The sequence below is a fragment of the Scyliorhinus torazame genome, chromosome 20, assembly GCF_047496885.1.
Source record: "Scyliorhinus torazame isolate Kashiwa2021f chromosome 20, sScyTor2.1, whole genome shotgun sequence".
In the NCBI taxonomy this organism is placed as follows: domain Eukaryota; kingdom Metazoa; phylum Chordata; class Chondrichthyes; order Carcharhiniformes; family Scyliorhinidae; genus Scyliorhinus; species Scyliorhinus torazame.
In genome coordinates this window covers 39,504,388-39,647,947 of record NC_092726.1, presented here as the reverse complement: position 1 = coordinate 39,647,947, position 143,560 = coordinate 39,504,388, and the positions used below count along the sequence as shown (strand labels likewise).

The window sequence follows — 143,560 nt, the reverse complement described above, 5'->3', positions numbered from 1 at the left end:
TCCTCTAACCATGCTATTACTTTCCCCTTAATGCTTGCATCTTTATCTTATGCAACAACATTTTGTGTGGCACCTTGTCAAAGGCTTTCTGGAAATTCAGATATACCACATCCATTGGCTCCCCGTTATCTACCGCACTGTTAATGTCCTCAAAAAATTCCACTAAATTAGTTAGGCACGACCTGCCCTTTATGAACCCATGCTGCGTCTGTCCAATGGGACAATTTCCATCCAGATGCCTCGCTATTTCTTCCTTGATGATAGATTCCAGCATCTTCCCTATTACCGAAGTTAAGCTCACTGGCCTATAATTCCCCACTTTCTGCCTACCTCCTTTTTTAAACAGTGGTGTCACGTTTGCTAATTTCCAATCCGCCGGGACCACCCTAGAGTCAAGTGAATTTTGGTAAATTATCACGAGTGCATTTGCAATTTGCCTAGCCATCTCTTTTAGCACTCTGGGATGCATTCCATCAGGTCCAGGAGACTTGTCTACCTTTAGCCCCATTAGCTTGCCCTTCACTGCCTCCTTGGTGGTAACAATCCTCTCAAGGTCCTCACCTGTCATAGCCTCATTTCCATCAGTCACTAACATGTTATTTGTGTCTTCCACTGTGAAGACCGACCCAAAAAACCTGTTCAGTTCCTCAGCCATGTCCTCATCTCCCATTATTAAATCTCCCATCTCATCCTCCAAAGGACCAATATTTACCTTAGCCACTCTTTTTTGTTTGAGGTATTTGTAGAAACTTTAACTATCTGTTTTTATATTCTAAGCAAGTTTACTCTCATAATCTATCTTACTCTTCTTTGTAGATTTTTTATTAGCTTTCTGTTGCCCCCTAAAGATTTCCCAGTCCTCTAGTCTCCCACTGATCTTTGCTACTTTGTATGTTTTTTCCTTCAACGTGATACTCTCCCTTATTTCCTTAGATATCCACGGTCGATTTTCACGCTTTTTACCGTCCTTCCTTTTTGTTGGTATAAACCTTTGCTGAGCACTGTGAAAAATTACTTGGAAAGTTTTCCACTGTTCCTCAAATGTTTCACTATAATGTCTTTGCTCCCAGCCTACCTTAGCTAGTTCTTCTCTCATCCCATTGTAATCTCCTTTGTTTAAGCACAAAGCACTAGAGCTTGATTTTACCTTCTCACCCTCGATCTGTATTTTAAATTCCACCATATTGTGATCGCTCCTTCCGAGAGGATCCCTAACTATGAGATCCTGAATCAATCCTGTCTCATTACACAGGACCAGATCTAGGACCGCTTGTTCCTTTGTAGGTTCCATTACATACTGTTCTAGGAAACTATCGCGGAAACATTCTATAAACTCCTCCTCAAGGCTGCCTTGACCGACCTGGTTAAACCAATCAACATTTAGATTAAAATCCCCCATGATAACTGCTGCATGCATCTGTTATTTCTTTGTTTATTGCCTGCCCCACCATAATGTTACTATTTGGTGGCCTATAGATTGCGCCTATCAGTGACGTTTTCGCCTTACTATTCCTGATTTCCACCCAAATGGATTCAACCTTATCCTCCATAGCACCGGTGTCATCCCTTACTGTTGCCCGGATGTCATCCTTAAATAACAGAGCTACACCATCTCCCTTACCATCCACTCTGTCCTTCCGAAAAGTTTGATAGCCTCGGATATTTAACTCCCAATCGTGACCATCCTTTAACCATGTTTCAGTAATGGCCACTAAATCATAGTCATTCACGATGATTTGCGCCATCAACTCATTTACCTTATTCCGAATACTACGAGCATTCAGGTAAAGTACACTTATGTTGGCTTTTTTGCCTCTGTTCTGAATCTTAACACCTCGATCAGTAACCTCTCCTAAGTTATATTTCCTCTTAACCTTTCTCCTAATTTTCCTTGTCGTCGAACCCATATCTTCATGTAACAACCTGCGTCACTTACCATTAATGTTTTCACTTCCCGTTTTATTTCTTTTAGTATTATTGGTCCTATTCACTGAGCTCCCCTCAGTCACTGTACCTTGTACTGTGACCCTTTTTGATTTTTGACTATGGCTTCTCTGCCTTACACTTTCCCCCTTACTGTCTTTTATTTCTGTCCCTGTTTTCCTACCTTCCAACTTCCTGCATCGGTTCCCATCCCTCTGCCACATTAGTTTAAACTCTCCCCAACAGCTCTAGCAAACATGTCCCCCTAGGACATCGGTTCCAGTCCTGCCCAGGTGCAGACCGTCCGGTTTGTGCTGGTCCCACCTCCCCCAGAACCGGTTCCAATGTCCCAGGAATTTGATCCCTCCCTCTTGCACTATCTCTCGAGCCACGTATTCATCCTCTCTATCCTGACATTCCTACTCTGACTAGCTCGTGGCACTGGTAGCAATCCTGAGATTACTACCTTTGAGGTCCTACTTTTTAGTTTAACTCCTAGCTCCCTAAATTCAGCTTGTAGGACCTCCTCCCGTTTTTTACCTATGCCGTTGGTGCCTATGTGCACCACGACAGATGGCTGTTCACCCCCCCCCCCAACCCCCCCCCCCCCAGAATGTCCTGCAGCCGCTCCGAGACATCCTTGACCCTTGCACCAGGGAGGCAACATACCATCCTGGAGTTTCGATTGCGTCCGCAGAACCGCCTGTCTATTCCCCTTACAATTGATCGGCTACTGGGGGAATCACACATACCCAGTGAATTGGCTATTGGGGGAATCCACACAGAGACAGCTGATCAGCTATTGGGGGAATCACACCCACCCAGCTGAGCGGCTATTGGGGGGAACCACAAAGACCCCGCTGATTGGCTATTGGGGGGAAATACACAGGCGCAGCTGGTCGTCTAATCCGGGAATCTCCCTAACCCCGCTGATCAGCTATTGGGGGGAATCTCACAGAGCCAGCTGATCGGCTATTGGGGGGAATCACACAGACCCCGCTGATCAGCTATTGGGGGGAATCTCACAGAGCCAGCTGAGCGGCAATTTGGGGAATCACACAGACACAGCTGATCGGCTATTGGGGGAATCACACACACACAGTTGATCGGCTATTGGGGGAATCCACACAGACACAGCTGATCGGCTATTGAGGGAATCACACACACACAGCTGATCAGCTATTGGGAGGAATCACACAGACGCCGCTGATTGGCTATTGGAGGGAATCACATAGACCCAGCTGATCGGCTATTGCGGGGAATCACACAGACACAGCTGATCGGCTAGAGGGTGAATTACACATAACCAGCTGATAGGCAATTGGGGGAAGCACACAGACACAGCTGTTCGGCTATTTGGTGGAAGCTCACAGACCCAGCTGATCGGCTATTGGGGGAAACACACAGACCCAGCTGACTGGCTATTGGGGGAATCACACAGACCCCGCTGCTCGGCTATTGGGGGAATCACACAGACCCCGCTGATCGGCTGTTGTCGGAATCACACATAGCTAGCTGATCGGCTATTCGGGGGAATCACACAGACCCAGCTGATTGGCTAGTGAGGGGGATCACACTGACCCAGCTGATCGGCTATTCGGGGAATCACACAGACCCAGCTGATTGGCTATTGGGGTGAATCACACAGACCCTGCTGATCGGCAATTGGGGGAATCACACAGACCCAGCTGATTGGCTATTCAGGGTATCACTCTGACCCCGCTGATCGGCTATTGGGTGGAATCACACAGGTCCAGCTGATCGGCTATTGGGGGCAATCACACAGACCGAGCTGATCGGCTATTGGGGGAGAACACTCAGACCCAGCTGATCGGCTTTTCGGGGGAAACACACAGACCTAGCTGATCGGATATTGGGGGGAATCACACAGACACAGTTTATCGGCTATTGGCGGAATTACACATACCCAGCGGATTGGCTACTGGGGGAATCCACACAGACACAGCTGATCGGCTATTGGGGGATTCACACCAACCCAGCTGATCGGCTATTGGGGGGAACCACAGAGACCCCGCTGTTTGGCTATTGAGGGGAATCTCCCTGACCGAACTGATCGGCTATTCGGGAAATCACAAAGACCCAGCTGATTGGGGGGAATCACACAGACCTCGCTGACCAGCTATAGGGGGGAATCTCACAGACCCAGCTAATTGGCTATTGGGGGAACCACATAGACCCACCTGATCGGCTGTTGGGCTAATCACACAGACCCAGTTGACTGACCATTGGACGGAATCACTTAGACCTAGCTGCTCGGCTATTGGGTGAACAATCCCTCTCTCAAACCCTCTCTGTCTGTTTCAATCCCTCTCTGTCTCTAACCCTCTCTCTTTGTCTGAAACTCTCTTTCTCACAAACCCACTGTGTCTCAAAGAACAAACAAAGAACAAAGAAATGTACAGCACAGGAACAGGCCCTTCGGCCCTCCAAGCCCGTGCCGACCATACTGCCCGACTAAACTACAATCTTCTACACTTCCTGGGTCCGTATCCTTCTATTCCCATCCTATTCATATATTTGTCAAGAAGCCCCTTAAATGTCCCTATCGTCCCTGCCTCCACTACCTCCTCCGGTAGTGCGTTCCAGGCACCCACTACCCTCTGCGTAAAAAACTTGCCTCGTACATCTACTCTAAACTTTGCCCCTCTCACCTTAAACCTATGCCCCCTAGTAATTGACCCCTCTACCCTGGGGAAAAGCCTCTGACTATCCACTCTGTCTATGCCCCTCATAATTTTGTATACCTCTATCAGGTCGCCCCTCAACCTCCTTCGTTCCAGTGAGAACAAACCGAGTTTATTCAATCGCTCCTCATAGCTTATGCCCTCCATACCAGGCAACATTCTGGTAAATCTCTTCTGCACCCTCTCTAAAGCCTCCACATCCTTCTGGTAGTGTGGCGACCAGAATTGAACACTATACTCCAAGTGTGGCCTAACTAAGGTTCTATACAGCTGCAACATGACTTGCCAATTCTTATACTCAATGCCCCGGCCAATGAAGGCAAGCATGCCGTATGCCTTCTTGACTACCTTCTCCACCTGTGTAGCCCCTTTCAGTGACCTGTGGACCTGTACTCCTAGATCTCTTTGACTTTCAATACTCTTGAGGGTTCTACCTCTCAACTCACTCTTTCTGTTTCAAACCCTCTATGTCTGCCCCAAACCCTCTCTCTCTGTCTGAAACCCTCTCTGTCTCAAACCCTCTCTGTCTCAAACCCTCTCTGACTCAAACCCTCTATGTCTCAAATCCTCTCTATCTCAAACCCTCTCTGTCTGTCTCAAACCTTCTCTGTCTCTCTCAAACCCTCTCTGTCTGTCTCAAACCCTCTCTGTCTCGAACGCGCTCTGTCTCGAACCCTCTCTGTCTCAAACCCCCTCTGCCTCAAACCCTCTGTGTCACAACGTCTCTCTGTCTTAAACACTCTCTGTCACTCAAAACCTCTCTGTCCGTCTCAATCACTCTCTGTCTGTCTCAAATCCTCTCTGTCTCAAACCCTCTCTATCTTAAACCCTCTCTGTCTCAAACACTCTCTGTCTCTCAAGCCCTATCTGTCCGTCTCAAGCACTCTCTGTCTGCCTCAAACCCGATGTCTCTGTTTCAAACGTTCCCTGTCTTAAACCCGCTCTGTCTCAAACCCTCTCTGTCTCAGACCCTCTTTGTCTCTCAAACCCTCTCTGTCCGTCTCAATCCCTCTCCTTCTGTCTCAAAACCTCGGTCTCAATCCCCCCCTGTCCAAAACCCTCTCCTCTGTCTGTCTCAAAACGCTGTCAGTCTCAAATCATCTCTGTCTCAACCCTTTCTGTCTGTCTCAAAACCTCTTTGTCTGTCTCAAACCCTCTCTGTCCTAAACCCTCTCTGTCTGCCTCAATCCCTCTCCCTCTGTCTCAAACCCACTCTGGCTCAAACCATCTCTGTCTCAAACCCTCTCCGTCTCAAACCCTCTATGTTTCAAACCATCTCTGTCTCAAATCCTTTCTATCTCAAAGTCTCTCTCTGGGTCTTAACCCCTCTCTGTCTGTGTCAAACCCTCTCTGTCTATCTCAATCCGTCTCTGTCTGTCTCAAAACCTCTTTGTCTCAAACCCTAAATGTCACAAACGCTCTCTGTCTCAAACCCTGTCTATCTTAAACCCTCTCTGTCTCAAACACTCTCTGTCTGTTTGAAACCCTCTCTGTCTCTCTCATCTCTACCTGGCTGTCTCTAATCCCCTCTATCGGTCTCTAATTCTCTGCCTGTCTCAACCCCCCCCCCCTGTCTGCCTCAAACCCTCTCTCTCTGTCTCGAACACTCTTTGTCTCAAACTTTCTCTGTCTCAAACATTCTCTGTCTCAAACCCTCTCTGCCCCAAATCCTCTCTATCTCAACCCCTCTCTGCCTCAAAATCTCTCTGTCTCAAACCCTCTCTGTCCGTGTCAATCACACTCTATCTGTCTCAAGCTCTCTCTGTCTCAAACCCTATCTGTCTCAAACTCTATCTGTCACAAACCCTCTCTGTTTGTCTCAAACCCTCTCTGTCTGTCTCAAACCCTCTCTCTCTCAAGCCCTCTATCTGTGTCTCAAACACTCTATCTGTCTCCACCCCTCTGTGTGTCAAATCCTCTCTGTCTGTCTCAAACACTCTCTGTCTCAAACCATCTCTCTCTCAACCCCTCTCTCTGTCTCAACCCCCCTCTGTTTGTCACAATCCCTCTCTCAAGCCATCTCTGTCTGTCTCAATCCCTCTCTCTCTCAAACCTCTCTCTCTGTCTCAAAACCTCTTTCCCACAAAGCCAATGTGTCTCAAGTCTCTCTGTCTGTTTCAAACTCTCTATGTCTGCCCCGTGCCCTCTCTCTGTGTCTGAAACCCTCTCTGTATCAAACACTCTCTGACTCAAACCCTCTCTGTCTCAAACCCTATCTGTCTCAAACCCTCTCTGTCTGTCTCAACCCCTCTCTGCCTCATACCCTCTCTGTCTCAAACCCTCTTTGACTCTCTCAAACGCCCTCTCTCGATCTCAAGCACTCTCTGTCTATCTAAACCCCTCTCTGTCTCAAACCATCTCAGTCTCAAACCCTCTCTCTGTGTCTCAAACCCTCTCTGTTTGTCTCAATCCCTCTCTCAAACCCTCTCTGTCTGTTTCAATCCCTCTCTGTCTCTAACCCTCTCTCTTTGTCTGAAACTCTTTCTCACAAACCCACTGTGTCTCAACTCACTCTTTCTGTTTCAAACCCTCTATGTCTGCCCCAAACCCTCTCTCTCTGTCTGAAACCCTCTCTGTCTGAAACCCTCTCTGTCTGAAATCCTCTCTATCTCAAACCCTCTCTGTCTGTCTCAAACCTTCTCTGTCTCTCTCAAACCCTCTCTGTCTGTCTTAAACCCTCTCTGTCTCGAACGCGCTCTGTCTCAAACACTCTCTGTCTCAAACCTCTCTGCCACAAACCCTCTGTGTCACAAAGTCTCTCTGTCTTAAACACTCTTTGTCTTCAAAACCTCTCTGTCCGTCTCAATCACTCTCTGTCTGTCTCAAACCATCTCTGTCTCAAACCCTCTCTGTCTCAATTCCGATCTGTCTGTCTCAAATACCCTCTATCGGTCTCAAACCGTCACGGTCTCAAACCCTCTCTGTCTCAAACACTCTCTATCTTAAAAACTCCCTGTCACAAACCCTCTCTGTCATTCTCTGAAACCCTTTCTGTCTGCCTCAATCCCTCTCTCTCTGTCTCAAACCCACTCTGGCTCAAACCCTCTGTGTCTCAAATCCTGTATGTCTCAAATCCTCTGTTTCTCAAACCCTCCAAGTCTCAAACCCTCTCTGTCTCAAATCGTTTCTATCTCAAATCCTCCCTTTCTGTCTCAAACCCTCACTGTCTGTCTCAAACCCTCTCTGACACAAACGCTCTCTGTCACAAACCGCTCTGTCTGTGTCAAACCCTCTCTGTCTCTCTCAAACCCTCTCTGTCTGTCTCAGCCCTCCTCTGTCTGTCTCAAGCTCTCTCTGTCTCAAACCCTATCTGTCTCAAACCCTATCTGTCTCAAACTCTATCTGTCCAAACCCTCTCTGTTTGTTTCAAACCCTCTCTGTCTGTCTCAGACCCTCTCTCTCTCAAGCCCTCTCTCTCTGTCGCAAACACTCTATCTGTCTCAAACCCTCTGTGTGTCAAATCCTCTCTGTCTGTCTCAAACCATCTCTGTCTCAAACCATCTCTCTCTCAACCCCTCTCTCTGTCTCAAACCCCCTCTGTTTGTCACAATCCCTCTCTCAAACCATCTCTGTCTGTCTCAATCCCTCTCTCTCTCAAACCCTCTCTCTCTGTCTCAAAACCTGTTTCCCACAAAGCCAATGTGTCTCAAGTCTATCTGTCTGTTTCAAACTCTCTATGTCTGCCCCATGCCCTCTCTCTCTGTCTGAAACCCTCTCTGTCTCAAACACTTTCTGACTCAAACCCTCTCTGTCTCAATCCCTCTCTCTCTCAAACCCTCTCTCTCTGTCTCAAAACCTCTTTCCCACAAAGCCAATGTGTCTCAAGTCTCTTTGTCTGTTTCAAACTCTCTATGTCTGCCCCATGCCCTCTCTCTCTGTCTGAAACCCTCTCTGTCTCAAACACTTTCTGACTCAAACCCTCTCTGTCTCAAACCCTATCTGTCTCAAACCCTCTCTGTCTGTCTCAACCTCTCTCTGCCTCATACCCTCTCTGTCTCAAACCCTCTCTGACTCTCTCAAACGCTCTCTCTTGATCTCAAGCACGCTCTGTCTATCTAAACCCCTCTCTGTCTCAAACCATCTCAGTCTCAAACCCTCTCTCTGTGTCTCAAACCCTCTCTGTTTGTCTCAATCCCTCTCTCAAACCCTCTCTGTCGGTCTCAATCCCTCTCTGTCTCTAACTCTCTCTCTTTGTCTGAAACTCTCTTTCTCACAAACCCACTGTGTCTCAACTCACTCTTTCTGTTTCAAACCCTCTATTCCTGCCCCAAACCCTCTCTCTCTGTCTGAAACCCTCTCTGTCTCAAACCCTCTCTGTCTCAAACCCTCTCTGACTCAAACCCTCTATGTCTCAAATCCTCTCTATCTCAAACCCTCTCTGTCTGTCTCAAACCTTCTCTGTCTCAAACCCTCTCTGTCTCAAACCCTCTCTGCCTCAAACCCTCTGTGTCATAAAGTCTCTCTGTCTTAAACACTCTTTGTCTCTCAAAACCTCTCTGTCCGTCTCAATCACTCTCTGTCTGTCTCAAACCATCTCTGTCTCAAACCCTCTCTGTCTCAATTCCGATCTGTCTGTCTCAAATCCCCTCTATCGGTCTCATACCCTCTCGGGCTGAAACCCTCAATGTTTCTAATCCTCTCTATCTCCAACCAATTCTGTATGTCTCAAATACCCTATGTCTGTCTCAAACCCTCTCTATCTTTCTCAAACCCTCTCTGTCTCGAACGTGCTCTGTCTCAAACCCTCTCTGTCTCAAAATCTCTCTGTTTCAAACACTCACTGTCTCTTAATCCTTCTCTGTCTTTCTCAAAACCTCTGTCTCAAACCCTCTCTGTCTCAAACCCTCTCTGTCTCAAACACTCTCTGTCTGTTTGAAACCCTCTCTGTCTCTCTCATCTCTATCTGTCTGTCTCTAATCCCCTCTATCGGTCTCTAACCCTCTGTCTGTCTCAAACTCTCCCTGTCTGCCTCGAACCCTCTCTCTCTGTCTCGAACCCTCTTTGACTCAAACCTTCTCTGTCTCAAACCCTCTCTGTCTCAAACCTTCTCTGTCTCAAACAATCTCTGTCTCTCAAACCCTCTCTGTCAGTCTCAATCACTCTCTGTCTGTCTCAAACCCTCTCTGTCTCAAACGCTCTCTTTCACAAACCCCCTCTCTCTGTGTGAAACCCTCTCTGTCTCTCTCATCCCGATCTGTCTGTCTCAAAGCGCCTCTATCGGTCTCAAACCCTCTCGGTCTCAAACACTTTCTGTCTCAAACCCTCTCTATCTTAAACCCTCTCTGTCACAAAACCTCTCTGTCTCTCTCTCAAACCCTCTCTGAGTGCCTCAATCCCGCTCTCTCTGACTCAAACCCACGCTGGCTCAAACCATCTCTGTCTCAAACCCTCTCTGTCTCAAACCCGCTCTTTCTCAAGCCCTCTATGTCTCAAACTCTCTCTGTCTCAAATCATTTCTATCTCAAATCCTGCCTTTCTGACTCAAACCCTCTCTGTCACTAACCGCTCTGCCTGTGTCAGACCCTCTCTGTCTCTCTCAAGGACGCCAAGAAGGCATACGGCATGCTTGCCTTCATTGGCCGCGGCATTTAGTATAAGAATTGGCAAGTCATGTTGCAGCTGGACAGAACCTTAGTTAGGCCACACTTGGAGTATAGTGTTCAATTCTGGTCGCCAGACTACCAGAAGGATGTGGGGTGTTTAGAGAGGATGCAGAGAGAATTACCAGAATGTTGCCTGGTATGGAGGGCATTAGCTATGAGGAGCGGTTGAATACATTCGGTTTGTTCTCTCTGGAACGTCGGAGGTTGAGGGGCGACCTGATAGAGGTCTACAAAATTATGAGGGGCATAGACAGAGTGGATAGTCAGAGGCTTTTCGCCAGGATAGAGGGGTCGATTACTAGGGGGCATAGGTTTAAGGTGAGAGGGGCATGGTTTAGAGTAGATGTACGAGGCATGTTTTTTACACAGAGGGTAGTAGGTGCCTGGAACTCGCTACCGGAGGGAGTGGTGGAAGCAGGGACGATGATGACATTTAAGGGGCATCTTGACAAATACATGAATAGGATGGGAATAGAGGGATACGGACCCAGGAAGTGTAGAAGATTGTAGTTTAGTCGGGCAGCATGGTCGGCACGGGCTTGGAGGGCCGAAGGGCCTGTTCCTGTGCTGTACATCTCTTTGTTCTTTTGTTCTTTGTTCAAACCCTCTCTGTCTCAAACGCTATCTGTCTCAAAACATCTCTCTCTGTCTCAACCTCTCTTTCTCTCAAACCCACCGTGTCTCAAGTCTCTCTGTCTGTTTCAAACCCCCTATGTCTGCCCGAAACCCTCTCTCTGTGTCTGAAACACTCTCAGTCTGACACACTTTCTGTCTCAAACCCTCGCTGACTCTAACCCTCTCTGTCTCAAGTCCTCTCTGCCTCAAACCCTCTCTGTCTGACTCAAACCCTTTCTGTCTGTCTCAAACCCTCTCTGTCTCGAACGCGCCCTGTCACAAAATCTCTCTGTCTCAAACACTCTCTGTCTCAAACCCTCTCTATCCGTCTCAATCACTCTATGTCTGTCTCAAACCATCTCTGTCTCAAAACCTCTCAGTCACAAACCCTCTCTGTTTGTGTGAAACCATCTCTGTCTCTCTCATCCCTATCTGGCTGTCTCAAATCCCCTCTATCGGTCTCAAACCATCACGGTCTCAAACCCTCTCTGTCTCAAACACTCTCTATCTTAAAAACTCGCTGTCACAAACCCTCTCTGTCATTCTCTGAAACCCTTTCTGTCTGCCTCAATCCCTCTCTCTCTGTCTCAAACCCACTCTGGCTCAAACCCTCTGTGTCTCAAATCCTGTATGTCTCAAATCCTCTCTTTCTCAAACCCTCCAAGTCTCAAACCCTCTCTGTCTCAAATCGTTTCTATCTCAAATCCTCCCTTTCTGTCTCAAACCCTCACTGTCTGTCTCAAACCCTCTCTGACACAAACGCTCTCTGTCACAAACCGCTCTGTCTGTGTCAAACCCTCTCTGTCTCTCTCAAACCCTCTCTGTCTGTCTCATCCCTCCTCTGTCTGTCTCAAGCTCTCTCTGTCTCAAACCCTATCTGTCTCAAACTCTATCTGTCCAAACCCTCTCTGTTTGTTTCAAACCCTCTCTGTCTGTCTCAGACCCTCTCTCTCTCAAGCCCTCTCTCTCTGTCTCAAACACTCTATCTGTCTCAAACCCTCTGTGTGTCAAATCCTCTCTGTCTGTCTCAAACCATCTCTGTCTCAAACCATCTCTCTCTCAACCCCTCTCTCTGTCTCAAACCCCCTCTGTTTGTCACAATCCCTCTCTCAAACCATCTCTGTCTGTCTCAATCCCTCTCTCTCTCAAACCCTCTCTCTCTGTCTCAAAACCTGTTTCCCACAAAGCCAATGTGTCTCAAGTCTCTCTGTCTGTTTCAAACTCTCTATGTCTGCCCCATGCCCTCTCTCTCTGTCTGAAACCCTCTCTGTCTCAAACACTTTCTGACTCAAACCCTCTCTGTCTCAATCCCTCTCTCTCTCAAACCCTCTCTCTGTCTCAAAACCTCTTTCCCACAAAGCCAATGTGTCTCAAGTCTCTCTGTCTGTTTCAAACTCTCTATGTCTACCCCATGCCCTCTCTCTCTGTCTGAAACCCTCTCTGTCTCAAACACTTTCTGACTCAAACCCTCTCTGTCTCAAACCCTATCTGTCTCAAACCCTCTCTGTCTGTCTCAACCTCTCTCTGCCTCATACCCTCTCTGTCTCAAACCCTCTCTGACTCTCTCAAACGCTCTCTCTTGATCTCAAGCACTCTCTGTCTATCTAAACCCCTCTCTGTCTCAAACCATCTCAGTCTCAAACCCTCTCTCTGTGTCTCAAACCCTCTCTGTTTGTCTCAATCCCTCTCTCAAACCCGCTCTGTCTGTCTCAATCCCTCTCTGTCTCTAACTCTCTCTCTTTGTCTGAAACTCTCTTTCTCACAAACCCACTGTGTCTCAACTCACTCTTTCTGTTTCAAACCCTCTATTCCTGCCCCAAACCCTCTCTCTCTGTCTGAAACCGTCTCTGTCTCAAACCCTCTCTGTCTCAAACCCTCTCTGACTCAAACCCTCTATGTCTCAAATCCTCTCTATCTCAAACCCTCTCTGTCTGTCTCAAACCTTCTCTGTCTCAACCCCTCTCTGTCTCAAACCCTCTCTGCCTCAAACCCTCTGTGTCATAAAGTCTCTCTGTCTTAAACACTCTTTGTCTCTCAAAACCTCTCTGTCCGTCTCAATCACTCTCTGTCTGTCTCAAACCATCTCTGTCTCAAACCCTCTCTGTCTCAATTCCGATCTGTCTGTCTCAAATCCCCTCTATCGGTCTCAAACCCTCTCGGGCTGAAACCCTCAATGTTTCTAATCCTCTCTATCTCCAACCAATTCTGTATGTCTCAAATACCCTATGTCTGTCTCAAACCCTCTCTGTCTCGAACGCGCCCTGTCACAAAATCTCTCTGTCTCAAACACTCTCTGTCTCTCAAACCCTCTCTATCCGTCTCAATCACTCTATGTCTGTCTCAAACCATCTCTGTCTCATGAGCTCTCAGTCACAAACCCTCTCTGTCTGTGTGAAACCATCTCTGTCTCTCTCATCCCTATCTGGCTGTCTCAAATCCCCTCTATCGGTCTCAAACCGTCACGGTCTCAAACCCTCTCTGTCTCAAACACTCTCTATCTTAAAAACTCCCTGTCACAAACCCTCTCTGTCATTCTCTGAAACCCTTTCTGTCTGCCTCAATCCCTCTCTCTCTGTCTCAAATCCACTCTGGCTCAAACCCTCTGTGTCTCAAATCCTGTATGTCTCAAATCCTCTGTTTCTCAAACCCTCCAAGTCTCAAACCCTCTCTGTCTCAAATCGTTTCTATCTCAAATCCTCCCTTTCTGTCTCAAACCCTCACTGTCTGTCTCAAACCCTCTCTGACACAAACGCTCTCTGTCACAAACCGCTCTGTCTGTGTCAAACCCTCTCTGTCTCTCTCAAACCCTCTCTGTCTGTCTCAGCCCTCCTCTGTCTGTCTCAAGCTCTCTCTGTCTCAAACCCTATCTGTCTCAAACCCTATCTGTCTCAAACTCTATCTGTCCAAACCCTCTCTGTTTGTTTCAAACCCTCTCTGTCTGTCTCAGACCCTCTCTCTCTCAAGCCCTCTCTCTCTGTCGCAAACACTCTATCTGTCTCAAACCCTCTGTGTGTCAAATCCTCTCTGTCTGTCTCAAACCATCTCTGTCTCAAACCATCTCTCTCTCAACCCCTCTCTCTGTCTCAAACCCCCTCTGTTTGTCACAATCCCTCTCTCAAACCATCTCTGTCTGTCTCAATCCCTCTCTCTCTCAAACCCTCTCTCTCTGTCTCAAAACCTGTTTCCCACAAAGCCAATGTGTCTCAAGTCTATCTGTCTGTTTAAAACTCTCTATGTCTGCCCCATGCCCTCTCTCTCTGTCTGAAACCCTCTCTGTCTCAAACACTTTCTGACTCAAACCCTCTCTGTCTCAATCCCTCTCTCTCTCAAACCCTCTCTCTCTGTCTCAAAGCCTCTTTCCCACAAAGCCAATGTGTCTCAAGTCTCTTTGTCTGTTTCAAACTCTCTATGTCTGCCCCATGCCCTCTCTCTGTGTCTGAAACCCTCTCTGTCTCAAACACTTTCTGACTCAAACCCTCTCTGTCTCAAACCCTATCTGTCTCAAACCCTCTCTGTCTGTCTCAACCTCTCTCTGCCTCATACCCTCTCTGTCTCAAACCCTCTCTGACTCTCTCAAACGCTCTCTCTTGATCTCAAGCACTCTCTGTCTATCTAAACCCCTCTCTGTCTCAAACCATCTCAGTCTCAAACCCTCTCTCTGTGTCTCAAACCCTCTCTGTTTGTCTCAATCCCTCTCTCAAACCCTCTCTGTCTGTCTCAATCCCTCTCTGTCTCTAACTCTCTCTCTTTGTCTGAAACTCTCTTTCTCACAAACCCACTGTGTCTCAACTCACTCTTTCTGTTTCAAACCCTCTATTCCTGCCCCAAACCCTCTCTCTCTGTCTGAAACCCTCTCTGTCTCAAACCCTCTCTGTCTCAAACCCTCTCTGACTCAAACCCTCTATGTCTCAAATCCTCTCTATCTCAAACCCTCTCTGTCTGTCTCAAACCTTCTCTGTCTCAACCCCTCTCTGTCTCAAACCCTCTCTGCCTCAAACACTCTGTGTCATAAAGTCTCTCTGTCTTAAACACTCTTTGTCTCTCAAAACCTCTCTGTCCGTCTCAATCACTCTCTGTCTGTCTCAAACCATCTCTGTCTCAAACCCTCTCTGTCTCAATTCCGATCTGTCTGTCTCAAATCCCCTCTATCGGTCTCATACCCTCTCGGGCTGAAACCCTCAATGTTTCTAATCCTCTCTATCTCCAACCAATTCTGTATGTCTCAAATACCCTATGTCTGTCTCAACCCCTCTCTATCTTTCTCAAACCCTCTCTGTCTCGAACGTGCTCTGTCTCAAACCCTCTCTGTCTCAAAATCTCTCTGTTTCAAACACTCACTGTCTCTCAATCATTCTCTGTCTTTCTCAAAACCTCTGTCTCAAACCCTCTCTGTCTCAAACCCTCTCTGTCTCTAACGCTCTCTGTCACAAACCCCCTCTGTCTGTTTGAAACCCTCTCTGTCCTTCTCCTCTCTATCTGTCTGTCTCTAATCCCCTCTATCGGTCTCTAACCCTCTGTCTGTCTCAAACTCTCCCTGTCTGCCTCGAACCCTCTCTCTGTGTCTCAAACCCTCTTTGACTCAAACCTTCTCTGTATCAAACCCTCTCTGTCTCAAACCTTCTCTCTCTCAAACACTCTCTGTCTCTCAAACCCTGTCTGTCCGTCTCAATCACTCTCTGTCTGTCTCAAACCCTCTCTGTCTCAAACGCTCTCTGTCACAAACCCCCTCTCTCTGTGTGAAACCCTCTCTGTCTCTCTCATCCCGATCTGTCTGTCTCAAAGCGCCTCTATCGGTCTCAAACCCTCTCGGTCTCAAACCCTTTCTGTCTCAAACCCTCTCTATCTTAAACCCTCTCTGTCACAAAACCTCTCTGTCTCTCTCTCAAACCCTCTCTGAGTGCCTCAGTCCCGCTCTCTCTGACTCAAACCCACGCTGGCTCAAACCATCTCTGTCTCAAACCCTCTCTGTCTCAAACCCGCTCTTTCTCAAGCCCTCTATGTCTCAATCTCTCTCTGTCTCAAATCATTTCTATCTCAAATCCTGCCGTTCTGACTCAAACCCTCTCTGTCACTAACCGCTCTGCCTGTGTCAGACCCTCTCTGTCTCTCTCAAGGACGTCAAGAAGGCATACAGCATGCTTGCCTTCATTAGCCGCTGCATTTAGTATAAGAATTGCAAGTCATGTTGCAGCTGTATAGAACCTTAGTTAGGCCACACTTGGAGTATAGTGTTCAATTCTGGTCGCCAGACTACCAGAAGGATGTGGGGTGTTTAGAGAGGGTGCAGAGAGACTTACCAGAATGTTGCCTGGTATGGAGGGCATTAGCTATGAGGAGCGGTTGAATACATTCGGTTTGTTCTCTCTGGAACGTCGGAGGTTGAGGGGCGACCTGATAGAGGTCTACAAAATTATGAGGGGCATAGACAGAGTGGATAGTCAGAGGCTTTTCGCCAGGATAGAGGGGTCTATTACTAGGGGGTAGGTTCAAGGTGAGAGGGGCAAGGATTAGAGTAGATGTACGAGGCACGTGTTTTACACAGAGTGTAGTAGGTGCCTGGAACTCGCTACCAGAGGGAGTGGTGGAAGCAGGGACGATGGTGACATTTAAGGGGCATCTTGACAAATACATGAATAGGATGGGAATAGAGGGATACGGACCCAGGAAGTGTAGAAGATTGTAGTTTAGTCGGGCAGCATGGTCGGCACGGGCTTGGTGTGCCGAAGGTCCTGTTTCTGTGCTGTACATCTCTTTGTTCTTTTGTTCTTTGTACAAACCCTCTCTGTCTCAAACCCTCTCTGTCTCAAACCATTTCTCTCTCAACCCCTCTCTCTGTCTCAAACCCCCTCTGTTTGTCACAATCCCTCTCTCAAACCATCTCTGTCTGTCTCAATCCCTCTCTCTGTCAAACCCCCTCTCTCTGTCTCAATACCTCTTTCCCACAAAGCCAATGTGTCTCAAGTCTCTCTGTCTGTTTCAAACTCTCTATGTCTGCCCCATGCCCTCTCTCTCTGTCTGAAACCCTCTCTGTCTCAAACACTCTCTGACTCAAACCCTCTCTGTCTCAAACCCTATCTGTCTCAAACCCTGTCTGTCTGTCTCAACCCCTCTCTGCCTCATACCCTCTCTGTCTCAAACCCTCTTTGACTCTCTCAAACGCTCTCTCTCGATCTCAAGCACTCTCTGTCTATCTAAACCCCTCTCTGTCTCAAACCATCTCAGTCTCAAACCCTCTCTCTGTGTCTCAAACCCTCTCTGTTTGTCTCAATCCCTCTCTCAAACCCTCTCTGTCTGTTTCAATCCCTCTCTGTCTCTAACCCTCTCTCTTTGTCTGAAACTCTCTTTCTCACAAACCCACTGTGTCTCAACTCACTCTTTCTGTTTCAAACCCTCTATGTCTGCCCCAAACCCTCTCTCTCTGTCTGAAACCCTCTCTGTCTCAAACCCTCTCTGTCTCAAACCCTCTCTGACTCAAACCCTCTATGTCTCAAATCCTCTCTATCTCAAACCCTCTCTGTCTGTCTCAAACCTTCTCTGTCTCTCTCAAACCCTCTCTTGTCTGTCTCAAACCCTCTCTGTCTCGAACGCGCTCTGTCTCAAACCCTCTCTGTCTCAAACCTCTCTGCCACAAACCCTCTGTGTCACAAAGTCTCTCTGTCTTAAACACTCTTTGTCTCTCAAAACCTCTCTGTCCGTCTCAATCACTCACTGTCTGTCTCAAACCATCTCTGTCTCAAACCCTCTCTGTCTCAATTCCGATCTGTCTGTCTCAAATCCCCTCTATCGGTCTCAAACCCTCTCGGGCTGAAACCCTCAATGTCTCTAATCCTCTCTATCTCAAACCAATTCTGAATGTCTCAAATACCCTATGTCTGTTTCAAACCCTCACTATCTTTCTCAAACCCTCTCTGTCTCGAACGTGCTCTGTCTCAAACCCTCTCTGTCTCAAAATCTCTCTGTTTCAAACACTCACTGTCTCTCAATCCTTCTCTGTCTTTCTCAAAACCTCTGTCTCAAACCCTCTCTGTCTCAAACCCTCTCTGTCTCTAACGCTCTCTGTCACAAACCCCCTCTGTCTGTTTGAAACCCTCTCTGTCTCTCTCATCTCTATCTGTCTGTCTCTAATCCCCTCTATCGGTCTCTAACCCTCTGCCTGTCTCAAACTCTCCCTGTCTGCCTCGAACCCTCTCTCTCTGTCTCGAACCCCCTTTGACTCAAACCTTCTCTGTCTCAAACCCTCTCTGTCTCAAAGCTTCTCTGTCTCAAACACTCTCTGTCTCTCAAACCCTCTCTGTCCGTCTCAATCACTCTCTGTCTGTCTCAAACCCTCTCGGTCTCAAACGCTCTCTGTCTCAAACCCTCTCTATTTTAAACCCTCTCTGTCACAAAACCTCTCTGTCTCTCTCTCAAACCCTCTCTGAGTGCCTCAATCCCGCTCTCTCTGACTCAAACCCACGCTGGCTCAAACCATCTCTGTCTCAATCCCTCTCTGTCTCAAACCCGCTCTTTCTCAAGCCCTCTATGTCTCAAACTCTCTCTGTCTCAAATCATTTCTATCTCAAATCCTGCCTTTCTGACTCAAACCCTCTCTGTCACTAACCGCTCTGCCTGTGTCAGACCCTCTCTGTCTCTCTCAATGACGTCAAGAAGGCATACGGCATGCTTGCCTACATTGGCCGCGGCATTTAGTATAAGAATTGGCAAGTCATGTTGCAGCTGTACAGAACCTTAGTTAGGCCACACTTGGAGTATAGTGTTCAATTCTGGTCGCCAGACTACCAGAAGGATGTGGGGTGTTTAGAGAGGGTGCAGAGAGACTTACCAGAATGTTGCCTGGTATGGAGGGCATTAGCTATGAGGAGCGGTTGAATACATTCGGTTTGTTCTCTCTGGAACGTCGGAGGTTGAGGGGCGACCTGATAGAGGTCTACAAAATTATGAGGGGCATAGACAGAGTGGATAGTCAGAGGCTTTTCGCCAGGATAGAGGGGTCGATTACTAGGGGGAACAGGTTTAAGGTGAGAGGGGCAAGGTTTAGAGTAGATGTACGAGGCACGTTTTTTACACAGAGGGTAGTAGGTGCCTGGAACTCGCTACCGGAGGGAGTGGTGGAAGCAGGGACGATGGTGACATTTAAGGGGCATCTTGACAAATACATGAATAGGATGGGAATAGAGGGATACGGACCCAGGAAGTGTAGAAGATTGTAGTTTAGTCGGGCAGCATGGTCGGCACGTGCTTGGAGGGCCGAAGGGCCTGTTCCTGTGCTGTACATCTCTTTGTTCTTTTGGTCTTTGTTCAAACCCTCTCTGTCTCAAAACATCTCTCTCTGTCTCAACCTCTCTTTCTCTCAAACCCACTGTGTCTCAAGTCTCTCTGTCTGTTTCAAACCCCCTACGACTGCCCCAAACCCTCTCTCTGTGTCTGAAACACTCTCAGTCTGAAACACTTTCTGTCTCAAACCCTCGCTGACTCAAACCCTCTCTGTCTCAAATCCTCTCTATCTCAAACCCTCTCTGTCTGACTCAAACCCTTTCTGTCTGTCTCAAACCCTCTCTGTCTCGAACGCGCCCTGTCACAAAATCTCTCTGTCTCAATCACTCTATGTCTGTCTCAAACCATCTCTGTCTCAAACGCTCTCGGTCACAAACCCTCTCTGTCTGTGTGAAACCCTCTCTGTCTCTCTCATCCCTATCTGGCTGTCTCAAATCCTCTCTATCGGTCTCAAACCGTCACGGTCTCAAACCCTCTCTGTCTCAAACACTCTCTATCTTAAAAACTCCCTGTCACAAACCCTCTCTGTCTCTCTCTCAAACTCTCTCTGCCTGCCTCAATACCTCTCTTTGTCTCAAACCCACTCTGGCACAAACCCTCTCTGTCTCAAATCCCCTCTGTCTCAAACCATGTCTTTCTCAAACCCTCTGTCTTGTGCCCTCTCTCTCTCAAATCCGTTCTATCTCAAATCCTCCCTCTCTGTCTCAAACCCTCTCTATCTGTCTCAAACCCTATCTGTCTCAAACCCTCTCTGTCTGTCTCAAACCCTCTCTGCCTCAAACCCTCTCTGTCTTAAACCCTCTCTGTCTCTCTCAAACGCTCTCTCACTATCTCAGGCACTCTCTGTCTATCTCAAACGCTCTCTGTCTCAAACCATCTCTGTCTCAAACCCTCTCTCTCTGTCTCAAACCCTCTCTGTTTGTCTCAATACCGCTCTCAAACCCTGTCTGTCTGTCTCAATCCCTCTGTCTTAAACCATATCTCTTTGTCTCAAACCCTCTTTCTCACAAACCCACTGTGTCTCAAGTCTTTCTGTCTGTCTCAAACCCTCTATGGACTTTATTGGTAGAGGGATTGAGTTCCGGAGTCGGGAGGTCATGTTGCAGCTGTACAGAACTCTGGTACGGCCGCATTTGGAGTATTGCGTACAGTTCTGGTCACCGCATTATAGGAAGGACGTGGAGGCTTTGGAGCGGGTGCAGAGGAGATTTACCAGGATGTTGCCTGGTATGGAGGGAAAATCTTATGAGGAAAGGCTGATGGACTTGAGGTTGTTTTCGTGGAGAGAAGAAGGTTAAGAGGAGACTTAATAGAGGCATACAAAATGATCAGGGGGTTGGATAGGGTGGACAGTGAGAGCCTTCTCCCGCGGATGGATATGGCTGGCACGAGGGGACATAACTTTAAACTGAGGGGTAATAGATATAGGACAGAGGTCAGAGGTAGGTTCTTTACGCAAAGAGTAGTGAGGCCGTGGAATGCCCTGCCTGCTACAGTAGTGAACTCGCCAACATTGAGGGCATTTAAAAGTTTATTGGATAAACATATGGATGATAATGGCATAGTGTAGGTTAGATGGCTTTTGTTTCGGTGCAACATCGTGGGCCGAAGGGCCTGTACTGCGCTGTATTGTTCTATGTTCTATGTTCTATGTTCTATGTCGGCCCCAAACCGTCTCTCTCTGTCTGAAACCCCCTCTGTCTCAAACCCTCCCTGTCTCAAAACCTCTCTGACTCAAACGCTCTCTGTCTCAAGTCCTCTCTATCTCAAACACTCTCTGTCTCTCTCAAACCATCTCTGTCTTTCTCAAACCCTCTCTGTCTCGAACGCGCTCTGTCTCAAACCCTCTCTGTCTCAAACCCTCTCTGTCTCAAAGCCTGTGTGTCACAAAATCTCTCTGGCTAAAACACTCCCTGTCTCTCAAACCCTCTGTGTCTCTCTCATCCCGATCTGTCTGTCTCAAATCCCCTCTATCGGTCTCAAACACGCTCTGTCTGTCTCAAACCCTCAGTATCTGCCTCAAACCCTCTCTCTCTGTCTCGAGCCCTCTTTGTCTCAAACCCTCTCTATCTCAAACCCTCTCTGTCTGTCTCAAGCCCTCTCTGTCGGTCTCAAACCCCCTCTTTCTCGAACGAGTTCTGTCTCCAACCCTCTCTGTCTCAAACCCTCTCTGCCTCAAACCGTCTCTGTCTCAAACCCTCTCTGTCTCAAAACCGCTCTGTCTCAAACACTCTCTGTCTCTCAAACCCTCTCTGTCCGTCTCAATACTTCTCTGTCTTTCTCAAAACCTCTGGCTCCAACCCGCTGGGTCCAAACACACTCTATTTGTCTCAAACACTTTCTGTCTGTCTGAAACCTTCTCTGACAGTCTCAAACCCTCTATGTCTGTCTCAAACCCTCTCTGTCTCGAACGCTCTATGTCTCAAACCCTGTCTGTCTCAAATACTCTCTGTCTCAAACCCTTTCTTTCTATCTCTAATGCTCCCTGTCTTAAACCCTCTGTCTCAAACCCTCTCTGTCTGTCTCAACCCCTCTCAGTCTGTCTCAATCCCTCTCTGTCTATCTCAAACCCTCTCTGTCTCTCTCAAACTCTCTCTGTCTCAAACTCTCTCTGTCTCAACCCCTCGTTGTCTCTCTCAAGTCCTCTCTGTCTGTATCAAAAACACTCTGTCTGTCTCAAACCCTCTCTGCCTGTCTTGAACCCACTCTGTCTGAACCTCTCTCTGTCTCAAACTCACTCTCTCTGTCTCAAACTTTCCCTGCCTATCTCGCAGCCTCTCTGTCTGTCTCAAACGCTCTCTTTCTCACACCCTCTCTGTCTCAAACCCTCTCTCTCTGTCTCCAACCCTCTCTGCCTATCTCAGAACCTCTCTGTCTGTCTCAAACACTCTCTGTCCAAAACCCTCCCTGGGTCAAAACATCTCTCTCTGTCTCTGAACCTCTCTGTCTGTCTCAAACCCTCCCTGCTTGTCGCAAACCCTCTATGTCTCAAACCATCTCTGTCTCCAACCCTATCGGACTGTCGCAAACCCTATCTGTCTGTCTGAAACCATCTGTCTCAAATAATCTCGGTCTCAAACCGTATCCGTCTCAAACCCGCTCTGTCTCATAGATCATAGAATTTACAGTGCAGAAGGAGGCCATTCGGCCCATCGAGTGTGCACCGGCTCTTGGAAAGAGCACCCTACACAAAGTCAACACCTCCACCATATCCCCATAACCCAGTAACCCCACCCAACACTAAGGGCAATTTTGGACACTAAGGGAAATTTATCATGGCCAATCCACCTAACCTGCACATCTTTGGACTGTGGGAGGAAACCGGAGCACCCGGAGGAAACCCACGCACACACGGGGAGGACGTGCAGACTCCGCACAGACATGGACCCAAGCCGGAATCGAACCTGGGACCCTGGAGCTGTGAAGCAATTGTGCTATCCACAAGGCTACCGTGCTGTCCCTGTCTCAATCCTTCTCAGTCTCTCAAACCCTCTCTGTCCGTCGAAATGCTTCTCTGTCTGTCTCAAAACCTCTGTCTGAAACCTTCCCTGTCCCATCCCTCTCTGTCTGTCTCAAAACCTCTATGTCTGTCTCAAACCCTATCTGTCTGTCTCAATCCCTCTCCCTCTGTCTAAAACATACTCTGGCTCAAACCCTCTCTGTCTCAAAACCTCTCTGTCTCAAATCCTCACTGTCTCAAACCCTCTCTGTCTCAAATCCTTTCGATCTCAAACACTCTCTCTTGGTCTCAAACCCTCTCTGTCTGTGTCAAACTGTGTTAGTCTGTCACTAACCCTCACTGTCTATGTCGATACCTCTTTGTCTCAAACCCACTCTGTCTCAAACCCTCTCTGTCACCAACCCACTCTATCTTAAACCCTCTCTGTGTCAAACCCTCTCTGTCTGTCGCAAACCCATTCTATCTCAAACCGTCTCTGTCTCAAACATTCTCTGTCTCAACCGCTCTCTGTCACGAACCCCCTCTGTCTGTGTGAAACCCTCTCTGTCTCTCTCATCTCTATCTATCTGTCTCCAATCCCCTCTATCGGTCTCTAACCCTCTGTCTGTCTCAAACCCTCTCTGTCTCTCTCAAACGCTCTCTCACTATCTCAGGCACTCTCTGTCTATCTCAAACGCTCTCTGTCTCAAACCATCTCTGTCTCAAACCCTCTCTCTCTGTCTCAAACCCTCTCTGTTTGTCTCAATACCGCTCTCAAACCCTGTCTGTCTGTCTCAATCCCTCTGTCTTAAACCATATCTCTTTGTCTCAAACCCTCTTTCTCACAAACCCACTGTGTCTCAAGTCTTTCTGTCTGTCTCAAACCCTCTATGGACTTTATTGGTAGAGGGATTGAGTTCCGGAGTCGGGAGGTCATGTTGCAGCTGTACAGAACTCTGGTACGGCCGCATTTGGAGTATTGCGTACAGTTCTGGTCACCGCATTATAGGAAGGACGTGGAGGCTTTGGAGCGGGTGCAGAGGAGATTTACCAGGATGTTGCCTGGTATGGAGGGAAAATCTTATGAGGAAAGGCTGATGGACTTGAGGTTGTTTTCGTGGAGAGAAGAAGGTTAAGAGGAGACTTAATAGAGGCATACAAAATGATCAGGGGGTTGGATAGGGTGGACAGTGAGAGCCTTCTCCCGCGGATGGATATGGCTGGCACGAGGGGACATAACTTTAAACTGAGGGGTAATAGATATAGGACAGAGGTCAGAGGTAGGTTCTTTACGCAAAGAGTAGTGAGGCCGTGGAATGCCCTGCCTGCTACAGTAGTGAACTCGCCAACATTGAGGGCATTTAAAAGTTTATTGGATAAACATATGGATGATAATGGCATAGTGTAGGTTAGATGGCTTTTGTTTCGGTGCAACATCGTGGGCCGAAGGGCCTGTACTGCGCTGTATTGTTCTATGTTCTATGTTCTATGTTCTATGTCGGCCCCAAACCGTCTCTCTCTGTCTGAAACCCCCTCTGTCTCAAACCCTCCCTGTCTCAAAACCTCTCTGACTCAAACGCTCTCTGTCTCAAGTCCTCTCTATCTCAAACACTCTCTGTCTCTCTCAAACCATCTCTGTCTTTCTCAAACCCTCTCTGTCTCGAACGCGCTCTGTCTCAAACCCTCTCTGTCTCAAACCCTCTCTGTCTCAAAGCCTGTGTGTCACAAAATCTCTCTGGCTAAAACACTCCCTGTCTCTCAAACCCTCTGTGTCTCTCTCATCCCGATCTGTCTGTCTCAAATCCCCTCTATCGGTCTCAAACACGCTCTGTCTGTCTCAAACCCTCAGTATCTGCCTCAAACCCTCTCTCTCTGTCTCGAGCCCTCTTTGTCTCAAACCCTCTCTATCTCAAACCCTCTCTGTCTGTCTCAAGCCCTCTCTGTCGGTCTCAAACCCCCTCTTTCTCGAACGAGTTCTGTCTCCAACCCTCTCTGTCTCAAACCCTCTCTGCCTCAAACCGTCTCTGTCTCAAACCCTCTCTGTCTCAAAACCGCTCTGTCTCAAACACTCTCTGTCTCTCAAACCCTCTCTGTCCGTCTCAATACTTCTCTGTCTTTCTCAAAACCTCTGGCTCCAACCCGCTGGGTCCAAACACACTCTATTTGTCTCAAACACTTTCTGTCTGTCTGAAACCTTCTCTGACAGTCTCAAACCCTCTAAGTCTGTCTCAAACCCTCTCTGTCTCGAACGCTCTATGTCTCAAACCCTGTCTGTCTCAAATACTCTCTGTCTCAAACCCTTTCTTTCTATCTCTAATGCTCCCTGTCTTAAACCCTCTGTCTCAAACCCTCTCTGTCTGTCTCAACCCCTCTCAGTCTGTCTCAATCCCTCTCTGTCTATCTCAAACCCTCTCTGTCTCTCTCAAACTCTCTCTGTCTCAAACTCTCTCTGTCTCAACCCCTCGTTGTCTCTCTCAAGTCCTCTCTGTCTGTATCAAAAACACTCTGTCTGTCTCAAACCCTCTCTGCCTGTCTTGAACCCACTCTGTCTGAACCTCTCTCTGTCTCAAACTCACTCTCTCTGTCTCAAACTTTCCCTGCCTATCTCGCAGCCTCTCTGTCTGTCTCAAACGCTCTCTTTCTCACACCCTCTCTGTCTCAAACCCTCTCTCTCTGTCTCCAACCCTCTCTGCCTATCTCAGAACCTCTCTGTCTGTCTCAAACACTCTCTGTCCAAAACCCTCCCTGGGTCAAAACATCTCTCTCTGTCTCTGAACCTCTCTGTCTGTCTCAAACCCTCCCTGCTTGTCGCAAACCCTCTATGTCTCAAACCATCTCTGTCTCCAACCCTATCGGACTGTCGCAAACCCTATCTGTCTGTCTGAAACCATCTGTCTCAAATAATCTCGGTCTCAAACCGTATCCGTCTCAAACCCGCTCTGTCTCATAGATCATAGAATTTACAGTGCAGAAGGAGGCCATTCGGCCCATCGAGTGTGCACCGGCTCTTGGAAAGAGCACCCTACACAAAGTCAACACCTCCACCATATCCCCATAACCCAGTAACCCCACCCAACACTAAGGGCAATTTTGGACACTAAGGGAAATTTATCATGGCCAATCCACCTAACCTGCACATCTTTGGACTGTGGGAGGAAACCGGAGCACCCGGAGGAAACCCACGCACACACGGGGAGGACGTGCAGACTCCGCACAGACATGGACCCAAGCCGGAATCGAACCTGGGACCCTGGAGCTGTGAAGCAATTGTGCTATCCACAAGGCTACCGTGCTGTCCCTGTCTCAATCCTTCTCAGTCTCTCAAACCCTCTCTGTCCGTCGAAATGCTTCTCTGTCTGTCTCAAAACCTCTGTCTGAAACCTTCCCTGTCCCATCCCTCTCTGTCTGTCTCAAAACCTCTATGTCTGTCTCAAACCCTATCTGTCTGTCTCAATCCCTCTCCTTCTGTCTAAAACATACTCTGGCTCAAACCCTCTCTGTCTCAAAACCTCTCTGTCTCAAATCCTCACTGTCTCAAACCCTCTCTGTCTCAAATCCTTTCGATCTCAAACACTCTCTCTTGGTCTCAAACCCTCTCTGTCTGTGTCAAACTGTGTTAGTCTGTCACTAACCCTCACTGTCTATCTCGATACCTCTTTGTCTCAAACCCACTCTGTCTCAAACCCTCTCTGTCACCAACCCACTCTATCTTAAACCCTCTCTGTGTCAAACCCTCTCTGTCTGTCGCAAACCCATTCTATCTCAAACCGTCTCTGTCTCAAACATTCTCTGTCTCAACCGCTCTCTGTCACGAACCCCCTCTGTCTGTGTGAAACCCTCTCTGTCTCTCTCATCTCTATCTATCTGTCTCCAATCCCCTCTATCGGTCTCTAACCCTCTGTCTGTCTCAAACCCTCTCTGTCTGCCTCAAACGCTCTCTCTCTGTCTCGAGCCCTCTTTGTCTCAAACCTTCTCTGTCTCAAACCTTCTCTGTCTCAAACCCTCTCTGTCTCAAATCCTCTCTACGTCAAACCCTCTCTGCCTCAAAATCTATCTGTCTCAAACGCTCTCCATCTCTCAAACCCACTCTGTCCGTCTCAAGGACTCTCTGTCTGTCTCAAACATTCTCTGTTTCATACCCTCTCTGTCTCAAACGCTCTCTGTCACAAACCCCCTCTGTCTGTGTGAAACCATCTCTGTCTCAATCATACCTATCTGTCTGTCTCAAATCCCCTCTTTCGGTCTCAAACACTCTGTCTGTCTAAAACTGTCTCTCTCTCTGTCTCGAACCCTCTTTGTCTCAAACCTTCTCTATCACAAACCCTCTCTGTCTCAAACCCTCTCTGTCTCAAATCCTCTCTGACTCAAACGCTCTCTGTCACAAACAGCTCTGTCTGTGTCAAACCCTCTCTGTCTCTCTCAAACCATCTCTGTCTGTCTCAACCATCCTCTGTCTGTCTCAAAACCTCTCTGTCACAAACCCTATCTGTCTCAAACCCTATCTGTCTCAAACCCTCTCTGTCTGTCTCAAACCCTCTCTGTCTCTCTCAAAAGCTCTCTCTATTTCAAGCCCTCTCTTTCTATCTCAAACCCTCTCTGTCTCAAACCATCTCTGTCTCAACCCCTCTCTCTCTGTCTCAAAACCTCTCTGTTTGTCTCAATCCCTCTCTCAAACCCTCTCTCTCAGTCTCAATCCCTCTCTGTCTGAAACCGTCTCTGTTTGTCTCAAACCCTCTTTGTCTCAAACCCACTGTGTCGCAAGTCTCTCTGACTGTTTCAAACCCTCTATGTCTGTCTCAAACTCTCTCTGTCTGTCTCAAACGCTCTCTCTGAAAATCACTCGGTCTGTGTCAAACCCTCTCTGTCTGACGCAAACCTACTCTATCTCAAACCCTCTCTGTCTCAAACCCTCTCTGTATCAAGACCTCTCTGGCTGCAACACCCTCTGTTTCAAAACCACTCTGTCTGTCTCAAACCCACTCTATCTCAAACACTCCTTGTCTCAAATCCTCTTTGTCTTAAACCCTCTCTGTCTCAAACCCTCTCTGTCACAAACCCGCTCTGTCTGTGACAAGCCCTCTCTGTCTCTCTCAAACCTATCTGTCTGTCTCAAATGCCTTTGATCGGTATCAAACCCTCTCTGTCTGTCTCAAACCCTCTCTGTCGGCCCCAATCTCTCTCTCTCTGTCTGAATCCCTCCTTGTCTCAAACGCTATCTGTCACAAACCCTGTCTGACTCTAACCCGCTCTGTCACAAATCCTCTCTATCTCAAACCCTCTCTGTCTGTCTCAAAACCTCTCTGTCTGTCTCAAACCCTCTCTGTCTCGAACGCGCTCTGTCTCAAATCCTCTCAGTCTCAAACCTTCTCCATCTCAAACCCGCTCTGTCTCTAACGCTCTCTGTCACAAACCCCCTCTGGCTATGTGGAACCCTCTCTGTCTCTCTCATCTCTATCTGTCTGTCTCAAATCCCCTCTATCGGTCTCTAACCCTCTGTCTGTCTCAAACCCTCTCTGTCTGGCTCAAACCCTCTCTCTGTCTCGAACCCTCTTTGTCTCAAACCTTCTCTGTCTCAAACCCTCTCTGTCTCAAACCTTCTCTGTCTCAAATCCTCTCTATCTCAAACTCTCTCTGCCTAAAAATCTATCTGTCTCAAAGGCTCTGTCTCTCAAACCCTCTCTGTCCGTCTCAAGCACTCTCTGTCTGTCTCAAACACTCTTGTCTCAAACCCTCTCTCTCTCTCAAACGCTCTCTGTCACAAACCCCCTCTGTCTGTGTGAAACCATCTCTGTCTCTCTCATCCCTATCTGTCTGTCTCAAATCCCCTCTATCGTTCTCAAACCCTCTCTGTCTGTCGCAAACCCACTGTGTCGCAAGTCTCTCTGACTGTTTCAAACACTCTATGTCTGTCTCAAACCCTCTCTGTCTGTCTCAAACGCTATCTCTCTCAAAACCTCTCTATCTGTGTCATACCCTCTCTGTCTGTCGCAAACCCACTCTATCTCAAACCCTCTCTGTCTCAAACCCTCTCTGTCACAAACCCCCTCTGTCTGTGTGAAACCATCTCTGTCTCATTCATACATATCTGTCTGTCTCAAATCCCCTCTTTCGGTCTCAAACACTCTGTCTGTCTCAAACTGTCTCTCTCTCTGTCTCGAACCCTCGTTGTCCCAAACCTCCTCTGTCACAAACCCTCTCTGTCTCAAATCCTCTCTGTCTCAAATCCTCTCTGATTCAAACGCTCTCTGTCACAAACAGCTCCGTCTGTGTCAAACCCTCTCTGTCTCTCTCAAACCATCTCTGTCTGTCTCAACCATCCTCTGTCTGTCTCAAAACCTCTCTGTCACAAACCCTATCTGTCTCAAACCCTATCTGTCTCAAACCCTCTCTGTCTGTCTCAAAACCTCTCTGTCACAAACCCTATCTGTCTCAGACCCTATCTGTCTCAAACCCTCTCTGTCTGTCTCAAACCTTCTCTGTCTCTCTCAAAAGCTCTCTCTATCTCAAGCCCTCTCTCTCTATCTCAAACCCTCTCTGTCTCAAACCATCTCTGTCTCAACCCCTCTCTCTCTGTCTCAAAACCTCTCTGTTTGTCTCAATCCCTCTCTCAAACCCTCTCTCTCAGTCTCAATCCCTCTCTGTCTGAAACCGTCTCTGTTTGTCTCAAACCCTCTTTGTCTCAAACCCACTGTGTCGCAAGTCTCTCTGACTGTTTCAAACCCTCTATGTCTGTCTCAAACCCTCTCTGTCTGTCTCAAATGCTCTCTCTGAAAATCACTCGGTCTGTGTCAAACCCTCTCTGTCTGACGCAAACCCACTCTGTCTCAAACCCTCTCTGTCTCAAACCCTCTCTGTATCAAGACCTCTCTGGTTGCAACACCCTCTGTTTCAAAACCTCTCTGTCTGTCTCATACCCACTGTGTCGCAAGTCTCTCTGACTGTCTCAAACCCTCTCTGTCTGTCTCAAACGCTATCTCTCTCAAAACCTCTCTGTCTGTGTCAAACCCCCTCTGTCTGTCGCAAACCCACTCTATCTCAAACCCTCTCTGTCTCAAACCCTCTCTGTCTCAAACCCTCTCTGTATCAAACATAGAACATAGAACATAGAACAATACAGCGCAGTACAGGCCCTTCGGCCCACGATGTTGCACCGAAACAAAAGCCATCTAACCTACACTATGCCATTATCATCCATATGTTTATCCAATAAACTTTTAAATGCCCTCAATGTTGGCGAGTTCACTACTGTAGCAGGTAGGGCATTCCACGGCCTCACTACTCTTTGCGTAAAGAACCTACCTCTGACCTCTGTCCTATATCTATTACCCCTCAGTTTAAAGTTATGTCCCCTCGTGCCAGCCATATCCATCCGCGGGAGAAGGCTCTCACTGTCCACCCTATCCAACCCCCTGATCATTTTGTATGCCTCTATTAAGTCTCCTCTTAACCTTCTTCTCTCCAACGAAAACAACCTCAAGTCCGTCAGCCTTTCCTCATAAGATTTTCCCTCCATACCAGGCAACATCCTGGTAAATCTCCTCTGCACCCGCTCCAAAGCCTCCACGTCCTTCCTATAATGCGGTGACCAGAACTGTACGCAATACTCCAAATGCGGCCGCACCAGAGTTCTGTACAGCTGCAACATGACCTCCCGACTCCGGAACTCAATCCCTCTACCAATAAAGGCCAACACTCCATAGGCCTTCTTCACAACCCTATCAACCTGGGTGGCAACTTTCAGGGATCTATGTACATGGACACCTAGATCCCTCTGCTCAGCCACACTTTCAAGAACTTTACCATTAGCCAAATATTCCGCATTCCTGTTATTCCTTCCAAAGTGAATCACCTCACACTTCTCTACATTAAACTCCATTTGCCACCTCTCAGCCCAGCTCTGCAGCTTATCTATATCCCTCTGTAACCTGCTACATCCTTCCACACTATCGACAACACCACCGACTTTAGTATCGTCTGCAAATTTACTCACCCACCCTTCTGCGCCTTCCTCTAGGTCATTGATAAAAATGACAAACAGCAACGGCCCCAGAACAGATCCTTGTGGTACTCCACTTGTGACTGTACTCCATTCTGAACATTTCCCATCAACCACCACCCTCTGTCTTCTTTCAGCTAGCCAATTTCTGATCCACATCTCTAAATCACCCTCAATCCCCAGCCTCCGTATTTTTTGCAATAGCCTACCGTGGGGAACCTTATCAAACGCTTTGCTGAAATCCATATACACCACATCAACTGCTCTACCCTCGTCTACCTGTTCAGTCACCTTCTCAAAGAACTCAATAAGGTTTGTGAGGCATGACCTACCCTTCACAAAGCCATGCTGACTATCCCTGATCATATTATTCCTATCTAGGTGATTATAAATCTTGTCCCTTCTAATCCCCTCCAAGACTTTACCCACTACAGACGTGAGGCTCACCGGTCTATAGTTGCCGGGGTTGTCTCTGCTCCCCTTTTTGAACAAAGGGACCACATTTGCTGTCCTCCAGTCCTCTGACACTATTCCTGTAGCCAATGATGACATAAAAATCAAAGCCAAAGGTCCAGCAATCTCTTCCCTGGCCTCCCATAGAATCCTAGGATAAATCCCATCAGGTCCCGGGGACTTATCTATTTTCAGCCTGTCCAGAATTGCCAACACCTCTTCCCTACGTACCTCAATGCCATCTATTCTATTAGCCTGGGGCTCAGCATTCTCCTCCACAACATTATCTTTTTCCTGAGTGAATACTGACGAAAAATATTCATTTAGTATCTCGCCTATCTCTTCAGACTCCACACACAATTTCCCATCCCTGTCCTTGACTGGTCCTACTCTTTCCCTAGTCATTCGCTTATTCCTGACATACCTATAGAAAGCTTTTGGGTTTTCCTTGATCCTTCCTGCCAAATACTTCTCATGTCCCCTCCTTGCTCGTCTTAGCTCTCTCTTTAGATCCTTCCTCGCTACCTTGTAACTATCCATCGCCCCAACCGAAACTTCACACTTCATCTTCACATAGGCCTTCTTCTTCCTCTTAACAAGAGATTCCACTTCCTTGGTAAACCACGGTTCCCTCGCTCGACGCCTTCCTCCCTGTCTGACCGGTACATACTTATCAAGAACACGCAGTAGCTGATCCTTGAACAAGCCCCACTTATCCAGTGTGCCCAACACTTGCAGCCTACTTCTCCACCTTATCCCCCCAAGTCACGTCTAATGGCATCATAATTGCCCTTCCCCCAGCTATAACTCTTGCCCTGCGGTGTATACTTATCCCTTTCCATCATTAACGTAAACGTCACCGAATTGTGGTCACTGTCCCCAAAGTGCTCTCCTACCTCCAAATCCAACACCTGGCCTGGTTCATTACCCAAAACCAAATCCAACGTGGCCTCGCCTCTTGTTGGCCTGTCAACATATTGTTTCAGGAAACCCTCCTGCACACACTGTACAAAAAACGACCCATCTATTGTACTCGAACTATATATTTTCCAGTCAATATTTGGAAAGTTAAAGTCTCCCATAATAACTACCCTGTTACTTTCGCTCATATCCAGAATCATCTTCGCCATCCTTTCCTCTACATCCCTAGAACTATTAGGAGGCCTATAAAAAACTCCCAACCGGGTGACCTCTCCTTTCCTGTTTCTAACTTCAGCCAATACTACCTCGGAAGAAGAGTCCCCATCTAGCATCCTCTCCGCCACCGTAATACTGCTCTTGACTAGCAGCGCCACACCTCCCCCTCTTTTGCCTCCTTCTCTGAGCTTACTAAAACACCTAAACCCCGGAACCTGCAACATCCATTCCTGTCCCTGCTCTATCCATGTCTCCGAAATGGCCACAACATCGAAGTCCCAGGTACCAACCCACGCTGCCAGTTCCCCTACCTTGTTTCGTATACTCCTGGCATTGAAGTAGACACACTTCAAACCACCTACCTGAACGCTGGCCCCCTCCTGCGACGTCAAACCCTCTCTGTATCAAGACATCTCTGGTTGCAACACCCTCTGTTTCAAAACCTCTCTGTCTGTCTCATACCCACTGTCTCGCAAGTCTCTCTGACTGTCTCAACCCCTCTCTGTCTGTCTCAAACGCTATCTCTCTCAAAACCTCTCTGTCTGTGCCAAACCCCCTCTGTCTGTCGCAAACCCACTCTATCTCAAACCCTCTCTGTCTCAAACCCTCTCTGTCTCAAACCCTCTCTGTCTCAAACCCTCTCTGTCACAAACCCGCTCTGTCTGTGACAAGCCCTCTCTGTCTCTCTCAAACCTATCTGTCTGTCTCAAATGCCTTCGATCGGTATCAAACCCTCTCGGTCTGTCTCAAACCCTCTCTGTCGGCCCCAATCTCTCTCTCTCTGCCTGAAACCCTCTCTGTCTCAAACGCTATCTGTCACAAACCCTGTCTGACTCAAACCCGCTCTGTCACAAATCCTCTCTATCTCAAACTCTCTCTGTCTGTCTCAAAACCTCTCTGTCTGTCTCAAACCCTCTCTGTCTCGAAGGCGCTCTGTCTCAAATCCTCTCAGTCTCAAACCTTCTCCATCTCAAACCCGCTCTGTCTCTAACGCTCTCTGTCACAAACCCCCTCTGGCTGTGTGGAACCCTCTCTGTCTCTCTCATCTCTATCTGTCTGTCTCAAATCCCCTCTATCGGTCTCTAACCCTCTGTCTGTCTCAAACCCTCTCTGTCTGCCTCAAACCCTCTCTCTGTCTCGAACCCTCTTTGTCTCAAAACGTCTCTGTCTCAAACCCTCTCTGCCTCAAATCCTCTCCGTCTCAAACCCTCTCTGTCTCAAACCCTTTCTGTCTGTCTCAAAAACTCTCTGTCTGGCTCAAACCCTCTCTGAACTCAAACCATCTCTGTCTGTCTCAAACCCTCTCTGTCACAAACCCGCTCTGTCTGTGACAAGCCCTCTCTGTCTCTCTCAAACCTATCTGTCTGTCTCAAATGCCTTTGATCGGTATCAAACCCTCTCTGTCTCAAACCCTCTCTGTATCAAGACCTCTCTGGCTGCAACACCCTCTGTTTCAAAACCACTCTGTCTGTCTCAAACCCACTCTATCTCAAACACTCCTTGTCTCAAATCCTCTTTGTCTTAAACCCTCTCTGTCTCAAACCCTCTCTGTCACAAACCCGCTCTGTCTGTGACAAGCCCTCTCTGTCTCTCTCAAACCTATCTGTCTGTCTCAAATGCCTTTGATCGGTATCAAACCCTCTCTGTCTGTCTCAAACCCTCTCTGTCGGCCCCAATCTCTCTCTCTCTGTCTGAATCCCTCCTTGTCTCAAACGCTATCTGTCACAAACCCTGTCTGACTCTAACCCGCTCTGTCACAAATCCTCTCTATCTCAAACCCTCTCTGTCTGTCTCAAAACCTCTCTGTCTGTCTCAAACCCTCTCTGTCTCGAACGCGCTCTGTCTCAAATCCTCTCAGTCTCAAACCTTCTCCATCTCAAACCCGCTCTGTCTCTAACGCTCTCTGTCACAAACCCCCTCTGGCTATGTGGAACCCTCTCTGTCTCTCTCATCTCTATCTGTCTGTCTCAAATCCCCTCTATCGGTCTCTAACCCTCTGTCTGTCTCAAACCCTCTCTGTCTGGCTCAAACCCTCTCTCTGTCTCGAACCCTCTTTGTCTCAAACCTTCTCTGTCTCAAACCCTCTCTGTCTCAAACCTTCTCTGTCTCAAATCCTCTCTATCTCAAACTCTCTCTGCCTAAAAATCTATCTGTCTCAAAGGCTCTGTCTCTCAAACCCTCTCTGTCCGTCTCAAGCACTCTCTGTCTGTCTCAAACACTCTTGTCTCAAACCCTCTCTCTCTCTCAAACGCTCTCTGTCACAAACCCCCTCTGTCTGTGTGAAACCATCTCTGTCTCTCTCATCCCTATCTGTCTGTCTCAAATCCCCTCTATCGTTCTCAAACCCTCTCTGTCTGTCGCAAACCCACTGTGTCGCAAGTCTCTCTGACTGTTTCAAACACTCTATGTCTGTCTCAAACCCTCTCTGTCTGTCTCAAACGCTATCTCTCTCAAAACCTCTCTATCTGTGTCATACCCTCTCTGTCTGTCGCAAACCCACTCTATCTCAAACCCTCTCTGTCTCAAACCCTCTCTGTCACAAACCCCCTCTGTCTGTGTGAAACCATCTCTGTCTCATTCATACATATCTGTCTGTCTCAAATCCCCTCTTTCGGTCTCAAACACTCTGTCTGTCTCAAACTGTCTCTCTCTCTGTCTCGAACCCTCGTTGTCCCAAACCTCCTCTGTCACAAACCCTCTCTGTCTCAAATCCTCTCTGTCTCAAATCCTCTCTGATTCAAACGCTCTCTGTCACAAACAGCTCCGTCTGTGTCAAACCCTCTCTGTCTCTCTCAAACCATCTCTGTCTGTCTCAACCATCCTCTGTCTGTCTCAAAACCTCTCTGTCACAAACCCTATCTGTCTCAAACCCTATCTGTCTCAAACCCTCTCTGTCTGTCTCAAAACCTCTCTGTCACAAACCCTATCTGTCTCAGACCCTATCTGTCTCAAACCCTCTCTGTCTGTCTCAAACCTTCTCTGTCTCTCTCAAAAGCTCTCTCTATCTCAAGCCCTCTCTCTCTATCTCAAACCCTCTCTGTCTCAAACCATCTCTGTCTCAACCCCTCTCTCTCTGTCTCAAAACCTCTCTGTTTGTCTCAATCCCTCTCTCAAACCCTCTCTCTCAGTCTCAATCCCTCTCTGTCTGAAACCGTCTCTGTTTGTCTCAAACCCTCTTTGTCTCAAACCCACTGTGTCGCAAGTCTCTCTGACTGTTTCAAACCCTCTATGTCTGTCTCAAACCCTCTCTGTCTGTCTCAAATGCTCTCTCTGAAAATCACTCGGTCTGTGTCAAACCCTCTCTGTCTGACGCAAACCCACTCTGTCTCAAACCCTCTCTGTCTCAAACCCTCTCTGTATCAAGACCTCTCTGGTTGCAACACCCTCTGTTTCAAAACCTCTCTGTCTGTCTCATACCCACTGTGTCGCAAGTCTCTCTGACTGTCTCAAACCCTCTCTGTCTGTCTCAAACGCTATCTCTCTCAAAACCTCTCTGTCTGTGTCAAACCCCCTCTGTCTGTCGCAAACCCACTCTATCTCAAACCCTCTCTGTCTCAAACCCTCTCTGTCTCAAACCCTCTCTGTATCAAACATAGAACATAGAACATAGAACAATACAGCGCAGTACAGGCCCTTCGGCCCACGATGTTGCACCGAAACAAAAGCCATCTAACCTACACTATGCCATTATCATCCATATGTTTATCCAATAAACTTTTAAATGCCCTCAATGTTGGCGAGTTCACTACTGTAGCAGGTAGGGCATTCCACGGCCTCACTACTCTTTGCGTAAAGAACCTACCTCTGACCTCTGTCCTATATCTATTACCCCTCAGTTTAAAGTTATGTCCCCTCGTGCCAGCCATATCCATCCGCGGGAGAAGGCTCTCACTGTCCACCCTATCCAACCCCCTGATCATTTTGTATGCCTCTATTAAGTCTCCTCTTAACCTTCTTCTCTCCAACGAAAACAACCTCAAGTCCGTCAGCCTTTCCTCATAAGATTTTCCCTCCATACCAGGCAACATCCTGGTAAATCTCCTCTGCACCCGCTCCAAAGCCTCCACGTCCTTCCTATAATGCGGTGACCAGAACTGTACGCAATACTCCAAATGCGGCCGCACCAGAGTTCTGTACAGCTGCAACATGACCTCCCGACTCCGGAACTCAATCCCTCTACCAATAAAGGCCAACACTCCATAGGCCTTCTTCACAACCCTATCAACCTGGGTGGCAACTTTCAGGGATCTATGTACATGGACACCTAGATCCCTCTGCTCAGCCACACTTTCAAGAACTTTACCATTAGCCAAATATTCCGCATTCCTGTTATTCCTTCCAAAGTGAATCACCTCACACTTCTCTACATTAAACTCCATTTGCCACCTCTCAGCCCAGCTCTGCAGCTTATCTATATCCCTCTGTAACCTGCTACATCCTTCCACACTATCGACAACACCACCGACTTTAGTATCGTCTGCAAATTTACTCACCCACCCTTCTGCGCCTTCCTCTAGGTCATTGATAAAAATGACAAACAGCAACGGCCCCAGAACAGATCCTTGTGGTACTCCACTTGTGACTGTACTCCATTCTGAACATTTCCCATCAACCACCACCCTCTGTCTTCTTTCAGCTAGCCAATTTCTGATCCACATCTCTAAATCACCCTCAATCCCCAGCCTCCGTATTTTTTGCAATAGCCTACCGTGGGGAACCTTATCAAACGCTTTGCTGAAATCCATATACACCACATCAACTGCTCTACCCTCGTCTACCTGTTCAGTCACCTTCTCAAAGAACTCAATAAGGTTTGTGAGGCATGACCTACCCTTCACAAAGCCATGCTGACTATCCCTGATCATATTATTCCTATCTAGGTGATTATAAATCTTGTCCCTTCTAATCCCCTCCAAGACTTTACCCACTACAGACGTGAGGCTCACCGGTCTATAGTTGCCGGGGTTGTCTCTGCTCCCCTTTTTGAACAAAGGGACCACATTTGCTGTCCTCCAGTCCTCTGACACTATTCCTGTAGCCAATGATGACATAAAAATCAAAGCCAAAGGTCCAGCAATCTCTTCCCTGGCCTCCCATAGAATCCTAGGATAAATCCCATCAGGTCCCGGGGACTTATCTATTTTCAGCCTGTCCAGAATTGCCAACACCTCTTCCCTACGTACCTCAATGCCATCTATTCTATTAGCCTGGGGCTCAGCATTCTCCTCCACAACATTATCTTTTTCCTGAGTGAATACTGACGAAAAATATTCATTTAGTATCTCGCCTATCTCTTCAGACTCCACACACAATTTCCCATCCCTGTCCTTGACTGGTCCTACTCTTTCCCTAGTCATTCGCTTATTCCTGACATACCTATAGAAAGCTTTTGGGTTTTCCTTGATCCTTCCTGCCAAATACTTCTCATGTCCCCTCCTTGCTCGTCTTAGCTCTCTCTTTAGATCCTTCCTCGCTACCTTGTAACTATCCATCGCCCCAACCGAAACTTCACACTTCATCTTCACATAGGCCTTCTTCTTCCTCTTAACAAGAGATTCCACTTCCTTGGTAAACCACGGTTCCCTCGCTCGACGCCTTCCTCCCTGTCTGACCGGTACATACTTATCAAGAACACGCAGTAGCTGATCCTTGAACAAGCCCCACTTATCCAGTGTGCCCAACACTTGCAGCCTACTTCTCCACCTTATCCCCCCAAGTCACGTCTAATGGCATCATAATTGCCCTTCCCCCAGCTATAACTCTTGCCCTGCGGTGTATACTTATCCCTTTCCATCATTAACGTAAACGTCACCGAATTGTGGTCACTGTCCCCAAAGTGCTCTCCTACCTCCAAATCCAACACCTGGCCTGGTTCATTACCCAAAACCAAATCCAACGTGGCCTCGCCTCTTGTTGGCCTGTCAACATATTGTTTCAGGAAACCCTCCTGCACACACTGTACAAAAAACGACCCATCTATTGTACTCGAACTATATATTTTCCAGTCAATATTTGGAAAGTTAAAGTCTCCCATAATAACTACCCTGTTACTTTCGCTCATATCCAGAATCATCTTCGCCATCCTTTCCTCTACATCCCTAGAACTATTAGGAGGCCTATAAAAAACTCCCAACCGGGTGACCTCTCCTTTCCTGTTTCTAACTTCAGCCAATACTACCTCGGAAGAAGAGTCCCCATCTAGCATCCTCTCCGCCACCGTAATACTGCTCTTGACTAGCAGCGCCACACCTCCCCCTCTTTTGCCTCCTTCTCTGAGCTTACTAAAACACCTAAACCCCGGAACCTGCAACATCCATTCCTGTCCCTGCTCTATCCATGTCTCCGAAATGGCCACAACATCGAAGTCCCAGGTACCAACCCACGCTGCCAGTTCCCCTACCTTGTTTCGTATACTCCTGGCATTGAAGTAGACACACTTCAAACCACCTACCTGAACGCTGGCCCCCTCCTGCGACGTCAAACCCTCTCTGTATCAAGACATCTCTGGTTGCAACACCCTCTGTTTCAAAACCTCTCTGTCTGTCTCATACCCACTGTCTCGCAAGTCTCTCTGACTGTCTCAACCCCTCTCTGTCTGTCTCAAACGCTATCTCTCTCAAAACCTCTCTGTCTGTGCCAAACCCCCTCTGTCTGTCGCAAACCCACTCTATCTCAAACCCTCTCTGTCTCAAACCCTCTCTGTCTCAAACCCTCTCTGTCTCAAACCCTCTCTGTCACAAACCCGCTCTGTCTGTGACAAGCCCTCTCTGTCTCTCTCAAACCTATCTGTCTGTCTCAAATGCCTTCGATCGGTATCAAACCCTCTCGGTCTGTCTCAAACCCTCTCTGTCGGCCCCAATCTCTCTCTCTCTGCCTGAAACCCTCTCTGTCTCAAACGCTATCTGTCACAAACCCTGTCTGACTCAAACCCGCTCTGTCACAAATCCTCTCTATCTCAAACTCTCTCTGTCTGTCTCAAAACCTCTCTGTCTGTCTCAAACCCTCTCTGTCTCGAAGGCGCTCTGTCTCAAATCCTCTCAGTCTCAAACCTTCTCCATCTCAAACCCGCTCTGTCTCTAACGCTCTCTGTCACAAACCCCCTCTGGCTGTGTGGAACCCTCTCTGTCTCTCTCATCTCTATCTGTCTGTCTCAAATCCCCTCTATCGGTCTCTAACCCTCTGTCTGTCTCAAACCCTCTCTGTCTGCCTCAAACCCTCTCTCTGTCTCGAACCCTCTTTGTCTCAAAACGTCTCTGTCTCAAACCCTCTCTGCCTCAAATCCTCTCCGTCTCAAACCCTCTCTGTCTCAAACCCTTTCTGTCTGTCTCAAAAACTCTCTGTCTGGCTCAAACCCTCTCTGAACTCAAACCATCTCTGTCTGTCTCAAACCCTCTCTGTCACAAACCCGCTCTGTCTGTGACAAGCCCTCTCTGTCTCTCTCAAACCTATCTGTCTGTCTCAAATGCCTTTGATCGGTATCAAACCCTCTCTGTCTGTCTCAAACCCTCTCTGTCGGCCCCAATCTCTCTCTCTCTGTCTGAATCCCTCCTTGTCTCAAACGCTATCTGTCACAAACCCTGTCTGACTCTAACCCGCTCTGTCACAAATCCTCTCTATCTCAAACCCTCTCTGTCTGTCTCAAAACCTCTCTGTCTGTCTCAAACCCTCTCTGTCTCGAACGCGCTCTGTCTCAAATCCTCTCAGTCTCAAACCTTCTCCATCTCAAACCCGCTCTGTCTCTAACGCTCTCTGTCACAAACCCCCTCTGGCTATGTGGAACCCTCTCTGTCTCTCTCAGCTCTATCTGTCTGTCTCAAATCCCCTCTATCGGTCTCTAACCCTCTGTCTGTCTCAAACCCTCTCTGTCTGGCTCAAACCCTCTCTCTGTCTCGAACCCTCTTTGTCTCAAACCTTCTCTGTCTCAAACCCTCTCTGTCTCAAACCTTCTCTGTCTCAAATCCTCTCTATCTCAAACTCTCTCTGCCTAAAAATCTATCTGTCTCAAAGGCTCTGTCTCTCAAACCCTCTCTGTCCGTCTCAAGCACTCTCTGTCTGTCTCAAACACTCTTGTCTCAAACCCTCTCTCTCTCTCAAACGCTCTCTGTCACAAACCCCCTCTGTCTGTGTGAAACCATCTCTGTCTCTCTCATCCCTATCTGTCTGTCTCAAATCCCCTCTATCGTTCTCAAACCCTCTCTGTCTGTCGCAAACCCACTGTGTCGCAAGTCTCTCTGACTGTTTCAAACACTCTATGTCTGTCTCAAACCCTCTCTGTCTGTCTCAAACGCTATCTCTCTCAAAACCTCTCTATCTGTGTCATACCCTCTCTGTCTGTCGCAAACCCACTCTATCTCAAACCCTCTCTGTCTCAAACCCTCTCTGTCACAAACCCCCTCTGTCTGTGTGAAACCATCTCTGTCTCATTCATACATATCTGTCTGTCTCAAATCCCCTCTTTCGGTCTCAAACACTCTGTCTGTCTCAAACTGTCTCTCTCTCTGTCTCGAACCCTCGTTGTCCCAAACCTCCTCTGTCACAAACCCTCTCTGTCTCAAATCCTCTCTGTCTCAAATCCTCTCTGATTCAAACGCTCTCTGTCACAAACAGCTCCGTCTGTGTCAAACCCTCTCTGTCTCTCTCAAACCATCTCTGTCTGTCTCAACCATCCTCTGTCTGTCTCAAAACCTCTCTGTCACAAACCCTATCTGTCTCAAACCCTATCTGTCTCAAACCCTCTCTGTCTGTCTCAAAACCTCTCTGTCACAAACCCTATCTGTCTCAGACCCTATCTGTCTCAAACCCTCTCTGTCTGTCTCAAACCTTCTCTGTCTCTCTCAAAAGCTCTCTCTATCTCAAGCCCTCTCTCTCTATCTCAAACCCTCTCTGTCTCAAACCATCTCTGTCTCAACCCCTCTCTCTCTGTCTCAAAACCTCTCTGTTTGTCTCAATCCCTCTCTCAAACCCTCTCTCTCAGTCTCAATCCCTCTCTGTCTGAAACCGTCTCTGTTTGTCTCAAACCCTCTTTGTCTCAAACCCACTGTGTCGCAAGTCTCTCTGACTGTTTCAAACCCTCTATGTCTGTCTCAAACCCTCTCTGTCTGTCTCAAATGCTCTCTCTGAAAATCACTCGGTCTGTGTCAAACCCTCTCTGTCTGACGCAAACCCACTCTGTCTCAAACCCTCTCTGTCTCAAACCCTCTCTGTATCAAGACCTCTCTGGTTGCAACACCCTCTGTTTCAAAACCTCTCTGTCTGTCTCATACCCACTGTGTCGCAAGTCTCTCTGACTGTCTCAAACCCTCTCTGTCTGTCTCAAACGCTATCTCTCTCAAAACCTCTCTGTCTGTGTCAAACCCCCTCTGTCTGTCGCAAACCCACTCTATCTCAAACCCTCTCTGTCTCAAACCCTCTCTGTCTCAAACCCTCTCTGTATCAAACATAGAACATAGAACATAGAACAATACAGCGCAGTACAGGCCCTTCGGCCCACGATGTTGCACCGAAACAAAAGCCATCTAACCTACACTATGCCATTATCATCCATATGTTTATCCAATAAACTTTTAAATGCCCTCAATGTTGGCGAGTTCACTACTGTAGCAGGTAGGGCATTCCACGGCCTCACTACTCTTTGCGTAAAGAACCTACCTCTGACCTCTGTCCTATATCTATTACCCCTCAGTTTAAAGTTATGTCCCCTCGTGCCAGCCATATCCATCCGCGGGAGAAGGCTCTCACTGTCCACCCTATCCAACCCCCTGATCATTTTGTATGCCTCTATTAAGTCTCCTCTTAACCTTCTTCTCTCCAACGAAAACAACCTCAAGTCCGTCAGCCTTTCCTCATAAGATTTTCCCTCCATACCAGGCAACATCCTGGTAAATCTCCTCTGCACCCGCTCCAAAGCCTCCACGTCCTTCCTATAATGCGGTGACCAGAACTGTACGCAATACTCCAAATGCGGCCGCACCAGAGTTCTGTACAGCTGCAACATGACCTCCCGACTCCGGAACTCAATCCCTCTACCAATAAAGGCCAACACTCCATAGGCCTTCTTCACAACCCTATCAACCTGGGTGGCAACTTTCAGGGATCTATGTACATGGACACCTAGATCCCTCTGCTCATCCACACTTTCAAGAACTTTACCATTAGCCAAATATTCCGCATTCCTGTTATTCCTTCCAAAGTGAATCACCTCACACTTCTCTACATTAAACTCCATTTGCCACCTCTCAGCCCAGCTCTGCAGCTTATCTATATCCCTCTGTAACCTGCTACATCCTTCCACACTATCGACAACACCACCGACTTTAGTATCGTCTGCAAATTTACTCACCCACCCTTCTGCGCCTTCCTCTAGGTCATTGATAAAAATGACAAACAGCAACGGCCCCAGAACAGATCCTTGTGGTACTCCACTTGTGACTGTACTCCATTCTGAACATTTCCCATCAACCACCACCCTCTGTCTTCTTTCAGCTAGCCAATTTCTGATCCACATCTCTAAATCACCCTCAATCCCCAGCCTCCGTATTTTTTGCAATAGCCTACCGTGGGGAACCTTATCAAACGCTTTGCTGAAATCCATATACACCACATCAACTGCTCTACCCTCGTCTACCTGTTCAGTCACCTTCTCAAAGAACTCAATAAGGTTTGTGAGGCATGACCTACCCTTCACAAAGCCATGCTGACTATCCCTGATCATATTATTCCTATCTAGATGATTATAAATCTTGTCCCTTCTAATCCCCTCCAAGACTTTACCCACTACAGACGTGAGGCTCACCGGTCTATAGTTGCCGGGGTTGTCTCTGCTCCCCTTTTTGAACAAAGGGACCACATTTGCTGTCCTCCAGTCCTCTGACACTATTCCTGTAGCCAGTGATGACATAAAAATCAAAGCCAAAGGTCCAGCAATCTCTTCCCTGGCCTCCCATAGAATCCTAGGATAAATCCCATCAGGTCCCGGGGACTTATCTATTTTCAGCCTGTCCAGAATTGCCAACACCTCTTCCCTACGTACCTCAATGCCATCTATTCTATTAGCCTGGGGCTCAGCATTCTCCTCCACAACATTATCTTTTTCCTGAGTGAATACTGACGAAAAATATTCATTTAGTATCTCGCCTATCTCTTCAGACTCCACACACAATTTCCCATCCCTGTCCTTGACTGGTCCTACTCTTTCCCTAGTCATTCGCTTATTCCTGACATACCTATAGAAAGCTTTTGGGTTTTCCTTGATCCTTCCTGCCAAATACTTCTCATGTCCCCTCCTTGCTCGTCTTAGCTCTCTCTTTAGATCCTTCCTCGCTACCTTGTAACTATCCATCGCCCCAACCGAAACTTCACACTTCATCTTCACATAGGCCTTCTTCTTCCTCTTAACAAGAGATTCCACTTCCTTGGTAAACCACGGTTCCCTCGCTCGACGCCTTCCTCCCTGTCTGACCGGTACATACTTATCAAGAACACGCAGTAGCTGATCCTTGAACAAGCCCCACTTATCCAGTGTGCCCAACACTTGCAGCCTACTTCTCCACCTTATCCCCCCAAGTCACGTCTAATGGCATCATAATTGCCCTTCCCCCAGCTATAACTCTTGCCCTGCGGTGTATACTTATACCTTTCCATCATTAACGTAAACGTCACCGAATTGTGGTCACTGTCCCCAAAGTGCTCTCCTACCTCCAAATCCAACACCTGGCCTGGTTCATTACCCAAAACCAAATCCAACGTGGCCTCGCCTCTTGTTGGCCTGTCAACATATTGTTTCAGGAAACCCTCCTGCACACACTGTACAAAAAACGACCCATCTATTGTACTCGAACTATATATTTTCCAGTCAATATTTGGAAAGTTAAAGTCTCCCATAATAACTACCCTGTTACTTTCGCTCATATCCAGAATCATCTTCGCCATCCTTTCCTCTACATCCCTAGAACTATTAGGAGGCCTATAAAAAACTCCCAACCGGGTGACCTCTCCTTTCCTGTTTCTAACTTCAGCCAATACTACCTCGGAAGAAGAGTCCCCATCTAGCATCCTCTCCGCCACCGTAATACTGCTCTTGACTAGCAGCGCCACACCTCCCCCTCTTTTGCCTCCTTCTCTGAGCTTACTAAAACACCTAAACCCCGGAACCTGCAACATCCATTCCTGTCCCTGCTCTATCCATGTCTCCGAAATGGCCACAACATCGAAGTCCCAGGTACCAACCCACGCTGCCAGTTCCCCTACCTTGTTTCGTATACTCCTGGCATTGAAGTAGACACACTTCAAACCACCTACCTGAACGCTGGCCCCCTCCTGCGACGTCAAACCCTCTCTGTATCAAGACATCTCTGGTTGCAACACCCTCTGTTTCAAAACCTCTCTGTCTGTCTCATACCCACTGTCTCGCAAGTCTCTCTGACTGTCTCAACCCCTCTCTGTCTGTCTCAAACGCTATCTCTCTCAAAACCTCTCTGTCTGTGCCAAACCCCCTCTGTCTGTCGCAAACCCACTCTATCTCAAACCCTCTCTGTCTCAAACCCTCTCTGTCTCAAACCCTCTCTGTCTCAAACCCTCTCTGTCACAAACCCGCTCTGTCTGTGACAAGCCCTCTCTGTCTCTCTCAAACCTATCTGTCTGTCTCAAATGCCTTCGATCGGTATCAAACCCTCTCGGTCTGTCTCAAACCCTCTCTGTCGGCCCCAATCTCTCTCTCTCTGCCTGAAACCCTCTCTGTCTCAAACGCTATCTGTCACAAACCCTGTCTGACTCAAACCCGCTCTGTCACAAATCCTCTATCTCAAACTCTCTCTGTCTGTCTCAAAACCTCTCTGTCTGTCTCAAACCCTCTCTGTCTCGAAGGCGCTCTGTCTCAAATCCTCTCAGTCTCAAACCTTCTCCATCTCAAACCCGCTCTGTCTCTAACGCTCTCTGTCACAAACCCCCTCTGGCTGTGTGGAACCCTCTCTGTCTCTCTCATCTCTATCTGTCTGTCTCAAATCCCCTCTATCGGTCTCTAACCCTCTGTCTGTCTCAAACCCTCTCTGTCTGCCTAAAACCCTCTCTCTGTCTCGAACCCTCTTTGTCTCAAAACGTCTCTGTCTCAAACCCTCTCTGCCTCAAATCCTCTCCGTCTCAAACCCTCTCTGTCTCAAACCCTTTCTGTCTGTCTCAAAAACTCTCTGTCTGGCTCAAACCCTCTCTGAACTCAAACCATCTCTGTCTGTCTCAAACCCTCTATGTCTCTCTCAAATACTCTCTATCTGCCACAATCCCTATCCCTGTGTCTCAAACCCACTCTGGCTCAAACCCTCTCTGTCTCAAACACTCGCTGTCTCAAACCCTCCATGTCTCAAACCCTCTATGTCTCAAACCCTCTCAATCTTACACCCACTCTGTCACAAACCCTCTCTGTCCCTCTGTCTCAAACTCTCTCTGTCTTCCTCAATCCCTCTCTCTCTGTCTCAAGCCCATTCTGGCTCTAACCCTCTCTGTCTCAAACCATCTCTGTCTCAAACCCTCTCTTTCTCAAACCCTCTATGTCTCAAACCCTCTATGTCTGTCTCAAACCCTCTCTGACTCAAACACTCTCTGTCACAAACAGCTCTGTCTGTGTCAAACCCTCTCTGTCTCTCTCAAATCCTCTCTGTCTGTCTCAACCCCCCTCTGTCTGTCTCAAACCCTCTCTGTCACAAACCCCATCTGTCTCAAACCCTATCTTTCTCAAACCCTCTCTGTCTCAAACCCTTTCTGTCTGTCTCAATCCCTCTCTGAACCCAAACCCTCCCTCTCTGTCACAAACCCTCTATATCTATCTCAAATACTCTCTATCTGCCTCAATCCCTCTCCCTGTGTCTCAAACCCACTCTGGCTCAAACTCTCTCTGTCTCAAACACTCCCTGTCTCAAACCCTCTCTGTCACAAACCCTCTCTGTCTCAAACCCTATCTGTCTCAAACCCTCTCTGTCTGTCTCAAACCCTCTCTGTCTCAAACCCTCTCTGTCTGTCTCAAACCCTCTCTGTCTCAAACCCTATCTGTCTCAAACCCTCTCTGTCTCAAATCCTCGCTGTCTGTCTCAAACCCTCTCTGTCTCAAACCCTATCTGTCTCAAACCCTCTCTGTCTCAAATCCTCTCTGTCTGTCTCAAACCCTCTCTGTCTCAAACCCTCTCTTTCTCAAACCCTCTCTCTCTCAAAACCCCTCTGTTTCTCAATCCCTCTCTGTCTCTCTCAAACCCTCTCTGTTTGTCTCAATCCCTCTCTCAAACCCTCTCTGTCTGTCTCAATCCCTCTCTGTCTAAAACCGTCTCTGTTTGTCTCAAACCCTCTTTGTCTCAAACCCACTGTGTCGCAAACCCTCTCTGTCTGTCTCAAACCCTCTCTCTGTGTCTCAAACCCTCACTGGCTCAAACCCTCTCTGTTTCAAACCCTCTCTGTCTCAAACGCTCTCTCTCTCAAAATCTCTCGGTCTGTGTCACCCCTCTCTGTCTGTCGCAAAGCCACTCTATCTCAAACCGTCGCTGTCTCAAACCCTCTCTGTCTCAAACCCTCTCTGTCTCAAACCCTCTCTGTATCAAGACCTCTCTGGCTCAAACACCCTCTGTTTCAAACCCTCTCTGTCTCAAACGCTATCTCTCTCAAAACCTCTCTGTCTGTCTCAAACCCTCTCTGTCTGCCCCAAACTCTCTCTCTCTGTCTCAAACCCTCTCTGTCTCAAACCCTCTCTGTCACAAACCCTGTCTGACTCAAACCCTCTCTGTCACAAAACCTCTCTATCTCAAACCCTCTCAGAATCTTCACTACTGCAGAAGTTAAGCTCACTGGCCTTTAATTACCCGCTTTCCGCCTACCTCCTTTTTAAAACAGTGGTGTTACGTTTGTTAATTTCCAATCCGCCGGGACCACACCAGAGTCTAGTGAATTTTTGTAAATTATCACTAGTGCATTTGCAATTTCCCTCGCCATCTCTTTTAGCACTCTGCGATGCATTCCATCAGGTCCAGGAGACTAGTCTACCTTTAGTCCCATTAGCTTGCCCATCACTACCTCCTTGGTGATAACAATCCTCTCAAGGTCCGAACCTGTCATAGCCTCATTTCCATCAGTCACTGGAATGTTATTTGTGTCTTCCATAGTTTTTATCATAGAATTTATCATAGAATTTACAGTGCAGAAGGAGGCCATTCAGCCCATCGAGTCTTCACCGGCTCTTGGAAAGAGCACCCTACCCAAAGACAACACCTCCACCCTATCCCCATAACCCAGTAACCCCGCCCAACACTAAGGGCAATTCTGGACACTAAGGGCAATTTATCATGGCCAATCCACCTAACAACAAAGAACAAAGAACAAAGAAATGTACAGCACAGGAACAGGTCCTTCGGCCCTCCAAGCCCGTGCCGACCATGCTGCCCGACTAAACTACAATCGTCTACACTTCCTGGGTCCGTATCCCTCTATTCCCATCCTATTCATGTATTTGTCAAGATGCCCCTTAAATGTCACTATCGTCCCTGCTTCCACCACCTCCTCCGGTAGCGAGTTCCAGGCATCCGCTACCCTCTGCGTAAAGAACTTGCCTCGTACATCTACTCTAAACCTTGCCCCTCTCACCTTAAACCTATGCCCCCTAGTAATTGACCCCTCTACCCTGGGGAAAAGCCTCTGACTATCCACTCTGTCTATGCCCCTCATAATTTTGTATACCTCTATCAGGTCTCCCCTCAACCTCCTTCGTTCCAGTGAGAACAAACCGAGTTTATTCAACCGCTCCTCATAGCTAATGCCCTCCATACCAGGCAACATTCTGGTAAATCTCTTCCAAACCTGCACATCTTTGGACTGTGGGAGGAAACCGGAGCACCCGGAGGAAACCCACGCACACAGGGGGAGGATGCGCAGACTCCGGACAGACAGTGACCCAAGCCGGAATCGAACCTGGGACCCTAGAGCTGTGAAGCAATTGTGCTATCCACAATGCTACCGTGCTTCCACTGTGAAGACCTACCCAAAAAAACTGCTCAGTTCCTCAGCCATTTCCTCATCTCCCATTATTAAATCTCCCTTCTCATCCTCTAAAGGACCAATATTTACCTTAGCCACTCTTTTTTGTGTTATACATTTGTAGAAACTTTAACTCTCTGTTTTTATATTCTGAGCAAGTTTACTCTCAAAATCTATCTTACTCTTCTTTATAGCTTTTTTAGTAGCTTTCTGTTGCCCCCTAAAGATTTCCCAGTCTTCTAGTCTCCCACTGATCTTTGCTACTTTGTATGTTTTTTCCTTCAAATTGATACTCTCCCTTATTTCCTTAGATATCCACGGTCGCATTTACCTCTTTTTACCGTCCTTCCTTTTTGTTAGTATAAACCTTTGCTGAGCACTGTGAAAAATCACTTGGAAGGTTCTCCACTGCTCCTCAACTGTTTGACCATAAAGTCTTTGCCCCCAGTCTACCTTCTGGCTCAAACACCATCTGTTTCAAACCCTCTCTGTCTCAAACCCTCTCTGCCTCAAAACCTCTCCGTCTCAAACCCTCTCTGTTTCAAACCCTCTCTGTCTCAAACGCTCTCTCTCTCAAAATCTCTCGGTCTGTGTCACCCCTCTCTGTCTGTCGCAAAGCCACTCTATCTCAAACCGTCGCTGTCTCAAACCCTCTCTGTCTCAGACCCTCTCTGTCTCAAATCCTCTCTGTATCAAGACCTCTCTGGCTCAAACACCCTCTGTTTCAAACCCTCTCTGTCTCAAACGCTATCCCTCTCAAAACCTCTCTGTCTGTCTCAAACCCTCTCTGTCTGCCCCAAACTCTCTCTCTCTGTCTCAAACCCTCTCTGTCTCAAACCCTCTCTGTCACAAACCCTGTCTGACTCAAACCCTCTCTGTCACAAAACCTCTCTATCTCAAACCCTCTCTGTCCGTCTCAAACACTCTCTGTCTGTCACAAAACCCTCTCTGTCTCGAATGCGCTCTGTCTCAAATCCTCTCAGTCTCAAACACTCTCAGTCTCAAACCCTCTCTGCCTCTAACACTCTCTGAACACCCTCTGTCTGTGTGAAACCATCTCTGTCTCTCTCATCTCTCTCTGTCTGTCTCAAATCCACTCTATCGGTCACTAACTCTCTGTCTGTCACAAACCCTCTCTGTCTGCCTCCAACCCTCTCTCTCTGTCTCGAACACTCTTTGTCTCAAACCTTCTCTGACTCAAACCCTCTCTGTCCAAACCCTCTCTGTCTGTCTCAAACCCTCTCTGTCTCAAACCCTCTCTTTCTCAAACCCTCTCTCTCTCAAAACCCCTTTGTTTCTCAATTCCTCTCTGTCTCTCTCAAACCCTCTCTGTCTCTCTCAAACGCTCCCTCTCTATCTCAAGCGCTCTCTCTCTATCTCAAACCCTCTCTGTCTCAAACCAACTCTGTCTCAACCCCTCTCTGTCTGTCTCAATCCCTCTCTGCCTGAAGCCGTCTCTGTTTGTCTCAAACCCTCTTTGTCTCAAACCCACGGTGTCGCAAGTCCCTCTGTCTGTTTCAAACCCTCTATGTCTGTCTCAAACCCTCTCTGTCTGTCTCAAACCCTCTCTGTCTCAAACCGTCTCTGTTTCAAACCCTCTCTCTGTGTCTCAAACCCTCTCTGGCTCAAAAGGTCTCTGTTTCAAACCCCTCTGTCTCAAACGCGCTCTCTCTCAAAATCTCTCGGTTTGTGTCAAACCCTCTCTGTCTGTCGCAAACCAACTCTGTCTCAAACCCTCTCTGTCTCAAACCCTCTCTGTATCAAGACCTCTCTGGCTCAAACTCCCTCTGTTTCAAACCCTCTCTGTCTCAACCGCTCTCTCTCTCAAAATCTCTCGGTTTGTGTCAAACCCTCTCCGTCTGTCGCAAACCAACTCTGTCTCAAACCCTCTCTGTCTCAAACCCTCTCTGTATCAATACCTCTCTGGCTCAAACTCCCTCTGTTTCAAACCCTCTCTGTCTCAAACGCTATCTCTCTCACAACCTCTCTGTCTGTTTCAAACCCCCTCTGTCCGTCGCAAACCACCTCTATCTCAAACCGTCTCTGTCTCAAACCATCTCTGTCTCAAACCTTCTCTGTCTCAAACCCTCTCTATCTCAAACCCTCTCTGTCTCAAATCCTCTCTATCTCAAACCCTCTCTGCCTCAAAATCTCTCTGTCTCAACACTCTCTGTCTCTCAAACCCTCTCTGTCCGTCCCAAGCACTCTCTGTCTGTCTCAAACCCTCTATGTCTCAAACCCTCTCTGTCTCAAACGCTCTCTGTCACAAACCCCCTCTGTCTGTGTGAAACCATCTCTGTTTCTCTGATCCCTATCTGTCTGTCTCAAACCCCCTCTATCGGTCTCAAACCCTCTCTGTCTGTCTCAACCCCTCTCTGTCTGTCTCAAACCCTCTCTGTCTCAAAACCTCTATGTCTCAAACACTCTCTGTCTCTCAAACCCTCTCTGTCCGTCTCAATCCTTAGAACATAGAACGATACAGCGAGACAAAGAGAGAGGGTTTGAGACAGAGATAGTTCGAGACAGAGATGGTTTGAGATAGACAGAGGGGGCTTGAACATAGAACATAGAACGATACTGCGCAGTACAGGCCCTTCGGCCCACGATGTGGCAACGAAACAAAAGCCATCTAACCTACATTATGCCATTATTATCCATATGTTTATCCAATAAACTTTTAAATGCCCTCAATGTTGGCGAGTTCACTACTGTCGCAGGTAGGGCATTCCACGGCCTCACTACTCTTTGCGTAAAGAACCTACCTCTGACCTCTGTCCTATACCTATTACCCCTCAGTTTAAAGCTATGTCCCCTCGTGCCAGCCATTTCCATCTGCGGGAGAAGGCTCTCACTGTCCACCCTATCTAACCCCCTGATCATTTTGTATGCCTCTATTAAGTCTCCTCTTAACCTTCTTCTCTCCAACGAAAACAACCTCAAGCCCATCAGCCTTTCCTCATAAGATTTTCCCTCCATACCAGGCAACATCCTGGTAAATCTCCTCTGCACCCTCTCCAAAGCCTCCACGTCCTTCCTATAATGCGGTGACCAGAACTGTATGCAATACTCCAAATGCGGCCGTACCAGAGTTCTGTACAGCTGCAACATGACCTCCTGACTCCGGAACTCAATCCCTCGACCAATAAAGGCCAACACTCCATAGGCCTTCTTCACAACCCTATCAACCTGGGTGGCAACTTTCAGGGATCTATGTACATGGACACCAAGATCCCTCTGCTCATCCACACTTCCAAGAACTTTACCATTAGCCAAATATTCTGCATTCCTGTTATTCCTTCCAAAGTGAATCACCTCACACTTCTCTACATTAAACTCCATTTGCCACCTCTCAGCCCAGCTCTGCAGCTTATCTATGTCCCTCTGTAACCTGCTACATCCTTCCACACTGTCGACAACACCACCGACTTTAGTGTTGTCTGCAAATTTACTCACCCACCCTTCTGCGCCTTCCTCTAGGTCATTGATAAAAATGACAAACAGCAGCGGCCCCAGAACAGATCCTTGTGGTACGCCACTTGTAACTGAACTCCATTCTGAACATTTCCCATCAACCACCACCCTCTGTCTTCTTTCAGCTAGCCAATGTATGATCCACATCTCTAAATCACCCTCAATCCCTTCCCTCAGTATTTTCTGCAATAGCCTACCGTGGGGAACCTTATCAAACGCTTTCCTGAAATCCATATACACCACATCAGCTGCTCTACCCTCGTCTACCTGTTCAGTCACCTTCTCAAAGAACTCGATAAGGTTTGTGAGGCATGACCTACCCTTCACAAAGCCATGCTGACTATCCCTGATCATATTATTCCTATCTAGATGATTATAAATCTTGTCTCTTATAATCCCCTCCAAGTCTTTACCCACTACAGACGTGAGGCTCACCGGTCTATAATTGCCGGGGTTGTCTCTGCTCCCCTTTTTGAACAAAGGGACCACATTTGCTATCCTCCAGTCCTTATCTGTCTTTCTCAAAACCTCTGTCTCAAACCCTCTGGGTCTAAACACTCTCTGTCTGTCTCAAACCCTCTATGTAGTCTCAAACCCACTCTGTCTGCCTCAAACCCTCTCTCTCTGTTTCAAACGTTCCCTGACTTAAACCCTCTCTGTCTCAAACCCTCTCTGTCTCTCACCCTCTTTGTCTCTCAAACCCTCTCTGTCCGTCTTAATCCCTCTCCTTCTGTCTCAAAACCTCTGTCTCAATCCCGCCCTGTCCAAAACCCTCTCCTCTGTCTGTCACAAAACCCTCTCTGTCTCAAATCCTCTCTGTGTCAAACCCTCTCAGTCTCAAACCCTTTCTGTCTTTCTCAAAACCTCTCTGTCTGTCTCAAACCCTCTCTGTCCCTAACCCTCTCTGTCTGTCTCAAACCCTCTATGCCTGTGTCAAGCCATCTCTGTCTGCCTCAATCCATCTCCCTCTGTCTCAAACCCACTGTGGCTCAAGCCCTCTCTGTCTCAAACCCTTTCCGCCTCAAACCCTCTATGTCTCAAACCATCTCTGTCTCAAATCCTTTCTATCTCAAAGTCTCTCTCTGGGTCTCAACCACTTTCTGTCTGTGTCAAACCCTCTCTGTCTATCTCAAACCGTCACTATCTGTCTCAAAACCTCTTTGTCTCAAACCCGATATGTCTCACACCCTCTCTATCTTAAACCCACTCTGTCTCAAACACTCACTGTCTGTTTGAAACCCTCTCTGTCTCTCTCATCTCTATCTGTCTGTCTCTAATGCCCTCTATCGGTCTCTAACCCTCTGTCTGTCTCAAACCCTCCCTGTCTGCGTCAAGCCCTCTCTCTCTGTCTCGAACCCTCTTTGTCTCAAATTTTCTCTGTCTCAAACCCTTTCTGTCTCAAACCCTCTCTGTCTCAAATCCTCTCTATCTCAAACCCTCTCTGCCTCAAAATCTCTCTGTCTCAAACCCTCTCTGTCCGTGTCAATCATTCTCTGTCTGTCTCAAAACCTCTCTGTCTCAAACCCTCTCTGTCTCTAACGCTCTCTGTCACAGACCCCCTCTGTCTGTTTGAAAGCCTCTTTGTCACTCTCATCTTTTTCTGTCTGTCTCTAATCCCCTCTATCGGTCTCTAACCCTCTGTCTGTCTCAACCCCGCTCTGTCTGTCTCAAACCCTCGCTGTCTCAAACCCTCTCTGACTCAAACGCTCTCTGTCACAAACCGCTTTGTCTGTGTCAAACCCTCTGTGTCTCTCTCAAACCCTCTCTGTCTGTCGCAAACCCCCCTCTGTCTGTCTCAAACCTTCTCTGTCTCAAACGCTATCTGTCTCAAACCCTATCTGTCTCAAACCCTCTCTGTCTGTCTCAAACCCTCTCTGTTTCAAACCCTCTCTTTCTCAAACCCTCTCTCTCTCAAACCCCCTCTGTTTCTCAAACCCTCTCTGTCTCTGGCAAGCCCTCTATGCCTGTATCAAATACTCTCTGTCTGTCTCAAACCCTCTCTGTCTTTCTTGAACCCTCTCTGTCTCAAAACATCTCTGTCTCAAACCCTCTCTCTCTGTTTCAAACATTCCCTGCCGATCTCACTATCCCTCTCTGTCTGTCTCAAAAACTCTGTCTCAAACACTCTCTGTCTGAAACCATCTCTGTCTGTCTCAAACCCTCTCTGTCTCAAACCATCTCTGTCTCAAACCCTCTTTCTCTGTCTCAAACATTCCCTGCCGATCTCACAATCCCTCTCTGTCTGTCTCAAAAACTTGGTCTCAAACACTCTCTGTCTCAAACCCTCTCTGCCTCAAACCCTCTCTGTCTCAAACCTTCTCTGTCTCAAACCTTCTCTGTCTAAAACCCTCTCTGTCTCAAACCCTTTCTGTCTGTCTCAAACCCACTCTGTCTGTCTCAAACCCTCTCTGTCCCAAACCCTCTCTGTCTGTCCGAAACCGTCTATGTTTGTCTCAAATCCGCTCTGTCTGCCTCAATCCTTCTCTCTCTGTCTCAAACCCACTCTGTCTCAAACCCTGTCTGTCTCAAACCCTCTCTGTCTCAAACCCTCACTATCTCAAAACCTCTCGGTCCCATACCCTCTCTGTCTGTCTCAAACCCTTCGCTCTGTTTCAAACCCGCTCTTTCTGTCTCAAACCCTCTCTGTCTCAAACCCTCTCTGTCTCAAACCCTCTCTGTCTAACTCAAACTCTCTCTATCTCAAGCCCCCTCTGTCTCTCTCAAGCCCTCGCTGTCTGTCTCAAATACTCTCTGTCTGTCTCAAACCATCTCTGTCTGTCTTAAACCCTCTCTGTCTCAAATCCACTCTGTCTCAAAACCTCTCTCTCTGTAACAAAAAATCTTGGCCTATGTCAGAACCTCTCTGTCTGTCTCACATGCTCTCTGTCTCAAACCCTCTCTGTCTCGAACGCGGTCTGTCTCAAACCCTCTCTGTCTCAAACCCTCTCTGTCTAACTCAAACGCTCTCTGTCTCAAACCCTCTCTGTCTCTCTCAAGCCCTCGCTGTCTGTCTCAAATACTCTCTGTCTGTCTCAAACCATCTCTGTCTGTCTTAAACCCTCTGTCTCAAATCGTCACTGTCTCAAAACCTCTCTCTCTGTCTCAAAAAATCTTGGCCTATCTCAGAACCTCTCTGTCTGTCTCACATGCTCTCTGTCTCAAACCCTCTCTGTCTCAAACCCTCTCGGTCTGACTCAAACCTTCTGTGTCTCAAAAACTCTCTGTCTCAAACAATCTCTCTCTGTCTCAAACCCTCTCTGCTTGTCTCAAACCCTCTCTGTGTCAAACACGCTCCGTCTCAGACCTTCTCTGTTTCAAGGCCGCTCTGCCTCAAACCATCTCTGTCTCTGAAACCCTCTCTGTCCGTTTCAATCCCTCTCTGTCTGTTTCAAAACATCTGTCTCAAACTCTCCCTGTCACAAACCCTCTCTGCCGGTCGCAAAACCTCTATGACTGTCTCAAACCCTCTCAGTCTGTCTCAAACCCTCTCTCTCTGTCTCAAATATTCCCTGCCGATCTCACAATCCCTCTCTGTTTGTCTCAAAAACTCTGTCTCAAACAGTCTCTGTCTCAAACCCTCTATGTCTGTCTCAAACCCTCTTTGTCTCAAACCCACACTGTCACAAACCCTCTCTGTCTCAAACCCTCTCTGTCTCAAACCCTCTCTGTCTCAAACCCTCTCTGTCTCAAACCCTCTCTGTCTCAAACCCTTTCTGTCTGTCTCAAACCCACTCTGTCTGTCTCAATCCCTCTCTGTCCCAAACCCTCTCTGTCTGTCCGAAACCCTCTATGTTTGCCTCAAATCCTCTCTGTCTGCCTCAATCCATCTCTCTCTGTCTCAGAACCTCTCTGTCTGTCTCAAAGGCTGTCTCTCTCAAACCCTCTCTGCTTGTCTCAAACCCGCTCTGTGTCAAACCATCTCTTCTCAGACCCGCTCTGTGTCAAACCCCCTCTGTCTCAAACCCTCTCTGTCTTAAACACTCTCCGTCCCAGACCCTCTCTGTTTCAAGGCCGCTCTGTCTCAAACCATCCCTGTCTCTGAAACCCTCTCTGTCCGTCTCATTCCCTCTGTCTGTTTCAAAACATCTGTGTCAAACCCTCCCTGTCGCAAACCCTCACTGCCGGTCGCAAAACGTCTATGTCTGTCTCAAACCCTCTCAGTCTGTCTCAAACCCTATCTGTCTGTCTCAAACCTTCTCTGTCTGTCTCAAACCCTCTCTGACTCAAACGCTCTCTGTCAGAAACCTTCTCTGTCTGACTCAAACCCTCTCTGTCTCGAACACGGTCTGTCTCAAACCCTCTCTGTCACAAACCCTCTCTGTCTATCTCAAGCCCTCTCTGTCTGTCTCAAATACTCTCTGTCTGACTCAAACCATCTCTGTCTGTCTTAAACCCTCTCTGTCACAAATCCTCTCTGCCTGAAAACGTCTCTCTCTGGCTCAAACTATCTTGGTCTATCTCAGAACCTCTCTGTCTGTCTCAAACTCTCTGTGTCTCAAACCCTCTCAGTCTCAAACAATCTCTCTCTGTCTCAGAACCTCTCTGTCTGTCTCAAACGTTGTCTCTCTCAAACCCTCTCTGCTTGTCTCAAACTCTCTCTGTCTCAAACCCTATCAGTCTGTCTCAAACCTTCTCTGCCTGTTTCAAACCCTCTCTGACTCAAACGCTCTCTGGCTCTCTCAAACCCTCTCTGTCTGTCTCGAACCCTCTCTGCCAGTCTCAAACCCTCTCTGTCTGTCGGAAACCCTCACTGTCTCGAATGCGCTCTGTCTCGAACACTCTCTGTCTCAAACACGCTCTGTCTCAAACCCTTTCTGTCTGTCTCAAACGCTCTTTGTCTCAAAGCCTGTCTGTCTCATAACCTCTCTGTCTGTCTCAAACCATTTCTGTCTGTCTCGAACCGTCTTTGTCTGTCTCAAATCCTCTTTATCTGTCTCAAACCCTCTCTGTCTGTCTGACATCCTATATGTCGGTATCAAACCCTCTCTGTCTCAAGCCCCCTCTGTCTCAAACACTCTCTGTCTCTCAAACCCTCTCTGTCCGTCTCAATCCCTCTCTGTCTGTCTCAAAAACTCTGTCTCACACCCTCCTTGTCCCAAACCCTCCCTGCCTGTCTCAAAACCTTTATGTCTGTCTCGAAACCCTCTCTGTACGTCTCAAGCCCTCTCTCTCTGTCTCACACCCTCTCTGTCTCAAATCCTCTCTGTCTCAAACCTTCTCTGTCTCAAACCCTCTCTGTCTCAAACCATTTTTGTCTGTCTCAAACACCCTCTGCCTGTCTCAAACCTTTTTGTCTGTCTCAAAACCTCTATCTCAAACCTTCCCTGTCCCAAACCCTCTCTGCCTGTCTCAAACCGACTCTGTATGTCTCAGACCCTCTCTGCCTCAAACCATCTCTGTCACAAACCCTCTCTGTCTCGAACCCTCACAGTCGCTCTCAAACCTTCTCTGCCTCAAACCTTCTCTGCCTATCTCAGAACCTCTCTGTCTGTCTCAATCGCTCTCGGTCTCAAACCCTCTCTGTCTATCTCAAAACCTCTCTGCCTGTCCCAAATCTTCTCTGTCTCAAGCTATCTCTGTCTCAAATCCTCTCTATCTCAAACCCTCTCAGACTGTCTCAAACCCTCTTTGTCTGTGTCAAACCCTCTCTGTCTGTCTCAAACCCTCTCTGGCACGAACGCCCTCTGTCTGTTTAGCACAGGGCTAAATCGCTGGCTTTGAAAGCAGACCAAGGCAAGCCAGCAGCACATTTTGAAACAGGCTGGTAAGCTTTAGGAAATACTTGTTAGAAAGGAAGATGTGTTGGGCATTTTGAAAAACTTGAGGATAGACAAGTCCCCCGGGCCTGACGGGATATATCCAAGGATTCTATGGGAAGCAGGAGATGAAATTACAGAGCCGTTGGCAATTATCCTTTCCTCCTTATTGTCAACAGGGGTGGTACCAGGGGATTGGAGAGTGGCGAATGTCGTGCCCCTGTTCAAAAAAGGGATAACCCTGGGAATTACAGGCCAGTTAATCTTACTTCGGTGGTAGGCAAAGTAATGGAAAGGGTACTGAGGGATAGGATTTCTGAGCATCACGAAACTCACTGCTTGATTAGGGATAGTCAGCACGGATTTGAGAGGGGTAAGTCTTGCCTTACAAGTGTTATTTAATTCTTTGAGGAGGTGACCAAGCATGTGGATGAAGGTAAAACAATGGATGTAATGTACATGGATTTCAGTAAGGCATTTGATAAGGTTCCCCATGGTAGGCTGATGCAGAATGTAAGGAGGCATGGGATAGTGGGAAATTTGGCCTTTTGCATAACGAACTGGCTAACCGATAGACGTCAGAGAGTGGTGGTGGATGGTAAATATTCAGCCTGGATCCCAGTTACCAGTGGCGTACCGTAGGGATCAGTTCTGGGTCCTCTGCTGTTTGTGATTTTCATTAATGACTTGGATGAGGGAGTTGAAGGGTGGTTCAGTAAATTTCCAGACGATACGAAGATTGGTGGAGTTGTGGATAGTGAGGAGGGCTGTTGTCGGTTGCAAAGAGACATAGATAGGATGCAGAGCTGGGCAGAGAAGTGGCAGATGGAGTTTAACCCTGAAAAGTGTGAGGTTGTCCATTTTGGAAGGCCAAATATGAATGTGGAATACAGGGTTAACGGTAGAGTTCTTGGCAATGTGGAGGAGCAGAGAGATCTTAGGGTCTATGTTCATACATCTTTGAAAGTTGCCACTCAAGTGGATAGAGCTGTGAAGAAGGCCTATGGTGTGCTCGCGTTCATTAACAGAGGGATTGAATTTAAGAGCCGTGAGGTGATGATGCAGCTGTACAGAACTTTGGTAAGGCCACATTTGGAGTACTGTGTACAGTTCTGGTCGCCTCATTTTAGGAAGGATGTGGAAGCTTTGGAAAAGGTGCAAAGAAGATTTACCAGGATGTTGCCTGGAATGGAGAGTAGGTCTTACGAGGAAAGGTTGAGGGTGCTAGGCCTTTTCTCATTAGAACGGAGAAGGATGAGGGGCGACTTGATAGAGGTTTATAAGATGATCAGGGGAATAGATAGAGTAGACAGTCAGAGACTTTTTCCCCGGGTGGAACAAACCATTACAAGGGGACATAAATTTAAGGTGAAAGGTGGAAGATATATGAGGGATATCAGAGGTAGGTTCTTTACCCAGAGAGTAGTGGGGGCATGGAATGCACTGCCTGTGGAAGTAGTTGAGCCGGAAACATTAGGGACCTTCAAGCAGCTATTGGATAGGTACATGGATTATGGTAAAATGATATAGTGTAGATTTATTTGTTCTTAAGGGCAGCATGGTAGCATTGTGGATAGCACAATGCTTCATAGCTCCAGGGTCCCAGGATCGATTCCGGCTTGGGTCACTGTCTGTGCGGAGTCTGCACGTCCTCCCCGTGTCTGCGTGGGTTTCATCCGGGTGCTCCGGTTTCCACCCACAGTCCAAAGATGTGCAGGTTAGGTGAATTGGCCAATGATAAATTGCCCTTAATGTCCAAAATTGCCCTTGGTGTTGGGTGGAGGTGTTGAGTTTGGGTGGGGTGCTCTTTCTGGGAGCCGGTGCAGACTCGGGGGGCCGGGTGGCCTCCTTCTGCACTGTAAGTTCAATGATAATCTATGATTAATCTAGGACAAAGGTTCGGCACAACATCGTGGGCCGAAGGGCCTGTTCTGTGCTGTATTTTCTATGTTCTATGTTCTATGTAACCACACCCAAGATACAGGACAAGAATAGCTAGGTTACAGTCAGGTGGAAAAAAACAAACAGACAGACAGTGCAGGGATACCTCGCGGCCGTTCCCCTTCAAAACAAGTATACCGTTTTGGACGCTGTTGGGGGGATGACCTACCGGGGGAAGGTACTAGCGGCCAGGTCTCTGGCACTGAGTCTGGCTCTGGGGCACAGAAGGGAAGGGGGGAGAATAGAAAAGTAATAGTTGTCGGAGATTCAATGGTTAGGGAAATAGATAGGAGATTCTGTGGTCGCCAGCGAGACGCCCGGAAGGCATGTTGCCTCCCGGGTGCCAGGGCCAGGGATGTCTCGGATCGTCTCTTCTGGATCCTTAAGGGGGAGGGGGAGTAGCCAGAAGTCGTGGTGCACATTGGTACCAACGAAATAGGTAGGAAAAGGGGTGTGGAGGTAATAAACAAGTTTAGGGAGTTAGGCTGGAAGTTAAAAGCCAGGACAGACAGAGTTGTCATCTCTGGTTTGTTGCCGGTGCCACGTGATAGCCAGGCTAGGAATAGGGAGAGAGTGCAGTTGAACACGTGGCTGCAGGAATGGTGTAGGAGGGAGGGCTTCAGGTATTTGGATAATTGGAGCGCATTCTGGGGAAGGTGGGACCTGTAAAAGCAGGACGGGTTGCATCTGAACCAGAGGGGCACCAATATCCTGGGAGGGAGGTTTTCTAGTACTCTTCGGGAGGGTTTAAACTAATTTGGCAGGGGAATGGGAACCGGATTTGTAGTCCAGCAACTAAGGTAGCTGATATTCAGGACGCCAAAGCGTGTAATGAGGCAGTGGGGAAGGGAACACTGTGGAAGTAGTTGAGTCGGAATCATTAGGGACCTTCAAGCAGCTATTGGATAGGTACATGGATTACGGTAAAATGATATAATGTAGATTTATTTGTTCTTAAGGGCAGCACGGTAGCATTGTGGATAGCACAATTGCTTCACAGCTCCAGGGTCCCAGGTTCGATTCCGGCTTGGGTCACTGTCTGTGCTGAGTCTGCACGTCCTCCCCGCGTCTGCGTGGGTTTCCTCCGGGTGCTCCGGTTTCCTCCCACAGTCCAAAGATGTGCAGGTTCAGTGGATTGGCCATGGTAAATTGCCCTGAGTGTCCAAAATTGCCCTTGGTGTTGGGTGGAGTTGTTGAGTTTGGGTAGGGTGCTCTTTCCATGAGCCGGTGCAGACTCAATGGGCCGAATGGCCTCCTTCTGCACTGTAAATTCAATGATAATCTATGATTAAACTAGGACAAAGCGTCGGCACAACATCGTGGGCCGAAGGGCCTGTTCTGTGCTGTATTTTCTATGTTCTATGTTTTGTCCATTTTGGAAAGAGAAATATGAATGCAGAATACAGCGTTAACGGTAGGGTTCTTGGCAATGTGGAGGAGCAGAGAGATCGTGGTCTATGTTCATACATCTTTGAAAGTTGCCACTCAAGTGGATAGAGCTGTGAAAAGGCCTATTGTGTGCTCACGTTCATTAACAGAGGGATTGAATTTAAGAGCCGTGAGGTGATGATGGAGCTGTACAAAACCTTGGTACGTCTACATTTGGAGTAATGTGTCCAGTTCTGGTCGCCTAATTTTAGAAAGGATGTGGAAGCTTTGGAAAAGGTGCAAAGAAGATTTACCAGGATGCTGCCTGGAATGGAGAGTAGGTCTTGCGAGGAAAGGCTGAGGGTGCTACGCCTTTTCTCATTAGAACGGAGAAGGATGAAGGGCGACTTGATGGATGTTTATAAGATGATCAGGGGAATAGATAGAGTAGACAGTCAGAGACTTTTTCCGCGGGTGGAACAAACCATTACAAGGGGCCATAAATTTAAGGTGAATGGTGGAAGATATAGGGGGGATGTCAGAGGTAAGTTCTTTACCCAAAGAGTAATGGGGGCATGGAATGTACTGCCTGTGGAAGTAGTAGAGTCGGAAAGATTAGGGACATTCAAGCGGCTATTGGCTAGGTACATGGATTACGGTAGAATGATAGTGTAGATTAATTTGTTCTTAAGGGCAGCACGATAACATTGTGGATAGCACAATTGCTTCACAGCTCCAGGGTCCCAGGTTCGATTGGGTCACTGGCTGTGCGGAGTCTGCACATCCTCCCCGTGTGTGCGTGGGTTTCCTCCGGGTGCTCCGGTTTCCTCCCACAGTCCAAAGATGTGCACGTTAGGTGGATTGGCCATCTTAGTGTCCAAAATTGTCCTTAGTGTTGGGTGGGGTTACTGGGTTATGGGGATAGGGTGGAGGTGTTGACCTTGGGTAGGGTGTTCTTTCCAAGAGCCGGTGCAGACTCGATGTGCCGAATGGCCTACTTCTGCACTGTAAATTCTATGATATTCTATGATTAATCTAGGATAAAGATTTGGCACAACATCGTGGGCCGAAGGGTATTTTCTGTGCTGAATGTTTCTATGTTCTATGTTCTATGGCTTCTCTGCTTTACACTTTCCCCCGTACAGCTTTTTTTTCCTCCCCCATTTCACTTCTCTCCGCCTTCCTACATCGGATCCCATCACCCTGCCACATTAGTTTAAATCCCCTCCAACAGATCTAGCAAACACCCTCCCTAGGGTATCGGTTCCAGTCCTGCCCAGGTGCAGGCCGTCCGGTTTGTACAGGTCCCACCTCCCCCAGAACCGGTTCCAATGGCCCAGGAATTTGAATCCCTCCCCCTTGCACCACCTCTCGAGCAACGCATTCATCCCATCTTTCCTGACATTCCTATTCTGACTTGCTCGTGTCATTGGTAGCAATCGTGACATTACTACCTTTGAGGTCCAACTGTTTAGTTTAACTGATAACTCCCTGAATTCAGCTTGTAGGACCTCATCCTGTTTTTTACGTATGTCTTTGGTGTCGATGCACCACGACAGCTGGCTGTTCAACGCCCCCCCCCCCCACCCCCACCCCCAGGATGTCCTGCAACCGCTCCGAGACATCCTTGACCATTGGATGGAAAAATACCATCCTGGATCCTGGAGTCCCGATTGCGTCCGCAGAACCGCCTGTCTATTCCCCTTACGATTGAGTCCCCTCTCACTATAGCCCTGCCATTCTTCTTCCTGCCCAGCTGAGCAGCAGACCCAGCCATGGTGCCATGAACGGGGCTGCAGCTGCTTTCCATTGGCGAGCCATATCCCTCAACAGTATCCAACGTTTTGCAGGGAGATGATCGCAGGGGACACCTGTACTGCCTTCCTACTCTTTCTCTGTCTTTTAGTCACCCATTTACTATCTGCCTCAGTAACTTCCACCTGTGGTGTGACCAACTCGCTAAACGTGCAATCCACGCCATCCTCTGCATCGCGTATGATCCAAATTGAGTCCATCCGCAGCTCCAGAGGCATCACACGGTCTAGCAGGAGCTACAAGTGGACACACGTCTTGCACGTGAAGGAGCCAGGGACAGTGCATGTGACCCTGAGCTACCACATCGCACACTAGGAGCATGTTATGGGTCTGGGATCTCCTGCCATGTCTTAAACCGGAGTTTAACTGATACAACTACAATTCACAAAAAACGAAAGGCGAAATAAATACTTAAATAAATGTACAAATTAAAAGAAAAACTACTTACCAGTCATTTACCAGGGATAAAAAGCAACTCCTCCCAACCCAGCTCCGAATTCCCACCTCGCCTCAAATTCCCAAACTCACTCTTTACTGTGTCTCACTCTGGCTGTGTCTTCTCTGGCTCACTGGGAGAACTCACTGGGAGTGAATTAAAGTTGATCTTTTTAAATTGGCCTGGGTTGAATCCCCCCCCCCCACCGCCCCTCCCAACTGCTTTAAGATCAAAGTAGCTTAAGAGAATGACATGCCAAATTTCCTTAGTCATTGGTGGGCTTTCTTAACTATCGTGTCGGCATGGGGGGAACGGACAGGTTGTTGATGATCTGGAAACCTAAAAACTTGAAGCTCTCGACCATTTCTACTTCGCTCCCGTTCATGTAGACAGGGCTTGTCCTCCTCTACGCTTACTGTAGTCGATGTCAATCTCGTTCGTTTTGTTGAAATTGACGGAGAGATTATTGACGTCGCACCAGTTCACTGGATTCTCTATCTTATTCATGTACTCGGTCTTGTCATTGTTTGAAATCCGACCCACTCCTGTGGTGTCATCAGCCAGTCTGAAAATCGAGTTGGAGGGGAATTTGACCACACAGTCATAGGTGTATAAGGAGCATAGTAGGGGGCTGAGGACACAGCCTTGTAGGGCACCGATGATGAGGATGATCGTGGATGAGGTTTTGTTGCCTATCCTTACTGATTGTGGCCTGTGAGTTAGAAAGTTCAGGAACCAGTCGCAGAGAGAGTAGCCGAGGCCAAGGCCACGGAGTTTGGAGTTGAGTTTCGTAGTAATAATGGTGTTGAAGGCTGAGCTGTAGGCAATAAATAGGAGTCTGACGTAGGCGTCTTTGTTATCTAGGTGTTCCAGCGTAGAGTGCAAGGCCATGGAGGTGTTGACCTATTGCAGTGGGAGGTGAACTGTATTGGATCAAGGCAATCCGGGATGCTGGAGTTGTTTCGTGTCATAATTAACCTTTCGAAACAGTACATGATGCTGGACGTCTGGGCCACTGGACGATAGTCATTAAGGCACGCTGCTTGGCTTTTGTTGGATACGTGGATGATGGTCGTCTTCTTGAAGCAGATAGGGGCCTCAGATGGTTGTAAAGAGAGGTTGAAGATGTTTGTGAATACCCCCGCCATGTGATCCGCGCAAGTTGAGAAAGTAAAGGTGAGTTTTTTGGCTCAACGCTTATTTCAGGATTAGATATTGTGCCGGCATGGGGGGAACGGACAGGTTGTTGATGATCAACAAGTATTGTTAGATATTTTTATCACCAAAATCTCTTTGGAATCTTTCCCTAAATGTAAGGGCCAAAAATATTCTATATGGTGCAAGGATTTATTCCTCGACTCCTTAATGCAGACTTAAATAGGAGCTTTTCAGGGTCAAATTTATATTTCAAGTTATTCCTGGTATTATTTTAAGATTTTATTTACTTACCACTCAGTAGCTTCGATCCAGGGTGCTGCATTGCTGAGCTAATAGTAGAGTAGACTTTTCGATGTTTTGTAATAACTACTATTTCAGGTTGGAGTAAATTTTTAGTTTACTTCATTTGTTTAAAACGATAAAATTACTTTTTTTCAACAAGTAAAACAATCTTGCTTCTGGAGTCCCGTCGAGTTGATCACACCTTCGTGGCTCCCTTGACAATTGTTCTTCTTCTTAGTGTTCTCAGTCGTCGTAGTTCTCTGTTCGACTTCTGAGTCCGGCTGTTCATATGTACTGAATTAACTGCAGCGAGCTCAAACAGGCAACGAGCGATTCAGAGATTTTACACTTTTTAATTGCCCTTCTGATTATATAATTATGTGATATTTCCTAAGTTGATTCCTTCTGCTTATCCGTGTGTACATTTTGTCCATTCCTTAATATCATTAAGGCTTGATGTTTAATTTTGCTTTATTTTTAATGCATCATATAATTGCTTTTCAGTTATTTCTGTCACTTTAAGCTAAACGCGTCTAAACGCCTCTTGTTGATGTGGTTGTAACATAAGGGCTGTATGTCAGACTTTATACTAAAAGAGTAATACATTTTGTTGCTGTGGTGTTAACATGACGTTGGCTTGTCTGAACATCGGCAAGGAGGCTTGTCTGAACACTGGCAGTGCAACCTCCTGCTCATTATTGCGCTGTATTTCAGCCTTTTAATCTTTATCACGTGTAACCATTTTATTGCATTTGCGTTTATTGGATCGATATCTATTTTTCTGACTTCGCATTTTCTCATGTTCATTTGGGTTATCATCATATCCATGTTCCAAATGACCTTCTTTCCATTATGTTACAACGCTCATGCACACACACGTACACACACACACACACATGCACACACACACATTCACACACACATATTCACAGACACAAACACACACACATATACACACACACAAACACACAAACATACACACACATGCACACACATATACATACACACACATGCACACACATATACATACACACACATACATGCACAAACGCGCGCACACATACACAGACATAATTCACACACATACACATCACCCACGCAGCCACCACTCCCCGAAATTCCCACTGGAGAGGATTCTAGTCTGAGACCTTTAATTTCAAGAATTTTAAGAGTGATTTACAGTCAAGAATACATTTATATTTATCTTTGTGCGAGAACTTACAGTTATATTGCACAGAATTGCCGACTCAGGAAGATCGTACAAGAAGCAAACTCTCCCCCTTTATTTCCATCATTCTCTCTGACACGCCTGGAAACATCACCTCCACAACATTAATTAAAATAGCAGCTATCCCCCGGCCTCTCCATCACCCTGTGTCCTCTCCTCTCGGTCTGCACAATGTGTTTAATATTCTCTCAGCCTCGGAAGGGATTGAGGATTCTCACTCCTTGGGAAACGTTTTAAAATCCCTCCTCCTCGATTTCAGATCAACCGCTCGGAGAGGATTTGATTTGAACTGAGCCAGTGGCTACAGAGATCCTATTTATCTCTGGCTCACCATATCAGGCACCCAACAATCAGTTTTACGAACTCGCTAACTCATTCACTCACTCCATTAATTTTTCCTCCCTGGTCCATTCTCCCACGTCCATGTTCAAAAAATGACGTTCTTCACTTCATTGAAACGCTCTGATGTCATGTCCTTCCGTTAGAGATTACAGCTGAATGATTTGGATCAAGATGACAATGATCTGTAAGTTCTGCGTCCTTGTATTTCGGTAACCGAATTCAGCAATGTTTTTTTAATGTTGCACTGCATTCTCTCCTTGATTTCTACTTTGTTTGATTTAGCATATGAGATTTACCAGATAACGCTATAGACAGTGAAGGGAGCTTTATGGGATGCGAATGTAGTCATTGGGAGTTGGGAGAGAGTGTTGAATTGAGAGAAGGAATACTTAAACGATGGGAAGGAGTGACCGGTCGATGGAGAGAGTGTGTTGGAGAGAAGGGGGTTTTCGGGAGACGGGATGATCTGTTAGGGAGGGGGGAGAGAGTGGAGCGAGTTTTGGAGAAAGAAGACGGAAGTTTTAGAAAAAGGCGCTGGAGTTTTAATGACAGTGTGAGAGTAAGAGGTCATCAGAGTCAGGAACGGAGGCTAGGGACTGGAGATGGGTGGGAGAGAGAGAGAGGGGGGGGGGGGGAGAGAGAGAGGGAGACAGAACGATTGACAGTGAGTGAGGCAGCGAGCGAGGCAGAGCGGGAGACAGAGACAAAGACAGACAGAGACAGAGAGACAGAGAGAGAGACAGAGAGAGAGACAGAGCGAGAGACAGAGAGAGCGACAGAGGGAGAAGAGAGAGAGACGCAGGTATGCGACAAATCCAGAGCGGGGTCAAGGGAGAGATGGAAATGTTGAAAGAGAGAGGCCGAGAGAAAGGGAGACAGGAATAAAGAGATAGAGAAATGCGAGAAAGAGAGACAGACAGAGAAACATATAGTGAAATAGTGGTAAAGAGATATAGAGAAGTAGAGTAAGACAGACAAATAGAAATAGAGATAAAAAGAGATAAGAAGATAAATGGGGAGAGTGGTACACGAAGAAAGGGGGAGAAATATGGGGAGATAAAAATCACCTAAGTTCAGCTATAGGGAAACGGACAAACAGAGGTGCAGAGACATTGAGAGAAACAGGGGAAAGATGAGAGAGACAAATGAAGAGTGACAGAGAAAAACAGCATGGTATACTCAGTGAATGTGGTAACACTCCTATCTCATCGGTTTGATGTTAACATTCAAATATGATCATTATTTTAAAGCCAATCAAAGTCAACGTGGCTCTGTCACTCTTTGGCCTCTCCTCCCTCTCAATTGATTCGCTGACGCGGTATTCCGAGATAGAAATCAGACGTCAATAATCACCATTGATCAATGCAGCCAGTTGTATTCACATGATTCAGAAAGCAGTGGGTGGGGGATTATTGGAATTACACAATGTAGCAGAGAATGAATTAAAGGGATTACAGTTAGTTCAGCCGGTGTCTCAGATGGAGGTCACAATGGGACTGGTTCTCTTTGGCGACTCATTCAGCCTTGCAACACTTGAGAAGCCCCAAACATTTTTCCTTCAACAAAACTTCGCCTTTATTGCAACTGAAAACTCTGCATTTTGCTCCAGCTTCATCACATCCCAAAATGCGACCTTGGAAATTAAAGGAATATTTAATTAATAACAGACATTACAGAGTCTCATCAGCTGTGGTCCAATTGAATGGCAGAACAGTGCCGACCCACTGAATCAAATCCTCATGCACATTTGAGGGGCTACTTACCGTCTACCTTAAATGTACTAACCTTCTTTTGTAAGTGATGGAACCATTCCTTCATCTGCAACTATGGTCTGTACCAGGACGAGGAAACCAAGGAGCAGAAACAGAGCTTTCATGATTCTTCGCTGTTTGCCCCACGGTCACTGTGAGATCGCTGGAGAACAGGAGCTTTTTATGTGAACACACAGAGCATTCTGTAGTTAATAATCACACAAATGCCGCGCGGGTAGCCTCCACCTCGGACATGTTAGTAGAACATTTCTGTACCCGTGTTCAACATTAACTGGAATCAAGTATGTGTTTCGTATTAATTGGCCGATGGATAAATCTGAATACTGGCTGACTGATAAAGGTTTACAAGAATAGTTCGATGCATTCCAAATAACAACAATACAAGGAGAACAGAAAACAGTCCACCCATCGTTTTCTTCCAACATCTAATCTTATTATTCTCGCTTCCCATCTGCTCTTTGTCCCTCGCCATGCAATATCCCTCTCATTCTCGATTGATAATTGAATTAATCTTTTCAAGGTGATTGTTGAAATCTCCTTCCAATAACAACTCCGGAAGCATGTTACAGTTCACAACTTATTGTATAAAACGGGAAATGTATCTTCTTCCGTTGGTTATTTTGACAATTCTATAAATTTCTGTCTATTGGCTCGCTAATATCTCACTCGCGACAATGTCTCGGTGCTAATATTGGGAGAAAAGGTGAAGCTCTCTGTCATGTTTCTTGAGGGTCACAGTTTATCAATCCTCCATCCTTGAGGAGTGATGTGAAAGCAGGAAGGAACTTGGAGGGCTAAAATGGGCCTGAAATCTCTTTGGAAGACATGCTGAAGGAGGATTCCGAGTCTTTTATCCACATATTAGGAGCAATTGGGTAGCAAGAGAAAGAGTCAGCCCACTCAAGGACAATGGAGTGAAGTTATGCGTAGAACCACAGGAAGTGTTTGAAATTCTTAATGAGTACTTTCTATTGGTATTCGCCAGGGAGAGTACACTACGAACCCTGAGGACAGAGACAGTGCGTGAACTCTCCCGAGTACGTCAATATAACAAAGGTAAAGTGTTGAGTATCATAAATTGTACGAAGTCTTACAACACCAGGTTAAAGTCCAACAGGTTTGTTTCGATGTCACTAGCTTTCGGAGCGCTGCTCCTTCCTCAGGTGAATGAAGAGGTCTGTTCCAGAAACACATATATAGACAAATTCAAAGATGCCAAACAATGCTAGGAATGCGACCATTAGCAGGTGATTAAATCCTTACAGATCCAGAGATGGGGTAACCCCAGGTTAAAGAGGTGTGAATTGTATCAAGCCAGGACAGTTGGTAGGATTTCGCAGGCCAGATGGTGGGGGATGAATGTAATGCGACATGAATCCCAGGTCCCGGTTGAGGCCGCACTCATGTGTGCGGAACTTGGCTATAAGTTTCTGCTCGGCGATTCTGCGTTGTCGCGGGTCCTGAAGGCCGCCTTGGAGAACGCTTAGCCGGAGATCAGAGGCTGAATGCCCTTGACTGCTGAAGTGTTCCCCGACTGGAAGGGAACATTCCTGCCTGGTGATTGTTGCGCGATGTCCGTTCATTTGTTGTCGCAGCGACTGCATGGTCTCGCCAATGTACCACGCTTTGGGACATCGTTTCCTGCAGCGTATGAGGTAGACAACGTTGGCCGAGTCGCACGAGTATGTACCGCGTACCTGGTGGGTGGTGTTCTCACGTGTAATAGTGGTATCCATGTCGATGCGACAACGAATGAACGGACATCGCGCAACAATCACCAGGCAGGAATGTTCCCTTCCAGTCTGGGAACACTTCAGCAGTCAAGGGCATTCAGCCTCTGATCTCCGGCTAAGCGTTCTCCAAGGCGGCCTTCAGGACCCGCGACAACGCAGAATCGCCGAGCAGAAACTTATAGCCAAGTTCCGCACACATGAGTGCGGCCTCAACCGGGACCTGGGATTCATGTCGCATTACATTCATCCCCCACCATCTGGCCTGCGAAATCCTACCAACTGTCCTGGCTTGATACAATTCACACCTCTTTAACCTGGGGTTACCCCATCTCTGGATCTGTAAGGATTTAATCACCTGCTAATGGTCGCATTCCTAGCATTGTTTGGCATCTTTGAATTTGTCTATCTATGTGTTTCCGGAACAGACCTCTTCATTCACCTGAGGAAGGAGCAGCGCTCCGAAAGCTAGTGACATCGAAACAAACCTGTTGGACTTTAACCTGGTGTTGTAAGACTTCGTACTGTGCTCACCCCAGTCCAACGCCGGCATCTCCACATCATATCATAAATTGCATTGAGGTAGACACGTCCCCGGGGTCGGATTATATATATCCCAGATAACTCGGGAGGCAAAGTGAGAAATAGCTGCAGCCTGAACAGATATCTTCAAAGCATCTTTGAACACAGTCGAGGTTCCAGACTACAGGACAATAGCCAATTTCGTTCCCTTGTTTAAGAAACGAAGCAGGTATAATCCAGAAAATTATGGGCCGGTGAGCCTGACATCAGTGGTGGAGAAGCTTTTTGAAAAAATACTGAGGGACAGGATATATGCACATTTGGATAAAAATTGACTTGTTTCTGACAGGCACCATAGTTTCTTGAACGGGGAACGTCATATCTCAACAACCTGATTGAGTTTTTTCAAGAGGTAACAAAGAATATTAAATAGAACATAGAACAATACAGCGCAGTACAGGCCCTTCGGCCCACGATGTTGCACCGAAACAAAAGCCATCTAACCTACACGATGCCATTATCATCCATATGTTTATCCAATAAACTTTTAAATGCCCTCAATGTTGGCGAGTTCACTACTGTAGCAGGTAGGGCATTCCACGGCCTCACTACTCTTTGCGTAAAAAACCTACCTCTGACCTCTGTCCTATATCTATTACCACTCAGTTTAAAGCCTCGTGCCAGCCATTTCCATCCGCGGGAGAAGGCTCTCACTGTCCAACCTATCCAACCGCCTGATCATTTTGTATGCCTCTATTAAGTCTCCTCTTAACCTTCTTCGCTCCAACGAAAACAACCTCAAGTCCATCAGCCTTTCCTCATAAGATTTTCCCTCCATACCAGGCAACATTCTGGTAAATCTCCTCTGCACCCGCTCCAAAGCCTCCACGTGCTTCCTATAATGCGGTGACCAGAACTGTACGCAATACTCCAAATGCGGCCGTACCAGAGTTATGGACAGCTGCAACATGACCTCCTGACTCCAGAACTCAATCCCTCTAACAATAAAGGCCAACACTCCATAGGCCTTGTTCACAACCCTATCAACCTGGGTGGCAACTTTCAGGGATCTATGTACATGGACACCTAGATCCCTCTGCTCATCCACACTTTCAAGAACTTTACCATTAGCCAAATATTCCGCATTCCTGTTATTCCTTCCAAAGTGAATCACCTCACACTTCTCTACATTAAACTCCATTTGCCACCTCTCAGGCCAGCTCTGCAGCTTATCTCTATCCCTCTGTAACCTGCTACATCCTTCCACACTATCGACAACACCACCGACTTTAGTATCGTCTGCAAATTTACTCACCCACCCTTCTGCGCCTTCCTCTAGGTCATTGATGAAAATGACAAACAGCAACGGCCCCAGAACAGATCCTTGTGGTACTCCACTTGTAACTGAGCTCCATTCTGAACATTTCCCATCAACCACCACCCTCTGTCTTCTTTCAGCTAGCCAATTTCTGATCCACATCTCTAAATCACCCTCAATCCCCAGCCTCCGTATTTTCTGCAATAGCCTACCGTGGGGAACCTTATCAAACGCTTTGCTGAAATCCATATACACCACATCAACTGCTCTACCCTCGTCTACCTGTTCAGTCACCTTCTCAAAGAACTCGATAAGGTTTGTGAGGCATGACCTACCCTTCACAAAGCCCTGCTGACTATCCCTGATCATATTATTCCTATCTAGATGATTATAAATCTTGTCTCTTATAATCCCCTCCAAGACTTTACCCACTACAGACGTGAGGCTCACCGGTCTATAGTTGCCGGGGTTGTCTCTGCTCCCCTTTTTGAACAAAGGGACCACATTTGCTGTCCTCCAGTCCTCTAGCACTATTCCTGTAGCCAATGATGACATAAAAATCAAAGCCAAAGGTCCAGCAATCTCTTCCCTGGCCTCCCAGAGAATCCTAGGATAAATCCCATCAGGTCCCGGGGACCTATCTATTTTCAGCCTGTCCAGAATTGCCAACACCTCTTCCCTACGTACCTCAATGCCATCTAATCTATTAGCCTGGGGCTCAGCATTCTCCTCCACAACATTATCTTTTTCCTGAGTGAACACTGACGAAAAATATTCATTTAGTATCTCGCCTATCTCTTCAGACTCCACACACAACTTCCCATCCCTGTCCTTGACTGGTCCTACTCTCTCCCTAGTCATTCGCTTATTCCTGACATACCTATAGAAAGCTTTTTGGTTTTCCTTGATCCTTCCTGCCAAATACTTCTCATGTCCCCTACTTGCTCGTCTTAGCTCTCTCTTTACATCCTTCCTCGCTACCTTGTAACTATCCATCGCCCCAACTGAAACATCACACCTCATCTTCACATAGGCCTCCTTCTTCCTCTTAACAAGAGATTCCACTTCTTTGGTAAACCACAGTTCCCTCACTCGGCGCCTTCCTCCCTGCCTGACCGGTACATACTTATCAAGATCATGCAGTAGCTGATCCTTGAACAAGCTCCACTTATCCAGTGTGCCCAACACTTGCAGCCTACTTCTCCACCTTATCCCCCCCCCCCCCAAGTCACGTCTAATGGCATCATAATTGCCCTTCCCCCAGCTATAACTCTTGCCCTGCGGTGTATACTTATCCCTTTCCATCAATATTGATGAGGGAAGGCCCGTGGATGTAGTTTATATGGACATTAGTAAGGCGATTGACAAGGTCCCACATTAGACTGGAACAAATACAAAAATCACATTGGATTCGGGGTGGACTGGCTCGATGGATACAGAACTGCGTTGGTTTTTGAAGACAGAGAGCAGCGGTGGGAAATTGTTTTTCAGAATGGAGACCTGTACCCAATGGCGATCCGCAGGGATCCATGTTGGCACCTCTGTTGTTTATAGTATAGATAAATGATGTGGAGGAAAATGTGGGTTGTCTGAATAGTAATTTTGAGGATGACACGGAGAATGGTGAAATTCCTGATCATGCCGAGGATCGTCAGAGGATTCAACAGGAAAAAGTTAGATTGGCGACATGGCCATAGAAATTGCAAATGGGATTTAATCAGGACAAATGCGAGATGATGCATTTTTCAGTATCAAATTAAGGTATCAATATACTGTAAATGGCGGGACAGTCAGATGAGGAGAGATTGACTATTTGGGATTGTTCTCGTTGGAGTTCAGAAGAATGAGGAGGATATCATAGAGATTAATCAAATTGTAACATGACTAGACAGGGTAGCTGCAGGGAAAATGTTACCAATGATGGGTGTGTCTAGTCAGAGGATTCAGGGTAAACCATTTCGTTCAGAGATGAAGAGATTTTTCTTCACCTAAAAAGTGGTGAGCCTGTGGAATTCATTACCACAGCAAGTCGTTGATGCTAAACCTTTACAAGGGCAGCACGGTAGCATTGTGGATAGCACAATTGCTTCACAGCTCCAGGGTCCCAGGTTCGATTCCGGCTTGGGTCACTGTCTGTGCGGAGTCTGCACATCCTCCCCGTGTGTGCGTGGGTTTCCTCCGGGTGCTCCGGTTTCCGCCCACAGTCCAAAGATGTGCGGGTTAGGTGGATTGGTCATGATAAATTGCCCTTAGCGTCCAAAATTGCCCTTAGTGTTGGGTGGGGTTACTGGGTTATGGGGATAGGGTGGAAGTGCTGAACTTGGGTATGGTGCTCTTTCCAAGAGCCGGTGCAGACTCGATGGGCCGAATGGCCTCCTTCTGCACTGTAGATTCTATGACCTATGAAAAAAAAAATCATTGAATATATTCAAGGGGCGGCTAGACTTGAGGCGATTGGGATCAAAGGCTATGGGGAGAAAGAAAGATTAGGCAATTGAGTTGAATGTCAGCCATGATCATGCTGAAAGGCGGGGCAGGCTCGAAGGGCCAAAGGGCGTCCTCCTGCTCCTATCTTCTATGTATCTATGTATCCATGTATAGAAAGCTGATTCATTGCGGTCTGCAATTGAAGGGGGTGAATCGCCAATCCACAAGTCCGGCTGGGAGCTCAGTAACATTCTATTGAGCGAGTTTATGAGGGCTAAACGAGGATGCCGGATTTGTCAAGCTGCAACCAAAGGTAGAGTCTCCAGGAAGAACCTCAATGCAGATGAGATGATAATATTGGGAGAACTAAAGAACAGAAAGTATAGGACTATGGAGCTATGGACCCCTTAAGGTTGGTCAAAGGGGAATATGTCTCCGTAAGATCCGGAATAACACAGATTTTGTATTTCTGTTTGTTATTAAATTCAGAAAGGGAGCTGCGATTTTTGTCATCCAAAATATTGCTTCTCAGACACTTCATTTCAGATACTAAATTCTTCCCAACAGAAAACGTATCTTTTTCTGAAGTCATCATTGCTCCTTTCGCCACACTGGAGATTGAGACTAACTGGTTCCCTTTCCTTCTCTTCTATGCTGCTCACAAGCTCTCTGCCCGTGTCACTCTCAGCCGCTTATCCATCAGCCCAGATGGTTAAACATTTCTTATTGTAACCAGTAACTTTTTTGATAAATAGTTATCCCTGAAGCGCAACTGCCCAATCACTTGGCGCCATCCAGTCTGACATAGTTTCAGGCTCAGGACGAAGCGTTCCTGCATTTGTTCTTGAAGACCCTGGAGCTTGACGCACTCCAGGTCATGTTAGCCTTGGAATTCCGTTAAATGGTGATCTGGTTCATTACTGTTGGGTACGAACTATTTCAATCCTTGCAACTGCTGCACTTCATTCTCAAACGTGGGAGGCCGAGTTGGATCATCCATTCGGTGACTGTAGCTGGAGATGTGACACATTGGTCAGCATGGAATTTCATACTGACACGTCCGGCACACCGTCATTCAGGCTGGCGAAATAGGAAGCCGACTGTCCCTCTTAGCCTTTGAATGGACAAAACCACTTTCCGTTGCCGATCTTCAACACATTGATCTGATCCGTTGGATGTGGAGCTCACAGAGTGCTGTCTATGCTCTGCCGTTGGGCTTTAGGTGCTAATCCATTACACCGTCGCCGTGCCGACACTTCATTGTTTAGGCATGCTGGTTATCGCTGCTGACACCATCTCTTGCACTCCTCATTGAAGTATGATTGGCCACTTAGCTGATTGGCAATGGTTCTATTATAACCATTGTGCTGATAAGCTCACAGTTTGTCCTGCTGCAGAATTTTCCAGCTGATGGCCCACAACGCCTTTTGCCTCTTTGGAGCTGTCAGATCTGCTCTGACTGTTTCCCACTCGCACAATGTTAGTGCCGTCCAGCACGCAGGAGTGTGTGCTCAATGTGCGGACAGCACACACTGGGCCTGTGACACATGTTTATAAAACCACAAAAAACAACTTAGCATCACCTTCACCACCGCACCAGCAGCAGGTTCACGTGCCCATGAGAGTATCGGTTGGAGTAGCCAGGCGACAGTGCGAACTGGGGATGTTCCATAACGATTGCACAATAACAACACTGTTCCCGACTCCTCTCATACTGAAACAGTCAGTAGCCAAATCCGGGCAGACCTGGACAACAATTGGACAAGTGGCAAGAAAAAATGGCGCCCCTCATGTCCTATGTAACGATAATGTAGAACAGAGATAATCTAACCATTGCCCTTCGACATTCAGTGACATTAACAGTGGTGAATCTCCCATTCAACGACAAGGAAAATTAGGAGAACGGTTAAGAGGAAATATAACTTAGGAGAGGTTACTGATCGAGGTGTTAAGATTCAGAACAGAGGTAAAAAAGCCAACATAAGTGTACTTTACCTGAATGCTCTGAGTATTCGGAATAAGGTAAATGAGTTGAGGGCGCAAATCATCGTGAATGACTATGATTTAGCGGCCATTACTGAAACATGGTTAAAGGATGGTCACGACTGGGGGTTAAATATCCGAGGGTATCAAACGATTCGGAAGGACAGAGTGGATGGTAAGGGAGGTGGTGTAGCTCTGTTATTTAAGGATGACATCCGGGCAACAGTAAGGGATGACATCGGTGCTGTGGAGGATAAGTTTGAATCCATTTGGGTGGAAATCAGGAATAGTAAGGCGGAAAAGTCACTGATAGGAGTAATCTATAGGCCACCAAATAGTAACATTACGGTGGGGCAGGCAATAAACAAAGAACTAACTGATGCATGTAGAAATGGTACAGCAGTTATCATGGTGGATTTTAATCTACATGTCGATTGGTTTAACCAGGTCGGTGAAGGCATCCTTGAGGAGGAGTTTGTAGAATGTATCCGCGATAGTTTCCTAGAACAGTATGTAATGGAACCTATGAGGGAACAAGCGTTCCTAAATCTGGTCCTGCATAATGAGACAGGATTGATTCAGGATCTCATAGTTAGGGATCCTCTCGGAAGGAGCGAGCACAATATGGTGGAATTTAAAATACAGATTTTGGAGGGTGAGAAGGTAAAATACAAATGGAGGGTGAGAAGGTAAAATTAAGCACTAGTGTTTTGTGCTTAAACAAAGGAGATTACAATGGGATGAGAGAAGAACCAGCTAAGGTGGACTGGGAGCAAAGACTTTATGGTGAAACAGTTGAGGACCAGTGGAGAACCTCCCAAGTGATTTTTCACAGTCCTCAGCAAAGGTTTATACCAACAAAAAGGAAGGACGGTAAAAAGAGCGAAAATCGACCGTGGATATCTAAGGAAATAAGGGAGAGTATCAAATTGAAGGAAAAAAACATACAAAGTAGCAAAGATCAGTGGGAGACTAGAGGACTGGGAAATCTTTAGGGGGTAACAGAAAGCTACTAAAAAGCTATTTAGAAGAGTAAGATAAACTATGAGAGTAAACTTGCTCAGAATACAAAAACAGATGGTAAAAGTTTCGACAAATACATAAAACAAAAAAGAGTGGCTAAGGTAAATATTGGTCTTTTAGGTGATGAGAAGGGAGATTTAATAATGGGAGATGAGGAAATGGCTGAGGAACTGAACAGGTTTTTTGGGTCGGTTTTCACAGTGGAAGACACAAATAACATGCCAGTGACTGGTGGAAATGAGGCTATGACAGGTGAGGATCTTGAGCAGATTGTTACCACCAAGGAGGTAGTGATGGGCATGCTAATGGGGCTAAAGGTAGACAAGTCTCCTGGACCTGATGGAATGCATCCCAGAGTGCTAAAAGAGATGGCTAGGGAAATTGCAAATGCACTACTGAAAATTTACCAAAATTCCCTAGACTCTGGGGTGGTCCCGGCGGATTGGAAATTATCAAACGTGATACCACTGTTTAAAAAAGGAAGTAGGCAGAAAGCGGCTAATTATAGGGCAGTGAGCTTAACTTCGGTAGTAGGGAAGATGCTGGAATCTATCATCAAGGAGGAAATAGCGAGGCATCTGGATGGAAATTGTCCCATTGGACAGACGCAGCATGGGTTCATAAAGTGCAGTTCGTGCTTAACTAATTTAGTGGAATTGTTTGAGGACATCAACAGTGCGGTAGATAACGGGGAGCCAATGGATGTGGTATATCTGGATTTCCAGAAAGCCTTTGGCAATGTGCCACACAAAAGGTTGCTGCATAAGATAACGATGCATGGCATTAAGGCAAAAGTAGTAGCATGGATAGAGGATTGGTTAATTAATAGAAAGCAAAGAGTGGGGATTAATGGGTGTTTCTCTGGTTGGCAATCAGTAGCTAGTGGTGTCCCTCAGGGATCAGTGTTGGGCCCACAACTGTTAACAATTTACATAGATGATTTGGAGTTGGGGACCAAGGGCAATGTGTCCATGTTTGCAGACGACACTAAGATAAGTGGTAAAGGAAAAAGTGCAGCGGATACTGGAAGTCTGCAGAGGGACTTGGATAGGCTAAGTGAATGGGCTAGGGTCTGGCAGATGCAATGCAATGTTGACAAATGTAAGGTTATCCTTTTTGGTAGGAATAACAGCAAAAGGGATTATTATTTAAATGATAAAATATTAAAACATGCTGCTGTGCAGAGAGACCTGGGTGTGCTAGTGCATGAGTTGCAAAAAGTTGTTTTACAGGTGCAACAGGTGATTAAGAAGGCAAATGGAATTCTGTCCCTCATTGCTAGAGGGATGGAGTTTAAGACTAGGGAGATTATGCTGCAATTGTATAAGGTGTTAGTGAGGCCACACCTGGAGTATTGTGTTTCGTTTTGGTCTCCTTACTTGAGAAAGGACGTACTGGCACTGGAGGGTGTGCAGAGGAGATTCACTAGGTTAATCTCAGAGCTAAAGGGGTTGGATTACGAGGAGACGTTGAGTACAGTGGGGCTGTACTCGTTGGAATTTAGAAGGATGAGGGGGGGATCTTATAGAAACAAAAATGATTATGAAGGGAATAGATAGGATAGATGCGGGCAGATTGTTTCCACTGGCGGTGAAAGCAGAACTAGGGGGCATAGGCTCAAAATAAGGGGAAGTAGATTTAGGACTGAGTTTAGGAGGAGCTTCTTCACCCAAAGGGTTGTGAATCTAATGAAATCCTTGCCCAATCAAGCAGCAGAGGCTCCTTCATTAAATGTTTTTAAGATAAAGATAGATAGTTTTTTGAAGACTAAAGGGATTAAGGGTTATGGTGTTCGGGCCGGAAAGTGGAGCTGAGTCCACAAAAGATCAGCCATGATCTCATTGAATGGTGGAGCAGGCTCGAGGGGCCAGATGGCCTACTCCTGCTCCTAGTTTTTATGTTCTTATTATCAATCTCCTTGCAGTTGACATTTAACAGAAACTGATCTGGACAAGTCATACAAATAAGATGACTGAAAGAACAGTTCAGCATTTCAGAATTCTGTGGGGAGGAACTCAACTCCTAACTCCCCAACACCTCTCTACAATTTGCAAGGCGGGTGATGGAAATCTTCCACTTGCCTGGATGAGAGTGTTTCCATAAACATTCAAGAACACCTACACCATCTAGTACGAAACATCCCCTTGATTCGAAATCCTTTCGCTAACCTTCACTCCCTCCTCACTGGATGAACTGTGGCAGCAGTGTGTACCGCCTGCAAGATGCATCTCAGTAACTCGTGAAGGCTAATTACACAGTATCTTCCAAAGCCACGGCCGCTGCCATGTAGAAGGATAAGGGCAGCAGACACACGAAAACACCCCTGTCTGGAATATACTCTTCAAGACCAGTCTTACTTGGGAATGTGTTGCTGGTGAAAGTTCCGGAATTCCCGCCCTAACAATATTGCGGATGTACATAGATCACTCAGTCTGCAAGGCGTCTCTCCACCATCTTGACAACGAGAATTCCTGATGGGTAATAATCCCGTCTGAGCTCGCGATGCCCACACACAGTGAATGTGCTTTTTTAAAAATGTGGTGCAGCTCCCACATTTTGTCCCACTCCTGACCACAGCAGTGATTCAGCCTTCCTCCAATGTCAGCCACTTGAGTGCAAATAAAGAGCCATTTAACAGTTTGAATAGGTTCGCACTGCTGAGGAGGCTGTTCGCTCCATCAATCCAAGTCAGCTTGGAGTTGTGAAAAGATCATTGGAACAGTATGCTGTAGGAACAGTAGGTCGTGAAGCGGTGAGTGTGTAAAGAGAGAGGGAGTGATTTGGGAAGGGTTGGTCGCACTGGTGACGCAATGTATTTGGTGTGCAAAGAATTGGGGAAAAGTGGATTTCGGGGTCGGTGTATGTGTTGGGGAGGGGGTGGACCTGGACGAGGCTGTATTGATCTGTTAGCTCATACAAGAAAAGCTCAATCGCCTCCCTGGCTGCAATGAGTGCCACATTGAACTACATGTGACTCCAGACACAAAGTTACATGATTGACTCTTAGATGTTCCACAGTTCTCATTCTGTTCAGCACATATACAGGATGGGTGCCAGAATATCACACTTTCTCTATCCAATAGTTTCGCACTCTCAAAATCTAGCTTACCAAGAGACTGTTGCACTCATTCTTCACAATCCTTGAGTATGTGCTGCAAAGTTGATTGACAACCCATCCACAAATTAAAGCGTTCACCACTCCGCCCGCCTCCCCACAACTGAAGTACAGGAGTGGTAGTGTGAACCATCTACAAGATTCACTGCAGATGTCACATTCTTTAGAAAGCACCACCCAAACCCAGACCCACGAGTATTACCAACAAGGTGGACAACCGCAGCGGACACGTGGGAACACAAACACCTGCAAGTTAAACTTCAAGTCACTCACGATGCTGGCTTGAACATATGTCGGAGATGCCTCAACTGTCGCTGGGTCGAAGTACGGAACCCCTCAGAATTTGAACAGGTGTGACTCACCACGCATCCACAAATCATGGTAATCACTAATTAGGACCACATTTATGAGCGCGACATTCGCAGCCGCTCTCATGGTTACCCTTAACAAACGCCTTCCTGAAGCCCATGTATATGACATCTACAGCCCTACCCTCATTAATTAACGTTGTCACTTCCTCAAATAATTCTATTAGGGTTGTAAGACATGATCTTCCTTGCACAAAATCATGCTGCCTATCACTGATAAGTCTATTTTCTTCCAAATGTGAATAGATCCTATCCCTCAGTAGCTTCTCCAACAGTTTACTTACCACTGACGTCAAGCTCACAGGTCAATAATTCCCTGGATTATCCCTGCTACCCTTCCTAAACAAAAGGACAACATTAGAAATTCTCCAGTCCTCCGGGACCTCACCCGTGCTCATGGATGCTGCAAAGACTTCTGTTAAGGCCCCGGCTATTTCGTCCCTCGCTTCCCTCAGTAACCTAGGATAGATCCCATCCGGAGCTTGGGACTTGTCCACCTTAATGCCGTTTAGAATACCCAAGACTTCCCCCTTCCTTATGCCGAATTCACCTAGAGAATTGAAACATCCATCCCTAGCCTGAATTTCCGTCATGTCCCTCTCCTTGGTGAATACCGATGCAAAGTACTCATTAAGAATCTCACCCGTTTCCTCTGACTCCACGCATAATTTCCCTCCTTTGTCTTTGAGTGAACAAAGAACAAAGAACAATGAAAAGTACAGCACAGGAACAGGCCCTTCGGCCCTCCAAGCCCGTGCCGACCATGCTGCCCGACTAAACTACAATATTCTACACTTCCTGGGTCCGTATCCCTCTATCCCCATCCTACTCATGTCTTTGTCAAGATGCCCCTTAAATGTCACTATCGTCCCTGCTTCCACCACCTCCTCCGGGAGCGAGTTCCAGGTCAATCCTTTCTCTATGGAACATAGAACATTACAGCACAGTACAGGCCCTTCGGCCCTCGATGTTGCGCCGACCTTTGAAACCACTCTAAAGCCCATCTACACTATTCCTTTATCATCCATATGTTTATCCAATGACCATTTAAATGCCCTTAATGTTGGCGAGTCCACTACTGTTACAGGCAGGGCATTCCATGCCCTTACTACTCTCTGTGTAAATAACCTACCTCTGACATCTGCCCTATATCTATCACCCGTCAAATTAAAGCTATGTCCCTTCGTGCTCGACATCACCATCTGAGGAAAAAGACGCTCACTGTCCACCCTATCTAATCCTCTGATCAACTTGTACGCCTCAATTAAGTCACCTCTTAACCTTCTTCTTTCTAAAGAAAATAACCTCAAGTCCCTCAGCCTTCCCTCATAATATCTTCCCTCCAGACCAGGCAACATCCTGGTAAATCTCCTCTGCACCCGTTCCAATGCTTCCACATCCTTCCCATAATGCGGCGACCAGAACTGCATGCATTATGCGAAATGCGGCCGCACCAGAGTTTGTCTCAAACCCTCTCTGTCTCAAACGCTCTCTGTCACAAACCCCCTCTGTCTGTGTGAAACCCTCTCTGTCGCTCTCTCAAACTCTCTCTGTCTGCCCCAATCCATCTCTCACTGTCTCAAAACCACTCTGGCTCAAACCCTCTGCCTCTCAAACCCTCTCTGTCTCAAACCCTCTCTTTCTCAAATCCTTTCTATCTCAAATCCTTCCTTTCTTTCTCAAAGATTCTCTGTCTGTCTCAAACACGCTCTGACTCAAACGCTCTCTGCCACAAACCGCTCTCTCTGTGTCAAAACCTCTCTGTCTCTCTCAAACCCTCTCTGTCTGTCTCAAGCCCCTTCTGTCTGGCCCAAACCATCTCGTTCTCAAACGCTATCTGTCTCAAACACTATCAGTCTCAAATCCTCTCTCAAACCGTGTCTGTCTGTCTCAATCCCTCTCTGTCTCAAGTCCTCTCTCTCTGTCTCAAACCCTCTTCGTCTCAAACCCACTGCGTCTCAAGTCTCTCTGTCTGTTTCAAACCCTCTATGTCTGCCGCAAACCCTCTCTCTGTGTCTGAAACCCTCTCTGTCTCAAAACTCTCTGTCTCAAACCCTCTCTGACTCAAACCCTCTCTGTCTCAAATCCTCTCTATATCAAACCCTCTCTCTCTGTCTCAAACTCTCTCTGTCTCTCTCAAACCCTCTCAGTCTGTCTCAAACCATCTCACTCTCGAACGCGCTCTGTCTCAAACACTCTTAGTCACAAAATCTCTCTGTCTCAAACACTCTCTGTCTCTCAAACCCTCTCTGTCCGCCTCAATCACTCTCTGCCTGCCTCAACCCATCTCTGTCTCAAACCCTCTCTGTCTCAAACGCTCTCTGTCACGAACCCCTCTGTCTGTGTGAAAATCTCTCTGTCTCTCATCCCTATCTGTCTGTCCATAATCCCCTCTGTCGGTCTCAAACCATCTCGGTCTCAGACCCTATCTGTCTCAAACCCTCTCTACCTTAAACCCTCTCTGTCTCAAACCCTCTCTGTCTCTCTCTCAAACCCTCTCTGTCTGCCTCAATCCCCCTCTCCCTGTCTCAAACCCATTCTGGCTCAAATCCTCTCTGTCTCAAACCTTATCTGTCTCAAACCCTCTCTTTCTCAAACCCTCTATGTCTCCAACCCTCTCTGTCTCAAATCCTTTCTATCTCAAATCCACCCTTTCTGTCTCAACCCCACTCTGTCTGTCTCAAACACTCTCTGACTCAAACGCTCTCTGTCACAAACCGCTCTGTCTGTCTCAAACCAGCTCTGCCTGTCTCAAAACCCTCTGTCTGTCTCAAACCCTCTCTGTCTCAAACGCTATCTGTCTCACACCCTCTCTGTCTCAACCCCTCTTTGTCTCAAACTCTCTCTCTGTCAAACGCCCTCTGTCTCTCAAACCCTCTCTGTCTCAAACATTCTCTATCTTAAAAACTCTCTGTCACAAACCCTCTCTGTCTCTCTCTGAAACCCTCTCCGTCTGCCTCAATCCCTCTCTCTGTGTCTCAAACCCATTCTGGCTCAAACCCTCTGTGTCTCAAACCCTCTTGTCTCAAACCCTCTCTTTCTCAAACCCTCCATGTCTCAAACCCTCTCTGTCTCAAACCGTTTCGATCTCAAATCCTCCCTTTCTGTATCAAACCATCTCTGTCTGTCTCAAATCCTCTCTGACACAAACGCTCTCTGTCACAAACCGCTCTGTCTGTGTCAAACACTCTCTGTCTCTCTCAAACCATCTCTGTCTATCTCAACCCCCCTCTGTCTGTCTCAAACCCTCTCTGTCTCAAACGCTATCGGTCTAAAACTCTATCTGTCACTAACCCTCTCTGTTTGTCTCAATCCCTCTCTCTCTGTCTCAAACCCTCTCTATCTGTCTCAAACCCCGTCTGTGTCAAATCCTCTCTGTCTGTCTCAAACCCTCTCTGTCTCAAACCATCTCTGTCTCAACCGCTCTCTCTGTGTCTCAAACCCTCTCTGTTTGTCTCAATCCCTCTCTCAAACCATCTCTGACTGCCTCACTCCCTCTCTCTCTCAAACACTCTCTCTCTGTCTCAAACCCGCTTTCACACAAAGCCACTGTGGCCCAAGTGTCTCTGTCTGTTTCAAACTCTCTATGTGTGCCCCAAATCCCCTCTCTGTGTCTGAAACCCTCTCTGTCTCAAACGCTCTCTGTCTCGAACACTCTCTGACTCAAATCGTCTCTGTCTCAAACCCTATATGTCTCAAACCCTCTCTGTCTGTCTCAAACCCTTTCTGTCTCAAACCCTCTCTGTCTCAAACCCTCTCTGACTCTCTCAAACGCTCTCACTCTATCTCAAGCACTCTCTGTCTATCTCAACCCCTCTCTGTCTCAAACCATCTCTGTCTCACACCCTCTCTCTGTGTCTCAAACCCTCTCTGTTTGTCTCATTCCCCCTCTCAAACCCTCTCTGTCTGTCTCAATCCCTCTCTGTCTCTAACCCTCTCTCTTTGTCTGAAACTCTCTTTCTCACAAACCCACTGTGTCTCAACTCTCTCTTTATGTTTCAAACCCTCTATGTCTGCCCCAATCCCTCTCTCTCTGTCTGAAACACTCTCTATCTCAAACCCCCTCTGTCTCAAACCCTCTCTGACTCAAACCCTCTGTCTCAAATCCTCTCTTTCTCAAACCCTCCCTGTCTGTCTCAACCCCTCTCTGTCTCGAACACGCTCTGTCTCAAACCATCTCTGTCTCAAACCCTCTCTGTTCAAACCCTCTGTGTCACAAAATCTCTCTGTCTTAAACCCTCACTGTCTCATACCCTCCCTGTCTATCAAACCCTCTCTATCCGTCTCAATCACTCTCTGTCTGTCTTAAACAATCTCTGTCTCAAACGCTCTAGGTCACAAACCCCCTCTGTCTGTGTGAAACCCTCTCTGTCTCTCTCATCCCGATCTCGCTGTCTCAAATCCCCTCTATCGGTCTCAGACCGCCTCGGTCTCAAACCCTCTCTGTCTCAAACACTCTCTATCTTAAAAACTCTCAGTCAAAAACCCTCTCTGTCTCTCTCTGAAACCCTCTCTGTCTGCCTCAATCCCCCTCTCTCTGTCTCAAACACACTCTGGCTCAAACCCTCTGTGTCTCAAACCCTCTCTGTCTTAAACCGTTTCTATCTCAAATCCTCCCTTTCTGTCTCAAATCCTCTCTGACACAAACGCTCTCTGTCACAAACCGCTCTGTCTGTGCCAAACCCTCTCTGTCTCTCTCAAACCCTCTCTGTCTGTCTCAACCCCCCTCTGCCTGTCTCAAACCCTCTCTGTCTCAAACGCTATCTGTCTCAAACTCTGTCTGTCACAAACCCTCTCTGTTTGTCTCAATCCCTCTCTCAAACCCTCTCGGTCTGTCTCAAAACCTCTCTCTCTCAAACCCTCTCTGTATCAAACCCTCTCTGACTCAAACCCTCTCTGTCTCAAATCCTCTCTTTCTCAAACCCTCTCTGTCTGTCTTAAACCCTCTCTGTCTCTCTCAAACCCTCTCTGTCTGTCTCAACCCCTCGCTGTCTCGAACACGCTCTGTCTGTAACGCTCGCTGTCTCAAAACCTCCCTGTCTCAAACCCTCTGTGTCACAAAATCTCTCTGTCACAAACACTCTCTGTCTCTCAAACCCTCTCTGTCCGACTCAATCACGCTCTGTCTGTCTCAACCCATCTCTGTCTCAAACCCTCTCTGTCTCAAACGCTCGCTGTCACAAACCCCCTCTGTTTGGTCGAAACCCTCTCTGTCCCTCTCATCCCTATCTGTCAAATCCCCTCTATCGGTCTCAAACATCCTCGGTCTCAAACCCACTCTATCTTAAACCCTCTCTGTCACAAACACTCTCTGTCTCTCTCTCAAACCCTCTCGGAGTGCCTCACTCCCGCTCACTCTGTCTCAAAAGCACTCTGGCTCAATCCCTCTCTATCTCACACACTCTCTGTCTCAAACCCTCTCTTTCTCAAACCCTCTATGTCTCAAACTCTCTCTGTCTCAAATCCTTTCTATCTCAAATCCTCCCTTGCCGTCTCAAACCCTCTCTGTCTGTGTGAAACGAACTCTGTCTCTCTCATCCCTATCTGTCTGTCTCAAATCCCCTCTATCGGTCTCAAACCCTCTCGGTCTCAAACTCTCTCTGTCTCAAACCCTCTCGATCTTAAACCCTCTCTGTCACAAACCCTCTCTGTCTCTCTCTCAAACCCTCTCTGAGTGCCTCAATCCCGCTCTCTCTGACTCAAACCCACTCTGGCTCAAACCCTCTCTGTCTCAAACCCTCTCTGTTTCAAACGCTCTCTTTCTCAAACCCTCTGTGTCTCAAACTCTCACTGTCTCAAATCGCTTCTATCTCAAATCCTCCCTTTCTGTCTCAAACCCTCTCTGTCTGTCTCAAACCCTCTCTGATGCATTTTGGCAGATCGAATCAGTCCAGGACCTACTCAGTTAATGGTATGGCGTTGGGGAGAGTTATAGAACAAAGAGATCTCGGAGTACAGGTTCATAGCTCCTTGAAGGTGGAGTCGCAGTTGGACAGGGTGGTGAATAAGGCATTCGGCATGCTTGGTTTCATTGGTCAGAACATTGAATACAGGAGTTGGGACGTCTTGTTGAAGTTGTACAAGACATTGGTACGGCCACACTTGGAATACTGTGTGCAGTTCTGGTCACCCTATTATAGAAAGGATATTATTAAACTAGAAAGAGTGCAGAAAAGATTTACTAGGATGTTGCCGGGACTTGATGGTTTGAGTTATAAGGAGAGGCTGGATAGACTGGGACTTTTTTCCCTGGAGCGTAGGAGGCTTAGGGGTGATCTTATAGAGGTCTATAAAATAATGAGGGGCATAGATAAGGTAGATAGTCAACATCTTTTCCCAAAGGGAGGGGAGTCTAAAACTAGAGGGCATAGGTTCAAGGTGAGAGGGGAGAGATTCAGAAGGGCCCAGAGGGGCAATTTCTTCACTCAGAGGGTAGTGAGTGTCTGGAATGGGCTGCCAGAGGTAGTAGTAGAGGCGGGTACAATTATGTCTTTCAAAAAGCATTTAGATAGTTACAGGGGTAAGATGGGTATAGAGGGTTATGGGCCAAGTGCGGGCAACTGGGACTAGCTTAATGGTAAAAACTGGGCGGCATGGACTGGTTGGGCCAAAGGGCCTGTTTCCATGCTGTAAACTTCTATGATTCTATGATTCTATGCGTCCCAACTCCTGTATTCAATGTTCTGACCAATGAAACCAAGCATGCCGAATGCCTTCTTCACCACCCTGTCCACCTGCGACTCCACCTTCAAGGAGCTATGAACCTGTACTCCTAGATCTCTTTGTTCTATAACTCTCCCCAACGCCATACCATTAACTGAGTAGGTCCTGGACTGATTCGATCTGCCAAAATGCATCACCTCACATTTATCTAAATTAAACTCCATCTGCCATTCGTCGGCCCACTGGCCTAATTGATCAAGATCCCGTTGCAATCCTAGATAACCTTCTTCACTATCCACTGTGCCACCAATCTTGGTGTCATCTGCAAACTTACTAACCATGCCTCCTAAATTCTCATCCAAATCATTAATATAAATCACAAATAACAGTGGACCCAGCACCGATCCCTGAGGCACACCACTGGTCACAGGCCTCCAGTTTGAAAAACAACCCTCTACAACCACCCTCTGCCTTCTGTCATCCAGCCAATTTTGAATCCAATTGGCAACCTCACCCTGGATCCCGTGAGCTTTAACCTTCTGCAACAACCTACCATGCGGTACCTTGTCAAAGGCTTTGCTAAAGTCCATGTAGACAACGTCTACTGCACTGCCCTCATCTACCTTCTTGGTCACTCCCTCAAAAAACTCAATCAAATTTGTGAGACATGATTTTCCACGCACAAAGCCATGCTGACGGCCCCGAATCAGTCCTTGCCTCTCTAAATGCTTGTAGATCCTGTCTCTCAGAATACCTTCTAGCAACTTACCTACGACAGACGTTAGGCTCACCGGTCTGTAGTTCCCAGGCTTTTCCCTGCTGCCCTTCTTAAACAAGGGCACAACAAGGTCTATAAAATAATGAGGGGCATAGATAAGGTAGATAGTCAACATTTTTTCCCAAAGGTAGGGGAGTCTAAAACTAGAGGGCATAGGTTCAAGGTGAGAGGGGAGAGATTCAGAAGGGCCCATAGGGGCAATTTCTTCACTCAGAGGATAGTGAGTGTCTGGAATTGGCTGCCAGAGGTAGTAGTAGAGGCGGGTACAATTGTGTCTTTTAAAAAACATTTAGATAGTTACATGGGTAAGATGGGTATAGAGGGTTATGGGCCAAGTGCGGGCAACTGGGACTAGCTTAATGGTAAAAACTGGGCGGCATGGACTGGTTGGGCCGAAGGGCCTGTTTCCATGCTGTAAACTTCTATGATTCTATGATTCTATGGCTCACACGCTCTCTGTCACTAACCGCTCTGCCTGTGTCAAACCCTCTCTGTCTATCTCAAACCCTCTCTGTCTGTCTCAAACCCTCTCTGTCTCGAACGCGCTCTGTCTCAAACCCTCTCTGTCTCAAACCCTCTGTATCACAAAATCTCTCTGTCTCAAACACTCTCTGTCTCTCAAACCCTCTCTGTCCGTCTCAATCACTCTCTGTCTGTCTCAAACCCTCTCTGTCTCAAACGCTCTCTGTCACAAACCCCTCTGTCTGAGTGAAACCCTCTCTGTCTCTCTCATCCCTCTCTGTCTGTCTCAAATCCCCTCTATCGGTCTCAAACCCTCTCGGTCTCAAACCCTCTCTGTCTCAAACCCTCTCTATCTTAAACCCTCTCTGTCACAAACCCTCTCTGTTTCTCTCACAAGCCCTCTCTGAGTGCCTCAATCCCGCTCTCACTGTCTCAACCCCACTCTGGCTCAAACCCTCTCTGTCTCAGACTCTCTCTGTCTCAAACCCTCTCTTTCTCAATCCCTCTATGTCTCAAACTCTCTCTGTCTCAAATCCTAACTATGTCAAATCCTCCCTTTCTGTCTCAAACCCTCTCTGTCTGTCTCAGACCCACTCTGACTCAAATGCTCTCTGTCACTAACCGCTCTCTCTCTCTGTCAAACCCTCTCTGTCTCTCTCAAGGACGTCAAGAAGGCATACGGCATGCTTGCCTTCATTGGCCGGGGCATTTCGTATAAGAATTGGCAAATCATGTTGCAGCTGTATAGAACCTTAGTTAGGCCACACTTGGAGTCTAGTGTTCAATTCTGGTCGCCAGACTACCAGAAGGTTGTGGAGGCTTTAGAGAGTGTGCAGAAGAGATTTACCAGAATGTAGCCTGGTGTGGAGGGCATTAGCTATGAGGAGCGGTTGAATAAATTTGGTTTGTTCTCACTGGAACGTCGGAGGTTGAGGGGCGACCTGATAGAGGTCTACAAAGTTATGAGGGGCATAGACAGAGTGGATAGTCAGAGGCTTTTCCCCAGGATAGAGGGGTCGATTACTAGGGGGCATAGGTTAAAGGTGAGAGGGGCAAGGTTTAGAGTAGATGTACGAGGCAAGTTTTTTACACAGAGGGTAGTGGGTACCTGGAACTCGTTACCGGAGGGAGTGGTGGAAGCAGGGACGATGGTGACATTTAAGGGGCATCTTGACAAATACATGAATGTGATGGGAATAGAGGGATACGGATTCAGGAAGTGTAGATGATTGTAGTTTAGTCGGGCAGCATGGTCGGCACGGGCTTGGAGGGCCGAAGGGCCTGTTCCTTTGCTGTACATCTCTTTGTTCTTTTGTTCTTTGTTCAAACCCTCTCTGTCTCAAACGCTATCTGTCTCAAACCCTATCTGTCTCAAACCCTCTCTGTTTGTCTCAATCCCTCTCTGTCTCAAACCCTCTCTTTTTCTCAACCTCTCTTTCTCTCAAACCTACTGTGTCTCAAGTCTCTCTGTCTGTTTCAAACCCTCTATGTCTACCCCAAACCCTCTCTCTCGGTCTCAAACCCTCTCTGTCTCAAACCCACTCTGGTTCAAACCCTCTCTGTCTCAAACTCTCTCTGTCTCAAACCCTCTCTTTCTCAAACCATCGCTGTCTCAAACCCTCTCTCTGTGTCTCAAACACTCTCTGTTTGTCTCAAACCCTCTCTCAAACCCTCTCTGTCTGTCTCAATCGAACTCTGTCTCTAACCCTCTCTCTTTGTCTGAAAATCTCTTTCTCACAAACCCACTGTGTCTCAACTCTCTCTTTCTGTGTCAAACTCTCTATGTCTGCCCCAAACCCACTCTCTGTCTGAAACCCTCTCTTTCTCAAACCCTCTCTGTCTCAAGCCCTCTCTGACTCAAACCCTCTGTCTCAAATCCTCTCTTTCTCAAACCCTATCTGTCTATCTCAGACCCTCTCTGTCTCGAACACGCTCTGTCTCAAACCCTCTCTGTCTCAAACCCTCTGTGTCTCAAACCCTCTCTGTCTCAAACCCTCTCTGACTCAAACCCTCTGTCTCAAATCCTCTCTTTCTCAAACCCTCTCTGTCTGTCTCAAACCCTCTCTGTCTCGAACACGCTCTGTCTCAAACCCTCTCTGTCTCAAACCCTCTCTGTCTCAAACCCTCTGTGTCACAAAATCTCTCTGTCTCAAACCCTCTCTATCCGTCTCAATCACTCTCTGTCTGTCTCTAACCATCTCTGTCTCAAACGCTCTCGGTCACAAACCCCTCTGTGTGTGTGAAACCCTCTCTGTCTCTCGCATCCCGATCTGGCTGTCTCAAATCCCCTCTATCGGTTTCAAACCGTCTCGGTCTCAAACCCTCTCTGTCTCAAACACTCTCTATCTTAAAAACTCTCTGTCACAAAACCTCTCTGTCTGTCTCTGAAACCCTCTCTTTCTGCCACAATCCCTCTCTCTCTGTCTCAAACACACTTTGGCTCAAGCCCTCTGTGTCTCAAACCCTCTCTGTCTCAAACCCTCTCTTTCTCAAACCCTCCATGTCTCAAACCCTCTCTGTCTCAAACCGTTTCTATCTCAAATCTTCCCTTTCTGTCTCAAATCTTCTCTGATACAAACGCTCTCTGTCACAAACCGCTCTGTCTGTGTCAAATCCTCTCCGTCTCTCTCAAAACATTTCTGTCTGTCTCAACCCCCCTCTGTCTGTCTCAAACCCTCTCTGTCTCAAACGTTATCTGTCTCAAACGCTATCTGTCACAAACCCTCTCTGTTTGTCTCAATCCATCTCAAACCCTCTCTGTCTGTCTCAAACCCTCTCTCTCTCAAACCCTCTCTGTATCAAACCCTCTCTGACTCAAACCCTCTCTGTCTCAAATCCTCTCTTTCTCAAACCCTCTCTGTCTGTCTCAAACCCTCTCTGTCTCTCCCAAACCCCCTCTGTCTGTCTCAAACCCTCTCTGTCTCGAACACGCTCTGTCTCAAACCCTCGCTGTCTCAAACCATCTCTGTCTCAAACCATCTGTGTCACAAAATCTCTCTGTCTTAAACACTCTCTGTCTCTCAAACCCTCTCTGCCCGACTCAATCACTCTCTGTCTGTCGCAAACCATCTCTGTCTCAAACCCTCTCTGTCTCAAACGCTCTCTGTCACAAACCCCCTCTGTCTGTTCGAAACCCTCTCTGTCCCCCTCATCCCTATCTGTCTGTCTCAAATCCTTTCTATCTCAAATCCTCCCTTGCCGTCTCAAACCCTCTCTGTCTGTGTGAAACGATCTCTGTCTCTCTCATCGCTATCTGTCTGTCTCAAATCCCCTCTATCGGTCTCAAACCCTCTCGGTCTCAAACTCTCTCAGTCTCAAACCTTCTCTATCTTAAACCCTCTCTGTCACAAACCCTCTCTGTCTCTCTCTCAAGCCCTCTCTGAGTGCCTCAATCCCGCTCTCACTGTCTCAACCCCACTCTGGCTCAATCCCTCTATGTCTCAAACTCTCTCTGTCTCAAATCCTCCCTTTCTGTCTCAAACCCTCTCTGTCTGTCTCAGACCCACTCTGACTCAAATGCTCTCTGTCACTAGCCGCTCTGTCTCTGTTAAACCCTCTCTGTCTCTCTCAAGGACGTCAAGAAGGCATACGGCATGCTTGCCTTCATTGGCCAGGGCATTTCGTATAAGAATTGGGAAGTCATGTTGCAGCTGTATAGAACCTTAGTTAGGCCACACTTGGAGTATAGTGTTCAATTCTGGTCGCCAGACTACCAGAAGGTTGTGGAGGCTTTAGAGAGTGTGCAGAAGAGATTTACCAGAATGTTGCCTGGTATGGAGGGCATTAGCTATGAGGAGCGGTTGAATAAATTCGGTTTGATCTCACTGGAACGTCGGAGGTTGAGGGGCGACCTGATAGAGGTCGACAAAGTTATGTGGGGCATAGGCAGAGTGGATAGTCAGAGGCTTTTCCCCATGATAGAGGGGTCGATTACTAGGTTAAAGGTGAGAGGGACAAGGTTTAGAGTAGATGTACGAGGCAAGTTTTTTACACAGAGGGTAGTGGGTGCCTGGAACTCGTTACCGGAGGGAGTGGTGGAAGCAGGGACGATGGTGACATTTAAGGGGCATCTTGACAAATACATGAATAGGATGGGAATAGAGGGATACGGACCCAGGAAGTGTAGAAGATTTTAGTTTAGTCGGGCAGCATGGTCGGCACGGGCTTGGAGGGCCGAAGGGCCTGTTACTGTGCTGTACATCTCTTTGTTCTTTTGTTCTTTGTTCAAACCCTCTCTGTCTCAAACGCTATCTGTCTCAAACCCTATCTGTCTCAAACCCTCTCTGTTTGTCTCAATCCCTCTCTCAAACCGTCTCTGTCTGTCTCAATCACTCTCTGTCTCAAACCCTCTCTCTTTTTCTCAACCTCTCTTTCTCTCAAACCCACTGTGTCTCAAGTCTCCCTGTCTGTTTCAAACCCTCGATGTCTACCCCAAACCCTCTCTCTCTGTCTGAAACCCTCGCAGTCTGAAACCCTCTCTGTCTCAAATCCTCTCTGACTCAAACCCTCTCTGTCTGTCTCAAACCCTTTCTGTCTCTCTCAAACCCTCTCTGTCTGTCTCAAACCCTCTCTGTCTCGAACGCGCTCTGTCACAAAATCTCTCTGTCTCAAAACCTCTCTGTCTCAAACACTCTCTATCTTAAAAACTCTCTGTCAGAAACACTCTCTGTCTCTCTCTGAAACCCTCTCTGTCTGCCTCAATCCCGCCCTCTCTGTCTCAAACCCACGCTGGCTCATACCCTCTGTGTCTCAACCTCTCTCTGCCTCAAACCCTCTATTTCTCAAACCCTCCATGTCTCAAACCCTCTCTGTCTCAACCCGTTTCTATCTCGAATCCTCCCTTGCTGTCTCAAACCCTCTCTGTCTGTATCAAACCCTCTCTGACACAAACGCTCTCTGTCACAAACCGCTCTGTCTGTGTCAAACACTCTCTGTCACTCTCAAACACTCTCTGTCTGTCTCAACCCCCTCTGTCTGTCTCAAACCCTCTCTGTCTCAAACGCAATCTGACTCAAACTCTATCTGTCACAAACCCTCTCTGTTTGTCTCAATCCCTCTCTGAAACCCTCTCTGTCTGTCTCAAACCTTCTCTGACAGAAACGCGCTCTGTCACAACCCGCTCTGTCTGTGTCAAACCCTCTCTGTCTCTATCAAACCCCCTCTGTCTGTCTCAACCCCTCTCTATCTGTCTCAAACCCTCTCTGTCTCAAATCCTCTCTGTCTGTCTCAAACTCTCTCAGTCTCAAACAATCTCTGTCTCAACCCCTCTCTCTCTCTGTCTCAAACCCTCTCTGTTTGTCTCAATCCATCGCTCAAACCATCTCTGTCTGTATCACACCCTCTTTCTCACAAAGCCACTGTGTCTGAAGTCTCTCTGTCAGTTTCAAACTCTCCATGTCTGCCCCAAACCCTCTCTCCCTGTCTGAAACCCGCTCTGTCTCAAACTCTCTCTGTCTCAAAACCTCTCTGACTCAAACCCTCTCTGTCTCAAACCCTATCTGTCTCAAGCACTCTCTGTCTATCTCAACCCCTCTCTGTCTCAAACCATCTCTGTCTCAAATCCACTCTCTGTGCCTCAAACCCTCTCTGTTTATCTCAATCCCTCTCTCAAACCCTCTCTGTCTGTCTCAATCCCACTCTGTCTCTAACCCTCTCTCTTTGTCTGAAACTCTCTTTCTCACAAACCCACTGCGTCTCAACTCTCTCTTTCTGTTTCAAACCCTCTCTGTCTGCCCACACCCTCTCTCTCTGTCTGAAACCTTCTCTGTCTCAAACCGTCTATGTCTCAAACCCTCTCTGACTCAAAACATCTCTGTCTCAAATCCTCTCTATCTCAAACCATCTCTGTCTGTCTCAAACCCTCTCTGTCTCGAGCGCGCTCTGTCTCAAACCCTCTCTGTCTCAAACCCTCTCTGTCTCAAAACCTCTGTGTCACAAAATCTCTCTGTCTTAAACTCTCACTGTCTCTCAAACCCTCTCTGTCCCTCTCAATCACTCTCTGTCTGTCTCAAACCACCTCTGTCTCAAACCTTCTCTGTCTAAAACGCTCTCTGTCACAAACCCTCCCTGTCTGTTCGAAACCCTCTCTGCCCCTCTCATCCCTATCTGTCTGTCTCAAATCCCCTTTATCGGTCTCAAACCGTGTCGGTCTCAAATCCCCTCTGTCTCAAACCCTCTCTATCTTAAACCCTCTCTGTCACAAACCCTCTCTGTCTCTCTCTCAAACCCTCTCTGAGTGTCTCAATCCCTCTCTCTCTCTCTCAAACCCACTCTGGCTCAAACCCTCTCGTCTCAAACCCTCTGTCTCAAACCCTCTCTTTCTCAAACACTCTATGTCTCAAACTCTCTCTGTCTCAAATCCTTTCTATCTCAAATCCTCCCTTTCTGTCTCAAACCTTCTCTGTCTGTCACAAACCCTCTCTGACTCAAAAACGCTCTATGTCACTAACCGCTCTGTCTGTGTCAAACCCTCTTTGTCTCCCTCAAACCCACTCTGCCTGTCTCAAACAATCTCTGTCTCATTCGCTCTCTGTCTCAAACGCTCTCTGTCACGAACCCCTCTGTTTGTGTGAAACCCTCTCTGTCTCTCTCATCCCTACCTGTCTGTCACATATCCACTCTATCAGTCTCAAACCCTCTCGGACTCAAACCCTCTCTGGCACAAACCCTCGCTGTCTCAAATCCTCTCTGTCTCAAACCCTCTCTTTCTCAAACCCTCTACGCCTCAAACCCTCTCTCTCTCAAATCCTTTCTGTCTCAAATCCTCCCTTTCTGTCTCAAACCCTGTCGGTCTCAAATCCCCTCTGTCTCAAACCCTCTCTATCTTAAACCCGCTCTGTCACAAACCCTCTCTGTCTCTCTCTCTCAAACCCGCTCTGAGTGTCTCAATCCCTCTCTCTCTGTCTCAAACCCACTCTGGCTCAAACCCTCTCGTCTCAAACCCTCTCTGTCTCAAACCCTCTCTTTCTCAAACACTCTATGTCTCAAACTCTCTCTGTCTCAAATCCTTTCTATCTCAAACCCTCTCTGCCTGTCTCAAACCATCTCTGTCTCAATCGCTCTCTGTCTCAAACGCTCTCTGTCACAAACCCCTCTGTTTGTGTGAAACCCTCTCTGTCTGAAAAACTCTCTGTCTCAAACCCTCTCGGTCAGTCTCAAACCCTCCCTGCCTCAAACCCTTTCTGTCTGTCTCAAACCCACGCTGTCTGTCTCAAACCTTCTCTGTCTGTCTCAACCCCTCTTTGATTCAAACCCTCTCTGGGCACGGGAGCAATAGGTCAGAAGGTGAGAGCATTGAGGGAGAACTAGGGAATAGGGACAGCGTGGCTCTGAGGCAGAGCAGACAGGGAGAAGTTGCTGAACACAGCGGGTCTGGTGGCCTGAAGTGCGTATGTTTTAATGCAAGAAGTATTACGGGTAAGGCAGATGAACTTAGAGCTTGGATTAGTACTTGGAACTATGATATTGTTGCCATTACAGAGACCTGGTTGAGGGAAGGGCAGGATTGGCAGCTAAACGTTCCAGGATTTAGATGTTTCAGGCATGATAGAGGGGGATGTAAAAGGGGAGGCGGAGTTGCGCTACTGGTTCGGGAGAATATCACAGCTGTACTGCGAGAGGACACCTCCGAGGGCAGAGAGGCTATATGGGTAGAGATCAGGAATAAGAAGGGTGCAGTCACAATGTTGGGGGTTTACTACAGGCCTCCCAACAGCCAGCGGGAGATAGAGGAGCAGATAGGTAGACAGATTTTGGAAAAGAGTAAAAACAACAGGGTTGTGGTGATGGGAGACTTCAACTTCCCCAATATTGACTGGGACTCACTTAGTGCCAGGGGCTTAGACGGGGCGGAGTTTGTAAGGAGCATCCAGGAGGGCTTCTTAAAACAATATGTAGACAGTCCAACTAGGGAAGGGGCGGTACTGGACCTGGTATTGGGGAATGAGCCCAGCCAGGTGGTAGATGTTTCAGTAGGGGAGCATTTCGGTAACAGTGACCACAATTCAGTAAGTTTTAAAGTACTGGTGGACAAGGATAAGAGTGTTCCTAGGATGAATGTGCTAAATTGGGGGAAGGCTAATTATAACAGTATTAGGCGGGAACTGAAGAACATAGATTGGGGGCGGATGTTTGAGGGCAAATCAACATCTGACATGTGGGAGGCTTTCAAGTGGCAGTTGAAAGAAATTCAGGACCGGCATGTTCCTGTGTGGAAGAAGGATACATACGGCAATTTTCGGGAACCTTGGATGGCGAGAGATATTGTAGGCCTCGTCAAAAAGAAAAAGGAGGCATTTATCAGGGCTAAAAGGCTGGGAACAGACGAAGCCTGCGTGGAATATAAGGAAAGTAGGAAGGAACTTAAGCAAGGAGTCAGGAGGGCTAGAAGGGGTCACGAAAAGTCATTGGCAAATAGGCTTACGGAAAATCCCAAGGCTTTTTACACGTACATAAAAAGCAAAAGGGTAGCCAGGGAAAGGGTTGGCCCACTGAAGGATAGGAAAGGGAATCTATGTGTGGAGCCAGAGGAAATGGGCGAGGTACTAAATGAATACTTTGCATCAGTATTCACCAAAGAGAAGGAATTGGTAGATGTTGAGTCTGGAGAAGGGGGTGTAGATAGCCTGGGTCGCATTGAGATCCAAAAAGACGATGTGTTGGGTGTCTTAAAAAATAATCCTTGGATCCTCGCTGTCTTCGGGGGATGTCCCGGAGGACTGGAGAATAGCCAATGTTGTTCCTCTGTTTAAGAAGGGTAGCAAGGATAATCCCGGGAACTACAGGCCGGTGAGCCTTACTTCAGTGGTAGGGAAATTACTGGAGAGAATTCTTCGAGACAGGATCTACTCCCATTTGGAAGCAAATGGACGTATTAGTGAGAGGCAGCACGGTTTTGTGAAGGGGAGGTCGTGCCTCACTAACTTGATAGAGTTTTTCGAGGAGGTCACTAAGATGATTGATGCAGGTAGGGCAGTGGATGTTGTCTACATGGACTTCAGTAAGGCCTTTGACAAGGTCCCTCATGGTAGACTAGTACAAAAGGTGAAGTCACACGGGATCAGGGGTGAGCTGGCAAGGTGGATAAAGAACTGGCTAGGCCATAGAAGGCAGAGAGTAGCAATGGAGGGATGCTTTTCTAATTGGAGGGCTGTGACCAGTGGTGTTCCACAGGGATCAGTGCTGGGACCTTTGCTCTTTGTAGTATATATAAATGATTTGGAGGAAAATGTAACTGGTCTGATTAGTAAGTTTGCAGACGACACAAAGGTTGGTGGAATTGCGGATAGCGATGAGGACTGTCGGACGATACAGCAGGATTTAGATTGTTTGGAGACTTGGCCGGAGAGATGGCAGATGGAGTTTAATCCGGACAAATGTGAGGTAATGCATTTTGGAAGGTCTAATGCAGGTAGGGAATATACGGTGAATGGTAGAACCCTCAAGAGTATTGAAAGTCAAAGAGATCTAGGAGTACAGGTCCACAGGTCACTGAAAGGGGCAACACAGATGGAGAAGGTAGTCAAGAAGGCATACGGCATGCTTGCCTTCATTGGCCGGGGCATTGAGTATAAGAATTGGCAAGTCATGTTGCAGCTGTATAGAACCTTAGTTAGGCCACACTTGGAGTATAGTGTTCAATTCTGGTCGCCACACTACCAGAATGATGTGGAGGCTTTAGAGAGGGTGCAGAAGAGATTTACCAGAATGTTGCCTGGTATGGAGGGCATTAGCTATGAGGAGCGGTTGAATAAACTCGGTTTGTTCTCACTGGAACGAAGGAGGTTGAGGGGAGACCTGATAGAGGTATACAAAATTATGAGGGGCATAGACAGAGTGGATAGTCAGAGGCTTTTCCCCAGGGTAGAGGGGTCAATTACTAGGGGGCATAGGTTTAAGGTGAGAGGGGCAAGGTTTAGAGTAGATGTCCGAGGCAAGTTCTTTACGCAGAGGGTAGTGGATGCCTGGAACTCGCTACCGGAGGAGGTGGTGGAAGCAGGGACGATAGTGACATTTAAGGGGCATCTTGACAAATACATGAATAGGATGGGAATAGAGGGATACGGACCCAGGAAGTGTAGAAGATTGTAGTTTAGTCGGGCAACATGGTCGGCACGGGCTTGGAGGGCCGAAGGGCCTGTTCCTGTGCTGTACATTTCTTTGTTCTGTGTTTGTTCTTTTTTCTTTGTCTCAAACCCTCTCTGTCTCAAACCCTCTCTGTCTCTCTCTCAAACCCTCTCTGTCTCAAACCCTCTCTGTCTCTCTCTCAAACCCTCTCTGTCTGAAATCCTCTCTCTCGGTCTCAAACCCTCTCTGTCTGTCACAAAAGCCTCTATGTCTTTCTCAAACGCTCTCTGTCTCAAACCCTCTCTGTCTGTCTCAAACGCTCTCTGTCTTAAACACTCTCTGTTGTCTCACACGCTCGCTGTCTCAAACGCTTTCTGTCACAAACCCTCTCTGTCTGTCTCAAACTCTCTCTGTCTCAAACCCGCTCTGTCTAAAACCATCTCTGTCTGTCTCAAACCCTCGCTGCCTGTCTCAAACCCTCTCTGTCCCAAACCCTCTCTCTCTGTCTCAAACCCTCACCATCTCTCTCAAACCCTCTCTGTCTGTCTCAAACGCTCTCTGTCTCAAACCCTCCCTCTCAGTCTCAAACCCTCTCTGTCTCAAACCCTTTCTGTCTCAAACCCTCTCGGTCTGTCTCAAATCCTCTCTGTCTCAAGCCCTCTCTGACTCAAACCTTCTCTGTCTCAAACCCTCTCTGTCTAAAACCATCTCTGTCTGTCTCAAACCCTCTATGTCTGTCTCAAACCCTCGCTGCCTGTTTCGAACCCTCTCTGTCCTGAACCCTCTCTCTCTGTCTCAAACCCTCACCATCTGTCTCAAACCCTCTCTGTCTCTCTCAATTGCTCTCTGTCTCAAATCCTCCCTCTCTGTCTCAAACCCTTTCTGTCTCAAACCCTCTCGGTCTGTCTCAAAACCTCTCTGTCTCCAGCCTACTCTGTCTCAAACCTTCTCTGTCTCAAACCTTCTCTGTCTAAAACCATCTCTGTCTGTCTCAAACCATCGATATCTGTCTCAAACCCTCGCTGCCGGTCTCAAACCCTCTCTGTCTCAAACCGTCTCTGTCTGTCTCAAACCCTCTCTGACTGTCTCAAAAACTCTCTGTCTCAAACACTCTCGGTCTGTCTCAAACCCTCTCCGTCGGTCTCAAACGCTCTTTGTCTCAAACCCTTTCTGTCTGTCTCAAACCCACTCTGTCTGTCTAAAACCTTCTCTGTCTGTCTCAAACGCTCTTTGACTCAAACCCTCTCTGTCTCAAACACTCTCCGTCTCAAACCCTCTCTATCTTAAACCCTCTCTGTCTCAAACCTTCTCTGTCTCTAACCCTCTCTGTCTCAAACTCTCCCGGTCTGTCTCAAGCCCTCTCTATCTCAAACCTGCTCTGTCTCTAACCCTCTCTGTCTAAAACCATCTCTGTCTGTCGCAAACCCTCTATGCCTGTCTCAAACCCTCGCTGCCTGTCTCAAACAATGTCTGTCCCAAACCCTCTCTTTGTGTCTCAAACCCTCACCATCTGTCTCAAACCCTCTCTCTCTGTCTCAAACCCTCTCTGTCTCAAACCCTCTCTCTCTGTCCTTAACACACTTTGTCTCAAACCCTCTGTCTCTCAACCTCTGCCTGTGTGTTTCCAACCCTCTATGTCTGTCTCAACCCCTCTATGTCTGGCTCACACCCCCTCATTTTCATTCATTTCATTTTTATTTTTCATTTCGTTTCATTCTGTGAACCCTCTCTGTCTCAAACGCTCTCCGTCTCAAACACGCTCTGTCTCAATCCCTCTCTGTCTCTCTCAAATCCTCTCTGTCTGTCTCGAACTCTCTCTGTCTGTCTCAGACCCTCTCTGTCTGTTTCACACCCTCCCTGTCTCAACCGCTCTCTGTCACATACACCCTCTGTCTGTGTCAAACAATCTCTTTCTCTCTCAACCCGATCTGTCTGTCTCAACCCCCTTATGTCTGTCTCAAACCCTCTCTGTCTGTCTCAAATCCTCTCTGTCTGTCTCGAACACTCTATGTCAGTCTCAACCCCTCTCTGTCTGTCTCAAACCCTCTCTGTCTCGAACTCTCTCTGTCTCAAATCATCTGTCTCAAACCCTCTCTGGCTCAAAACCACTCTATCTGTCTCAAAGCCTCTCTGTACCAACCCATCTCTCTCTGTCTCAAACCCTCTCCATCTCTCTCAAACCCTCTCTGTCTCAAATCCTCCCTCTCCGTCTCAAACCCTTTCTATCTCAAACCCTCTCGGTCTGTCTCAAACCCTCTCTGTCTCAAGCCCTCTCTGTCTCAAACCTTCTCTGTCTCAAAACCTCTCTGTCTAAAACCATCTCTGTCTGTCTCAAACCCTCTATGTCTGTCTCAAACCCTCACCATCTGTCTCAAACCCTCTCTCTCTGTCTCAAACCCTCCCTGTCTCAAACCGTCTCTGTCTGTCTCAAACCCTCTCTGTCTGTCTCAACCCCTCTCCGTCGGTCTCCAACCCTCTCTGTCTCAAACCCTTTCTGTCTGTCTCAAACCCACTCTGTCTGTTTCAAACCTTCTCTGTCTGTCTCAAACCCTCTTTGACTCAAAACCTCTCTGTCTCAAACCCTCTCTGTCTCAAACCCTCTCTATCTTAAACCCTCTCTGTCACAACCCCTCTCTGTCTCTCTCTCAAAGCCTCTCTGTCTCAAATCCTCCCTCACTGTCTCAAGCCCTCTCTGTCTCAAACCTTCTCTGTCTCAAACCCTCTCTGTCTAAAACCATCTCTGTCTGTCTCAAACCATCTATGTCTGTTTCAAAACCTCGCTGCCTGTCTCAAAACCTCTCTGTCTCAAATCCTCCCTCTCTGTCTCAAACCCTTTCTGTCTCAAACCCACTCGGTCTGTCTCAAACCCTTTCTGTCTCAAGCCTTCTCTGTCTCAAATCTTCTCTGTCTGTCTCAAACCCTCTATGTCTGTCTCAAACCCTCGCTGCCTGGCTCAAACCCTCTCTGTCTAAAACCATCTCTGTCTGTCTCAAACCCTCTATGTCTGTCTCAAAACCTCGCTGCCTGTCTCAAACCCTCTCTGTCTCAAAACCTCCCTCTCTGTCTCAAACTCACTCGGTCTGTCTCAAACCCTTTCTGTCTCAAGCCCTCTCTGTCTCAAACCTTCTCTGTCTCAATCCCTCTCTGTCTAAAACCATCTCTGTCTGTCTCAACCCTCTCTGTCTGTCTCAAAACCTCGCTGCCTGTCTCAAACTCTCTCTGCCTAAAAGCCTCTCTGTCTCAAACCCTCTCTGTCTCAAACCCTCTCTATCTTAAACCCTCTCTGTCTAAAACCTTCTCTGTCTCAATCCCTCTCTGTCTAAAACCATCTCTGTCTGTCTCAAACCCTCTATGCCTGCCTCAAACTCTCGCTGCCTGTCTCAAACCCTCTCTGTCTAAAACCATCTCTGTCTGTCTCAAACCCTCTATGTCTGTCTCAAAACCTCGCTGCCTGTCTCAAACCCTCTCTGTCTCAAATCCTCCCTCTCTGTCTCAAACCCTTTCTGTCTCAAACCCACTCGGTCTGTCTCAAACCCTTTCTGTCTCAAGCCCTCTCTGTCTCAAACCTTCTCTGTCTCAAACCCTCTCTGTCTAAAACCATCTCTGTCTGTCTCAAACCCTCTATGTCTGTCTCAAAACCTCGCTGCCGGTCTCAAACCCTCTCTGTCTCAAAACCTCCCTCTCTGTCTCAAACCCTTTCTGTCTCAAACCCACTCGGTCTGTCTCAAACCCTTTCTGTCTCAAGCCCTCTCTGTCTCAAACCTTCTCTGTCTCAATCCCTCTCTGTCTAAAACCATCTCTGTCTGTCTCAAACCCTCTATGTCTGCCTCAAACTCTCGCTGCCTGTCTCAAACCCTCTCTGCCTAAAACCATCTCTGTCTGTCTCAAACCCTCTATGTCTGTCTCAAAATCTCGCTGCCTGTCTCAAACCCTCTCTGTCTCAAATCCTCCCTCTCTGTCTCAAACCCTTTCTGTCTCAAACCCACTCGGTCTGTCTCAAACCCTTTCTGTCTCAAGCCCTCTCTGCCTCAAACCTTCTCTGTCTCAAACCCTCTCTGCCTAAAACCATCTCTGTCTGTCTCAAACCCTCTCTGTCTGTCTCAAAACCTCGCTGCCTGTCTCAAACTCTCTCTGCCTAAAAGCCTCTCGGTCTCAAACCCTCTCTGTCTCAAACCCTCTCTGTCTCAAACCCTTTCTGTCTCAAGCCCTCTCTGTCTCAAACCTTCTCTGTCTCAATCCCTCTCTGTCTAAAACCATCTCTGTCTGTCTCAAACCCTCTCTGTCTGTCTCAAAACCTCGCTGCCTGTCTCAAACTCTCTCTGCCTAAAAGCCTCTCTGTCTCAAACCCTCTCTGTCTCAAACCCTCTCTGTCTCAAACCCTCTCTATCTTAAACCCTCTCTGTCTAAAACCTTCTCTGTCTCAATCCCTCTCTGTCTAAAACCATCTCTGTCTGTCTCATACCCTCTATGTTTGTCTCAAACTCTCGCTGCCTGGCTCAAACCCTCTCTGTCTAAAACCATCTCTGTCTGTCTCAAACACTCTATGTCTGTCTCAAAACCTCGCTGCCTGTCTCAAACCCTCTCTGTCTCAAATCCTCCCTCTCTGTCTCAAACCCTTTCTGTCTCAAACCCACTCGGTCTGTCTCAAACCCTTTCTGTCTCAAGCCCTCTCTGTCTCAAACCTTCTCTGTCTCAAACCCTCTCTGTCTAAAACCATCTCTGTCTGTCCCAAACCCTCTATGTCTGTCTCAAAACCTCGCTGCCGGTCTCAAACCCTCTCTGTCTCAAAACCTCCCTCTCTGTCTCAAACCCTTTCTGTCTCAAACCCACTCGGTCTGTCTCAAACCCTTTCTGTCTCAAACCCACTCGGTCTGTCTCAAACCCTTTCTGTCTCAAGCCCTCTCTGTCTCAAACCTTCTCTGTCTCAATCCCTCTCTGCCTAAAACCATCTCTGTCTGTCTCAAACCCTCTATGTCTGTCTCAAAATCTCGCTGCCTGTCTCAAACCCTCTCTGTCTCAAATCCTCCCTCTCTGTCTCAAACCCTTTCTGTCTCAAACCCACTCGGTCTGTCTCAAACCCTTTCTGTCTCAAGCCCTCTCTGTCTCAAACCTTCTCTGTCTCAAACCCTCTCTGCCTAAAACCATCTCCGTCTGTCTCAAACCCTCTATGCCTGTCTCAAAACCTCGCTGCCGGTCTCAAACCCTCTCTGACCCAAACCCTCTCCCTCTGTCTCAAACCCTCACCATCTGTCTCAAACCCTCTCTGTCTGTCTCAAACGCTCTCTGTCTCAAACCCTCCCTCTCTGTCTCAAACCCTCTATGTCTCAAATCCTCCTTCTCTGCCTCAAACCCTTTCTGTCTCAAACCATCTCGGTTTGTCTCAAACCCTCTCTGTCTCAAGCCCTCTCTTTCTCAAACCTTCTCTGTCTCAAACCCTCTCTGTCTAAAACCATCTCTGTCTGTCTCAAACCCTCTATGTCTGTCTCAAAACCTCGCTGCCTGTCTCAAACCATCTCTGTCCCAAACCCTCTCTCTCTGTCTCAAACCCTCACCGTCTGTCTCAAACCCTGTCTCTCTGTCTCAAACCCTCTCTGTCTCAAACCCTCTCTCTCTGTCTCAAACACACTTTGTCTCAAACCCTCTGTGTCTCAAACTCTGTCTGTCTGTTTCCAACCCTCTATGTCTCTCTCAACCCCTCTATGTCTGGCTCACACACCCTCATTTTCATTCATTTCATTTTCATTTTTCATTTCATTTCATTCTGTGAACCCTCTCTGTCTCGAACGCTCTCTGTCAAATAACCCTCTCTGTCTCAATCCCTCTCTCTCTCTCTCAATCCCTCTCTGTCTGTCTCGAAGTCTCGATGTCTGTCTCAGACCCCCCCTGCTGTTTCAAACCCTCCCTGTCTCAACCGCTCTCTGTCACATACCCCCTCTGTCTGTGTCAAACAATCTCTTTCTCTCTCAACCCTATCTGCCTGTCTCAACCCCCTTCTGTCTGTCTCAAACTCTCTCTGTCTGTCTCAAATCCTCTCTGTCTGTCTCGAACACTCTATGTCAGTCTCAACCCCTCTCTCTCTGTCTCAAATCATCTCTGTCTCAAACACGCTCTGCCTGAAAACCTCTCTGTCCGTCTCAAACCCTCTCTGTATCAAAACCTCTCTGTCTGTCACAAACCCACTCTGTCTCAAATCCTCTCTGTCTAAAACCATCTTTGTCTGTCTCAGACCCTCTATGTCTGTCTCAAAGCCTCGCTGTCTTTTTCAAACCCTCTCTGTCTCAAGCCCTCTCTGTCTGTCTCAAACCCTCTCTGTCTGTCTCAAAAGCTCTCTGTCCCAAAACCTCTCTCTGTGTCTCAAACCCACTCCGGCGGTCTCATAACCCTCTCTGTCTCAAACCCTTTCTCTCTGTCTCAAACTCACTCTCTCTGTCTCAAACCTTCTCTGTCTGTCTCAAAACCTCTTTGACTCAACCCCTCTCTGTCTCAAACCCTCTCTGTCTCAAACCCTCTCTATCTTAAACCTTCTCTGTCACAACCCCTCTCTGTCTCTCTCTCAATCCCTCTCTGTCTCAAATCCTCCCTCTCTGTCTCAAACCCTCTCTGTCTGTCTCAAAAGCCGCTCTGTCTGTCTCAAACGCTCTCTTTCTCAAACCCTCTCTGTCTGTCTCAAACACTCTCTGTCTGTCTCAAATTCTCTCTGTTTGTCTCTAAACCTCTCTGTCCCAAACGCTCTCTGTCTCAAACCCTCTCTGTCCTAAAACCGTCTCTGTCTGTCTCAAATCTTCTATGTCTGTCTGAAACCCTCTCACTTTGTATCAAACCCGCTCTGTATCAAACTCTCTCTGTCTCTCTCTCAAACCCTCTCTGGCTCAAATCCTCCCTCTCTGTCTCAAACCCTCTCTGTCTGTCTCAAACGCTCTCTGTCTCAAACCCTCTCTGTTGTCTCACGCTCTCTGTCCCAAAACCGTCTCTGTCTGTCTCAAATCTTCTATGTCTGTCTGAAACCCTCTCTCTTTGTATCAAAACCGCTCTGTATCAAACTCTCTCTGTCTCTCTCTCAAACCCTCTCTGTCTCAAATCCTCCCTCTCTGTCTCAAAACCTCTCTGTCTGTCTCAAAAGCCGCTATGTCTCTCTCAAACGCTCTCTTTCTCAAACCCTCTCTGTCTGTCTCAAACGCTCTCTGTCTGTCTCAAATCCTCTCTGTTTGTCTCTAAACCTCTCTGTCCCAAACGCTCTCTGTCTCAAACCCTCTCTGTCCCAAAACCGTCTCTTTCTGTCTCAAACCCTCTATGTCTGTCTCAAACCTTCGCTGCCTGTCTCAAACCCTCTCTGTTCCAAAACCTCTCTCTGTGTCTCAAACCCTCACCATCTGTCTCAAACCCTCTCTCTCTGTCTCAAACCCTGCCTGTCTCAAACCGTCTCTGTCTGTCTCAAACCCTCTCTGTCTGTCTCAAACCCTCTCTACCTCAAATCCTCTCTGTCTGTCTCAAACCCACTCTGTCTCAAATCCTCTCTGTCTAAAACCATCTGTGTCTGTCTCAGATCCTCTATGACTGTCTTAAAGCCTCGCTATTTTTTTCAAACCCTCTCTGTCTCAAACCTTCCCTGTCTGTCTCAAACCCTCACTGTCTCAAAACCTCTCTGTCTGTCTCAAACCCACTCTGTCTCAAATCCTCTCTGTCTAAAACCATCTGTGTCTGTCTCAGATCCTCTATGACTGTCTTAAAGCCTCGCTATCTTTTTCAAACCCTCTCTGTCTCAAACCTTCTCTGTCTGTCTCAACCCCTCTTTGACTCAAACCCTCTCTGTCTCAAACCCTCTCTGCCTCAAACCCTCTCTATCTTTAACCCTCTCTGACACAACCCCTCTCTGTCTCTCTCAAACCCTCTCTGGCTCAAATCGTCCCTCTCTGTCTCAAACCCTCTCTGTCTGTCTCAAAAGCCTCTATGTCTGTCTCAAACGCACTCTGTCTCAAACCCTCTCTGTCTGTCTCAAACGCTCTCTGTCTCAAACCCTCTCTGTTGTCTCACACGCTCTCTGTCTCAAACACTTTCTGTCTCAAACCCTCTCTGTCTGTCTCAAACCCTCTCTGTCTCAACCCCGCTCTGTCTAAAACCCTCGCTGCCTGTCTCAAACCTTCTCTGTCCTAAACCCTCTCTCTCTGTCTCAAACCCTCACCATCTGTCTCAAACCCTCTCAGTCTGTGTCAAACCCTCTTTGTCTCAAGCCCTCTCTGACTCAAACCTTCTCTGTCTCAAACCCTCTCTGTCTAAAACCATCTCTGTCTGTCTCAAACCCGCGCTGCCTGTCTCAAACCCTCTCTGTCACAAACCCTCTCGCTGTGTCTCAAACCCTCACCATCTGTCTCAAACCCTCTCTCTCTGTCTCAAACCCTCTCTGTTGTCTCACACGCTCTCTGTCTCAAACCCTTTCTGTCTCAAACCCTCTCTGTCTCAAACCCGCTCTGTCTAAAACCATCTCTGTCTGTCTCAAACCCTCGCTGCCTGTCTCAAACCCTCTCTGTCCCAAACCCTCTCTCTCTGTATCAAACCCTCACCATCTGTCTCAAACCCTCTCTGTCTGTCTCAAACCCTCTCTGTCTCAAATCCTCCCTCTCTGTCTCAAACCCTTTCTGTCTCAAACCCTCTCGGTCTGTCTAAAACCCTCTGTCTCAAGCCCTCTCTGACTCAAACCTTCTCTGTCTCAAACCCTCTCTGTCTCAAACCCTCACCATCTGTCTCAATCCCTCTCTGTCTGTCTCAAACCCTGCCTGTCTCAAACCGTCTCTGTCTGTCTCAAACCCTCTCTGACTGTCTCAAAAGCTCTCTGTCTCAAACCCTCTCGGTCTGTCTAAAACCCTCTCCGTCGGTCTCAAAACCTCTCTGTCTCAAACCCTTTCTGTCTGTCTCAAACCCACTCTGTCTGTCTCAAACCTTCTCTGTCTGTCTCAAACCCTCTTTGACTCAAACCCTCTCTGTCTCAAACGCTCTCTGTCTCAAACCCTCTCTATCTTCAACCCTCTCTGTCACAACCCCTCTCTGTCTCTCTCTCAAACCCTCTCTGTCTGAAATCTTCCCTCTCTGTCGCAAACGCTCTCTGTCTCAAAACCTCTCTGTCTGTGTCAAACCCTCTCTGTCTCAAGCCCTCTCTACCTCAAACCTTCTCTGTCTCATACCCTCGCTGTCTCAAATCCTCCCTCTCTGTCTCAAAGCCTTTCTGTCTCAAACCCTCTCGGTCTGTCTCAAACACTTTCTGTCTCAAGCCCTCTCTGTCTCAAACCCTCTCTGTCTCAAATCCGCCCTCTCTGTCTCAAACCCTTTCTGTCTCAAACCCTCTCGGTCTGTCGCAAACCCTCTATGTCTGTCTCAGACTCTCGCTGCCTGTCTCAAAACCTCTCTGTCTCAAACCCTCTCTCTCTGTCTCAAACGCTCTGTCTCAAACCCTCTCTGTCTGTCTCAAACCCTCTCTGGATGTCTCAAAAACTCTCTGTCTCAAACCCTCTCGGTCTTTCTCAAACCCTCTCCGTCGGTCTCAAACCCTCTCTGTCTCAAACCCTTTCTCTCTGTCTCAAACCCACTCTGCCTGTCTCAAACCTTCTCTGCCTGTCTCAAACCCTCTTTGACTCAATCCCTCTCTGTCTCAAACCTTCTCTGTCTCAAACCCTCTCTATCTTAAACCCTCTTTGTCACAACCCCTCTCTGTCTCAAATCCTCCCTCCCTGTCTCAAACGCTCTCTGTCTCAAAACCTCTCTGTCTGTCTCAAGCCCTCTCTGTCTCAAGCCCTCTCTGTCTCTAACCTTCTCTCTCTCAAACCCACTCTGTCTAAAACCATCTCTGTCTGTCTCAAACCCTCTATGTCTGTCTCAAAACCTCGCTGCCTGTCTCAAAACCTCGCTGTCTCAAATCCTCCCTCTCTGTCTCAAACCCTTTCTGTCTCAAACCCTCTCTGTCTGTCTCAAACGCCTATATGTCTGTCTCAAACGCTCTCTGTCTCAAACCCTCTCTGTCTGTCTCAAACGCTCTCTGTCTGTCTCAAATCCCCTCTGTTTGTCTCTAAACCTCTCTGTCCCAAACGCTCTCTGTCTCAAATCTTTTATGCCTGTCTCAAACCCTCTCTCTTTGTATCAAACCCGCTCTGTCTCAAACTCTCTCTGTCTCAAAGCCTCTCTCTCCCAAACCCACTCTGTCTCAAATCCTCTCTTTCTCAAACCTTCTCTGTTTGTTTCAAACCCGCTCTGTCTGTCTCAAACCCTCTGTGTCTGTCTCAAACACGCTCTCTTTGTATCAAACCCGCTCTGTCTCAAACTCTCTCTGTCTCAAACCCTCTCTCTCCCAAACCCACTCTGTCTCAAACTCTCTCTGTCTCAAATCCTCTCTTTCTCAAACCCTCTCTGTCTGTTTCAAACCCGCTCTGTCTGTCTCAAACCCTCTGTGTCTGTCTCAAACACTCTCTGTCTGTCGAAAACCGTCTCTGTCTCAAACCCTCTCTGTCTCAACCCTCTCTCTCCCAAACCCACTCTGTCTCAAACTCTCTCTGTCTCAAATCCTCTCTTTCTCTCCCATCGAGTCTGCACCGGCTCTTGGAAAGAGCACCCTACACAAAGTCAACACCTCCACCATATCCCCATAACCCAGTAACCCCACCCAACACTAAGGGCAATTTTGGACACTAAGGGAAATTTATCATTGCCAATCCACCTAACCTGCACATCTTTGGACTGTGGGAGGAAACCGGAGCACCCGGAGGAAACCCACGCACACACGGGGAGGACGTGCAGACTCCGCACAGACATGGACCCAAGCCGGAATCGAACCTGGGACCCTGGAGCTGTGAAGCAATTGTGCTATCCACAAGGCTACCGTGCTGTCCCTGTCTCAATCCCTCTCAGTCTCTCAAAACCTCTCTGTCCGTCGAAATGCCTCTCTGTCTGTCTCAAAACCTCTGTCTGAAACCTTCCCTGTCCCATCCCTCTCTGTCTGTCTCAAAACCTCTATGTCTGTCTCAAACCCTATCTTTCTGTCTCAATCCCTCTCCCTCTGTCTAAAACATACTCTGGCTCAAACCCTCTCTGTCTCAAAAGCTCTCTGTCTCAAATCCTCACTGTCTCAAACCCTCTCTGTCTCAAATCCTTTCGATCTCAAACACTCTCTCTTGGTCTCAAACCCTCTCTGTCTGTGTCAAACCCCCTCTGTCTGTCACTAACCCTCACTGTCTATCTCGATACCTCTTTGTCTCAAACCCACTCTGTCTCAAACCCTCTCTGTCACCAACCCACTCTATCTTAAACCCTCTCTGTGTCAAACCCTCTCTGTCTGTCGCAAACCCATTCTATCTCAAACCGTCTCTGTCTCAAACATTCTCTGTCTCAACCGCTCTCTGTCACGAACACCCTCTGTCTGTGTGAAACCCTCTCTGTCTCTCTCATCTCTATCTATCTGTCTCCAATCCCCTCTATCGGTCTCTAACCCTCTGTCTGTCTCAAACCCTCTCTGTCTGCCTCAAACCCTCTCTCTCTGTCTCGAGCCCTCTTTGTCTCAAACCTTCTCTGTCTCAAACCTTCTCTGTCTCAAACCCTCTCTGTCTCAAATCCTCTCTACGTCAAACCCATTCTATCTCAAACCGTCTCTGTCTCAAACATTCTCTGTCTCAAACGCTCTCTGTCACGAACCCCCTCTGTCTGTGTGAAACCCTCTCTGTCTCTCTCATCTCTATCTATCTGTCTCCAATCCCCTCTATCAGTCTCTAACCCTCTGTCTGTCTCAAACCCTCTCTGTCTGCCTCAAACCCTCTCTCTCTGTCTCGAGCCCTCTTTGTCTCAAACCTTCTCTGTCTCAAACCTTCTCTGTCTCAAACCCTCTCTGTCTCAAATCCTCTCTACGTCAAACCCTCTCTGCCTCAAAATCTATCTGTCTCAAACGCTCTCCATCTCTCAAACCCACTCTGTCCGTCTCAAGGACTCTCTGTCTGTCTCAAACATTCTCTGTTTCATACCCTCTCTGTCTCAAACGCTCTCTGTCACAAACCCCCTCTGTCTGTGTGAAACCATCTCTGTCTCAATCATACCTATCTGTCTGTCTCAAATCCCCTCTTTCGGTCTCAAACACTCTGTCTGTCTAAAACTGTCTCTCTCTCTGTCTCGAACCCTCTTTGTCTCAAACCTTCTCTATCACAAACCCTCTCTGTCTCAAACCCTCTCTGTCTCAAATCCTCTCTGACTCAAACGCTCTCTGTCACAAACAGCTCTGTCTGTGTCAAACCGTCTCTGTCTCTCTCAAACCATCTCTGTCTGTCTCAACCATCCTCTGTCTGTCTCAAAACCTCTCTGTCACAAACCCTATCTGTCTCAAACCCTATCTGTCTCAAACCCTCTCTGTCTGTCTCAAACCCTCTCTGTCTCTCTCAAAAGCTCTCTCTATTTCAAGCCTTCTCTTTCTATCTCAAACCCTCTCTGTCTCAAACCATCTCTGTCTCAACCCCTCTCTCTCTGTCTCAAAACCTCTCTGTTTGTCTCAATCCCTCTCTCAAACCCTCTCTCTCAGTCTCAATCCCTCTCTGTCTGAAACCGTCTCTGTTTGTCTCAAACCCTCTTTGTCTCAAACCCACTGTGTCGCAAGTCTCTCTGACTGTTTCAAACCCTCTATGTCTGCTCAAACTCTCTCTGTCTGTCTCAAACGCTCTCTCTGAAAATCACTCGGTCTGTGTCAAACCCTCTCTGTCTGACGCAAACCTACTCTATCTCAAACCCTCTCTGTCTCAAACCCTCTCTGTATCAAGACCTCTCTGGCTGCAACACCCTCTGTTTCAAAACCTCTCTGTCTGTCTCAAACCCACTCTATCTCAAACACTCTCTGTCTCAAATCCTCTCTGTCTCAAACCCTCTCTGTCTCAAACCCTCTCTGTCACAAACCCGCTCTGTCTGTGACAAGCCCTCTCTGTCTCTCTCAAACCTATCTGTCTGTCTCAAATGCCTTCGATCGGTATCAAACCCTCTCGGTCTGTCTCAAACCCTCTCTGTCGGCCCCAATCTCTCTCTCTCTGCCTGAAACCCTCTCTGTCTCAAACCCTCTCTGTCACAAACCCGCTCTGTCTGTGACAAGCCCTCTCTGTCTCTCTCAAACCTATCTGTCTGTCTCAAATGCCTTCGATCGGTATCAAACCCTCTCGGTCTGTCTCAAACCCTCTCTGTCGGCCCCAATCTCTCTCTCTCTGCCTGAAACCCTCTCTGTCTCAAACGCTATCTGTCACAAACCCTGTCTGACTCAAACCCGCTCTTTCACAAATCCTCTCTATCTCAAACTCTCTCTGTCTGTCTCAAAACCTCTCTGTCTGTCTCAAACCCTCTCTGTCTCGAAGGCGCTCTGTCTCAAATCCTCTCAGTCTCAAACCTTCTCCATCTCAAACCCGCTCTGTCTCTAACGCTCTCTGTCACAAACCCCCTCTGGCTGTGTGGAACCCTCTCTGTCTCTCTCATCTCTATCTGTCTGTCTCAAATCCCCTCTATCGGTCTCTAACCCTCTGTCTGTCTCAAACCCTCTCTGTCTGCCTCAAACCCTCTCTCTGTCTCGAACCCTCTTTGTCTCAAAACGTCTCTGTCTCAAACCCTCTCTGCCTCAAATCCTCTCCGTCTCAAACCCTCTCTGTCTCAAACCCTTTCTGTCTGTCTCAAAAACTCTCTGTCTGGCTCAAACCCTCTCTGAAACCAAACCATCTCTGTCTGTCTCAAACCCTCTATGTCTCTCTCAAATACTCTCTATCTGCCACAATCCCTATCCCTGTGTCTCAAACCCACTCTGGCTCAAACCCTCTCTGTCTCAAACACTCGCTGTCTCAAACCCTCCATGTCTCAAACCCTCTATGTCTCAAACCCTCTCAATCTTACACCCACTCTGTCACAAACCCTCTCTGTCCCTCTGTCTCAAACCCTCTCTGTCTTCCTCAATCCCTCTCTCTCTGTCTCAAGCCCATTCTGGCTCTAACCCTCTCTGTCTCAAACCATCTCTGTCTCAAACCCTCTCTTTCTCAAACCCTCTATGTCTCAAACCCTCTATGTCTGTCTCAAACCCTCTCTGACTCAAACACTCTCTGTCACAAACAGCTCTGTCTGTGTCAAACCCTCTCTGTCTCTCTCAAATCCTCTCTGTCTTCTCAACCCCCCTCTGTCTGTCTCAAACCCTCTCTGTCACAAACCCCATCTGTCTCAAACCCTATCTTTCTCAAACCCTCTCTGTCTCAAACCCTTTCTGTCTGTCTCAATCCCTCTCTGAACCCAAACCCTCTCTCTCTGTCACAAACCCTCTATGTCTATCTCAAATACTCTCTATCTGCCTCAATCCCTCTCCCTGTGTCTCAAACCCACTCTGGCTCAAACTCTCTCTGTCTCAAACACTCCCTGTCTCAAACCCTCTCTGTCACAAACCCTCTCTGTCTGCCTCAAACCCTCTCTCTGTCTCGAACCCTCTTTGTCTCAAAACGTCTCTGTCTCAAACCCTCTCTGCCTCAAATCCTCTCCGTCTCAAACCCTCTCTGTCTCAAACCCTTTCTGTCTGTCTCAAAAACTCTCTGTCTGGCTCAAACCCTCTCTGAACCCAAACCATCTCTGTCTGTCTCAAACCCTCTATGTCTCTCTCAAATACTCTCTATCTGCCACAATCCCTATCCCTGTGTCTCAAACCCACTCTGGCTCAAACCCTCTCTGTCTCAAACACTCGCTGTCTCAAACCCTCCATGTCTCAAACCCTCTATGTCTCAAACCCTCTCAATCTTACACCCACTCTGTCACAAACCCTCTCTGTCCCTCTGTCTCAAACCCTCTCTGTCTTCCTCAATCCCTCTCTCTCTGTCTCAAGCCCATTCTGGCTCTAACCCTCTCTGTCTCAAACCATCTCTGTCTCAAACCCTCTCTTTCTCAAACCCTCTATGTCTCAAACCCTCTATGTCTGTCTCAAACCCTCTCTGACTCAAACACTCTCTGTCACAAACAGCTCTGTCTGTGTCAAACCCTCTCTGTCTCTCTCAAATCCTCTCTGTCTGTCTCAACCCCCCTCTGTCTGTCTCAAACCCTCTCTGTCACAAACCCCATCTGTCTCAAACCCTATCTTTCTCAAACCCTCTCTGTCTCAAACCCTTTCTGTCTGTCTCAATCCCTCTCTGAACCCAAACCCTCTCTCTCTGTCACAAACCCTCTATGTCTATCTCAAATACTCTCTATCTGCCTCAATCCCTCTCCCTGTGTCTCAAACCCACTCTGGCTCAAACTCTCTCTGTCTCAAACACTCCCTGTCTCAAACCCTCTCTGTCACAAACCCTCTCTGTCTGCCTCAAACCCTCTCTCTGTCTCGAACCCTCTTTGTCTCAAAACGTCTCTGTCTCAAACCCTCTCTGCCTCAAATCCTCTCCGTCTCAAACCCTCTCTGTCTCAAACCCTTTCTGTCTGTCTCAAAAACTCTCTGTCTGGCTCAAACCCTCTCTGAACCCAAACCATCTCTGTCTGTCTCAAACCCTCTATGTCTCTCTCAAATACTCTCTATCTGCCACAATCCCTATCCCTGTGTCTCAAACCCACTCTGGCTCAAACCCTCTCTGTCTCAAACACTCGCTGTCTCAAACCCTCCATGTCTCAAACCCTCTATGTCTCAAACCCTCTCAATCTTACACCCACTCTGTCACAAACCCTCTCTGTCCCTCTGTCTCAAACCCTCTCTGTCTTCCTCAATCCCTCTCTCTCTGTCTCAAGCCCATTCTGGCTCTAACCGTCTCTGTCTCAAACCATCTCTGTCTCAAACCCTCTCTTTCTCAAACCCTCTATGTCTCAAACCCTCTATGTCTGTCTCAAACCCTCTCTGACTCAAACACTCTTCTTTCACAAACAGCTCTGTCTGTGTCAAACCCTCTCTGTCTCTCTCAAATCCTCTCTGTCTGTCTCAACCCCCCTCTGTCTGTCTCAAACCCTCTCTGTCACAAACCCCATCTGTCTCAAACCCTATCTTTCTCAAACCCTCTCTGTCTCAAACCCTTTCTGTCTGTCTCAATCCCTCTCTGAACCCAAACCCTCTCTCTCTGTCACAAACCCTCTATGTCTATCTCAAATACTCTCTATCTGCCTCAATCCCTCTCCCTATGTCTCAAACCCACTCTGGCTCAAACTCTCTCTGTCTCAAACACTCCCTGTCTCAAACCCTCTCTGTCACAAACCCTATCTGTCTCAAACCCTATCTGTCTCAAACCCTCTCTGTCTCAAACCCTCTCTGTCTGTCTCAAACCCTCTCTGTCTCAAATCCTCTCTGTCTGTCTCAAACCCTCTCTGTCTCAAACCCTATCTGTCTCAAACCCTATCTGTCTCAAACCCTCTCTGTCTCAAATCCTCTCTGTCTGTCTCAAACCCTCTCTGTCTCAAACCCTCTCTTTCTCAAACCCTCTCTCTCTCAAAACCCCTCTGTTTCTCAATCCCTCTCTGTCTCTCTCAAACCCATTCTCTCTGTCTCAATCCCTCTCTGAACCCAAACCCTCTCTCTCTGTCACAAACCCTCTATGTCTGCCTCAAATACTCTCTATCTGCCTCAATCCCTCTCCCTGTGTCTCAAACCCACTCTGGCTCAAACGCTCTCTGTCTCAAACACTCGCTGTCTCAAACCCTCTCTGTCACAAACCCTATCTGTCTCAAACCCTATCTGTCTCAAACCCTCTCTGTCTCAAATCCTCTCTGTCTGTCTCAAACCCTCTCTGTCACAAACCCTATCTGTCTCAAACCCTCTCTGTCTCAAATCCTCTCTGTCTGTCTCAAACCCTCTCTGTCTCAAACCCTCTCTTTCTCAAACCCTCTCTCTCTCAAAACCCCTCTGTTTCTCAATCCCTCTCTGTCTCTCTCAAACCCTCTCTGTTTGTCTCAATCCCTCTCTCAAACCCTCTCTGTCTGTCTCAATCCCTCTCTGGCTGAAACCGTCTCTGTTTGTCTCAAACCCTCTTTGTCTCAAACCCACTGTGTCGCAAGTCTCTCTGACTGTTTCAAACCCTCTATGTCTGCTCAAACTCTCTCTGTCTGTCTCAAACGCTCTCTCTGAAAATCACTCGGTCTGTGTCAAACCCTCTCTGTCTGACGCAAACCTACTCTATCTCAAACCCTCTCTGTCTCAAACCCTCTCTGTATCAAGACCTCTCTGGCTGCAACACCCTCTGTTTCAAAACCTCTCTGTCTGTCTCAAACCCACTCTATCTCAAACACTCTCTGTCTCAAATCCTCTCTGTCTCAAACCCTCTCTGTCTCAAACCCTCTCTGTCACAAACCCGCTCTGTCTGTGACAAGCCCTCTCTGTCTCTCTCAAACCTATCTGTCTGTCTCAAATGCCTTCGATCGGTATCAAACCCTCTCGGTCTGTCTCAAACCCTCTCTGTCGGCCCCAATCTCTCTCTCTCTGCCTGAAACCCTCTCTGTCTCAAACCCTCTCTGTCACAAACCCGCTCTGTCTGTGACAAGCCCTCTCTGTCTCTCTCAAACCTATCTGTCTGTCTCAAATGCCTTCGATCGGTATCAAACCCTCTCGGTCTGTCTCAAACCCTCTCTGTCGGCCCCAATCTCTCTCTCTCTGCCTGAAACCCTCTCTGTCTCAAACGCTATCTGTCACAAACCCTGTCTGACTCAAACCCGCTCTTTCACAAATCCTCTCTATCTCAAACTCTCTCTGTCTGTCTCAAAACCTCTCTGTCTGTCTCAAACCCTCTCTGTCTCGAAGGCGCTCTGTCTCAAATCCTCTCAGTCTCAAACCTTCTCCATCTCAAACCCGCTCTGTCTCTAACGCTCTCTGTCACAAACCCCCTCTGGCTGTGTGGAACCCTCTCTGTCTCTCTCATCTCTATCTGTCTGTCTCAAATCCCCTCTATCGGTCTCTAACCCTCTGTCTGTCTCAAACCCTCTCTGTCTGCCTCAAACCCTCTCTCTGTCTCGAACCCTCTTTGTCTCAAAACGTCTCTGTCTCAAACCCTCTCTGCCTCAAATCCTCTCCGTCTCAAACCCTCTCTGTCTCAAACCCTTTCTGTCTGTCTCAAAAACTCTCTGTCTGGCTCAAACCCTCTCTGAAACCAAACCATCTCTGTCTGTCTCAAACCCTCTATGTCTCTCTCAAATACTCTCTATCTGCCACAATCCCTATCCCTGTGTCTCAAACCCACTCTGGCTCAAACCCTCTCTGTCTCAAACACTCGCTGTCTCAAACCCTCCATGTCTCAAACCCTCTATGTCTCAAACCCTCTCAATCTTACACCCACTCTGTCACAAACCCTCTCTGTCCCTCTGTCTCAAACCCTCTCTGTCTTCCTCAATCCCTCTCTCTCTGTCTCAAGCCCATTCTGGCTCTAACCCTCTCTGTCTCAAACCATCTCTGTCTCAAACCCTCTCTTTCTCAAACCCTCTATGTCTCAAACCCTCTATGTCTGTCTCAAACCCTCTCTGACTCAAACACTCTCTGTCACAAACAGCTCTGTCTGTGTCAAACCCTCTCTGTCTCTCTCAAATCCTCTCTGTCTTCTCAACCCCCCTCTGTCTGTCTCAAACCCTCTCTGTCACAAACCCCATCTGTCTCAAACCCTATCTTTCTCAAACCCTCTCTGTCTCAAACCCTTTCTGTCTGTCTCAATCCCTCTCTGAACCCAAACCCTCTCTCTCTGTCACAAACCCTCTATGTCTATCTCAAATACTCTCTATCTGCCTCAATCCCTCTCCCTGTGTCTCAAACCCACTCTGGCTCAAACTCTCTCTGTCTCAAACACTCCCTGTCTCAAACCCTCTCTGTCACAAACCCTCTCTGTCTGCCTCAAACCCTCTCTCTGTCTCGAACCCTCTTTGTCTCAAAACGTCTCTGTCTCAAACCCTCTCTGCCTCAAATCCTCTCCGTCTCAAACCCTCTCTGTCTCAAACCCTTTCTGTCTGTCTCAAAAACTCTCTGTCTGGCTCAAACCCTCTCTGAACCCAAACCATCTCTGTCTGTCTCAAACCCTCTATGTCTCTCTCAAATACTCTCTATCTGCCACAATCCCTATCCCTGTGTCTCAAACCCACTCTGGCTCAAACCCTCTCTGTCTCAAACACTCGCTGTCTCAAACCCTCCATGTCTCAAACCCTCTATGTCTCAAACCCTCTCAATCTTACACCCACTCTGTCACAAACCCTCTCTGTCCCTCTGTCTCAAACCCTCTCTGTCTTCCTCAATCCCTCTCTCTCTGTCTCAAGCCCATTCTGGCTCTAACCCTCTCTGTCTCAAACCATCTCTGTCTCAAACCCTCTCTTTCTCAAACCCTCTATGTCTCAAACCCTCTATGTCTGTCTCAAACCCTCTCTGACTCAAACACTCTCTGTCACAAACAGCTCTGTCTGTGTCAAACCCTCTCTGTCTCTCTCAAATCCTCTCTGTCTGTCTCAACCCCCCTCTGTCTGTCTCAAACCCTCTCTGTCACAAACCCCATCTGTCTCAAACCCTATCTTTCTCAAACCCTCTCTGTCTCAAACCCTTTCTGTCTGTCTCAATCCCTCTCTGAACCCAAACCCTCTCTCTCTGTCACAAACCCTCTATGTCTATCTCAAATACTCTCTATCTGCCTCAATCCCTCTCCCTGTGTCTCAAACCCACTCTGGCTCAAACTCTCTCTGTCTCAAACACTCCCTGTCTCAAACCCTCTCTGTCACAAACCCTCTCTGTCTGCCTCAAACCCTCTCTCTGTCTCGAACCCTCTTTGTCTCAAAACGTCTCTGTCTCAAACCCTCTCTGCCTCAAATCCTCTCCGTCTCAAACCCTCTCTGTCTCAAACCCTTTCTGTCTGTCTCAAAAACTCTCTGTCTGGCTCAAACCCTCTCTGAACCCAAACCATCTCTGTCTGTCTCAAACCCTCTATGTCTCTCTCAAATACTCTCTATCTGCCACAATCCCTATCCCTGTGTCTCAAACCCACTCTGGCTCAAACCCTCTCTGTCTCAAACACTCGCTGTCTCAAACCCTCCATGTCTCAAACCCTCTATGTCTCAAACCCTCTCAATCTTACACCCACTCTGTCACAAACCCTCTCTGTCCCTCTGTCTCAAACCCTCTCTGTCTTCCTCAATCCCTCTCTCTCTGTCTCAAGCCCATTCTGGCTCTAACCGTCTCTGTCTCAAACCATCTCTGTCTCAAACCCTCTCTTTCTCAAACCCTCTATGTCTCAAACCCTCTATGTCTGTCTCAAACCCTCTCTGACTCAAACACTCTTCTTTCACAAACAGCTCTGTCTGTGTCAAACCCTCTCTGTCTCTCTCAAATCCTCTCTGTCTGTCTCAACCCCCCTCTGTCTGTCTCAAACCCTCTCTGTCACAAACCCCATCTGTCTCAAACCCTATCTTTCTCAAACCCTCTCTGTCTCAAACCCTTTCTGTCTGTCTCAATCCCTCTCTGAACCCAAACCCTCTCTCTCTGTCACAAACCCTCTATGTCTATCTCAAATACTCTCTATCTGCCTCAATCCCTCTCCCTATGTCTCAAACCCACTCTGGCTCAAACTCTCTCTGTCTCAAACACTCCCTGTCTCAAACCCTCTCTGTCACAAACCCTATCTGTCTCAAACCCTATCTGTCTCAAACCCTCTCTGTCTCAAACCCTCTCTGTCTGTCTCAAACCCTCTCTGTCTCAAATCCTCTCTGTCTGTCTCAAACCCTCTCTGTCTCAAACCCTATCTGTCTCAAACCCTATCTGTCTCAAACCCTCTCTGTCTCAAATCCTCTCTGTCTGTCTCAAACCCTCTCTGTCTCAAACCCTCTCTTTCTCAAACCCTCTCTCTCTCAAAACCCCTCTGTTTCTCAATCCCTCTCTGTCTCTCTCAAACCCATTCTCTCTGTCTCAATCCCTCTCTGAACCCAAACCCTCTCTCTCTGTCACAAACCCTCTATGTCTGCCTCAAATACTCTCTATCTGCCTCAATCCCTCTCCCTGTGTCTCAAACCCACTCTGGCTCAAACGCTCTCTGTCTCAAACACTCGCTGTCTCAAACCCTCTCTGTCACAAACCCTATCTGTCTCAAACCCTATCTGTCTCAAACCCTCTCTGTCTCAAATCCTCTCTGTCTGTCTCAAACCCTCTCTGTCACAAACCCTATCTGTCTCAAACCCTCTCTGTCTCAAATCCTCTCTGTCTGTCTCAAACCCTCTCTGTCTCAAACCCTCTCTTTCTCAAACCCTCTCTCTCTCAAAACCCCTCTGTTTCTCAATCCCTCTCTGTCTCTCTCAAACCCTCTCTGTTTGTCTCAATCCCTCTCTCAAACCCTCTCTGTCTGTCTCAATCCCTCTCTGGCTGAAACCGTCTCTGTTTGTCTCAAACCCTCTTTGTCTCAAACCCACTGTGTCGCAAACCCTCTCTGTCTGTCTCAAACCCTCTCTCTGTGTCTCAAACCCTCACTGGCTCAAACCCTCTCTGTTTCAAACCCTCTCTGTCTCAAACGCTCTCTCTCTCAAAATCTCTCGGTCTGTGTCACCCCTCTCTGTCTGTCGCAAAGCCACTCTATCTCAAACCGTCGCTGTCTCAAACCCTCTCTGTCTCAAACCCTCTCTGTCTCAAACCCTCTCTGTATCAAGACCTCTCTGGCTCAAACACCCTCTGTTTCAAACCCTCTCTGTCTCAAACGCTATCTCTCTCAAAACCTCTCTGTCTGTCTCAAAACCTCTCTGTCTGCCCCAAACTCTCTCTCTCTGTCTCAAACCCTCTCTGTCTCAAACCCTCTCTGTCACAAACCCTGTCTGACTCAAACCCTCTCTGTCACAAAACCTCTCTATCTCAAACCCTCTCAGAATCTTCACTACTGCAGAAGTTAAGCTCACTGGCCTTTAATTACCCGCTTTCCGCCTACCTCCTTTTTAAAACAGTGGTGTTACGTTTGTTAATTTCCAATCCGCCGGGACCACACCAGAGTCTAGTGAATTTTGGTAAATTATCACTAGTGCATTTGCAATTTCCCTCGCCATCTCTTTTAGCACTCTGCGATGCATTCCATCAGGTCCAGGAGACTAGTCTACCTTTAGTCCCATTAGCTTGCCCATCACTACCTCCTTGGTGATAACAATCCTCTCAAGGTCCGAACCTGTCATAGCCTCATTTCCATCAGTCACTGGAATGTTATTTGTGTCTTCCATAGTTTTTATCATAGAATTTATCATAGAATTTACAGTGCAGAAGGAGGCCATTCAGCCCATCGAGTCTTCACCGGCTCTTGGAAAGAGCACCCTACCCAAAGACAACACCTCCACCCTATCCCCATAACCCAGTAACCCCACCCAACACTAAGGGCAATTCTGGACACTAAGGGCAATTTATCATGGCCAATCCACCTAACAACAAAGAACAAAGAACAAAGAAATGTACAGCACAGGAACAGGTCCTTCGGCCCTCCAAGCCCGTGCCGACCATGCTGCCCGACTAAACTACAATCGTCTACACTTCCTGGGTCCGTATCCCTCTATTCCCATCCTATTCATGTATTTGTCAAGATGCCCCTTAAATGTCACTATCGTCCCTGCTTCCACCACCTCCTCCGGTAGCGAGTTCCAGGCATCCGCTACCCTCTGCGTAAAGAACTTGCCTCGTACATCTACTCTAAACCTTGCCCCTCTCACCTTAAACCTATGCCCCCTAGTAATTGACCCCTCTACCCTGGGGAAAAGCCTCTGACTATCCACTCTGTCTATGCCCCTCATAATTTTGTATACCTCTATCAGGTCTCCCCTCAATCTCCTTCGTTCCAGTGAGAACAAACCGAGTTTATTCAACCGCTCCTCATAGCTAATGCCCTCCATACCAGGCAACATTCTGGTAAATCTCTTCCAAACCTGCACATCTTTGGACTGTGGGAGGAAACCGGAGCACCCGGAGGAAACCCACGCACACAGGGGGAGGATGCGCAGACTCCGGACAGACAGTGACCCAAGCCGGAATCGAACCTGGGACCCTAGAGCTGTGAAGCAATTGTGCTATCCACAATGCTACCGTGCTTCCACTGTGAAGACCTACCCAAAAAAACTGTTCAGTTCCTCAGCCATTTCCTCATCTCCCATTATTAAATCTCCCTTCTCATCCTCTAAAGGACCAATATTTACCTTAGCCACTCTTTTTTGTGTTATACATTTGTAGAAACTTTTACTCTCTGTTTTTATATTCTGAGCAAGTTTACTCTCAAAATCAATCTTACTCTTCTTTATAGCTTTTTTAGTAGCTTTCTGTTGCCCCCTAAAGATTTCCCAGTCTTCTAGTCTCCCACTGATCTTTGCTACTTTGTATGTTTTTTCCTTCAAATTGATACTCTCCCTTATTTCCTTAGATATCCACGGTCGCATTTACCTCTTTTTACCGTCCTTCCTTTTTGTTAGTATAAACCTTTGCTGAGCACTGTGAAAAATCACTTGGAAGGTTCTCCACTGCTCCTCAACTGTTTGACCATAAAGTCTTTGCCCCCAGTCTACCTTCTGGCTCAAACACCATCTGTTTCAAACCCTCTCTGTCTCAAACCCTCTCTGCCTCAAAACCTCTCCGTCTCAAACCCTCTCTGTTTCAAACCCTCTCTGTCTCAAACGCTCTCTCTCTCAAAATCTCTCGGTCTGTGTCACCCCTCTCTGTCTGTCGCAAAGCCACTCTATTTCAAACCGTCGCTGTCTCAAACCATCTCTGTCTCAGACCCTCTCTGTCTCAAATCCTCTCTGTATCAAGACCTCTCTGGCTCAAACACCCTCTGTTTCAAACCCTCTCTGTCTCAAACGCTATCCCTCTCAAAACCTCTCTGTCTGTCTCAAACCCTCTCTGTCTGCCCCAAACTCTCTCTCTCTGTCTCAAACCCTCTCTGTCTCAAACCCTCTCTGTCACAAACCCTGTCTGACTCAAACCCTCTCTGTCACAAAACCTCTCTATCTCAAACCCTCTCTGTCTGTCTCAAACACTCTCTGTCTGTCACAAAACCCTCTCTGTCTCGAATGCGCTCTGTCTCAAATCCTCTCAGTCTCAAACACTCTCAGTCTCAAACCCTCTCTGTCTCTAACACTCTCTGAACACCCTCTGTCTGTGTGAAACCATCTCTGTCTCTCTCATCTCTCTCTGTCTGTCTCAAATCCACTCTCTCGGTCACTAACTCTCTGTCTGTCACAAACCCTCTCTGTCTGCCTCCAACCCTCTCTCTCTGTCTCGAACACTCTTTGTCTCAAACCTTCTCTGACTCAAACCCTCTCTGTCCAAACCCTCTCTGTCTGTCTCAAACCCTCTCTGTCTCAAACCCTCTCTTTCTCAAACCCTCTCTCTCTCAAAACCCCTTTGTTTCTCAATTCCTCTCTGTCTCTCTCAAACCCTCTCTGTCTCTCTCAAACGCTCCCTCTCTATCTCAAGCGCTCTCTCTCTATCTCAAACCCTCTCTGTCTCAAACCAACTCTGTCTCAACCCCTCTCTGTCTGTCTCAATCCCTCTCTGCCTGAAGCCGTCTCTGTTTGTCTCAAACCCTCTTTGTCTCAAACCCACGGTGTCGCAAGTCCCTCTGTCTGTTTCAAACCCTCTTTGTCTGTCTCAAACCCTCTCTGTCTGTCTCAAACCCTCTATGTCTCAAACCGTCTCTGTTTCAAACCCTCTCTCTGTGTCTCAAACCCTCTCTGGCTCAAAAGGTCTCTGTTTCAAAACCCCTCTGTCTCAAACGCGCTCTCTCTCAAAATCTCTCGGTTTGTGTCAAACCCTCTCTGTCTGTCGCAAACCAACTCTGTCTCAAACCCTCTCTGTCTCAAACCCTCCCTGTATCAAGACCTCTCTGGCTCAAATTCCCTCTGTTTCAAACCCTCTCTGTCTCAAACGCTATCTCTCTCACAACCTCTCTGTCTGTTTCAAACCCCCTCTGTCCGTCGCAAACCACCTCTATCTCAAACCGTCTCTGTCTCAAACCATCTCTGTCTCAAACCCTCTCTGTCTCAAACGCTCTCTGTCACAAACCCCATCTGTCTGTGACAAGCCCCCTCTGTCTCTCTCAAACGTATCTGTCTGTCTCAAATCCCCTTGATCGGTATCAAATCCTCTCTGTCTGTCTCAAACCCTCTCTGTCGGCCCCAATCTCTCTCTCTCTGCCTGAAAACCTCTCTGTCACAAATCCTCTCTATCTCAAACCCTCTCTTTCTGTCTCAAACCCTCTGTGTCTGTCTCAAACCCTCTGTCTCGAACGCGCTCTGTCTCAAATCCTCTCAGTCTAAAACCCTCTCAGTCCAAACCTTCTCTGCCTCTAACGCTCCCTGTCACAAACCCCCTCTGTCTGTGTGAAACCCTCTCTGTCTCTCTCATCTCTATATGTCTGTCTCAACCCCTCTCTGTCAGTCTCAAACCCTCTCTCTCTGTCTCAAACACTCTTTGTCTCAAACCTTCTCTGTCTCAAACCCTCTCTATCTCAAACCCTCTCTCTCTCAAATCCTCTCTATCTCAAACCCTCTCTGCCTCAAAATCTCTCTGTCTCAAACACTCTCTGTCTCTCAAACCCTCTCTGTCCGTCCCAAGCACTCTCTGTCTGTCTCAAACCCTCTATGTCTCAAACCCTCTCTGTCTCAAACGCTCTCTGTCACAAACCCCCTCTGTCTGTGTGAAACCATCTCTGTTTCTGTGATCCCTATCTGTCTGTCTCAAACCCCCTCTATCGGTCTCAAACCCTCTCTGTCTGTCTCAACCCCTCTCTGTCTGTCTCAAACCCTCTCTGTCTCAAAACCTCTATGTCTCAAACACTCTCTGTCTCTCAAACCCTCTCTGTCCGTCTCAATCCTTAGAACATAGAACGATACAGCGAGACAAAGAGAGAGGGTTTGAGACAGAGATAGTTCGAGACAGAGAGGGTTTGAGATAGACAGAGGGGGCTTGAACATAGAACATAGAACATAGAACGATACTGCGCAGTACAGGCCCTTCGGCCCACGATGTGGCAACGAAACAAAAGCCATCTAACCTACACTATGCCATTATTATCCATATGTTTATCCAATAAACTTTTAAATGCCCTCAATGTTGGCGAGTTCACTACTGTCGCAGGTAGGGCATTCCACGGCCTCACTACTCTTTGCGTAAAGAACCTACCTCTGACCTCTGTCCTATATCTATTACCCCTCAGTTTAAAGCTATGTCCCCTCGTGCCAGCCATTTCCATCTGCGGGAGAAGGCTCTCACTGTCCACCCTATCTAACCCCCTGATCATTTTGTATGCCTCTATTAAGTCTCCTCTTAACCTTCTTCTCTCCAACGAAAACAACCTCAAGCCCATCAGCCTTTCCTCATAAGATTTTCCCTCCATACCAGGCAACATCCTGGTAAATCTCCTCTGCACCCTCTCCAAAGCCTCCACGTCCTTCCTATAATGCGGTGACCAGAACTGTACGCAATACTCCAAATGCGGCCGTACCAGAGTTCTGTACAGCTGCAACATGACCTCCTGACTCCGGAACTCAATCCCTCGACCAATAAAGGCCAACACTCCATAGGCCTTCTTCACAACCCTATCAACCTGGGTGGCAACTTTCAGGGATCTATGTACATGGACACCTAGATCCCTCTGCTCATCCACACTTCCAAGAACTTTACCATTAGCCAAATATTCCGCATTCCTGTTATTCCTTCCAAAGTGAATCACCTCACACTTCTCTACATTAAACTCCATTTGCCACCTCTCAGCCCAGCTCTGCAGCTTATCTATGTCCCTCTGTAACCTGCTACATCCTTCCACACTGTCGACAACACCACCGACTTCAGTGTTGTCTGCAAATTTACTCACCCACCCTTCTGCGCCTTCCTCTAGGTCATTGATAAAAATGACAAACAGCAGCGGCCCCAGAACAGATCCTTGTGGTACGCCACTTGTAACTGAACTCCATTCTGAACATTTCCCATCAACCACCACCCTCTGTCTTCTTTCAGCTAGCCAATGTATGATCCACATCTCTAAATCACCCTCAATCCCTTCCCTCAGTATTTTCTGCAATAGCCTACCGTGGGGAACCTTATCAAACGCTTTCCTGAAATCCATATAACCACATCAGCTGCTCTACCCTCGTCTACCTGTTCAGTCAGCTTCTGAAAGAACTCGATAAGGTTTGTGAGGCATGACCTACCCTTCACAAAGCCATGCTGACTATCCCTGATCATATTATTCCATCTAGATGATTATAAATCTTGTCTCTTATAATCCCCTCCAAGACTTTACCCACTACAGACGTGAGGCTCACCGGTCTATAATTGCCGGGGTTGTCTCTGCTCCCCTTTTTGAACAAAGGGACCACATTTGCTATCCTCCAGTCCTTATCTGTCTTTCTCAAAACCTCTGTCTCAAACCCTCTGGGTCTAAACACTCTCTGTCTGTCTCAAACCCTCTATGTAGTCTCAAACCCACTCTGTCTGCCTCAAACCCTCTCTCTCTGTTTCAAACGTTCCCTGACTTAAACCCTCTCTGTCTCAACCCCTCTCTGTCTCTAACCCTCTTTGTCTCTCAAACCCTCTCTGTCCGTCTTAATCCCTCTCCTTCTGTCCCAAAACCTCTGTCTCAATCCCGCCCTGTCCAAAACCCTCTCCTCTGTCTGTCTCAAAGCCCTCTCTGTCTCAAATCCTCTCTGTGTCAAACCCTCTCTGTCTCAAACCCTTTCTGTCTTTCTCAAAACCTCTCTGTCTGTCTCAAACCCTCTCTGTCCCTAACCCTCTCTGTCTGTCTCAAACCCTCTATGTCTGTCTCAAGCCATCTCTGTCTGCCTCAATCCATCTCCCTCTGTCTCAAACCCACTGTGGCTCAAGCCCTCTCTGTCTCAAACCCTTTCCGCCTCAAACCCTCTATGTCTCAAACCATCTCTGTCTCAAATCCTTTCTATCTCAAAGTCTCTCTCTGGGTCTCAACCACTCTCTGTCTGTGTCAAACCCTCTCTGTCTATCTCAAACCGTCACTATCTGTCTCAAAACCTCTTTGTCTCAAACCCGATATGTCTCACACCCTCTCTATCTTAAACCCACTCTGTCTCAAACACTCTCTGTCTGTTTGAAACCCTCTCTGTCTCTCTCATCTCTATCTGTCTGTCTCTAATGCCCTCTATCGGTCTCTAACCCTCTGTCTGTCTCAAACCCTCCCTGTCTGCCTCAAGCCCTCTCTCTCTGTCTCGAACCCTCTTTGTCTCAAATTTTCTCTGTCTCAAACCCTTTCTGTCTCAAACCCTCTCTGTCTCAAATCCTCTCTATCTCAAACCCTCTCTGCCTCAAAATCTCTCTGTCTCAAACCCTCTCTGTCCGTGTCAATCATTCTCTGTCTGTCTCAAAACCTCTCTGTCTCAAACCCTCTCTGTCTCTAACGCTCTCTGTCACAGACCCCCTCTGTCTGTTTGAAAGCCTCTTTGTCACTCTCATCTTTTTCTGTCTGTCTCTAATCCCCTCTATCGGTCTCTAACCCTCTGTCTGTCTCAACCCCGCTCTGTCTGTCTCAAACCCTCGCTGTCTCGAACACTCTCTGTCTCAAACCCTCTCTGTCTCAAAACCTCTCTGTCTCAAACCCTCTATGTCTTTCTCTCAAACCCTCTCTGTCTGCCTCAATCCCACTCTCTCTGTCTGATGCCCACTCTTGCTCAAACCCTCTCTGTCTCAAACCCTCTCTGACTCAAACGCTCTCTGTCACAAACCGCTTTGTCTGTGTCAAACCCTCTGTGTCTCTCTCAAACCCTCTCTGTCTGTCGCAAACCCCCCTCTGTCTGTCTCAAACCTTCTCTGTCTCAAACGCTATCTGTCTCAAACCCTATCTGTCTCAAACCCTCTCTGTCTGTCACAAACCCTCTCTGTTTCAAACCCTCTCTTTCTCAAACCCTCTCTCTCTCAAACCCCCTCTGTTTCTCAAACCCTCTCTGTCTCTTGCAAGCCCTCTATGCCTGTATCAAATACTCTCTGTCTGTCTCAAACCCTCTCTGTCTTTCTTGAACCCTCTCTGTCTCAAAACATCTCTGTCTCAAACCCTCTCTGTCTCAAACATTCCCTGCCGATCTCACTATCCCTCTCTGTCTGTCTCAAAAACTCTGTCTCAAACACTCTCTGTCTGAAACCATCTCTGTCTGTCTCAAACCCTCTCTGTCTCAAACCATCTCTGTCTCAAACCCTCTTTCTCTGTCTCAAACATTCCCTGCCGATCTCACAATCCATCTCTGTCTGTCTCAAAAACTTGGTCTCAAACACTCTCTGTCTCAAACCCTCTCTGCCTCAAACCCTCTCTGTCTCAAACCTTCTCTGTCTCAAACCCTCTCTGCCTAAAACCATCTCTGTCTCAAACCCTTTCTGTCTGTCTCAAACCCACTCTGTCTGTCTCAAACACTCTCTGTCCCAAACCCTCTCTGTCTGTCCGAAACCGTCTATGTTTGTCTCAAATCCGCTCTGTCTGCCTCAATCCCTCTCTCTCTGTCTCAAACCCACTCTGTCTCAAACCCTCTCTGTCTCAAACCCTCACTATCTCAAAACCTCTCGGTCCCATACCCTCTCTGTCTGTCTCAAACCCTTCGCTCTGTTTCAAACCCGCTCTTTCTGTCTCAAACCCGCTCTGTCTCGAACGCGGTCTGTCTCAAACCCTCTCTGTCTCAAACCCTCTCTGTCTAACTCAAACGCTCTCTGTCTCAAGACCCCTCTGTCTCTCTCAAGCCCTCGCTGTCTGTCTCAAATACTCTCTGTCTGTCTCAGACCATCTCTGTCTGTCTTAAACCCTCTCTGTCTCAAATCCACTCTGTCTCAAAACCTCTCTCTCTGTAACAAAAAATCTTGGCCTATGTCAGAACCTCTCTGTCTGTCTCACATGCTCTCTGTCTCAAACCCTCTGTCTCGAACGAGGTCTGTCTCAAACCCGCTCTGTCTCAAACCCTCTCTGTCTAACTCAAACGCTCTCTGTCTCAAACCCTCTCTGTCTCTCTCAAGCCCTCGCTGTCTGTCTCAAATACTCTCTGTCTGTCTCAAACCATCTCTGTCTGTCTTAAACCCTCTGTCTCAAATCGTCACTGTCTCAAAACCTCTCTCTCTGTCTCAAAAAATCTTGGCCTATCTCAGAACCTCTCTGTCTGTCTCACATGCTCTCTGTCTCAAACCCTCTCTGTCTCAAACCCTCTCGGTCTGACTCAAACCCTCTGTGTCTCAAAAACTCTCTGTCTCAAACAATCTCTCTCTGTCTCAGAACCTCTCTGTCTGTCTGAAACGCTGTCTCTCTCAAACCCTCTCTGCTTGTCTCAAACCCTCTCTGTGTCAAACACGCTCCGTCTCCGACCCTCTCTGTTTCAAGGCCGCTCTGCCTCAAACCATCTCTGTCTCTGAAACCCTCTCTGTCCGTTTCAATCCCTCTCTGTCTGTTTCAAAACATCTGTCTCAAACTCTCCCTGTCACAAACCCTCTCTGCCGGTCGCAAAACCTCTATGACTGTCTCAAACCCTCTCAGTCTGTCTCAAACCCTCTCTCTCTGTCTCAAATATTCCCTGCCGATCTCACAATCCCTCTGTTTGTCTCAAAAACTCTGTCTCAAACAGTCTCTGTCTCAAACCCTCTATGTCTGTCTCAAACCCTCTTTGTCTCAAACCCACTCTGTCACAAACCCTCTCTGTCTCAAACCCTCTCTGTCTCAAACCCTCTCTGTCTCAAACCCTCTCTGTCTCAAACCCTCTCTGTCTCAAACCCTTTCTGTCTGTCTCAAACCCACTCTGTCTGTCTCAATCCCTCTCTGTCCCAAACCCTCTCTGTCTGTCCGAAACCCTCTATGTTTGCCTCAAATCCTCTCTGTCTGCCTCAATCCATCTCTCTCTGTCTCAGAACCTCTCTGTCTGTCTCAAAGGCTGTCTCTCTCAAACCCTCTCTGCTTGTCTCAAACCCGCTCTGTGTCAAACCATCTCTTCTCAGACCCGCTCTGTGTCAAACCCCCTCTGTCTCAAACCCTCTCTGTCTTAAACACTCTCCGTCCCAGACCCTCTCTGTTTCAAGGCCGCTCTGTCTCAAACCACCCCTGTCTCTGAAACCCTCTCTGTCCGTCTCATTCCCTCTGTCTGCTTCAAAACATCTGTCTCAAACCCTCCCTGTCGCAAACCCTCACTGCCGGTCGCAAAACGTCTATGTCTGTCTCAAACCCTCTCAGTCTGTCTCAAACCCTCTCCCTCTGTCTCACGCCCTCTCTGTCTCAAGCCCTCTCTGTCTCAAACCCTTTCTGTCTCAAACCCTCTCCTTCTCAAGCCAACTCTGTCTCAAACCCTTTCTCTCCGTCTCAAACACTCTCTGTCTATCTCAAACCCTATCTGTCTGTCTCAAACCTTCTCTGTCTGTCTCAAACCCTCTCTGACTCAAACGCTCTCTGTCAGAAACCTTCTCTGTCTGACTCAAACCCTCTCTGTCTCGAACACGGTCTGTCTCAAACCCTCTCTGTCACAAACCCTCTCTGTCTATCTCAAACCCTCTCTGTCTGTCTCAAATACTCTCTGTCTGACTCAAACCATCTCTGTCTGTCTTAAACCCTCTCTGTCACAAATCCTCTCTGCCTGAAAACCTCTCTCTCTGGCTCAAACTATCTTGGTCTATCTCAGAACCTCTCTGTCTGTCTCAAACTCTCTGTGTCTCAAACCCTCTCAGTCTCAAACAATCTCTCTCTGTCTCAGAACCTCTCTGTCTGTCTCAAACGTTGTCTCTCTCAAACCCTCTCTGCTTGTCTCAAACTCTCTCTGTCTCAAACCCTATCAGTCTGTCTCAAACCTTCTCTGCCTGTCTCAAACCCTCTCTGACTCAAACGCTCTCTGTCACAAACCCCTCTGTCCGTGTCAAACGCTCTCTGGCTCTCTCAAACCCTCTCTGTCTGTCTCGAACCCTCTCTGCCAGTCTCAAACCCTCTCTGTCTGTCGGAAACCCTCACTGTCTCGAATGCGCTCTGTCTCGAACACTCTCTGTCTCAAACACGCTCTGTCTCAAACCCTTTCTGTCTGTCTCAAACGCTCTCTGTCTCAAAGCCTGTCTGTCTCATAACCTCTCTGTCTGTCTCAAACCATTTCTGTCTGTCTCGAACCGTCTTTGTCTGTCTCAAATCCTCTTTATCTGTCTCAAACCCTCTCTGTCTGTCTGACATCCTATATGTCTGTATCAAACCCTCTCTGTCTCAAGCCCCCTCTGTCTCAAACACTCTCTGTCTCTCAAACCCTCTCTGTCCGTCTCAATCCCTCTCTGTCTGTCTCAAAAACTCTGTCTCACACCCTCCTTGTCCCAAACCCTCCCTGCCTGTCTCAAAACCTTTATGTCTGTCTCGAAACCCTCTCTGTACGTCTCAAACCCTCTCTCTCTGTCTCACACCCTCTCTGTCTCAAATCCTCTCTGTCTCAAACCTTCTCTGTCTCAAACCCTCTCTGTCTCAAACCATTTTTGTCTGTCTCAAACACCCTCTGCCTGTCTCAAACCTTTTTGTCTGTCTCAAAACCTCTATCTCAAACCTTCCCTGTCCCAAACCCTCTCTGCCTGTCTCAAACCGACTCTGTATGTCTCAGACCCTCTCTGCCTCAAACCATCTCTGTCACAAACCCTCTCTGTCTCGAACCCTCACAGTCGCTCTCAAACCCTCTCTGCCTCAAACCTTCTCTGCCTATCTCAGAACCTCTCTGTCTGTCTCAATCGCTCTCGGTCTCAAACCCTCTCTGTCTATCTCAAAACCTCTCTGCCTGTCCCAAATCTTCTCTGTCTCAAGCTATCTCTGTCTCAAATCCTCTCTATCTCAAACCCTCTCAGACTGTCTCAAACCCTCTTTGTCTGTGTCAAACCCTCTCTGTCTGTCTCAAACCCTCTCTGGCACGAACGCCCTCTGTCTGTTTAGCACAGGGCTAAATCGCTGGCTTTGAAAGCAGACAAAGGCAAGCCAGCAGCACATTTTGAAACAGGCTGGTAAGCTTTAGGAAATACTTGTTAGAAAGGAAGATGTGTTGGGCATTTTGAAAAACTTGAGGATAGACAAGTCCCCCGGGCCTGACGGGATATATCCAAGGATTCTATGGGAAGCAGGAGATGAAATTACAGAGCCGTTGGCAATTATCCTTTCCTCCTTATTGTCAACAGGGGTGGTACCAGGGGATTGGAGAGTGGCGAATGTCGTGCCCCTGTTCAAAAAAGGGATAACCCTGGGAATTACAGGCCAGTTAATCTTACTTCGGTGGTAGGCAAAGTAATGGAAAGGGTACTGAGGGATAGGATTTCTGAGCATCACGAAACTCACTGCTTGATTAGGGATAGTCAGCACGGATTTGAGAGGGGTAAGTCTTGCCTTACAAGTGTTATTTAATTCTTTGAGGAGGTGACCAAGCATGTGGATGAAGGTAAAACAATGGATGTAATGTACATGGATTTCAGAAAGGCATTTGATAAGGTTCCCCATGGTAGGCTGATGCAGAATGTAAGGAGGCATGGGATAGTGGGAAATTTGGCCTTTTGCATAACGAACTGGCTAACCGATAGACGTCAGAGAGTGGTGGTGGATGGTAAATATTCAGCCTGGATCCCAGTTACCAGTGGCGTACCGTAGGGATCAGTTCTGGGTCCTCTGCTGTTTGTGATTTTCATTAATGACTTGGATGAGGGAGTTGAAGGGTGGGTCAGTAAATTTCCAGACGATACGAAGATTGGTGGAGTTGTGGATAGTGAGGAGGGCTGTTGTCGGCTGAAAAGAGACATAGATAGGATGCAGAGCTGGGCAGAGAAGTGGCAGATGGAGTTTAACCCTGAAAAGTGTGAGGTTGTCCATTTTGGAAGGCCAAATATGAATGTGGAATACAGGGTTAACGGTAGAGTTCTTGGCAATGTGGAGGAGCAGAGAGATCTTAGGGTCTATGTTCATACATCTTTGAAAGTTGCCACTCAAGTGGATAGAGCTGTGAAGAAGGCCTATGGTGTGCTCGCGTTCATTAACAGAGGGATTGAATTTAAGAGTTCTGGTCGCCTCATTTTAGGAAGGATGTGGAAGCTTTGCAAAAGGTGCAAAGAAGATTTACCAGGATGTTGCCTGGAATGGAGAGTAGGTCTTACGAGGAAAGGTTGAGGGTGCTAGGCCTTTTCTCATTAGAACGGAGAAGGCTGAGGGGCGACTTGATAGAGGTTTATAAGATGATCAGGGGAATAGATAGAGTAGACAGTCAGAGACTTTTTCCCCGGGTGGAACAAACCATTACAAGGGGACATAAATTTAAGGTGAAAGGTGGAAGATATATGAGGGATATCAGAGGTAGGTTCTTTACCCAGAGAGTAGTGGGGGCATGGAATGCACTGCCTGTGGAAGTAGTTGAGCCGGAAACATTAGGGACCTTCAAGCAGCTATTGGATAGGTACATGGATTACGGTAAAATGATATAGTGTAGATTTATTTGTTCTTAAGGGCAGCATGGTAGCATTGTGGATAGCACAATGCTTCATAGCTCCAGGGTCCCAGGATCGATTCTGGCTTGGGTCACTGTCTGTGCGGAGTCTGCACGTCCTCCCCGTGTCTGCGTGGGTTTCATCCGGGTGCTCCGGTTTCCACCCACAGTCCAAAGATGTGCAGGTTAGGTGAATTGGCCAATGATAAATTGCCCTTAATGTCCAAAATTGCCCTTGGTGTTGGGTGGAGGTGTTGAGTTTGGGTTGGGTGCTCTTTCTGGGAGCCGGTGCAGACTCGGGGGGCCGGGTGGCCTCCTTCTGCACTGTAAGTTCAATGATAATCTATGATTAATCTAGGACAAAGGTTCGGCACAACATCGTGGGCCGAAGGGCCTGTTCTGTGCTGTATTTTCTATGTTCTATGTTCTATGTAACCACACCCAAGATACAGGACAAGAATAGCTAGGTTACAGTCAGGTGGAAAAAAACAAACAGACAGACAGTGCAGGGATACCTCGTGGCCGTTCCCCTTCAAAACAAGTATACCGTTTTGGACGCTGTTGGGGGGATGACCTACCGGGGGAAGGTACTAGCGGCCAGGTCTCTGGCACTGAGTCTGGCTCTGGGGCACAGAAGGGAAGGGGGGAGAATAGAAAAGTAATAGTTGTCGGAGATTCAATGGTTAGGGAATGGATAGGAGATTCTGTGGTCGCCAGCGAGACGCCCGGAAGGCATGTTGCCTCCCGGGTGCCAGGGCCAGGGATGTCTCGGATCGTCTCTTCTGGATCCTTAAGGGGGAGGGGGAGTAGCCAGAAGTCGTGGTGCACATTGGTACCAACGAAATAGGTAGGAAAAGGGGTGTGGAGGTAATAAACAAGTTTAGGGAGTTAGGCTGGAAGTTAAAAGCCAGGACAGACAGAGTTGTCATCTCTGGTTTGTTGCCGGTGCCACGTGATAGCCAGGCTAGGAATAGGGAGAGAGTGCAGTTGAACACGTGGCTGCAGGAATGGTGTAGGAGGGAGGGCTTCAGGTATTTGGATAATTGGAGCGCATTCTGGGGAAGGTGGGACCTGTAAAAGCAGGACGGGTTGCATCTGAACCAGAGGGGCACCAATATCCTGGGAGGGAGGTTTTCTAGTACTCTTCGGGAGGGTTTAAACTAATTTGGCAGGGGAATGGGAACCGGATTTGTAGTCCAGCAACTAAGGTAGCCGATATTCAGGACGCCAAAGCGTGTAATGAGGCAATGGGGAAGGGAACACTGTGGAAGTAGTTGAGTCGGAAACATTAGGGACCTTCAAGCAGCTATTGGATAGGTACATGGATTACGGTAAAATGATATAATGTAGATTTATTTGTTCTTAAGGGCAGCACGGTAGCATTGTGCATAGCACAATTGCTTCACAGCTCCAGGGTCCCAGGTTCGATTCCGGCTTGGGTCACTGTCTGTGCTGAGTCTGCACGTCCTCCCCGCGTCTGCGTGGGTTTCCTCCGGGTGCTCCGGTTTCCTCCCACAGTCCAAAGATGTGCAGGTTCAGTGGATTGGCCATGGTAAATTGCCCTGAGTGTCCAAAATTGCCCTTGGTGTTGGGTGGAGTTGTTGAGTTTGGGTAGGGTGCTCTTTCCATGAGCCGGTGCAGACTCAATGGGCCGAATGGCCTCCTTCTGCACTGTAAATTCAATGATAATCTATTATTAAACTAGGACAAAGCTTCGGCACAACATCGTGGGCCGAAGGGCCTGTTCTGTACTGTATTTTCTATGTTCTATGTTTTGTCCATTTTGGAAAGAGAAATATGAATGCAGAATACAGCGTGAACGGTAGGGTTCTTGGCAATGTGGAGGAGCAGAGAGATCGTGTGGTCTATGTTCATACATCTTTGAAAGTTGCCACTCAAGTGGATAGAGCTGTGAAAAGGCCTATTGTGTGCTCACGTTCATTAACAGAGGGATTGAATTTAAGAGCCGTGAGGTTATGATGGAGCTGTACAAAACCTTGGTACGGCTACATTTGGAGTAATGTGTACAGTTCTGGTCGCCTAATTTTAGAAAGGATGTGGAAGCTTTGGAAAAGGTGCAAAGAAGATTTACCAGGATGCTGCCTGGAATGGAGAGTAGGTCTTGCGAGGAAAGGCTGAGGGTGCTACGCCTTTTCTCATTAGAACGGAGAAGGATGAAGGGCGACTTGATGGATGTTTATAAGATGATCAGGGGAATAGATAGAGTAGACAGTCAGAGACTTTTTCCGCGGGTGGAACAAACCATTACAAGGGGCCATAAATTTAAGGTGAATGGTGGAAGATATAGGGGGGATGTCAGAGGTAAGTTCTTTACCCAAAGAGTAATGGGGGCATGGAATGCACTGCCTGTGGAAGTAGTAGAGTCGGAAAGATTAGGGACATTCAAGCGGCTATTGGCTAGGTACATGGATTACGGTAGAATGATAGTGTAGATTAATTTGTTCTTAAGGGCAGCACGATAACATTGTGGATAGCACAATTGCTTCACAGCTCCAGGGTCCCAGGTTCGATTGGGTCACTGGCTGTGCCGAGTCTGCACATCCTCCCCGTGTGTGCGTGGGTTTCCTCCGGGTGCTCCGGTTTCCTCCCACAGTCCAAAGATGTGCACGTTAGGTGGATTGGCCATCTTAGTGTCCAAAATTGTCCTTAGTGTTGGGTGGGGTTACTGGGTTATGGGGATAGGGTGGAGGTGTTGACCTTGGGTAGGGTGTTCTTTCCAAGAGCCGGTGCAGACTCGATGGGCCGAATGGCCTACTTCTGCACTGTAAATTCTATGATATACTATGATTAATCTAGGATAAAGATTTGGTACAACATCGTGGGCCGAAGGGTATTTTCTGTGCTGAATGTTTCTATGTTCTATGTTCTATGGCTTCTCTGCTTTACACTTTCCCCCGTACAGCTTTTTTTTCTCCCCCATTTTACTTCTCTCCGCCTTCCTACATCGGATCCCATCACCCTGCCACATTAGTTTAAATCCTCTCCAACAGATCTAGCAAACACCCTCCCTAGGGTATCGGTTCCAGTCCTGCCCAGGTGCAGGCCGTCCGGTTTGTACAGGTCCCACCTCCCCCAGAACCGGTTCCAATGGCCCAGGAATTTGAATCCCTCCCCCTTGCACCACCTCTCGAGCAACGCATTCATCCCATCTTTCCTGACATTCCTATTCTGACTTGCTCGTGTCATTGGTAGCAATCGTGACATTACTACCTTTGAGGTCCAACTGTTTAGTTTAACTGATAACTCCTTGAATTCAGCTTGTAGGACCTCATCCTGTTTTTTACGTATGTCTTTGGTGTCGATGCACCACGACAGCTGGCTGTTCAATGCCCCCCCCCACCCCCACCCCCAGGATGTCCTGCAACCGCTCCGAGACATCCTTGACCATTGGATGGAAAAATACCATCCTGGATCCTGGAGTCCCGATTGCGTCCGCAGAACCGCCTGTCTATTCCCCTTACGATTGAGTCCCCTCTCACTATAGCCCTGCCATTCTTCTTCCTGCCCAGCTGAGCAGCAGACCCAGCCATGGTGCCATGAACGGGGCTGCAGCTGCTTTCCATTGGCGAGCCATATCCCTCAACAGTATCCAACGTTTTGCAGGGAGATGATCGCAGGGGACACCTGCACTGCCTTCCTACTCTTTCTCTGTCTTTTAGTCACCCATTTACTATCTGCCTCAGTAACTTCCACCTGTGGTGTGACCAACTCGCTAAACGTGCAATCCACGCCATCCTCTGCATCGCGTATGATCCAAATTGAGTCCATCCGCAGCTCCAGAGGCATCACACGGTCTAGCAGGAGCTACAAGTGGACACACTTCTTGCACGTGAAGGAGCCAGGGACAGTGCATGTGACCCTGAGCTACCACGTCGCACACTAGGAGCATGTTATGGGTCTGGGATCTCCTGCCATGTCTTAAACCGGAGTTTAACTGATACAACTACAATTCACAAAAAACGAAAGGCGAAATAAATACTTAAATAAATGTACAAATTAAAAGAAAAACTACTTACCAGTCATTTACCAGGGATAAAAAGCAACTCCTCCCAACCCAGCTCCGAATTCCCACCTCGCCTCAAATTCCCAAACTCACTCTTTACTGTGTCTCACTCTGGCTGTGTCTTCTCTGGCTCACTGGAGAACTCACTGGGAGTGAATTAAAGTTGATCTTTTTAAATTGGCCTGGGTTGAATCCCCCCCCCCCCACCCACCACCCCTCCCAACTGCTTTAAGATCAAAGTAGCTTAAGAGAATGACATGCCAAATTTCCTTAGTCATTGGTGGGCTTTCTTAACTATCATGTCGGCATGGGGGGAACGGACAGGTTGTTGATGATCTGGAAACCTAAAAACTTGAAGCTCTCGACCATTTCTACTTCACTCCCGTTCATGTAGACAGGGCTTGTCCTCCTCTACGCTTACTGTAGTCGATGTCAATCTCGTTCGTTTTGTTGAAATTGATGGAGAGATTATTGACGTCGCACCAGTTCACCGGATTCTCTATCTTATTCATGTACTCGGTCTTGTCATTGTTTGAAATCCGACCCACTCCTGTGGTGTCATCAGCCAGTCTGAAAATCGAGTTGGAGGGGAATTTGGCCACACAGTCATAGGTGTATAAGGAGCATAGTAGGGGGCTGAGGACACAGCCTTGTAGGGCACCGATGATGAGGATGATCGTGGATGAGGTTTTGTTGCCTATCCTTACTGATTGTGGCCTGTGAGTTAGAAAGTTCAGGAACCAGTCGCAGAGAGAGTAGCCGAGGCCAAGGCCACGGAGTTTGGAGTTGAGTTTCGTAGTAATAATGGTGTTGAAGGCTGAGCTGTAGGCAATAAATAGGAGTCTGACGTAGGCGTCTTTGTTATCTAGGTGTTCCAGCGTAGAGTGCAAGGCCATGGAGGTGTTGACCTATTGCAGTGGGAGGTGAACTGTATTGGATCAAGGCAATCCGGGATGCTGGAGTTGTTTCGTGCCATAATTAACCTTTCGAAACAGTACATGATGCTGGACGTCTGGGCCACTGGACGATAGTCATTAAGGCACGCTGCTTGGCTTTTGTTGGATACATGGATGATGGTCATCTTCTTGAAGCAGATAGGGGCCTCAGATGGTTGTAAAGAGAGGTTGAAGATGTTTGTGAATACCCCCGCCATGTGATCCGCGCAAGTTGAGAAAGTAAAGGTGAGTTTTTTGGCTCAACGATTATTTCAGGATTAGATATTGTGCCGGCATGGGGGGAACGGACAGGTTGTTGATGATCAACAAGTATTGTTAGATATTTTTATCACCAAAATCTCTTTGGAATCTTTCCCTAAATGTAAGGGCCAAAAATATTCTATATGGTGCAAGGATTTATTCCTCGACTCCTTAATGCAGACTTAAATAGGAGCTTTTCAGGGTCAAATTTATATTTCAAGTTATTCCTGGTATTATTTTAAGATTTTATTTACTTACCACTCAGTAGCTTCGATCCAGGGTGCTGCATTGCTGAGCTAATAGTAGAGTAGACTTTTCGATGTTTTGTAATAACTACTATTTCAGGTTGGAGTAAATTTTTAGTTTACTTCATTTGTTTAAAACGATAAAATTACTTTTTTTCAACAAGTAAAACAATCTTGCTTCTGGAGTCCCGTCGAGTTGATCACACCTTCGTGGCTCCCTTGACAATTGTTCTTCTTCTTAGTGTTCTCAGTCGTCGTAGTTCTCTGTTCGACTTCTGAGTCCGGCTGTTCATATGTACTGAATTAACTGCAGCGAGCTCAAACAGGCAACGAGCGATTCAGAGATTTTACACTTTTTAATTGCCCTTCTGATTATATAATTATGTGATATTTCCTAAGTTGATTCCTTCTGCTTATCCGTGTGTACATTTTGTCCATTCCTTAATATCATTAAGGCTTGATGTTTAATTTTGCTTTATTTTTAATGCATCATATAATTGCTTTTCAGTTATTTCTGTCACTTTAAGCTAAACGCGTCTAAACGCCTCTTGTTGATGTGGTTGTAACATAAGGGCTGTATGTCAGACTTTATACTAAAAGAGTAATACATTTTGTTGCTGTGGTGTTAACATGACGTTGGCTTGTCTGAACATCGGCAAGGAGGCTTTTCTGAACACTGGCAGTGCAACCTCCTGCTCATTATTGCGCTGTATTTCAGCCTTTTAATCTTTATCACGTGTAACCATTTTATTGCATTTGCGTTTATTGGATCGATATCTATTTTTCTGACTTCGCATTTTCTCATGTTCATTTGGGTTATCATCATATCCATGTTCCAAATGACCTTCTTTCCATTATGTTACAACGCTCATGCACACACACGTACACACACACACACACATGCACACACACACATTCACACACACATATTCACAGACACAAACACACACACATATACACACACACAAACACACAAACACACACACACATGCACACACATATACATACACACACATGCACACACATATACATACACACACATACATGCACAAACGCGCGCACACATACACAGAGATAATTCACACACATACACACACACAGACACATCACCCACGCAGCCACCACTCCCGAAATTCCCACTGGAGAGGATTCTAGTCTGAGACCTTTAATTTCAAGAATTTTAAGAGTGATTTACAGTCAAGAATACATTTATATTTATCTTTGTGCGAGAACTTACAGTTATATTGCACAGAATTGCCGACTCAGGAAGATCGTACAAGAAGCAAACTCTCCCCCTTTATTTCCATCATTCTCTCTGACACGCCTGGAAACATCACCTCCACAACATTAATTAAAATAGCAGCTATCCCCCGGCCTCTCCATCACCCTGTGTCCTCTTCTCTCGGTCTGCACAATGTGTTTAATATTCTCTCAGCCTCGGAAGGGATTGAGGATTCTCACTCCTTGGGAAACGTTTTAAAATCCCTCCTCCTCGATTTCAGATCAACCGCTCGGAGAGGATTTGATTTGAACTGAGCCAGTGGCTACAGAGATCCTATTTATCTCTGGCTCACCATATCAGGCACCCAACAATCAGTTTTACGAACTCGCTAACTCTTTCACTCACTCCATTAATTTTTCCTCCCTGGTCCATTCTCCCACGTCCATGTTCAAAAAATGACGTTCTTCACTTCATTGAAACGCTCTGATGTCATGTCCTTCCGTTAGAGATTACAGCTGAATGATTTGGATCAAGATGACAATGATCTGTAAGTTCTGCGTCCTTGTATTTCGGTAACCGAATTCAGCAATGTTTTTTTAATGTTGCACTGCATTCTCTCCTTGATTTCTACTTTGTTTGATTTAGCATATGAGATTTACCAGATAACGCTATAGACAGTGAAGGGAGCTTTATGGGATGCGAATGTAGTCATTGGGAGTTGGGAGAGAGTGTTGAATTGAGAGAAGGAATACTTAAACGATGGGAAGGAGTGACCGGTCGATGGAGAGAGTGTGTTGGAGAGAAGGGGGTTTTCGGGAGACGGGATGATCTGTTAGGGAGGGGGGAGAGAGTGTTAGAGAGAGTGGAGCGAGTTTTGGAGAAAGAAGGCGGAAGTTTTAGAAAAAGGCGCTGGAGTTTTAATGACAGTGTGAGAGTAAGAGGTCATCAGAGTCAGGAACGGAGGCTAGGGACTGGAGATGGGTGGGAGAGAGAGAGAGGGGGGGGAGAGAGAGAGGGAGACAGAACGATTGACAGTGAGTGAGGCAGCGAGCGAGGCAGAGCGGGAGACAGAGACAAAGACAGACAGAGACAGAGAGACAGAGAGAGAGACAGAGAGAGAGACAGAGCGAGAGACAGAGAGAGCGACAGAGGGAGAAGAGAGAGAGACGCAGGTATGCGACAAATCCAGAGCGGGGTCAAGGGAGAGATGGAAATGTTGAAAGAGAGAGGCCGAGAGAAAGGGAGAGAGGAATAAAGAGATAGAGAAATGCGAGAAAGAGAGACAGACAGAGAAACATATAGTGAAATAGTGGTAAAGAGATATAGAGAAGTAGAATAAGACAGACAAATAGAAATAGAGATAAAAAGAGATAAGAAGATAAATGGGGAGAGTGGTACACGAAGAAAGGGGGAGAAATATGGGGAGATAAAAATCACCTAAGTTCAGCTATAGGGAAACGGACAAACAGAGGTGCAGAGGCATTGAGAGAAACAGGGGAAAGATGAGAGAGACAAATGAAGAGTGACAGAGAAAAGCAGCATGGTATACTCAGTGAATGTGGTAACACTCCTATCTCATCGGTTTGATGTTAACATTCAAATATGATCATTATTTTAAAGCCAATCAAAGTCAACGTGGCTCTGTCACTCTTTGGCCTCTCCTCCCTCTCAATTGATTCGCTGACGCGGTATTCCGAGATAGAAATCAGACGTCAATAATCACCATTGATCAATGCAGCCAGTTGTATTCACATGATTCAGAAAGCAGTGGGTGGGGGATTATTGGAATTACACAATGTAGCAGAGAATGAATTAAAGGGATTACAGTTAGTTCAGCCGGTGTCTCAGATGGAGGTCACAATGGGACTGGTTCTCTTTGGCGACTCATTCAGCCTTGCAACACTTGAGAAGCCCCAAACATTTTTCCTTCAACAAAACTTCGCCTTTATTGCAACTGAAAACTCTGCATTTTGCTCCAGCTTCATCACATCCCAAAATGCGACCTTGGAAATTAAAGGAATATTTAATTAATAACAGGCATTACAGAGTCTCATCAGCTGTGGTCCAATTGAATGGCAGAACAGTGCCGACCCACTGAATCAAATCCTCATGCACATTTGAGGGGCTACTTACCGTCTACCTTAAATGTACTAACCTTCTTTTGTAAGTGATGGAACCATTCCTTCATCTGCAACTATGGTCTGTACCAGGACGAGGAAACCAAGGAGCAGAAACAGAGCTTTCATGATTCTTCGCTGTTTGCCCCACGGTCACTGTGAGATCGCTGGAGAACAGGAGCTTTTTATGTGAACACACAGAGCATTCTGTAGTTAATAATCACACAAATGCGGCGCGGGTAGCCTCCACCTCGGACATGTTAGTAGAACATTTCTGTACCCGTGTTCAACATTAACTGGAATCAAGTATGTGTTTCGTATTAATTGGCCGATGGATAAATCTGAATACTGGCTGACTGGTAAAGGTTTACAAGAATAGTTCGATGCATTCCAAATAACAACAATACAAGGAGAACAGAAAACAGTCCACCCATCGTTTTCTTCCAACATCTAATCTTATTATTCTCGCTTCCCATCTGCTCTTTGTCCCTCGCCATGCAATATCCCTCTCATTCTCGATTGATAATTGAATTAATCTTTTCAAGGTGATTGTTGAAATCTCCTTCCAATAACAACTCCGGAAGCATGTTACAGTTCACAACTTATTGTATAAAACGGGAAATGTATCTTCTTCCGTTGGTTATTTTGACAATTCTATAAATTTCTGTCTATTGGCTCGCTAATATCTCACTCGCGACAATGTCTCGGTGCTAATATTGGGAAAAAAGGTGAAGCTCTCTGTCATGTTTCTTGAGGGTCACAGTTTATCCATCCTCCATCCTTGAGGAGTGATGTGAAAGCAGGAAGGAACTTGGAGGGCTAAAATGGGCCTGAAATCTCTTTGGAAGACATGCTGAAGGAGAATTCCGAGTCTTTTATCCATATATTAGGAGCAATTGGGTAGCAAGAGAAAGAGTCAGCCCACTCAAGGACAATGGAGTGAAGTTATGCGTAGAACCACAGGAAGTGTTTGAAATTCTTAATGAGTACTTTCTATTGGTATTCGCCAGGGAGAGTACAGTACGAACCCTGAGGACAGAGACAGTGCGTGAACTCTCCCGAGTACGTCAATATAACAAAGGTAAAGTGTTGAGTATCATAAATTGTACGAAGTCTTACAACACCAGGTTAAAGTCCAACAGGTTTGTTTCGATGTCACTAGCTTTCGGAGCGCTGCTCCTTCCTCAGGTGAATGAAGAGGTCTGTTCCAGAAACACATATATAGACAAATTCAAAGATGCCAAACAATGCTAGGAATGCGACCATTAGCAGGTGATTAAATCCTTACAGATCCAGAGATGGGGTAACCCCAGGTTAAAGAGGTGTGAATTGTATCAAGCCAGGACAGTTGGTAGGATTTTGCAGGCCAGATGGTGGGGGATGAATGTAATGCGACATGAATCCCAGGTCCCGGTTGAGGCCGCACTCATGTGTGCGGAACTTGGCTATAAGTTTCTGCTCGGCGATTCTGCGTTGTCGCGGGTCCTGAAGGCCGCCTTGGAGAACGCTTACCCGGAGATCAGAGGCTGAATGCCCTTGACTGCTGAAGTGTTCCCCAACTGGAAGGGAACATTCCTGCCTGGTGATTGTTGCGCGATGACCGTTCATTTGTTGTCGCAGCGACTGCATGGTCTCGCCAATGTACCACGCTTTGGGACATCCTTTCCTGCAGCGTATGAGGTAGACAACGTTGGCCGAGTCGCACGAGTATGTACCGCGTACCTGGTGGGTGGTGTTCTCACGTGTAATAGTGGTATCCATGTCGATGCGACAACGAATGAACGGACATCGCGCAACAATCACCAGGCAGGAATGTTCCCTTCCAGTCAGGGAACACTTCAGCAGTCAAGGGCATTCAGCCTCTGATCTCCGGGTAAGCGTTCTCCAAGGCGGCCTTCAGGACCCGCGACAACGCAGAATCGCCGAGCAGAAACTTATAGCCAAGTTCCGCACACATGAGTGCGGCCTCAACCGGGACCTGGGATTCATGTCGCATTACATTCATCCCCCACCATCTGGCCTGCAAAATCCTACCAACTGTCCTGGCTTGATACAATTCACACCTCTTTAACCTGGGGTTACCCCATCTCTGGATCTGTAAGTATTTAATCACCTGCTAATGGTCGCATTCCTAGCATTGTTTGGCATCTTTGAATTTGTCTATATATGTGTTTCCGGAACAGACCTCTTCATTCACCTGAGGAAGGAGCAGCGCTCCGAAAGCCAGTGA

General features: G+C 47.4%; 2 long non-coding RNA genes across 2 annotated transcripts; both read right to left on the bottom strand.

The window, feature by feature from the left end:
• Window positions 1-67,299: 67,299 nt before the first annotated feature.
• On the bottom strand, window positions 67,300-136,578 carry LOC140397047 (uncharacterized). The gene is made up of 3 exons (XR_011936678.1): window positions 136,564-136,578; window positions 67,730-67,872; window positions 67,300-67,577 (listed from the first exon to the last, which is right to left on the bottom strand). It is a non-coding gene; the product is annotated as an uncharacterized lncRNA (long non-coding RNA).
• A 4,360-nt stretch (window positions 136,579-140,938) lies between these two features.
• Window positions 140,939-141,537, bottom strand: LOC140397046 (uncharacterized). Its single transcript, XR_011936677.1, has 2 exons — window positions 141,369-141,537; window positions 140,939-141,216 (listed from the first exon to the last, which is right to left on the bottom strand). It is a non-coding gene; the product is annotated as an uncharacterized lncRNA (long non-coding RNA).
• Between the last annotated feature and the right edge of the window lie 2,023 nt (window positions 141,538-143,560).